The following is a 144,179-nucleotide window of genomic DNA, read 5'->3' as shown; positions in this document are numbered from 1 at the left end:
TGGTTTTTGAAAAGGCAGAGGAACCAGAGATCAAATTGCCAATATCTGCTAGTTCATCAAAAAAGCAAGAGAGTTCCAGAAAAACATCTATTTCTGCTTTATTGACTATGCCAAAGCCTTTGACTGTGTGGATCACAAGAAACTGTGGAAAATTCTGAAAGAGATGGGAATACCAGACCACCTGACCTGCCTCTTGAGAAACCTGTATGCAGGTCAGGAAGCAACAGTTAGAACTGGACATGGAACAACAGACTGGTTCCAAATAGGAAAAGGAGTACGTCAAGGATGTATATTGTCATCCTGCTTATTTAAGTTATATGCAGAGTACATCATGAGAAACGCTGGACTGGAGGAAGCACAAGCTGGAATCAAGATTGCCGGGAGAAATATCAATAACCTCAGATACGCAGATGACACCACCCTTATGGCAGAAAGTGAAGAACTAAAGAGCCTCTTGATGAAAGTGAAAGAAGAGAGTGAAAAAGTTGACTTAAAGCTCAACATTCAGAAAACGAAGATCATGGCATCTGGTCCCATCACTTCATGGGAAATAGATGGGGAAACAGTGTCAGACTTTATTTTTCTGGGCTCCAAAATCACTGCAGATGGTGATTGCAGCCATGAAATTAAAAGCCACTTACTCCTTGGAAGGAAAGTTATGACCAACCTAGCTAGCATATTAAAAAGCAGAAACATTACTTTGTCAACAAATGTCCATCTAGTCAAGGCCATGGTTTTTCCAGTAGTCATGTATGGATGTGAGAGTTGGACTACAAAGAAAGCTGAGTGCCGAAGAATTGGTACTTTTGAACTGTGGTGTTGGAGAAGACTCTTGAGAGTCCCTTGGACTGCAAGGAGATCCAACCAGTCCATCCTAAAGGAAATCAGTCCTGGGTGTTCATTGGAAGGACTGATGTTGAAGCTGAAACTCCAGTACTTTGGCCACTTCATGTGAAGAGTTGACTCATTGGAAAAGACCCTGATGCTGGGAATGATTGAGGGTAGGAGGAGAAGGGGACGACAGAGGATGAGATGGTTGGATGGCATCACCGACTCAACAGACATGAGTTTGGGTGGACTCTGGGAGTTGGTGATGGACAGGGAGGCCTGACGTGCTGCAGTTCATGGCATCGCAAAGAGTCGGACATGACTGAACGACTGAACTGAACTGAATGGAGAAACAGACATAGAGAATAGACTTATGGACACGGGGAGAGGGGAGGAGAGGGCGAGATGTATGGAAAGAGTAACATGGAAACTTACATTACTGTATGTAAAATAGATAGCCAATGGGAATTTTCTGTATGGCTCAGGAAACTCAATCAGGGTCTCTATCAACCTAGAGTGGTGGGATGGGGACGGATATGGGAGGGAGTTTCAAAACGGAGGGAATATATGTATACCTATGGCTGATTCATGTTGAGGTTTGACAGAAAACAGCAAAATTCTGTAAAGCAATTATCCTTCAATAAAAAAAAACAAAATTTTTTAAAAATGATTTATGCATTTTACCACAATAAGAAAAGTACTTATTGCTCCAGATCAAAAGCAAAACTACATTACCTTTGACTCTTTCTCTTTCATTTCCCAAAGTCAATACATTAGCAAATTCTGTGTATTATACATTCAAAATAGGTATCAAATTTATCACTTCCTACCACCATACTAACATCTTTGTCCATATCACCTTCCCCTTCCTCTAGGATATCTATTCACTACATGCCAACTCAATCCCATCCCATATCCCTGGTGGAGGACAAAGTTAGCAAACACAGATAAAGGGAAGGTCTACTTGCATAGTAAACAGAGAAGATGCCAAAGCCACACACCCTTTCTCTCTGAAGTTCTCCTGCCTGAAATAGGCCTTATGTGAAGAAATGAATACATTTTCACTTTAAGTGACATTCAAAATTTAACAATTATATGGGCTCAGACAATTTAATAATTCCATTCTTTGAACAAATGGTAAATGAAGGACTTCTAAAATTATATGTATGCCCAGAAAATCTGCATAGCTGTCCTGAATTCTATCCAAGGTCAAGGAAGAAATAACTACATGAACAGGTTTAAATGGGCATTCAAGAAGGAGGTAGAGGGAAGAATGTAAATTACAAATAAAAGATTATTTTCTATAATAAACAAAGACAAACAACCCAAGAGATAAATGAGATAAGTATATACATAGACACCTGACAGAAAAGTAAACCCAAAGGGCCCATATACAAGTGAAAAGATGTTCAACTTACTAACTGTCGCTGTTGTTTAGTCAGTAACTTGTGTCCAACCCTTTGGTGACCCCCAGGGAATGGAGCCTGCCAAACTCCTCTTGTACATGGGATTTCCCAGGCAAGAACACTTAAGTATGTTGCCATTTCTTTCTGCAGGGGATCTTCCTAACTCAGGGATCCAACTCGTGTCTCTGCATTGCCAGGATGCTGCTTTACCATTGAACCACCAAGGAAAAGTGAAGCCGCTCAGTCGTGTCTGACTCTCTGAGACCCCATGGACTGTAGCTCACCAGGCTCCACTGGCCATGGAATTTTCTAGGCAAGAGTACTGGAGTGTGTTGCCATTTCCTTCTCCAGGGGATCTTCCCGATTATACTATTGGTCAGGATAACTCAAATTAAAATGAGTTTTATTTTATTTTTTAAATAAAATAAGTTTTATTTTAAAGAAATTCAAACCTTTGATTTACAGAATTTTAGACATCTAATCCAATCCCAAAGAAGTGCAATGTCAAAGAATGTTCAAACAACGGCATACTATACTCATTTCATATGCTAGCAAGGTAATGCGCAAATCCTACAAGCTAGGCTTCAACAGTACGTGAACTAAGAACTTTCAGATGTACAAGCTGGATTTAGAAAAGGCAGGAGAACCAGAGACCAAATTGCCAACATACGTAATCATATGAAAAAGCAAGAAAAAGATCATAGAAAAAGCAAGAGAATTACAGGAAAACATCTACTTCTGCTTCATTAACTACACTAAAGACTGTCGGATCACAACACACTGCAGAAAATTCTTAAAGAGATGGGAATACTGGCCCACCTTACCTGCTTCCTGTGAAATCTGAATGGAGGGCAAAAAAAAAAACAAAAACAGTTGCAACCGAATACAGAGCAATGGACTGCCTCAAAATTGGGAAAGGAGTATGTCAAGGCTGTATATTGTCACCCTGCTTATTTAACTTCTATGCAGAGTACATCATGCGAAATGCTGGTCTGAATAAAGCACAAGCTGGAATCAAGATTGCCAGGAGAAATATCAGTAACCTCAGACATGCAGATGACACCACCCTAAAGGCAGAAAATGAAGAACTAAAGAGCCGCTTGACGAAGTTGAAAAATGAGAGTGAAAAAGCTGGCTTAAAAGTCAACATTTAAAAAATGAGATCTGGTCTCATCACTTCATGGCAAATACATCGGGGGGAAAATGAAAACAATGACAGACTTTATTTTCTTGGGCTCCAAAATCACTGCAGATGGTGACTGCAGCCATGAGATTATAAGACACTTTCTCCTTGGAAGAAAGGCTATGACAAATCTGCTGCTGCTGCTGCTGCTGCTGCTGCTGCTAAGTCGCTTCAGTCATGTCCGACTCAGTTCGACCACATAGACGGCAGCCCACCAGGCTCCCCTGTCCCTGGGATTCTCCAGGCAAGAATACTGGAGTGGGTTGAGCATATTAAAAAGCAGAGACATCACTTTGTGCACAAAAGTCCATATATTCACAGCTATGGTTTTTCCAGTAGTCAAGTACAGATGTGAGATCTGGACCATAAAGAAGACTGAGTGCAGAAGAATTGATGCTTTTGAACCATGGTCCAGGAGAAGACTCTTGAGAGTCCTTGGACAGCAAGGAGATCAAGCCAGCCAATCCTAAAGGAAATAAACCTTGAATATTCATTGGAAGGACTGATGCTGAAACTGAAGCTCCAATACTTTGGCCACCTGATGCAAAGAGCCAACTCATTGGAAATGACCTGATGCTAGGAAAGACTGAGGACATGGGGAGAAGTGGAAGACACAGGATGAGATCGTTGGATGGCATCATCGATTCAATGGATATGAGTTTGAGCAAACTCCAGGACAGGGAACCCTGGCATGCTGCAGTCCATGGGGTCACAAGAGTTGGACATCTCTGAGTGACTGAAAAACAACTTTATGTAACTTCATCAGGAATATCTCCTCATACTTCAGTCCGGTTCAGGATCTCCGATATGGTCTTCTTCAGACATTAGTCTCAATAGTGTCTTGTTATTTAATGGCTGTCTTCCCCACAAGACATTGCCTATATCTGGCATCTAGAGTCATACTTACCACACAAAAAGCACACCACAAAACTTATTTAATGTTTTAATAACTATGTTTCTTTGTTACAGTTAAAATTCATAAGAGGTTTCTCAGCTTCTCAGTCAAAATAAAGCAAATTTTAATTCCAAAGTTGAAGAAAGTAAGAGGTTAAGGACTTTCTTAGGTCTTATTACCACTGATGATAATGAATCTCCAGGGAAGCATAGCTCCAACCAGTAAGAGAATAACATGAATCTCTAGATTGGTTAAGTTTGAGCTCTGCACCTTCTGTATCTCTGAGTTTCCATGGAGACCAAACAGAACCCCAAGCAGTCCAAGCCTGATGCCAGCTCCACAAAGGCAGAGTCTGCCATTACTATTTCACCCAGAACCCTATATGGAAACCATACTCCTGGAAGGGCCAGAAATCTCTTACGCCCAACTAAAAAGGAGTTACATTAATCAGCATCTATTGATGTCTGTCTCTGCCTTACTATGTGAGGAATGGAAGAATCATTAAATAGGTTTTCATGTCCATTTCCCCAGGAAATTGGTCCAGTGGTAACACAGTGATGGATCAGGAGCAATAGAAGCTTACTGAGAAACTGGTGAAGTTCTGGGGAATATCCAGAGATTTTTACTTTCTGAGGACAACTGAGAATATGTAGATAGTGAGAGTCAGAGAATATTTCTTAAGAGAGATTGGTTGTTGGAAAATATGAATATTTGCAGACACTGTGTACAAGAGAACAGGACCTGTCTGTGTCCATGACCTGCAGACCATATTACAGCTCTGGCGCGTCCTTCACTGCGCATCTCAGGTGAGCCCCCAAGAAGTGTACTCCTCGGGCAACCTTGCAGAGTCAGAAGGTTCCTGTGAAAATCAGGAATCTCCCCTCATCAGAACTGCCTTGAAGACAAATGAGCATCTCACCTAGTATCTACTGAGGTAATCTACGTGGTGCGATTTTTGGTGTGGGGAAGGGGAACCTGATTCCTCTGGATGCTCTGGCTGGAAGCCTGTCATCTGTTTTCAGGTGTCCACTGGCGGGCTGTGGCACAGCTCACTTCTTTGACTTTTTGTATCGTTCTCAGTATCCTGACTCAGGAACAGCCGATGCTCACAGAATCATTAAGACTATTTTTTCACTCTTCATGGGCAGCCATTTATTTCCCATTTGTCTCAAACTGTTCTACCCAACTCTTAGTCCAAATGGGCTCGTTGTGCTGGTTTCTTTTATAACTTTGAATTTAAGTTATTTTACAATCAATAATAACATAATAAAGAGACAGAACAAAAATCACCCAGCATCCTCCCATCCTATTGGGGCAATTATGCTCATTTTCCTGTGTTCTCATCCAATTCTTCTCCATATAAATACATATTTTACACAGCTATACTGGCAATGGCACCCCACTCCAGTACTTGTGCCTGGAAAATCCCATGGACAGAGAAGCCTGGTAGGCTGCAGTCCATGAGGTCGCAAAGAGTCGGACAAGACTGAGCGACTTCACTTTGACTTTTCACTTTCATGCATTGGAGAAGGAAATGGCAACCCACTCCAGTGTTCTTGCCTGCAGAATCCCAGGGACGGGGGAGCCTGGTGGGCTGCTGTCTATGGGGTCGCACAGAGTCGGACACGACGGAAGCGACTTAGCACCAGCACCAGCATACTGCACTGCATTACCATTTCTCTGAGGCAGGCATATCACATTAGTTCCTGCTCCTGTCTCACACAGAGTCAGCTTTTCTCCACAGAAGCTTGCCTTTACCTGTCATTTCTATAAACAACAACCGATGGCGAGAATGCCTACTTCTTTATCCAGAACCAGAGAGACACTGTTGAACAATGTAAAAACCAGAAAAAAAAATCTTTTAGAAAAGACCAGGAAAACAAAGACATATTCTCTAAAACTGAAATTGAACCAAAAAATTCTAAATATGAGCATTTATCATTATTGTTAATATTACTTAGTAATTTATCCCAAAGAAATAAGCATCATCCCTAATCTACGAATGCATGTTCTCTCCTCTGATACAACAATTTCATAGCACATGAATCCCTCAAACAATATCAGCCAATAATATCTAAGAAAGGATTTGTAATAGCATAACAATAATTTGTTGAACTGATAATGTGGGAAGCAAGGATATTGAAAATAATAATCTGTGTGCTCGTTGACCATTCAAATCCATACACTGTAAAAAATAGAAAAGTACAATAGAAATAAATGAATATATTAATAGCAGTTGTCTCTGTAGGACTATAGGTGATTCTTTCCATTTTCTGTATATCTTAAAGTGTCCATGATGACCTGATAATATTTTTATAATTTAAAACTTTTCGTTTAAATACACATTGCCCGAAATCTAGTATGTTTTCTCCAATTTTATTTTTACTTATCCTTCATTATCCTGCAAGAATATCAGCCCAGAAAGGGAGAAATAAAAATAGCTAGCATTGTGTGACTGCATGGTCCATGGTCAATCTTGTGTTAGGTGTTGAGTATACATTACTAATTTAAATTCTGGAGAACTTTTCTCTTGTGAACTGTGACATATTCATATTCCCATTGATGAAGCAGAGTTTTGTGAGGTTAGAGAACTGGCCCCAGACAGATTAGTAAATGTTGAAGCTCAGGTGCACACACAGAGTCTCTAAATGAAATGTCTGTGTAACAAGTTCTAGAGTAAATTTTCCATCAGTGTTTTTGATAAAGGTCTGTGATCAATGGATACAGGATTTGCAGAGAAAATATTTTACTTTATTAGAGAGACCACTTAAAACATTTGGACAAATATAGGAAAAGACATCATCTGATTAAGAAGAAATAAAGGGACACACACTTCCTAACATAAATAAGAAAAACAGAAAAAGAATTGATAAAGGAAAAACTTTCCCCAAAGAATACCAGACAACTGAATCAAAATATGTGACTTGATGCTAACTGAGTGTGAGGGACCTGGACAACCAGCGTGATGAGGGAGGAAAAGGGACCTGCAGGTTGAAGAAATAAAGGATTCCTTCAGCTCAAAATCCCTCTTTCCTTTCAGTTCCAAGTGTCCTCAGATCCCCAAAACATCACGACTCTTAATGCTGCACACTGCTGATTGGGCATTCCCAGCAGAGGCCAGAGGAGCCATGGGGAACCACACCACTGTGACCGAGTTCATCCTGCTGGGGCTCTCAGAGGCCTGTGAGCTGCAGATGCTCCTCTTCCTGGGGCTCCTCCTGACCTACCTGCTCACTCTACTGGGGAACCTCCTCATCGTGGTCCTCACCCTCATGGACAGGCGCCTCCACTCCCCCATGTACTACTTCCTCCGCAACTTTGCCGTCCTAGAGATCTGGTTCACCTCGGTCATCTTCCCCAAGATGCTGACCAACATCCTGACTGGAAACAGGACCATCTCCCTGGAAGGCTGTTTCCTACAGTGTTTTCTCTATTTCTTCCTGGGCACCACAGAGTTCTTCCTACTGGCAGTGATGTCCTTTGACAGGTATGTGGCCATATGTAACCCCTTGCGTTATGTCACCATCATGAGCAAAAGGGTCTGTGTCCAGCTAGTTCTTTCTTCATGGATCACAGGGTTCCTTCTCAACATCATTCCAGGTTTCCTCACATTTCAGCAGCCCTTCTGTGGTCCCAATATCATTGATCATTTCTTCTGTGACAACTTTCCACTCCTGGAACTCATATGTGCAGACACAAGTCTGATGGAAATTCTAAGTTTCATCCTGGCCAACGTCAGCCTCCTGGGCACTCTGTCTGTGACGGCTACCTGCTATGGCCACATCCTCCACACCATCCTGCACATCCCCTCAGCCAAGGAGAGGCAGAAAGCCTTCTCAACCTGTTCCTCCCACATCACTGTTGTCTCTCTCTTCTATGGCAGCTGCATCTTCATGTATGTCCGGTCGGGCAAGGGCGGCCAGGGGGAGGACAGGAACAAGGTGGTGGCCTTGCTCAACACCGTGGTGACCCCAGTGCTCAATCCCTTCATCTACACCCTCAGAAACAAACAGGTGAAGCAGGTGTTTAGGGAGCAGGTGAACAAGCTCTTCTAATAAACCTGTGGATCCAAGAGGCTACACATAAGATCCCCACTCAAGCTAAGGGAACGTCAGGGCTCTGCAACAGATGGAGGCTTTCTCATCCACAAAAAGCTTGATGACATGTTTCTGGGGTGCCAGTCACTGTGAAACTAAGCATCAACTCATAAGCTCTGTGGCCCCTCAAGGCAATTTTAGTAATTATCATATTTGTATATTTCGCTTCATTCCATCTATATACCTGGCTTTCCAGCAGATACAAATTCTTTGATGAGAGGTACTGGCTCTGTAATTCACCATAAGCCTCGAAAACCAATCTGTTGTGATAGACCATATAAATACTCAGAAAGTACTTTCAGATTGATTTTGTGTTTCTGTTTCTCCAACAACTTCAAGGGAGAGGAGAACACTGTTAACACTGTCCTCGTCTTGTCACAGTAATATATCCATAAGAATTCAAAAAATAAGGTTAGTTGTTTATTATCCTGCATATAAGCTAATACTAAACTCTTTGTTTAGTATTAAAATTCATAGATAGTCATCATTCCTATTCCAAGTAACCTGGTTGGTTACTTCCCTGAGCCCCTGTTTTCTCATCTGTAAAATCAGGATCCGTTTCAAAGCATTATGATAAAAGTCAAATGAGATACTCTATGCAAGAATCTTAAATAGTGACTGGCACATAACAAGTCTCACTAAATGTCAGTTTCTTTCATTCGTATCTCATCCTACCTTCCCTCTCTTCCTTTTAAATCTCACGTTTGTTAAGAAAACTTTTCTGTTTGCTAAAACTATATATTTTATATTCAGAATATCCTATTTATCTTATACAAACTTAAATACAGTATTAAACCTATTGAAATTTGTTACTAAGATATTCATTATTTTCATGAAAAAGAAAATTAAGTCATATTGGTAAATAATCAAATATTAACTAAATAATGAGATCAATTCATATGTTAACTTATCCCAAAATAATTATTACATGAATGCCATGTCCAAGGAAATGTTCAGTGGATAACACTTAATTTATGCTTTCAAAGAATTTGAAATCTAATAAGGAAGATAGAAATGACACAAATAACTATATTTTAGGGTATAAAATGATCTTTATAAGAAAATACCATGGGTAACTCTTCAGTAACAAATAGTAAAACCTAGAGAAAATGAACGAATCCCTAGAGAATGAGAATTTTCAAAAATGTAAAAAGAAATAGAAAACTTAACTGGCCCAATTACCATAGAAAGATGTCAAGAAAGGATTATATAGCTACTATGAATTAAAACCTATGTTTTCAATAACAAAAACAGCTCTTCTACAAGTGGCTAATAAGTACATGAAAAGATGTGCAGCATCAACAATCATTCAGTATAGTTCAGTTGCTCAGTTGTGTCTGACTCTTTATGACGCCGTGAATCGCAGCACGCCATGCCTCCCTGTCCATCACCAACTCCCGGAGTTCACTCAGACTCACATCCATCAAGTCAGTGATGCCATCCAGCCATCTCATCCTCTGTTGTTCCCTTTTCCTCCTGCCACCAATCCCCCTCACCATCAGAGTCTTTTCCAATGAGTCAACTCTGGGCATGAGGTGGACAAGGTACTGGAGTTTCAGCCTCAGCATCATTCCTTCCAAAGAACACCCAGGACTGATCTCCTTCAGAATGGATGGGTTGGATATCCTTGCAGTCCAGGGGACTCTCAAGAGTCTTCTCCAAAACCACAGTTCAAAAGCATCAATTCTTCGGCGCTCAGCTTTCTTCACAGTCCAACTCTCACATCCATACATGACCACTGGAAAAAACATAGCCTTGACTAGATGGACCTTTGTTGGCAAAGTAATGTCTCTGCTTTTGAATATGCTATCTAGGTTGGTCATAACTTTTCTTCCAAGGAGTAAGAGTCTTTTAATTTCATGGCTGCAGTCACCATCTGCAGTGATTTTGGAGCCCCCCAAAATAAAGTCTGACACTGTTTCCACTGTTTCCCCATATACTTCCCATGAAGTGATGGGACCAGATGCCATGATCTTCATTTTCTGAATGTTGAGCTTTAAGCCAACTTTTTCACTCTCCTCTTTCACTTTCATCAAGAGGCTTTTGAGTTCCTCTTCACTTTCTGCCATAAGGGTAGTGTCATCTGCATATCTGAGATTACTGATATTTCTCCCAGCAATCTTGATTCCAGTTTGTCCTTCTTCTAGCCCAGTGTTTCTCATGATGTACTCTCCATATAAGTCAAATAAACAGGGTGACAATATACAGCCTTGATGTACTCCTTTTCCTATTTGGAACCAGTCTGTTGTTCCATGTCCAGTTCTAACTGTTGCTTCCTGACCTGTATATAGGTTTCTCAAGAGGCAGGTCAGGTGGTCTGGTATTCCCATCTCTTTCAGAATTTTCCAGTTTATTGTGATCCACACAGTCGAAGGCTTTGGCATAGTCATTAGGGAAATGCAAATTAAAATCACAATGAAATATTATTTCATAGCCATAAAGATGGATATTATTTTTTAAAATTTTCTTGAACAGATTATACCAAGTTTTGGCAAGCATATGGATAGATTAGAATTCTGGTGCATTGCTGATGAGAGTATGAAATGATTCAGCCACTGTGGAAAACATTATGGCAGTTCCCAAATAATATAAACATAGATTTAGTGTATCATCCAGCAATCTCACTTCTAGACATAAACCCAAAAGAACTGAAAGTAAGGACTTGAACACATATTTTTACATCTGTGTTCATAGCAGCACTATTCACAACAGCCAAAAAGGTAGAAACAACTCAAATGTCCATGGACAAATGAATGGATAAACAAAATGTGGTACGTACATACATTGGAATATTATTCTGCCTTAAAAAGAGATGGAATTCTGATAAATTAAATGCTACAACATGTAGGAAACTTGAAGACATATGCTAAGTGAAATAAGCAAGACATAAGAGGACAAATACAGTCAGATTCCACAATATGAGGAATAGAGTGAGCAAAAAAAAATCATAGAGACAGAATGTAGAATGGGGGTTACCAGGAAGTGTGGGTAGGAATGGAGAGTTATTATTTGATGAATATAAAATTTCAGCTTGGGATGATGAAAAAGTTCTGGACATGGATAATGGTGATGATCTCACAACAATGTGAATGTACTTGACACCACCAAACAGTACACTTTAGAATGGTTAAAATGAGAAATTTTATATTATTATGTATTTTACCCAATAAGAAAAGTACAGATTCCAGGTCAAAAACAAAACTGCATTACTTTGACTTCCTCCCTTTCTCTTATTTCTCAGTCAATCCATCAGCAAATTCTGGGGATTATACATTCAAAATATGTACTAATCCACCATTTCTTACCACCACCACTACCATCTTTGTCCATATAACCTTCCCCTTCCGCTAGGAAATCCATCCCTACCTGCCACACCAATCCCATGCCCATACCTCTGGAGGAGGACAGGGTTAGCAAACTCAGGTGAGGGGAAGGTGGACTTGCATAGTTAACACAGAGGAAGCCAAAACAACACACCCTTTCTCTTTGAAGATTTCCGGCCAGAAACAGGCCTTATGCATCGATAGAAAACAATTTACTTTAAATGAAGTTCAAAACTTTAACAATTACATAGGACCAGACAATAAATAATCCCATTCTTTGAACAAATGGTGAATGAAGGACTTCTAAAAGTATACATATGCCCATCATCGCAGCACTGTTTATAATAGCCAGGACATGGAAGCAACCTAGATGTCCACCAGCAGATGAATGGAGAAGAAAGCTGTGGTACATATACACAATGGAGTATTACTCAGCCATTAAAAAGAATGCATTTGAATCAATTCCAATGAGGTGGATGAAACTGGAGCCTATTATACAGAGTGAAGTAAGCCAGAAAGAAAAACACCAATACAGTATACTAACACATATACATGGAATTTAGAAAGATGGTAACGATAACTCTGTATGGGAGACAGCAAGAGACACAGATGTATAGAACAGTCTTTTGGACTCTGTGGGAAAGGGCAATGGTGGGATGATTTGGGAGAATGGCATTGAAACATGTATATTATCATATGTGAAACGAATTGCCAGTCCAGGTTCGATGCACGATACAGGATGCTCAGGAATGGCGCACTGGGATGACCCAGAGGGATGGGATGGGGAGGGAGGTGAGAGGGGGGGTTCAGGATGGGGAACACGTGTATACCCGTGGCAGATTCATGTTGATGTATGGCAAAACCAATACAATATTGTAAAGTAATTAGCCTCCAATTAAAATAAATAAATTTATATTTAAAAAAGTAAAAATTATAAAATTATACACATGCCCAGAAACTTTGCATTACTGTTCTGAATTTCATATAAGGTCAAGGAAGAAATAACTTCATGAAGAGGTTTAAATGAACTTTCAGGAAGGATGTAGATGGAAGAATGTAAATTACAAATAAAGAATTATTTTCTATAATATGCAAAGATAAATAACCCAACAGATAATTGAGATAAGTATATACATAGACACTGACAGTAAACTCAAAGGACCAATAGAAGTGAAAAGATGCTCAACCATATTAATGGTCATTGTTGCTGTTTAGTCCCTAAGTCTTGTCCAGCTGTTTTCCGACCCCAAGTACCCTACCCCACCAGGCTCCTCCTCTCCATGGATTTCCCAGTCAAGAATACTGGAGTCAGTTGCCATTTCCTTCTCCCAGGAATCTTCCAGACTAAGGGATTGATATCGTATCTCCTGAATTGCCAAGAGGATTCCTTACCCCTGAGCCACCATCTAGTCAAGGTTATGGTTTTTCCAGTGGTCATGTATGGATGTGAGAGTTGGACTGTGGAGAAAGCTGAGTGCACAACAATTGATGCTTTTGAACTGTGGTGTTGAAAAAGACTCTTGAGAGTACCTTGAACTGAAAGGAGATCCAACCAGTCCATCCTAAAGGAGATCAGTCCTGGGTGTTCATTGGAAGGACTGATGTTGAAGCTGAAACTCCAATACTTTGGCCATCTCATGCGAAGAGCTGACTCATTTGAAAAGACTCTGATGCTGGGAAAGATTGAGGGCAGGAGGAGAAGGGGATGACAGAGGATGAAATGGTTGGATGGCATCACCGACTCAATGGACACGAGTTGGGGTAAACTCCAGGAGTTGGTGATGGACAAGGAGGCCGGGCATGCTACGGTTCATGGGGTTGAAAACAGTCGGACACAACTGAGTGACTGAACTGAACTGAACTGAACTGAGCCACCAGGGAAGCCCTTGTACTGATGGTCAAGATAACTCAAGGTAAAATAATAACTCTTTTGATGGTAAAATATTTTAGACATCTAATCCAATCCCAAAGAAGGGCAATGGTAAAAAATGTTCAAACTACCACAGAATTGCACTCATTTCACATGCTACCAAGGTAATGCTCAAAATCCTTTAAGCTCGGCTTCAACCATATGTGAACTAGAAATTCCAGATGTATTATCTGGATTTAGAAAAAGCAGAGGAACCAGAGATCAAATTGCCAACACCTGTTTGATCATAGAAAAAGCAAGAGAATTCTAGAAAAACATCTATTTCTGCTTCATTGACTATGTAAAAGCCTTTGACTGTGTGGATTACAAACTATGGAAAAGTCTTAAAGAGATGGGAATACCAGATCACCTTACCTACCTTCTGAGAATCCTGTATGCAAGTCAAGAAGTAACAGAACTGGACATGGAATAGTCAGTTAATTAGTTCAGTCATGTCCGACTCTTTGCAACCTCCATGGACTGCAGCATGCCAGGCTTCCCTGTCCATCACCAACTCCCACAGCTTGCTCAAACTCATGTTCATAGAGTCGGTGATACCATCCAACCATCTCATCCTCTGTCATCCTCTTCTCCTCCTGCCTTCAATCTCGCTCAGCATCAGGGTATTGTCTAATGAGTAAGTTCTTTCCATCAAGTGGCCAAAATATTGGAGCTTCAACTTCAGCATTAGTCTTTCCAATGAATATTCAGGACTGATTTCCTTTAGGATTGCCTGGTTTGATCACTTTGCAGTGCAAGGGACTCTTAAAAGAGTCTTCCCCAACACCATAGTTCAAAGGCATCAATTCTTCAGTGCTCAGCTTTCTTTATGGTCCAACTCTCACATCCATACATGACTACTGCAAAAACCATAGCTTTGACTCTATGGACCTTTGTTGCCAAATAATGTCTCTGCTTTTTAATGCGTTGTCTAGGTTTGTCAAAGGTTTTCTTTCAAGGACCAAGTGTCTTTCAATTCCATGGCTGCATTCACCATCTGCAGTGATTTTGGAGCCCAAGAACATAAAGTCTGTCACTGTTTCCATTGTTTCCCTACCTATTTGCCATGACGTGATGGGACTGGATGCCATAATCTTTGTGTTTCAGATGTTGAATTTTAAGCCAGCTTTTTCACTCTCCTATTTCACTTTCATCAAGAGGCTCTTAAGTTCCTCTTCACTTTGGTAATGTCGTCTGCATATCTGAGGATACTGATACTTCTCCCAGCAATCTTGATTCCAGCTTGTGCTTCTTCCAGCTCAGCGTTTCATATGATGTACTCTGAATATAAACTAAATAAGCACGGTGACAATATACAGCCTTGACATATTTGACATGGAACAACCAGGGAAGTAAAGTAAGTGTATTCCTTGGAGAGACGGGTACTGAAATACTTTACATGCATTCTAATCTGATTTGACGATACTTTTTCAGGCTTTCCTGGTTGCTCAGATGGTAAAGAATCCTCCTGCAACACAGGAGACCTGGGTTCAGTCCCTGGGTTGGGAAGATCCCCTGGAGAAGGGAATGGCTTCTCACTCCAGTATTCTGGCCTGGAGAATTCCATGGACTGTAAAGTCCATGAGATTGCAAATAGTCGGACACAAAGAGCAACATTCACACCTCATACACAAAGTATCATCTATGCACTGTACATCATGTGACATGTGAGGCTGGATGAAGCAAATTGGAATAAAGATTGCCAGGAGAAATATCAACACCTTCAGATATGCAGATGACACCACCCTTATGGCAGAAAGTGAAGAGGATTTAAAGAACCTCTTGATGAAGATGAAAGAGGACAGTAAAAAAGCTGGCTTAAAACTCAACATTCGGGCTTCCCTAGTGGCTCAGTGATAAAGAATCTGCCTGTCAAGGCAGGAGACATGGGTTCAATCCCTGGTCCAGGAGATCCCACATGCTGCAGAGCCACTAGGCCCGTGTCACACAGCTACTGAAGCCCAAGAGACCAAGAGTGCATATTCGCCAAAAGGAAAGCCACTTCACTGAGAAGCCTGTGCACCACAGCCCCTGCTTACTGCAACTACCAAAAAGTCCAAACAGTAACAAAGACCCAGCAGAGCCAAAAATAAATAAATAAATAAAATAAAATAAAAAACTCAACATTCAAAAAACAAGATCATGGCATTTGGTCCCATTACTTAATGGCAAATGTATGGGGGTGTGGGGGAATGGAAACAGTGACTGCAGATGGTGACTGCAGCCATGAAATTAAAAGAAACTTACTCCTTGGAAGAAAAGCTATGACAAATCTAAACAACATACTAAAAAGCAGAAACATCACTTTGCCCACAAAGATCCATTAAGCCAAAGCTATGGTTTTTGCAGTAGTCATATACAGATGTGAGAGTTGCATCATAAAGAAGGCTGAGCATCAAAGACTGATGCTTTCAAATTGTAGTGCTGGAGAAAACTCTTGAGAGTCTATTGGATAGCAAGATCAAACCAGTCAATCCTAAAGGAAATCAGTCCTGAATATTCATTGGAAGGACTGATTCTGAAGCTCAAACTTCAATACTTGGGTCACCTGATGCAAAGAGCTGAATCATTGGAAAAGACCCTGATGCTAGGAAAGATTGAGGACATGAGGAGAAGTGAATGACAGACGATGGGATGGTTAGATGGCATCATCAACTCAATGGACATGAGTTTGAGCAAACTCTGGGAGATAGTGAGGGACAGGGAAGCCAGGGTGCTGTAATCCATGGATCACAGAGTCAGACACGACTGGTAAATGAACAACAAAAATGCACTGAGTGCTCCATCAGGACACCTACGGAATAAACACCAGAATGTCAATAAGAACTGTATTAGCCTCTGGCTCCAGATATCTCATAAGGCTGTAAACAAGGTACAGGCCACAATAGTAGTCATCCCAATGCTTGTTTAAGGGAAGATCTGCTCCCATGTTCACTACAGTGTCTGTTCATTGTCATTAAGTCTTTGCTGGCTATTGGCTGGAGACATGAGTCCCTTGCCATGTGGGCTTCTCTACTGGACAGCTAATAATATGGCTTCCTTCAGAGCAAGTAAGAGAGCAAGAAAGGACATGCAAGATGGAACCACAGTCTCTTTGTAACATTCTCAAAAATGACATCTCATCCCTTTCACTGTATTCCATTTGTTAGAAGACTATCACTAGGTACAGCCACACACAAGGGGAGGGGATAACACATGGACAGGAATATCAGGAGATGGGTCATCGGGGCCACCTTAGAAGCTATCACAGGCACTATGTCAAATCGATCTGTGACACCAAGGACATAGGCTATATCATGTCTAACTGAAAATTATGAAAGTTCTGGTCAACCAGACGAGGTACAGTTTCAACAAGCACATCTCAGCAGACGCCACCACTGTGTGCCATGCACACTTCTTAACCTCAGCTATCCAGTCACATGAGCCTACTTCTTATAAGTTATTGATTAGTCATGACTCTTTACCAGGAATAAGGTGACTACACATGCAGTTTATATGAGGTGACCAGGTGTTTAGAAAGTGAGTTGGTAGCCATCTGACTACATTAAGGATAGCCAGACTCTCAGGAAAGATAACCCTAGTCAGATTAACCCACTCATGCACTGAGAGAACTGAAAGCCTGTCATTCATTTGCTTTTTCCAACATATCATTGGCTCCTACTCATACCATTTCTGACAGTCATGTTACATTAGCCAGTTTTCTCCAATCCACAGAATAGTTCGGTGACCAAAGAAAGTGGGATTACAAAGTAGTTATAGCTTGAATGGCCCAAGGACCAAGACAAACACAATTTCAACATCCTTTTACAAAGATTCACATAATAGAGAGGATGCTCAACGGGGACTGGACACCATCTCTGTTTTGTTCACCACTCATAGTCATCTTCAGTACACAGTATAGAGTCTAGTACACAGTAGGTAAGTAGATACTCAAGAAACATTTATTGAATGAATGATTAATTAATTAATTAAAGGTCCTTCACCTCCACACACACTCCAATTTATTCTTAAGGTCTCAAATTGATAGAGATGGAAATACCACAACACCTTACATGCCTCCTGAGAAACCTGTATGTAAGTCAAGAAGCAACAGTTAGAACTGGACATGGAACAACGGATTGGTTAAAAATTGGAAAAGAAGTACATGAAGGCTGTATATTGTCACCCTGCTTATTTAACTTTTATGCACAGTATATCATGAGAAATGCCAGGCTGATGAAGCACAAGCTGGAATCAAGATTTCCAGGAGAAATATCAAGAACCACAGATATGCAGGTGACACCACCCTTATGGCAGAAAGCAAAGAGGAACTTCACAGCCTCTTGATGAAAGTGTAAGAGGAGAGTGAAAAGGCTGGCTTAAAATGCAACATTCAAAAAACAAGATCATGGCATCCAGTCGCATCACTTCATGGCAAATAGACGGGGGAACAAAGAAAACGGTGACAGACTATTTACTTGGACTAAAAAATCACTGCGGATGGTGACTGCAGCCATGAAATTAAAAGATGCTTGCTGCTTAGAAGAAAAGCTATGACAAATCTAGACAACGTATTAAAAAGCAGAGACATCACTTTGCCCACAAAGATCCATAGAGTCAAAGCTATGGTTTTTGCAGTAGTCATGTACAGATGTGAGAGTTGGATCATAAGGAAGGCTGAGCACCAAAGAACTGATGCTTTCAAACTGTAGTGCTGGAGAAAACTCTTGAGAGTCCCTTGGACAGCAAGGAAATCAACCCTGAATTATCATTGGAAGGACTGATGCTGAAGCTGAAGCTCCAATACTTTGGCCACCTGATGCAAAGAGTTGACTCATTGGAAAAGACCTTGGTGCTAGGAAAGATTGAAGGCAAGAGGAGAAGGGGACAACAAACGATGAAATGGTTGGACGGCATTGTCGACTCAATGGACTTGAGTTTGAACAAACTGGGGCGGAGGGGTTGGTGAAGGACATGCAAGCCTGGGTGCTGCAGTCCATGGATCACAAAGAGTCAGACACGACTTGCGACTGAACAACAACTTTATGTAACTCGATCAGGAATACCTTTCATTATCCTTCAGTCTGATTGAGGATATCCACTGAGCTCTTTTTCACACACTAATCACAATAGTAATTAATATTTACCTGGTTATTTGATGTCTGTCTTCCCCACAAGAATACTGCCTGTCTGTGGCATCTAGAGCCATACTTATCACACAAAAGCACATCACAAAACTTTGAATTAACTGTGTTTTTAAATGAACTTTTTATTAACTGTGTTTCTTTGTTACAGTTAAAATTCATTAGAGGTTTCGCAGCTTCTCAGTCAAAACAAAGTAAACTTTAAATCCCAAAATTGAACAAAGTAAGAGGTAAGGGACCTTCTTAGGTCCTATTACCACTGACGATAATGAATCTCCAGGGAAGCAGAGCTCCAACCAGTAAGAGAATAACATGAATCTCTAGATTGGTTAAGTTTGAGCTCTGCACCTTCTGTATCTCTGAGCTTCCAAGGAGACTAAACAGAATCCCAAGCAGTCCAAGACAAAGAGTCTGCCACGATTATTTTACCCCAGAACTCTCTATGGACACCATACTCCTGGAAGGGCCAGAAACTTCTTAAGCCCAACTGAAGATGAGTTAAACTAATCAGCATCTAATTATGTCTGTCTCTGCTTTACTATATGAGGGATGGAAGAATAATTAGATAGGTTTTCATATCCATTTCCCCAGTAAACTGGTCCATGACATGGTGATGGATCAGAAAAATAGAACCTTCCTGAGAAACTGGTGAAGTTCTGGGGAATATCCAGAGATTGTTACTTTCTGAGGACAACTGAGAATATGCAGATGGTGAGAGTCAGAGAATATTTCTTAAGAGAGATTGGTTGTTGGAAAATATGGATATTTGCAGACACCTGCGTGTACTGTGTACAAGAGAATAGGACCTGCTTGTTCCATGACCTGCAGACCATGTTTCAGCTCTGGCGCATCCTTCACTTCGCATCTCTGGTGAGCCCCCAAGAAGCATGCTCCTGTGGCAACACTGCAGAATTGGGAGTTTCCTGTGAAAACCAGGAGTCTCCCCATCATGAGAACTGCCTTGAAGACAACTGAGCATCACCTAGTATCTAATGAGGTAGTCTACATTGGTGCGATTTTTGCTGTGGGGAAGTGGACCCTGATTCCCCTGGATGCTCTGGCTGGAAGCCTGACATCTGTTTTCAGGTGTCCACTGGCGGGCTGTGGCAGAGCTCACTTCTCTGACTTTTTGCATTGTTCTCAGTATCCTGATCAAGAACAGCTGATGGCTCACAGAATCATCATGGCTTTCCTTCACTCTGTTCACGGACAGCCATTTGTTTCCCCTTTGTCTCTCTCAAACTTTTTTACCCAACTCTTAGTCCAAATGGACTCATTGTGCTCGCTTCTTTTCTGATTTTGAATTTAAGTTACTTTATAAGTGATAATAAAAATAATAAAGAGACAGAAGAAAAATCACCTGCCATCCTCCCATCCTATTATGGCAATTATGCTCATTTTCCTGTGTTCTCATCCAATTCTTCTCCATATAAATACATATGTTACACAGCTATACTGAACTGTGTTATAATTTCTCTGAGGCAGGCTTATCACATTAGTTTCTGCTCCTGTCTCAGAGAGAGTCAGCTCTTCTTCACAGAAGCTTGCCTTTACCTGTTATTTCTATAAAGGACAACCGATGGCCAGAACGCCTACTTCTTTCTCCAGATCTCTAAGTGAGTGAAGCCACTCAGTCATGTCCAACTCTTTGTGATCCCATGCACTGTAGCCTACTAGGCTCCTCCGTCCGCAGGATTTTCAAGGCAAGAATGCTGGAGTGAGTTGCCATTTCCTTCTCCAGGGGATCTTCCCAACCCAGGGATCAAACCCAGGTCGCCTGCATTGTAAGCAGACACTTTACCGTATGAGCCACCAGGGAAGTCAGTAAGACACTGCTAAATAATGTAAGAACTAGAAAAAAATTATTCAAAACAAAGACATATTCTCTAAAATTGAAATTGAACCAATGTACAATTCTAAATATGAGCATTTATCATTAGTATTCTTCATTACAATTACTTAGGAATTTATCCCAAAAAGTAACCAAGATGCCTAATTTACAAATACATGTTTTGTTCCCACTGAAGAAGCAGAGTTTGGTGAAGTTAGAGAACTGGCCCCACACAAGTTAGTAAATGATGGAGCTCAGGTACAAACACGAAGTCTCTAACTCAAATGCCTCTGTAACAAGTACTAGAGTAAATTTTCCATTAGTGTTTTTGATAAAGGCCTGTGACCAATGGATACAGGATTTGCAGAGAAAATATTTTATTTGAGAGACCACTTAAAACATTTGGACAAATATGGGGAAAAAAAAACCCATCATCTGATCAAGATTTAAAGGGACAAACACTTCCTAACAGACACAAGAAAACTGGAAAAAGAATTGGTAAAGGCAAAACTTTCCCCAAAGAATACCAGACAATTGAATCGAAGTATGTAACTTGATGCTAACTCAGTGAGGGACCTGGACAACCGGCCTGACGAGGGAGGGAAAGAGACTTGCAAGTTGAAGAAATAAAGGATTCCTTCAGCTCAAAATCCCTCTTTCCTTTCAGTTCCAAGTGTCCTCAGATCCCCAGAACATCACAACTCTTGATGCTGCACACCGCTGATTGGGCATTCCCAGCAGAGGCCAGAGGAGCCACGGGGAACCACACCACTGTCACCGAGTTCATCCTGCTGGGGCTCTCAGAGGCCTGTGAGCTGCAGATGCTCCTCTTCCTGGGGCTCCTCCTGACCTACCTGCTCACTCTACTGGGGAACCTCCTTATCGTGGTCCTCACCCTCATGGACAGGCGCCTCCACACCCCCATGTACTACTTCCTCCGCAACTTTGCCGTCCTAGAGATCTGGTTCACCTCGGTCATCTTCCCCAAGATGCTGACCAACATCCTGACTGGAAACAGGACCATCTCCCTGGAAGGCTGTTTCCTACAAAGTTTTCTCTATTTCTTCCTGGGCACCACAGAGTTCTTCCTACTGGCAGTGATGTCCTTTGACAGGTATGTGGCCATATGTAACCCCTTGCGTTATGTCACCATCATGAGCAAAAGGGTCTGTGTCCAGTTAGTTCTTTCTTCATGGATCACAGGATTCTTTATCATCATCATTCCAACTTTCCTCACATTTCAGCAGCCATTCTGTGGTCCCAATATCATTGATCATTTCTTCTGTGACAGCTTTCCACTCCTGGAACTCGTATGTGCAGACACAAGTCTGATGGAAATTCTAAGTTTCATCCTGGCCAACGTCAGCCTCCTGGGCACTCTGTCTGTGACGGCTACCTGCTATGGCCACATCCTCCACACCATCCTGCGCCTCCCCGCAGCCAAGGAGAGGTGGAAAGCCTTCTCAACCTGTTCCTCCCACATCACTGTTGTCTCTCTCGTCTATGGCAGCTGCATCTTCATGTATGTCCGGTCGGGCAAGGGTGGCCAGGGGGAGGACAGGAACAAGGTGGTGGCCTTGCTCAACACCGTGGTGACCCCAGTGCTCAATCCCTTCATCTACACCCTCAGGAACAAACAGGTGAAGCAGGTGTTTAGGGAGCAGCTGAACAAGCTCTTCTAATAAACCTGTAGATCCACGAGGCTGCATATAAGATCCCCAGTCAAGCTAAGGGAACATCAGGCCTCTGCAACAGATGGAGGCTTTCTCCTCCACAGAAAGCTTGATGACATGTTTCTGGGGCACCAGTCACTGTGCAAGTGAGCATCAACTCATAAGCTCTGTGGCCCCTCGGGCATTTTTAGAAATTATCAAATCTGAATAGTTCTGTTCATTCCATCAATGTCCTCTTGGCTTCCCAGAAGAATATAAGTTCTTTGATGGCAGGTACTAGCTCTACTGGAGAAGGGCATGGCAACCCACTCCAGTATTACTCCCTGGAGAATCCCATGGACCAAGGAGGCTGGTGGTCTACAGTCCATGGAGTCACAAAGAGTCAGACATGGATGAAGTGACTTAGCATGCTCACACACACGCACTAGCTCTATAATTCACCATAAGCCTCAACAACAATCCATTGTCATAGACCAAACAGTCTGTAAGTACTTTCAGTCTGAGTGACCGCTTTGGGTCTGTTTCTCCAGCACCCTCAGAGGAGAGGAGTTCAGCCTTCCGGTAGCCCTGTCCTCATTTCACTCTTACACTCCTGTCACAAAAATACATCAGCAAGAACTCAAAAATAAGAATACTTACTTATTATTTTACATAGAACTTACTTATGCTTCTTTAGTATCAAAACTCTTAGAAATTCCTCATTCCTACTGAGAAAGATGCTTCTACCTACTAGCCGATTACTTCCCTGAGTCCCAGTTTTCTGATCTGTAAAAGAGGATGACAGTATCCACTCCAGAGGATTGTGATGAAATATCTGAGATATTCTATGCAAAGTGCCTCTAGTGACTAGAGGATAATAAATCCTCACTAAATGTTAGTTCCTTTCATCTGTTTTTCACTCACCTTCCCTATTTTCTTCTGATTTTCCACAGTTACTAACAAATGCTTTTTTGTTCAAAATGCCTTAAATGTTTAAAAATGTTACAAAATGTATATTTAAAATGTTATATTAAATCATATATAAAGTTACATACAGTATTTCACTTTGAAATTTGTTACTAAATTGTTTAATATTTGATGAAGTTGGACTTAAGTCATATTGGTAAATAATCAAAGATTAAATAAAGAAATTAACATATTCTTAACCAAAAATTACTACATGAATATCATGTTCAAGGAAATATTCTATGTCATCTAAGAGATAATAATATATGCCCTTGAAGAATCTGAAGTCTGATAAGGAAGATAGAAAGTACACAAATAGCTATAGTCTAGGGTATAAACTGATTTTTTTTTAAAGAAAATACCATGAGTAGCTCTTCAACAATAAATTTGAAAAACAAGAGGAAATTAATGATTCCCTAGAGAAAGAGAATTTTCAAAAATCAAAAAAAGAAATAGAAAAATTAACTACACAAATTACCACAGAAAGATTTTAAAAGGCATTATATATCTACTATAAACTAAAATACAATGTTGTCAACAACAAAAACAAACAGTTCTACAAATGGCCAATAAGGACATGAAAGATGTGCAACATCACTAATCATTTAGGGAAATGCAAATCAAAATCACAATGAGATACTACTCAACACCCATTAAGATGGCTATTCGGAGAAGGCAATGGGAACCCACTCCAGTGTTCTTGCCTGGAGAATTCCAGGGATGGGGGAGCCTGGTAGGCTGCCATCTATGGGGTCGCACAGAGTCAGACACGACTGAAGCGACTTGGCAGCGGCAGCAGCAGCAGCAAGATGGCTACTATTTTTTTCAATATTTTTATACAGAAAATAGGTAGTGTTGGCAAGAATGTGGAGAAACTAGAACTCTTGTGCACTGGGGTTGGGAATGTCTAATGATGCAGCCACTGTGCAAAGCAGTATGGTAATTCTTTAAAAAAAAGTAAACAGATTTACCATATCATCCAGCAATCTCACTTCTGGATATACAGCCAAAAGAACAGAAAGAGCGACTCAAAGAGATATCTTTATATCCTTGTTCATAGCAGCATTATTCATAATAACCAAAGAGGCAGAAACAACACAAATGTCCACAGATAAATGAATGGATAGCCAAAAGGTGGTATGTACATTCAATGGAATATTATTCAGCCTCAAAAAGGAATAGCATTTGGGGGTTTCTCTGGTGGCTCAATGGTAAAGAATCAATCTGCCAATGCAGAAGATGCAGGTTCAATCCCTGGTCCAAGAAGATCCCACATGCAGCAGAGCAACTAGGCTCATGCACCACAACCACTGAGCCTGTGCTCTAAAGCCTGGGAACCGCAACTACGGAGCTAGCACACCTCCGCTACTGAAGCCCATGCACCCTGGAGCCTGTGCTCTGCAACAAGAAAAGTTACCGAAATGAGAAGCCTACACATCACAAGAGCGTAGCCCCTGCTTCCTGCAGCTAAAGAAAAGCCCATGCAGCACTGAAGACCCAGCACAGTCAAAATAAATAAATGAATGATTTTTTTTAAAAAGGAATGGAATCCTGATAAATCCTACAACTTGGAGGAAGCTTGAAGACATTACACTAACTGAACTAAGTACAACATAAATGGGAATGTGTTGTATGAGTCCACTTACTTGAAGGATGGTGCTGGTAGTTTAGTCACTAAGTCGTGTCCTACTCTTCCAACCCCATGGACTGTAACCCACCAGGCTCCTCTGTCCATGGAATTTACCAGGCAAGAATACCGGAGTGGGTTGCCATTTCCTTCTCCAGGGGATCTTCCTGACCCAGGGATTGAACCCGTTCTACACTCTAGGCAGATTCTTTATCCCTGAGCCACCAGGAAAGCCATTATATGAGGTATAGAGTAATCAAAATCATGGAGACAGAAAGTAGAATGGTGGTTAACAGGGGCTGAAGGTGGGGGTAGGAATGGAGAGCTATTATTTAATGGATACAGAATTTCAGTTTGGGATGATAAACAAGTTCAGGAGATGGGTAATGGTGGTGACTGCACAACAATGTGAATATACTTGATGCCAACAAACTGTACATTTTAAAGTGGCTAAAATGGGAAAGTTTATATTATTACGTATTTTTCCACAATAAGAAAAGTACAGATTCCAGATCACAAACAAAACTACATTACCTTTGACTCCTCTTTCTCTTATATTCCACAACCAATCTGTTCATTCATTCAAAATATGTATCAAATCCAGCACTACTTACCACCACCACTATCGTCTTTCTCCATATCATCTTCCCCTTCCTGGAGGATATCCATCCACTTCTTACCACCCGAATCCTACCCCCAGGGCAGGGTTAGCAAACTCAGGTAAGGGAGAGGTGGACTTACAGACTTGACAGATGAAGCCAACAACACACACCCTTTCTCTTTGAAGATTTTCTGCTTGAAACAGGCCTTATATGGAGGAAGGAACACATTTTAACTTTAAATGAAGTTCACATTTTAACAATTATATCGGATCAGACAATTTGATAATCCCATTCTTTGAACAAATGGTGAATGAAGGACTTCTAAAATTATATGTATGCCCAGAAAATTTGCATAACTGTCCTGAATTTCATCAAATGTCAAGGAAGAAATAACTACATGAACAGGTTTAAATGGACATTCAGGAAGGGGGTAGAGAATGCAAATTACAAATAAATGATTATTTTCCATAATACACAAAGATAAACAACTCAATTGATAAATGATCTAAAAAGGATATACATAGATATTTCACAGAGAAACAGACACAAAGAGCCAATAAATAAATGAAAACATGTTCAACCATACTAATAATTAGTACAACTCAAATTAAAATAACAACCCTTTTTATGATAAAGTATTTTTAATTTTCTAAAGTAATAATGATATTATGTTTTTATTTTAAAGAGTAATAGTGTTTTAATTCTGAAATATTTACAGATGAAATGATATAATGTCTTGGATTTATTCCACCATAATATGGAAAGCAGATGGCGGTCTATTGAAATAAGAATAAGAAGCCGTGACTTGGTTTTTGTTGAATCTAGGTGATGACTACATGGAAATTTGTTATACAATTTGTCTATTTTTGTATGTGCTTGAAATTTCCATATTAAAAAATTAACATAAAAAGATAATGGAAAACTTAAGAGGTCATGCGTATATGACCTTGGGGAGTACTTATGACAAAGCAGCAAGAAAAAGTGTGTAAGATGTTGCACATGCAGAATCTGGTAGGGACTGGGTACTGAAGAGATAAAACGTTTGGAGAGAAAAAATTAAACATAAACAAAGGAGATCCCCAGGTATTGAATCCAAGTAATTAAAATGATGTTATCACAGAAATAGGACAGTAAGGCAGAAAAGCTGGCTGAAGAGGAAGTACTAGTTGGCTTTGACACTTCTATTGTGGGCACTGCAAACCTGAGCCATTGCCTGTTGACTGGGAAAAGGAACTCTTCACAACAGTTTCCAATGCCATTGGAATTGTCCAAATATCTGTCTCTCATTCTCATTGTTTAGTTTACAGCAAAGAAAGCTGTCCTGAAATCGGATTGTCATAAAACCGAGAAGAAAATTATTAATATTTATAAGCTTGTCACGACTTGTACAGTTATGTCTCTATATTCAAACCCAGGCTTTCCTGGTGGCTTAAGAATCCACCTGCAGTGAAAGAGACATGGGTTCGATCCCTGGGGTGGGAATATCCCCCAGAGAAGGAAATGGCAACCCATGCCAGTATTCTTGCCTGGAGAATTCCATGGGTAGATGAGCCTGGCCAGCTACAGTCCATGGAGTCGCAAGAGTTGGACATGACTTTGTTATTAAACCACCACCATTCAAACCCAGGAAGTAGCAAACACAACTCTCTATAAGTTTGTATAAGAATCATTAATGATATCAACTAAGTTCAGGGTTTATAGTACAAGAGATTCAAAACAGATTTGTCAGCAGAATGTAAAAGACCAAAAGTTATAGAAGTATGATATCTATAAATGGTGCATCGTGCATTGAGTTCCCCATCATGACACCTCAAGAACAAAGCCTAAAAAGGCTAGAAGAGAACTGTATTAGTTATCTATTGAAGAGTCACATAATATCCCAAAACTTAGCTCCTTAAAACAACAGGCATTTATTAGCTCACAGTTTCTGAGTTAGGAATCTGAACAAGGATTGACTATGTACTTCTGGCTCCAGATATCTCCCAAGGCTGTAACCCAGATATAGGCTGGGGCAGCAGTCATCTGAACACTTTTCTGGAAGCGAATCTGCTCCCATGTTCACTCCTGTGGCTGCTCATTGGCCTCGAGCACTAACTGGTTACTGGCTACAGAAAGCAGTTTAAAGACCTGTGGGCTTCTCTGCAGGACAGCTCACAATGTGGCAGTTGGCTTCCCTCAGAGCAAGCAACAGACCAAGAGACTCATGTAAGATGGAAACCACCATCTCCTTGTCACATTCTCAAAAGTGACATCTCATCCCTTTTACTACATTCTGTTTATTAGAAGGCAGTCACTAGGTGCAGCAGCACAGAAGGGATTACACAAGGACATGAATACCAGGAGGTGGGGAGGTCACGTCTCTGCTTAAAACCTTCCAATAGCTTCCACTTGCATTTGGAATGAAATCTATCCTCCTTACCAGGCATGCTATACAAAGCTCTACAAATTTTGAACCCAGCACGAGTCTCCAGCCAAATATCAATTCACTGTCACCCTCTTCCTGATTTACTGGCCTTCTCACTTTAAGTCAAAAATACCACCTCTTTGCCATATCATGGCCTTGACATATCTTCTCTTTGCCTGGGACTCAACCAACCAGCCATCTGGTCAAGCCCTCCTCTGCATTCAAGTCTGAGCTGCAATCACAATTCCTCATGCATATCTTTTCTGTCTATCCATCTAAGGCAGAGGCAAGTCTCACTTATTTTCTCTCCTAAACCACCCAGTTCTGTGCCTTCGTAGCCCTCACAGTGTCTTGTTATTACATAGTTACTCTCATGTGTTTTTCCCTTTGAATTTTAGTATGACAAAAACACTAATTTTTTTCTCTGTTCACAACCTGAGAGCTGCAGGGCTCAGAAAGCAGTGTGCTTTCTCATACGGCCAGAGGAAGAATACAAGCTCTATGAGCTGATCCCAGGAGATGCAACCAGTGTATGCCATGTACACTCCTTAAATTCAGCTGTCCAGTTATCTAGGCCTCCTTCTTATAGGTTCGTGGTGGAGCCATGACTCGTACCAGGAGTAAGATGACTACACAAGCAGTTCATATGAAGTGATCCGGTGTTTAGGGAGTGGGTTGCTGGCTCTTCACTCTCGGGGAAGAATATTCCCTGTAGTTATTCTTCCCTAGTCAGAATAACTCACTAATCCATTTAAAACAGACAACTGAAAGCCAGTCATTCATTTGCCTCTTCAAACACATCATTGGCTTCTAAAATCATACCACTTCCTGCAGTCAAGTTACATCAGCCAGTTTCATCCAGTCTGGGAAATAGTGTGGTGACCAAAGAGAGAAAGTGGGATTCCAAAGTAGATTTAACTGGAACGGCCCAAGAATGAAGACAAAGACAATTTCAAAACCCTTATACCAAGATTCCCCCAATGGACAGTAAAACTTGAGGGGGACCTGGGATCATCTCTGTTTCATTCACCACTCATAGTCATCCTCAGTACATAGTATAGAACCTAGCACATAGTAGGTGCTCAATAAACATTTGTTGAATGACTGATTAAAGGTTCTTCACCCCCACACACACACTCCAGCTTATCCTTCAGATTTCAACTTTATATAACTCCATCAGGAATATATTCCCTTATCCTTCAGTCTGATTCAGGATCTCCTATGAGCTGTTCTTCAAAACACTTTTCACAATAATAATACTTGTGTGTTTAATCTCTATCTTCCCCACAAGACTCTGCCTGTCTCTGGCATCTAGAGTTAAACTAATCATGCAGTAACTCAACTAAAATTCACTGAATGTTCTAATAACTGTTTCTTTGTTACAAATAAACATCATTAGATGTTTCTGAGCTTCTCTGTCAGAACAAAGTAAACTTTAAATCCCAAAATTGAAGAAAGTAAGAGGTAAGGGAACTTTCAAGTCCCTATTAACACTGATGATAATGAATCTCCAGGGAAACACAACTCCACCCTGCAAAAGAAGTATGTGAAAAAAAAAAAAAATAGAAGAAGCATGTGAACCTCTAGATTGATTAAGTTTGAGCTGTGGAACTGCTGTATCTCTGAGTTTCCATGGAAACCAAACAGAACCCCCAGTGTCAAAGCCTGAAGCCAGTTCCACAGAGACAAGGAATCTGCCATGATTAGTTTACCCCAGAATCCTCTATGGACACTATACTCCTGAAAGGACCAGAAAACTCTTAAGCCCAACTGAAGATGAGTCATATGAGTCTGCATCAACTGATGTCTGTTTCTGCCTTAGTACAGGAAGGATGGAAGAACCATTAAGTAGGAAGTGTTCTGGCCATGACATGTCAGGAGCACTAGGAGCTTCCTGATAAACTGGTGATATTCTGGGGACTATCGAAGGATGGTTCATTTCTGAGGATATCTGAGGATACATTGATGGCAAGAGAGTCAGAGAATATTTAAGGGAAATTGGTTGTAAGAAAATATGGATATTTGCTGACATCTGCATGTACTGTCTACAAGAAAACAGGACCTGCTTATTCCATGATCTGCAGACCATGTTACAGCTTTGGCACGTCCTTCACTTCATATCTCTGGTGAGCCCCCAAGAAGCGTACTCCTCAGGCAACACTGCAGAGTCAGGAGTTTCCTGTGAAAATCAGGAGTCTCCCCTCATCAGAACTGCCTTGAAGACAACTGAGCATCTCACCTAGTATCTACTGAGGTAATCTACGTTGGTGCGATTTTTGGTGTGGGGAAGGGGAACCTGATTTCTCTGGATGCTCTGGCTGGAAGCCTGCCATCTGTTTTCAGGTGTCCACTGGCGGGCTGTGGCACAGCTCACTTCTTTGATTTTTTGCATCGTTAGTATCCTGACTCAGGAACAGCCGATGGCTCACAGAATCATTAAGACTTTTTTTTCACACTCTTCATGGGCAGCCATTTATTTCCCATTTGTCTCAAACTGTTCTACCCAACTCTTAGTCCAAATGGGCTCGTTGTGCTGGTTTCTTTTATGACTTTGAATTTAAGTTATTTTACAATCAATAATAACATAATAAAGAGACAGAACAAAAATCACCCAGCATCCTCCCATCCTATTGGGGCAATTATGCTCATTTTCCTGTGTTCTCATCCAATTCTTCTCCATATAGATACATATTTTACACAGCTATACTGGCAATGGCACCCCACTCCAGTACTCTTGCCTGGAAAATCCCATGGACAGAGGAGCCTGGTAGGCCACAGTTCATGAGGTCGCTAAGAGTCAGACACGACTGAGCGACTTCACTTTGACTTTTCACTTTCATGCATTGGAGAAGGAAATGGCAACCCACTCCACTGTTCTTGCCTGGAGAATCCCAGGGACGGGGGAGCCTGGTGGGCTGCTGTCTATGGGGTCGCACAGAGTCTGACACGACTGAAGTGAGTTAGCACCAGCACCAGCATACTGCACTGCATTACCATTTCTCTGAGGCAGGCATATCACATTAGTTCCTGCTCCTGTCTCAGATACAGTGTGCTTTTCCCCACAGAAGCTTGCCTTTACCTGTCATTTCTATAAACAATGGCGAGAATGCCTACTTCTTCATCCAGAACCAGAAAGACACTGTTGAACAATGTAAAAACTAGAAAAAAAAAATCTTTTAGAAAAGACCAGGAAAACAAAGACATATTCTCTAAAACTGAAATTGAACCAAAAAATTCTAAATACGAGCATTTATCATTATTGTTAATATTACTTAGCAATTTATCCCAAAGAAATAAGCATCATGCCTAATCTACAAATGCATGTTCTCTCCTCTGATACAACAATTTCATAGCACATGAATCCCTCAAACAATATCAGCCAATAATATCTAAGAAAGGATTTGTAATAGCATAACAATAATTTGTTGAACTGATATGTGGGAAGCAAGGATGTTGAAAATAATAATCTGTGTGCATGACCATCCAAATCCATACACTGTAAAAAATAGAAAAGTGCAATAGAAATAAATGAATATATTAATAGCAGTTGTCTCTGTAGGACTATTGGTGATTCTTTTCATTTTCTGTATATCTTAAAGTGTTCATGATGACCTGATAATATTTTTATATTTTAAAACTTTTTGTTTAAATACACATTGCCTGAAATCCAGTATGTTTTCTCCAATTTTATTGTTACTTATCCTTAATTATCCTGCAAGAATATCAGCCAGAAAGGGAGAAATAAAAATAGCTAGCATTGTGTGACTGCATGGTCCATGGGCAACCTTGCGTTAGGTGTTGAGTATACATTACTAATTTAAATTCTGGGGAACTTTTCTCTTGTGAACTGTGACATATTCATATTCCCATTGATGAAGCAGAGTTTCATGAGGTTAGAGAACTGGCCCCAGACAGATTAGTAAATGTTGAAACTCAGGTGCATACACTCAGGTGCACACACAGAGTCTCTAACTGAAATCTCTGTGTAACAAGTTCTAGAGTAAATTTTCCATCAGTGTTTTTGATAAAGGTCTGTGATCAATGGTTACAGGATTTGTAGAGAAAATATTTTACTTTATTTGAGAGACCACTTAAAACATTTGGACAAATATAGGAAAAGACATCATCTGATCAAGAAGAAATAAAGGGACACACACCTTCTAACATAAATAAGAAAAACAGAAAAAGAATTGATAAAGGCAAAACTTTCCCCAAAGAATACCAGACAATTGAATCAAAGTATGCGATTTGATGCTAACTCAGTGCAGGATCTGGACAACCAGCCCGATGAGGGAGGAAAAGGGACCTGCAAGTTGAAGAAATAAAGGATTCCTTCAGCTCAAAATCCCTCTTTCCTTTCAGTTCCAAGTGTCCTCAGATCCCCAGAACATCACAACTCTTGATGCTGCACACCGCTGATTGGGCATTCCCAGCAGAGGCCAGAGGAGCCACGGGGAACCACACCACTGTCACCGAGTTCATCCTGCTGGGGCTCTCAGAGGCCTGTGAGCTGCAGATGCTCCTCTTCCTGGGGCTCCTCCTGACCTACCTGCTCACTCTACTGGGGAACCTCCTCATCGTGGTCCTCACCCTCATGGACAGGCGCCTCCACACCCCCATGTACTACTTCCTCCGCAACTTTGCCGTCCTAGAGATCTGGTTCACCTCGGTCATCTTCCCCAAGATGCTGACCAACATCCTGACTGGAAACAGGACCATCTCCCTGGAAGGCTGTTTCCTACAAAGTTTTCTCTATTTCTTCCTGGGCACCACAGAGTTCTTCCTACTGGCAGTGATGTCCTTTGACAGGTATGTGGCCATATGTAACCCCTTGCGTTATGTCACCATCATGAGCAAAAGGGTCTGTGTCCAGCTAGTTCTTTCTTCATGGATCACAGGGTTCCTTCTCAACATCATTCCAGGTTTCCTCACAATTCAGCAGCCCTTCTGTGGTCCCAATATCATTGATCATTTCTTCTGTGACAACTTTCCACTCCTGGAACTCATATGTGCAGATACAAGTCTGATGGAAATTCTAAGTTTCATCCTGGCCAACGTCAGCCTCCTGGGCACTCTGTCTGTGACGGCTACCTGCTATGGCCACATCCTCCACACCATCCTGCACATCCCCTCAGCCAAGGAGAGGTGGAAAGCCTTCTCAACCTGTTCCTCCCACATCACTGTTGTCTCTCTCTTCTATGGCAGCTGCATCTTCATGTATGTCCGGTCGGGCAAGGGAGGCCAGGGGGAGGACAGGAACAAGGTGGTGGCCTTGCTCAACACCGTGGTGACCCCAGTGCTCAATCCCTTCATCTACACCCTCAGGAACAAACAGGTGAAGCAGGTGTTTAGGGAGCAGGTGAACAAGCTCTTCTAATAAACCTGTGGATCCAAGAGGCTGCACATAAGTTCCCCACTCAAGCTCAGGCCTCTGCAACAGATGGAGGCTTTCTCATCCACAAAAAGCTTAATGACATGTTTCTGGGGCGCCAGTCACTGTGCAACTCAGCATCAACTCATAAGCTCTGTGGCCCCTCAAGGCAATTTTATTAATTGTCATATTTGTATATTTCGCTTCATTCCATCTATATGCCTGGCTTTCCAGCAGAATACAAATTCTTTGATGAGAGGTACTGGCTCTGTAATTCACCATAAGCCTCAAAAACCAATCTGCTGTGATAGACCATATAAATACTCAGAAAGTACTTTCAGATTGATTTTGTGTTTCTGTTTCTCCAACAACTTCAAGGGAGAGGAGAACACTGTTAACACTGTCCTCATCTGTCACAGTAACATATCCATAAGAATTCAAAAAATAAGGTTAGTTGTTTATTACCCTGCATATAAGCTAATACTAAACTCTTTGTTTAGTATTAAAACTCATAGATATTCATCATTCCTATTCCAAGTAACCTGGTTGGTTACTTCCCCTGAGCCCCGGTTTTCTCAACTGTAAAATGAGGATCCGTTTCAAAGCATTATGATAAAAGTCAAATGAGATACTCTATGCAAGAATCTTAAATAGTGACTGGCACATAATAAGTCTCACTAAACGTTAGTTTCTTTCATTTGTATCTCATCCTACCTTCCCTCTCTTCCTTTTAAATTTCACACTTGTTGTTAACAAAACTTTTCTGTCTGGAATACTATAAATTTTATATTCAGAATATCCTATTTATCTTATACAAACTTAAATACAGTATTAAACCTATTGAAATTTGTTACTAAGATATTCATTATTTTCATGAAAAAGAAAATTAAGTCATATTGGTAAATAATCAAATATTAACTAAATAATGAGATCAATTCACATGTTAACTTATCCCAAAATAATTATTACATGAATGCCATGTCCAAAGAAATGCACATTTCAGTGGATAACACTTAATTTATGCTTTCAAAGAATTTGAAATCTAATAAGGAAGATAGAAACAACAGAAATGACTATATTTCAGGGTAAAAAATGATCTTTATAAGAAAATACCGTGGGTAACTCTTCAGTAACAAATAGGAAAACCTAGAGAAAATGGATGAATCCCTAGAAAATGAGAATTTTCAAAAATGTAAAAAGAAATAGAAAACTTAACTGACCCAATTACCATAGAAAGATTTCAAGAAAGGATTACATAGCTACTATGAATTAAAACCTATGTTTTCAATAACAAAAACAGCTCTTCTACAACTGGCTAATAAGTACATGAAAAGATGTGCAGCATCACCAAACATTCAGTTCAGTTGAGTCGCTCAGTAGTGTCTGACTCTTTACGACCCCATGAATCACAGCATGCCAGGCCTCCCTGTCCATCACCAACTCCCAGAGTTCACTCAGACTCACATCCATCAAGTCAGTGATGCCATCCAGCCATCTCATCCTCTGTTGTTCCCTTTTCCTCCTGCCACCAATCCCCCTCACCATCAGAGTCTTTTCCAATGAGTCAACTCTGGGCATGAGGTGGACAAGGTACTGGAGTTTCAGCCTCAGCATCATTCCTTCCAAAGAACACCCAGGACTGATCTCCTTCAGAATGGACTGGTTGGATCTCCTTGCAGTCCAAGGGACTCTCAAGAGTCTTCTCCAACACCACAGTTCAAAAGCATCAATTCTTCAGCGCTCAGCTTTCTTCATAGTCCAACTCTCACATCCATACATGACCACTGGAAAAAACATAGCCTTGACTAGACGGACCTTTGTCAGCAAAGTAATGTCTCTGCTTTTCAATATGCTATCTAGGTTGGTCATAACTTTTCTTCCAAGGAGTAAGAGTCTTTTAATTTCATGGCCGCAGTCACCATCTGCAGTGATTTTGGAGCCCAGAAAAATAAAGTCTGACACTGTTTCCACTGTTTCCCCATCTACTTCCCATGAAGTGATGGGACCAGATGCCATGATCCTCATTTTCTGAATGTTGAGCTTTAAGCCAACTTTTTCACTCTCCTCTTTCACTTTCATCAAGAGGCTTTTGAGTTCCTCTTCACTTTCTGCCATAAGGGTGGTGTTATCTGCATATCTGAGGTTATTGATATTTCTCCCGGCTATCTTGATTCCAGTTTGTCCTTCTTCTAGCCCAGTGTTTCCCATGATGTACTCTCCATATAAGTTAAATAAACAGGGTGACAATATACAGCCTTGATGTACTCCTTTTCCTATTTGGAACCAGTCTGTTGTTCCATGTCCAGTTCTAACTGTTGCTTCCTGACCTGTATATAGGTTTCTCAAGAGGCAGGTCAGGTGGTCTGGTATTCCCATCTCTTTCAGAATTTTCCAGTTTATTGTGATCCACACAGTCGAAGGCTTTGGCATAGTCATTAGGGAAATGCAAATTAAAATCACAATGAAATATTATTTCATAGCCATAAAGATGGATATTATTTTTTAAAATTTTCTTGAACAGATTATACCAAGTTTTGGCAAGCATATGGATAGATTAGAATTCTGGTGCATTGCTGATGAGAGTATAAAATGATTCAGCCACTGTGGAAAACATTATGGCACTTCCTAAATAATGTAAACATAGATTTAGTGTATCATCCAGCAATCTCACTTCTAGATATAAACCCAAAAGAATTGACAGTAAGGACTTGAACACATATTTTTACATCTGTGTTCATAGCAGCACTATTCACAACAGCCAAAAAGGTAAAAACAACTCAAATGTCCATGGACAAATGAATGGATAAACAAAATGTGGTATGTACATACATTGGAATAGTATTCTGCCTTAAAAAGAGATGGAATTCTGATAAATTAAATGCTACAACATGTAGGAAACTTGAAGACATATGCTAAGTGAAATAAGCAAGACATAAGAGGACAAATACAGTCAGATTCCACAATATGAGGTATAGAGTGAGCAAAAAAAAATCATAGAGACAGAATGTAGAATGGGGGTTACCAGGAAGTGTGGGTAGGAATGGAGCGTTATTATTTGATGAATATAAAATTTCAGCTTGGGATGATGAAAAAGTTCTGGACATGGATAATGGTGATGATCTCACAACAATGTGAATGTACTTGACACCACCAAACAGTACACTTTAGAATGGTTAAAATGAGAAATTTTATATTATTATGTATTTTACCCAATAAGAAAAGTACAGATTCCAGGTCAAAAACAAAACTGCATTACTTTGACTTCCTCCCTTTCTCTTATTTCTCAGTCAATCCATCAGCAAATTCTGGGGATTATACATTCAAAATATGTACTAATCCACCATTTCTTACCACCACCACTACCATCTTTGTCCATATAACCTTCCCCTTCCGCTAGGAAATCCATCCCTACCTGCCACACCAATCCCATGCCCATACCTCTGGAGGAGGACAGGGTTAGCAAACTCAGGTGAGGGGAAGGTGGACTTGCATAGTTAACACAGAGGAAGCCAAAACAACACACCCTTTCTCTCTGAAGATTTCCTGCCTTAAACAGGACTTATGCATCGATAGAAATACAATTTACTTTAAATGAAGTTCAAAACTTTAACAATTACATAGGACCAGACAATAAATAATCCCATTCTTTGAACAAATGGTGAATGAAGGACTTCTAAAAGTATACATATGCCCATCATCGCAGCACTGCTTATAATAGCCAGGACATGGAAGCAACCTAGATGTCCACCAGCAGATGAATGGAGAAGAAAGCTGTGGTACATATACACAATGGAGTATTACTCAGCCATTAAAAAGAATGCATTTGAATCAATTCTAATGAGGTGGATGAAACTGGAGCCTATTATACAGAGTGAAGTAAGCCAGAAAGAAAAACACCAATACTGTATACTAACACATATACATGGAATTTAGAAAGATGATAACGATAACTCTGTATGGGAGACAGCAAGAGACACAGATGTATAGAACAGTCTTTTGGACTCTGTGGGAAAGGGCAATGGTGGGATGATTTGGGAGAATGGCATTGAAACATGTATAATATATGTGAAACGAATTGCCAGTCCAGGTTCGATGCATGATACAGGATGCTCAGGACTGGCGCACTGGGATGACCCAGAGGGATGGGATGGGGAGGGAGGTGAGAGGGGGTTCAGGATGGGGAACACGTGTACACCCGTGGCAGATTCATGTTGATGTATGGCAAAACCAATACAATATTGTAAAGTAATTAGCCTCCAATTAAGATAAATAAATTTATATTTTAAAAAGTAAAAATTATAAAATTATACACATGCCCAGAAACTTTGCACCACTGTTGTGAATTTCATACAAGCTCAAGGAAGAAATAACTTCATGAAGAGGTTTAAATGAATTTTCAGGAAGGATGTAGATGGAAGAATGTAAATTACAAATAAAGAATTATTTTCTATAATATGCAAAGATAAATAACCCAACAGATAATTGAGATAAGTATATACATAGACACTGACAGTAAAGTAAACTCAAAGGACCAATAGAAGTGAAAAGATGCTCAACCATATTAATGGTCATTGTTGCTGTTTAGTCCCTAAGTCTTGTCCAGCTGTTTTCCGACCCCAAGTACCCTACCCCACCAGGCTCCTCCTCTCCATGGGATTTCCCAGTCAAGAATACTGGAGTCAGTTGCCATTTCCTTCTCCGAGGAATCTTCCAGACTAAGGGACTGATCTCACATCTCCAATATTGCCAAGAGGATTCCTTACCCCTGAGCCACCATCTAGTCAAGGTTATGGTTTTTCCAGTGGTCATGTATGGATGTGAGAGTTGGACGGTGAAGAAAGCTGAGTGCACAACAATTGATGCTTTTGAACTGTGGTGTTGAAAAAGACTCTTGAGAGTACCTTGAACTGAAAGGAGATCCAACCAGTCCATCCTAAAGGAGATCTGTCCTGGGTGTTCATTGGAAGGACTGATGTTGAAGCTGAAACTCCAATACTTTGGCCACCTCATGCGAAGAGCTGACTTATTTGAAAATACCCTGATGCTGGGGAAGATTGAGGGCAGGAGGAGAAGGGGATGACAGAGGACGAGATGGTTGGATGGCATCACCGACTCAATGGACACAAGTTGGGGTAAACTCCAGGAGTTGGTGATGGACAAGGAGGCCGGGCATTCTGCGGTTCATGGGGTTGCAAACAGTCGGACACAACTGAGTGACTGAACTGAACTGAACTGAACTGAGCCACCAGGGAAGCCCTTGTACTAATGGTCAAGATAACTCAAGGTAAAATAATAACTCTTTTGATGGTAAAATATTTTAGACACCTAATCCAATCCCAAAGAAGGGCAATGGTAAAGAATGTTCAAACTACCACAGAATTGCACTCATTTCACATGCTACCAAGGTAATGCTCAAAATCCTTTAAGCTCGGCTTCAACCATATGTGAACTAGAAATTCCAGATGTACTATCTGGATTTAGAAAAAGCAGAGGAACCAGAGATCAAATTGCCAACACCTGTTTGATCATAGAAAAAGCAAGAGAATTCTAGAAAAACATCTATTTCTGCTTCATTGCCTATGTAAAAGCCTTTGACTGTTTGGATCACAAACTATGGAAAAGTCTTAAAGAGATGGGAATACCAGATCACCTTACCTACCTTCTGAGAATCCTGTATGCAAGTCAAGAAGTAACAGTTAGAACTGGACATGGAATAGTCAGTTAATTAGTTCAGTCATGTCCGACTCTTTGCAACCTCCATGGACTGCAGCATGCCAGGCTTCCCTGTCCATCACCAACTCCCAGAGATTGCTCAAACTCATGTTCATAGAGTCGGTGATACCATCCAACCATCTCATCCTCTGTCGTCCTATTCTCTTCCTGCCTTCAATCTAGCCCAGCATTAGGGTATTGTCTAATGAGTTAGTTCTTTGTATCAAGTGGCCAAAATATTGGAGCTTCAACTTCAGCATTAGTCTTTCTAATGAATATTCAGGATTGATTTCCTTTAGGATTGCCTGGTTTGATCACTTTGCAGTGCAAGGGACTCTGAAGAGTCTTCTCCAACACCACAGTTCAAAAGCATCAATTCTTCAGTGCTCAGCTTTCTTTATGGTCCAACTCTCACATCCATACATGACTACTGCAAAAACCAAAGCTTTGACTCTATGGACCTTTGTTGCCAAATAATGTCTCTGCTTTTTAATACGTTGTCTAGGTTTGTCAAAGGTTTTCTTTCAAGAGCAAGTGTCTCAATTTCATGGCTGCAGTCACCATCTGCAGTGATTTTGGAGCCCAAGAACATAAACTCTGTCACTGTATCCATTGTTTCCCTACCTATTTGCCATGAAGTGATGGGACTGGATGCCATAATCTTTGTGTTTCAGATGTTGAGTTTTAAGCCAGCTTTTTCACTCTCCTATTTCACTTTCATCAAGAGGCTCTTAAGTTCCTCTTCACTTTCTGCCATAAGGGTAATGTCATCTGCATATCTGAGGATACTGATACTTCTCCCAGCAATCTTGATTCCAGCTTGTGCTTCTTCCAGCCCAGGATTTCATATGATGTACTCTGAATATAAACTAAATAAGCATGGTGACAATATACAGCCTTGACATATTTGACATGGAACAACCAGGGAAGTAAAGTAAGTTGTACTCCTTGGAGAGAGTGGTACTGCCATACTTGACATGCATTCTAATCTGATTTGACGATACATTTTCAGGCTTTCCTGGTCGCTCAGATGGTCAAGAATCCTCCTGCAACACAGGAGACCTGGGTTCAGTCCCTGGGTTGGGAAGATCCCCTGGAGAAGGGAATGGCTTCTCACTCCAGTATTCTGGCCTGGAGAATTCCATGGACTGTAAAGTCCATGAGGTTGCAAATAGTCAGACACAAAGAGCAACTTTCACACCTCGTACACAAAGTATCATCTATGCACTGTACATCATGTGACATGTGAGGCTGGATGAAGCAAATTGGAATAAAGATTGCCAGGAGAAATATCAACACCTTCAGATATGCAGATGACACCACCCTTATGGCAGAAAGTGAAGAGGATTTAAAGAACCTCTTGATGAAGATGAAAGAGGACAGTAAAAAAGCTGGCTTAAAACTCAACATTCGGGCTTCCCTAGTGGCTCAGTGATAAAGAAGCTGCCTGTCAACCCACATGCTGCAGAGCCACTGGGCCCGTGTCCCACAGTTACTGAAGCCCGAGAGACCAAGAGTCTCTTGCAAGATAGAACCACAGTCTCTTTGTAACATTCTCATGCATTTTCCCCAACAAGAGAAGCCACTTCAGTAAGAAGCCTATGCACCACAGCCCCTGCTTGCTGCAACTACTAAAAAGCCCAAACAGTAACAAAGACCCAAAAATAAATAAATAAATATTAAACATTAAAAAAAAAACTCAACATTCAAAATACAAGATCATGGCATTTGGTCCCATTACTTACTGGCAAATGTATGGGCATGGGGGGAATGGAAACAGTGACTGCAGATGGTGACTGCAGCCATGAAATTAAAAGAAACTTACTCCTTGGAAGAAAAGCTATGACAAATCTAAACATACTAAAAAGCAAAGACATCAATTTGCCCACAAAGATCCATCCAGTCAAAGCTATGGTTTTTGTAGTAGTCATATACAGATGTGAGAGTTGGATCATAAAGAAGGCTGAGAGCTGAAGAACTGATGCTTTCAAATTGTAGTACTGGAGAAAACTCTTGAGAGTCTCTTGGACAGCAAGATCAAACCAGTCAATCCTAAAGGAAATCAATCCTGAATACCAGTCCTGGAAGGACTGATTCTGAAGCTGGAATTTCAATACTTGGGTCACCTGATGCAAAGAGCTGAGTCATTGGAAAAGACCCTGATGCTAGGAAAGATTGAAGACATGAGGAGAAGTGAACGGCAGATGGTGAGATGGTTAGACGGCATCAACTCAATGGACATGAGTTTGAGCAAACTCTGGGAGATAGTGAGGGACAGGGAACCCTGGGTGCTGTAGTCCATGGATCACAGAGTCAGACATGACTGGTGAATGAACAACAACAATGCACTGAGTGCTCCATCAGGACACCTACGGAATAAAGACCAGACTCTCAATGAGAACTGTATTAGCCTCTGGCTCCAGAGATCTCATAAGGCTGTAACCAAGGTACAGGCCGAATGCTTGTCTAAGGGAGGATCTGCTCCCATGTTCACTACGGTGTCTGTTCATTGTCATTAAATCCTTGCTGTTTATTGGCTGGAGACATGAGTCCCTTGCCATGTGGGCTTCTCTACTGGACAGCTAATAATATGGCTTCCTTCAGAGCAAGTAAGAGAGCAAGAAAGGACATGCAAGATGGAACCACAGTCTCTTTGTAACATTCTCAAAAATGACATCTCATCCCTTTCACTGTATTCCATTTGTTAGAAGACTATCACTAGGTACAGCCACACAAGGGGAGGGGATAACACATGGACAGGAATATCAGGAGATGGGTCATCGGGGCCACCTTAGAAGCTATCACAGGCACTATGTCAAATCGATCTGTGACACCAAGGACATAGACTACATCATGTCTAACTGAAAATTATGAAAGTTCTGGTCAACCAGACGAGGTATACAATTTCTACAAGCACATCTCAGCAGATGCCACCAGTGTGTGCCATGTACACTTCTTAACCTCAGCTATCCAGTCACATGAGCCTACTTCTTATAAGTTATTGATTAGTCATGACTCTTTACCAGGAATAAGGTGACTACACATGCAGTTTATATGAGGTGACCAGGTGTTTAGAAAGTGAGTTGGTAGCCATCTGACTACATTAAGGATAGCCAGACTCTCAGGAAAGATAACCCTAGTCAGATTAACCCACTCATGCACTTAGAGAATGGAAAGCCTATCATTCATTTGCCTTTTCAAACATATCATTGGCTCCTACTCATACCATTTCTGACAGTCATGTTACATCAGCCAGTTTTCTCCAGTCCACAGAATAGTTTGGTGACCAAAGAAAGTGGGATTACAAAGTAGTTATAGCTTGAATGGCCCAAGGACCAAGAAGAACACAATTTCAACATCCTTTTACAAAGATTCACATAATAGAGAGGATGCTCAACGGAGACTGGACACCATCTCTGTTTTGTTCACCACTCATAGTCATCTTCAGTACACAGTATAGAGTCTAGTACACAGTAGGTAAGTAGGTACTCAAGAAACATTTATTGAATGAATGATTAATTAATTAAAGGTCCTTCACCTCCACACACACTCCAATTTATTCTTAAGGTCTCAAATTGATAGAGATGGAAATACCACAACACCTTACATGCCTCCTGAGAAACCTGTATGTAAGTCAAGAAGCAACAGTTAGAACTGGACATGGAACAACGGATTGGTTAAAAATTGGAAAAGAAGTACATGAAGGCTGTATATTGTCACCCTGCTTATTTAACTTTTATGCACAGTATATCATGAGAAATGCCAGGCTGATGAAGCACAAGCTGGAATCAAGATTTCCAGGAGAAATATCAAGAACCACAGATATGCAGGTGACACCACCCTTATGGCAGAAAGCAAAGAGGAACTTCACAGCCTCTTGATGAAAGTGAAAGAGGAGAGTGAAAAGGCTGGCTTAAAATGCAACATTCAAAAAACAAAGATCATGGCATCCAGTCGCATCACTTCATGGCAAATAGATGGGGGAACAAAGAAAACGGTGACAGACTATTTTCTTGGACTAAAAAATCACTGCGGATGGTGACTGCAGCCATGAAATTAAAAGATGCTTGCTGCTTAGAAGAAAAGCTATGACAAATCTAGACAACATATGAAAAAGCAGAGACATTACTTTGCCCACAAAGATTCATAGAGTCAAAGCTATGGTTTTTGCAGTAGTCATGTACAGATGTGAGAGTTGGATCATAAAGAAGGCTGAGCACCAAAGAACTGATGCTTTCAAACTGTAGTGCTGGAGAAAACTCTTGAGAGTCCCTTGGACAGCAAGGAAATCAACCCTGAATTATCATTGGAAGGATTGATGCTGAAGCTGAAGCTCCAATATTTTGGCCACCTGATGCAAAGAGTTGACTCATTGGAAAAGACCTTGGTGCTAGGTAAGATTGAAGGCAAGAGGAGAAGGGGACAACAAAGGATGAAATGGTTGGACGGCATTGTCGACTCAATGGACTTGAGTTTGAGCAAACTGGGGCAGAGGGGTTGGTGAAGGACATGCAAGCCTGGGTGCTGCAGTCCATGGATCACAAAGAGTCAGACACGACTTGCGACTGAACAACAACTTTATGTAACTCGATCAGGAATACCTTTCATTATCCTTCAGTCTAATTGAGGATATCCACTGAGCTCTTTTTCACACATTAATCACAATAGTAATTAATATTTACCTGGTTATTTGATGTCTGTCTTCCCCACAAGAATACTGCCTGTCTGTGGCATCTAGAGCCATACTTATCACACAAAAGCACATCACAAAACTTTGAATTAACTGTGTTTTTAAATGAACTTTTTATTAACTGTGTTTCTTTGTTACAGTTAAAATTCATTAGAGGTTTCGCAGCTTCTCAGTCAAAACAAAGTAAACTTTAAATCCCAAAATTGAACAAAGTAAGAGGTAAGGGACCTTCTTAGGTCCTATTACCACTGACGATAATGAATCTCCAGGGAAGCAGAGCTCCAACCAGTAAGAGAATAACATGAATCTCTAGATTGGTTAAGTTTGAGCTCTGCACCTTCTGTATCTCTGAGCTTCCAAGGAGACCAAACAGAATCCCAAGCAGTCCAAGACAAAGAGTCTGCCACGATTATTTTACCCCAGGACTCTCTATGGACACCATACTCCTCGAAGGGCCAGAAACTTCTTAAGCCCAACTGAAGATGAGTTAAACTAATCAGCATCTAATTATGTCTGTCTCTGCTTTACTATATGAGGGATGGAAGAATAATTAGGTAGGTTTTCATATCCATTTCCCCAGTAAACTGGTCCATGACATGGTGATGGATCAGAAAAATAGAAGCTTCCTGAGAAACTGGTGAAGTTCTGGGGAATATCCAGAGATTGTTACTTTCTGAGGACAACTGAGAATATGCGGATGGTGAGAGTCAGAGAATATTTCTTAAGAGAGATTGGTTGTTGTAAAATATGGATATTTGCAGACACCTGCATGTACTGTGTACAAGAGAATAGGACCTGCTTGTGTCCATGACCTGCAGACCATGTTACAGCTCTGGCGCATCCTTCACTTCGCATCTCTGGTGAGCCCCCAAGAAGCATACTCCTCTGGCAACACTGCAGAATTGGGAGTTTCCTGTGAAAACCAGGAGTCTCCCCATCATGAGAACTGCCTGGAAGACAACTGAGCATCTCACCTAGTATCTAATGAGGTAGTCTACATTGGTGCAATTTTTGCTACGGGGAAGTGGACCCTGATTCCTCTGGATGCTCTGGCTGGAAGCCTGACATCTGTTTTCAGGTGTCCACTGGCGGGCTGTGGCAGAGCTCACTTCTCTGACTTTTTGCATTGTTCTCAGTATCCTGATCAAGAACAGCTGATGGCTCACAGAATCATCATGGCTTTCCTTCACTCTGTTCACGGACAGCCATTTGTTTCCCCTTTGTCTCTCTCAAACTTTTTTACCCAACTCTTAGTCCAAATGGACTCATTGTGCTCGCTTCTTTTCTGATTTTGAATTTAAGTTACTTTATAAGTGATAATAAAAATAATAAAGAGACAGAAGAAAAATCACCTGCCATCCTCCCATCCTATTATGGCAATTATGCTCATTTTCCTGTGTTCTCATCCAATTCTTCTCCATATAAATACATATGTTACACAGCTATACTGAACTGTGTTATAATTTCTCTGAGGCAGGCTTATCACATTAGTTTCTGCTCCTGTCTCAGATACAGTGTGCTTTTCCCCACAGAAGCTTGCCTTTACCTGTCATTTCTATAAACAAACGATGGCGAGAATGCCTACTTCTTTATCCAGAACCAGAAAGACACTGTTGAACAATGTAAAAACTAGAAAAAAAAAATCTTTTAGAAAAGACCAGGAAAACAAAGACATATTCTCTAAAACTGAAATTGAACCAAAAAATTCTAAATACGAGCATTTATCATTATTGTTAATATTACTTAGCAATTTATCCCAAAGAAATAAGCATCATGCCTAATCTACAAATGCATGTTCTCTCCTCTGATATAACAATTTCATAGCACATGAATCCCTCAAACAATATCAGCCAATAATATCTAAGAAAGGATTTGTAATAGCATAACAATAATTTGTTGTACTGATATGTGGGAAGCAAGGATGTTGAAAATAATAATCTGTGTGCATGACCATCCAAATCCATACACTGTAAAAAATAGAAAAGTACAATAGAAATAAATGAATATATTAATAGCAGTTGTCTCTGTAGGACTATCAGTGATTCTTTTCATTTTCTGTATATCTTAAAGTGTTCATGATGACCTGATATTTTTATATTTTAAAACTTTTTGTTTAAATACACATTGCCTGAAATCCAGTATGTTTTCTCCACTTTTATTTTTACTTATCCTTAATTATCCTGCAAGAATATCAGCCAGAAAGGGAGAAATAAAAATAGCTAGCATTGTGTGACTGCATGGTCCGTGGGCAACCTTGCGTTAGGTGTTGAGTATACATCACTAATTTAAATTCTGGGGAACTTTTCTCTTGTGAACTGTGACATATTCATATTCCCATTGATGAAGCAGAGTTTCGTGAGGTTAGAGAACTGGCCCCAGACAGATTAGTAAATGTTGAAACTCAGGTGCACACGCTCAGGTGCACACACAGAGTCTCTAACTGAAATCTCTGTGTAACAAGTTCTAGAGTAAATTTTCCATCAGTGTTTTTGATAAAGGTCTGTGATCAATGGTTACAGGATTTGTAGAGAAAATATTTTACTTTATTTGAGAGACCACTTAAAACATTTGGACAAATATAGGAAAAGACATCATCTGATCAAGAAGAAATAAAGGGACACACACCTTCTAACATAAATAAGAAAAACAGAAAAAGAATTGATAAAGGCAAAACTTTCCCCAAAGAATACCAGACAATTGAATCAAAGTATGCGATTTGATGCTAACTCAGTGCAGGATCTGGACAACCAGCCCGATGAGGGAGGAAAAGGGACCTGCAAGTTGAAGAAATAAAGGATTCCTTCAGCTCAAAATCCCTCTTTCCTTTCAGTTCCAAGTGTCCTCAGATCCCCAGAACATCACAACTCTTGATGCTGCACACCGCTGATTGGGCATTCCCAGCAGAGGCCAGAGGAGCCACGGGGAACCACACCACTGTCACCGAGTTCATCCTGCTGGGGCTCTCAGAGGCCTGTGAGCTGCAGATGCTCCTCTTCCTGGGGCTCCTCCTGACCTACCTGCTCACTCTACTGGGGAACCTCCTCATCGTGGTCCTCACCCTCATGGACAGGCGCCTCCACACCCCCATGTACTACTTCCTCCGCAACTTTGCCGTCCTAGAGATCTGGTTCACCTCGGTCATCTTCCCCAAGATGCTGACCAACATCCTGACTGGAAACAGGACCATCTCCCTGGAAGGCTGTTTCCTACAAAGTTTTCTCTATTTCTTCCTGGGCACCACAGAGTTCTTCCTACTGGCAGTGATGTCCTTTGACAGGTATGTGGCCATATGTAACCCCTTGCGTTATGTCACCATCATGAGCAAAAGGGTCTGTGTCCAGCTAGTTCTTTCTTCATGGATCACAGGGTTCCTTCTCAACATCATTCCAGGTTTCCTCACAATTCAGCAGCCCTTCTGTGGTCCCAATATCATTGATCATTTCTTCTGTGACAACTTTCCACTCCTGGAACTCATATGTGCAGACACAAGTCTGATCGAGCTTCTGGGTTTCATCCTGGCCAACGTCAGCCTCCTGGGCACTCTGTCCGTGACGGCTACCTGCTATGGTCACATTCTCCACACCATCCTGCACATCCCCTCAGCCAAGGAGAGGTGGAAAGCCTTCTCAACCTGTTCCTCCCACATCACTGTTGTCTCTCTCTTCTATGGCAGCTGCATCTTCATGTATGTCCGGTCGGGCAAGGGCGGCCAGGGGGAGGACAGGAACAAGGTGGTGGCCTTGCTCAACACCGTGGTGACCCCAGTGCTCAATCCCTTCATCTACACCCTCAGGAACAAACAGGTGAAGCAGGTGTTTAGGGAGCAGGTGAACAAGGTCTTGTAAAAACCTGTGGATTCAAGAGGCTGCACATAAGATCCCCACTCAAGCTCAGGCCTCTGCAACAGATGGAGGCTTTCTCATCCACAAAAAGCTTGATGACATGTTTCTGGGGCGCCAGTCACTGTGCAACTCAGCATCAACTCATAAGCTCTGTGGCCCCTCAAGGCAATTTTAGTAATTATCATATTTGTATATTTCGCTTCATTCCATCTATATGCCTGGCTTTCCAGCAGAATACAAATTCTTTGATGAGAGGTACTGGCTCTGTAATTCACCATAAGCCTCAAAAACCAATCTGCTGTGATAGACCATATAAATACTTGAAAGTACTTTCAGATTGATTTTGTGTTTCTGTTTCTCCAACAACTTCAAGGGAGAGGAGAACACTGTTAACACTGTCCTCATCTGTCACAGTAACATATCCATAAGAATTCAAAAAATAAGGTTAGTTGTTTATTACCCTGCATATAAGCTAATACTAAACTCTTTGTTTAGTATTAAAATTCATAGATATTCATCATTCCTATTCCAAGTAACCTGGTTGGTTACTTCCCTGAGCCCCAGTTTTCTCAACTGTAAAATGAGGATCCGTTTCAAAGCATTATGATAAAAGTCAAATGAGGTACTCTATGCAAGAATCTTAAATAGTGACTGGCACATAATAAGTCTCACTAAATGTTAGTTTCTTTCATTTGTATCTCATCCTACCTTCCCTCTCTTCCTTTTAAATTTCACACTTGTTGTTAACAAAACTTTTCTGTCTGGAATACTATAAATTTTATATTCAGAATATCCTATTTATCTTATACAAACTTAAATACAGTATCAAACCTATTGAAATTTGTTACTAAGATATTCATTATTTTCATGAAAAAGAAAATTAAGTCATATTGGTAAATAATCAAATATTAACTAAATAATGAGATCAATTCACATGTTAACTTATCCCAAAATAATTATTACATGAATGCCATGTCCAAGGAAATGCACATTTCAGTGGATAACACTTAATTTATGCTGTCAAAGAATTTGAAATCTAATAAGGAAGATAGAAACGACAGAAATAACTATATTTCAGGGTAAAAAATGATCTTTATAAGAAAATACCATGGGTAACTCTTCAGTAACAAATAGGAAAACCTAGAGAAAATGGACGAATCCCTAGAAAATGAGAATTTTCAAAAATATAAAAAGAAATAGAAAACTTAACTGACCCAATTACCATAGAAAGATTTCAAGAAAGGATTATATAGCTACTATGAATTAAAACCTATGTTTTCAATAACAAAAACAGCTCTTCTACAACTGGCTAATAAGTACATGAAAAGATGTGCAGCATCACCAAACATTCAGTTCAGTTGAGTCGCTCAGTTGTGTCTGACTCTTTATGACCCCATGAATCACAGCATGCCAGGCCTCCCTGTCCATCACCAACTCCCAGAGTTCACTCAGACTCACATCCATCAAGTCAGTGATGCCATCCAGCCATCTCATCCTCTGTTGTTCCCTTTTCCTCCTGCCACCAATCCCCCTCACCATCAGAGTCTTTTCCAATGAGTCAACTCTGGGCATGAGGTGGCCAAGGTACTGGAGTTTCAGCCTCAGCATCATTCCTTCCAAAGAACACCCAGGACTGATCTCCTTCAGAATGGACTGGTTGGATCTCCTTGCAGTCCAGGGGACTCTCAAGAGTCTTCTCCAAAACCACAGTTCAAAAGCATCAATTCTTCGGCGCTCAGCTTTCTTCACAGTCCAACTCTCACATCCATACATGACCACTGGAAAAAACATAGCCTTGACTAGACAGACCTTTGTTGGCAAAGTAATGTCTCTGCTTTTCAATATTCTGTCTAGGTTGGTCATAACTTTTATTCCAAGGAGTAAGAGTCTTTTAATTTCATGGCTGCAGTCACCATCTGCAGTGATTTTGGAGCCCCCAAAAATAAAGTCTGACACTGTTTCCACTGTTTCCCCATCTACTTCCCATGAAGTGATGGGACCAGATGCCATGATCTTCATTTTCTGAATGTTGAGCTTTAAGCCAACTTTTTCACTCTCCTCTTTCACTTTCATCAAGAGGCTTTTGAGTTCCTCTTCACTTTCTGCCATAAGGGTGGTGTTATCTGCATATCTGAGGTTATTGATATTTCTCCCGGCTATCTTGATTCCAGTTTGTCCTTCTCCTAGCCCAGTGTTTGCCATGATGTACTCTGCATATAAGTTAAATAAACAGGGTGACAATATACAGCCTTGATGTACTCCTTTTCCTATTTGGAACCAGTCTGTTGTTCCATGCCCAGTTCTAACTGTTGCTTCCTGACCTGTATATAGGTTTCTCAGAGGCAGGTCAGGTGGTCTGGTATTCCATCTCTTTCAGAATTTTCCAGTTTATTGTGATCCACACAGTCGAAGGCTTTGGCATAGTCATTAGGGAAATGCAAATTAAAATCACAATGAAATACTATTTTATAGCCATAAAGATGGATATTATTTTTAAAAATTTTCTTGAACAGATTATACCAATTTTTGGCAAGCATATGGATAGATTAGAATTCTGGTGCATTGCTGATGAGAATATGAAATGATTCAGCCACTTTGGAAAACATTATGGCACTTCCTAAATAATGTAAACATAGATTTAGTGTATCATCCAGCAATCTCACTTCTAGATATAAACCCAAAAGAATTGACAGTAAGGACTTGAACACATATTTTTACATCTGTGTTCATAGCAGCACTATTCACAACAGCCAAAAAGGTAGAAACAACTCAAATGTCCATAGACAAATGAATGGATAAACAAAATGTGGTATGTACATACATTGGAATAGTATTCTGCCTTAAAAAGAGATGGAATTCTGATAAATTAAATGCTACAACATGTAGGAAACTTGAAGACATATGCTAAGTGAAATAAGCAAGACATAAGAGGACAAATACAGTCAGATTCCACAATATGAGGAATAGAGTGAGCAAAAAAAAACCATAGAGACAGAATGTAGAATGGGGGTTATCAGGAAGTATGGGTAGGAATGGAGTGTTATTATTTGATGAATATAAAATTTCAGCTTGGGATGATGAAAAAGTTCTGGACATGGATAATGGTGATGATCTCACAACAATGTGAATGTACTTGACACCACCAAACAGTACACTTTAGAATGGTTAAAATGAGAAATTTTATATTATTATGTATTTTACCCAATAAGAAAAGTACAGATTCCGGTCAAAACAAACTGCATTACTTTGACTTCCTCCTTTCTCTTATTTCTCAGTCAATCCATCAGCAAATTCTGGGATTATACATTCAAAATATGTACTAATCCACCATTTCTTACCACCACCACTACCATCTTTGTCCATATAACCTTCCCCTTCCTCTAGGAAATCCATCCCTACCTGCCACACCAATCCCATGCCCATACCTCTGGAGGAGGACAGGGTTAGCAAACTCAGGTGAGGGGAAGGTGGACTTGCATAGTTAACACAGAGGAAGCCAAAACAACACACCCTTTCTCTCTGAAGATTTCCTGCCTTAAACAGGACTTATGCATCGATAGAAATATAATTTACTTTAAATGAAGTTCAAAACTTTAACAATTACATAGGACCGGACAATTAATAATCCCATTCTTTGAACAAATGGTGAATGAAGGACTTCTAAAAGTATACATATGCCCATCATCGCAGCACTGTTTATAATAGCCAGGACATGGAAGCAACCTAGATGTCCACCAGCAGATGAATGGAGAAGAAAGCTGTGGTACATATACACAATGGAGTATTACTCAGCCATTAAAAAGAATACATTTGAATCAGTTCTAATGAGGTGGATGAAACTGGAGCCTATTATACAGAGTGAAGTAAGCCAGAAAGAAAAACACCAATACAGTATACTAATGCATATATATGGAATTTAGAAAGATGGTAACAATAACCCTGTATATGAGACAGCAAAAGAGACACTGATGTATAGAACAGTCTTTTGGACTCTGTGGGAGAGGGAGAGGGTGGGATCATTTGGGAGAATGGCATTGAAACATGTATAATATCATATATGAAACGAGTCGCCAGTCCAGGTTCGATGCACGATACTGGATACTTGGGGCTGGTGCACTGGGACGACCCAGAGGGATGGTACTGGGAGGGTTCAGGATGGGGAACACGCATATACCTGTGGTGGATTCATGTTGATATATGGCAAAATCAATACAATATTGTAAAGTTAAAAAATAAAATAAAATATTAAAAAAAACCAAATGGAAAAAAAAAGTGATACATGCCTTAAATATTTATTTGAAATTAAAGCTAGAAACATGTATTCACTAACCTATAACTATTCTTTTCTTTGAGTATGAATATGATGATTGTTGTAGTCTTTTTTGCTTAAACCACATTCACAATATGAAATTTCAGGATTTGCTTCAGTGGTACAAAAATTGTAAAGATGCCAGAGAAACCATCTGTGAACAGAATTCTAGAATTTTTGCATTTTGTTTGTCTGTTGCCAGTCTTCACAGTCCTTGCCCACACCTCAATCAACAATTTTTTTCATTATCTGACTTTATGGAATCTCTCACAAAGACTCAATTTTGTTTTCGCAGAAATAGCTTTGTTTTTATACTCATATTTCATTGGTTTATCTTTATTTAGTTAAAAATGTCATTATAGTAACAAGTCCAATTATCAAATCAAGGTTTGGAAACAACTGATTCTTGGTACAAGCTAACTGGTGGGAATAAAACTATGCATGGGTACAGCAGACAATTTCTAGCTGCAAAGGCATGCTGTGAACATCAAGGACTTGGGGAGGTAATACAGCAAGAGAGGCTGAGAACAGCTACTAGAAGTCCACCACCTAGGTTTAGATTCCCACCTATTAGCCATTTGAGCTTAAATAAGCAATACTTCTTGCATCATATATATTGAAGGCAGAAGGAGAAGAGGGCAACAGAAGATGAGATAGTTGAATGGCATTACCAGTCCAATGGACATGAACTTGGGCAAGCTCCGGGAGATGGTGGGGGATAGTGAGTGAGGCCTGGCATGCTGCAATCATGGGGTAACGAAGAGTCAGACACAATTTGGCAACTGAACAACAACATACATATATATGGAGATAATAATATATCTACCTCATAGAATCCTTATAAATATTATTAATGTATGTCAGAATGCTTAGCTCAGGGCCTGATAAAGTGCTATGTTAAGTGTCGGGTACTATATTTTACTGAAGGAATAAGCTGCATAAATGAAGATAAATGAAGGGATTACCTAGAACCTTGCAGAAAAAGTTGTTAGATCCTCATCTCATATCTTGCTGCTACTGCTAAGTCACTTCAGTCGTGTCCGACTCTGTGTGACCCCACAGACGGCAGCCCACCAGGCTCCCCCATCCCTGGGATTCTCCAGGCAAGAACACTGGAGTGGGTTGCCATTTCCTTCTCCAATGCATGAAAGTGAAAAGTCAAAGTGAAGTCGCTCAGTTGTGTCCGACCCTCAGCAACTCCATGGACTGCAGCCTTCCAGGCTCCTCCATCCATGGGATTTTCCAGGCAGGAGTACTAGAGTGGGGTGCCATTGCCTCTTCCGAATCTCATATCTTAAACAGAAATAAATTCAGGATAATTAAGTAAATAGATATAAACCACAAAAAAGAAAGTTTGGATAAAAATTATCTCATTAAAGATGCATAGGGGACTTCCCTGGTGGGCCAGTGGTTAAGATACTGTCTGCCAATGCAGGGAACATGGGTTTGACCCCTGGTCTGGTAAAATCCCACATGCCATAGGGCAACTAGACCCTGCACACCACAACTGTTGAGCCCAACGCCCTACAGCCTGTGCTTAGCAATAAGAGAAGACACCACAGTGAAAAGCCTGGGCACAGCAACAAAGAGAGTAGCCTCTGCTCACCTAAACCAGAGAAAGCCTGCACACAGCAACAAAGACCCAGCACAGCCAAAAACTTAAAAAAAGAGAGCTTGCATACCGCAACTAAAGATCCTTCAAGTGGCAACAAAGATGAAAGATCCCAAGTGCCACAGCTAAGACCCAGCACACCAAATAAATATATATATATTTTTTAAAAAAGATGTGTAGAGAGTTTTTTCAATAGAACTATAAACATAAATTTATAAACTTGGCTATATAAATTTTTAGACTTCTTTATGTTAAAGGAAAAAAAACAGTAGTCATGTATGGATGTGAGAGTTGGACTATAAAGAAAGCTGAGCGCAGAAGAACTGATGCTTTTGAACTGTGGTGTTGGAGAAGACTCTTGAGAGTCCCTTGGACTGCAAGGAGATCCAACCAGTCCATCCTAAAGGAAATCAATACTGAGTATTCACTGGAAGGACTGATGCTGAAGCTGAAACTCCAATACTTTGGCCACCTGATTTGAAGAACTGACTCACTGGAAAAGACCCTGATGCTGGTAAAGATTGAAGGCGGGAGGAGAAGGGGCTGACAGAGGATGAGATGGTTGGATGGCATCACCGACTCAAGGAACATGAGTTTGAGTAGGCTCCGGGAGTTGGTGATGGACAGGGAGGCCTGGCGTACTGTGGTTCATGGGGTCGCAAAGAGTCGGACACAACTGAGCAACTGAACTGAACTGGACTGAACTATCTGCCTGAAATCTATTTCCCATTCTTAAAGTAGTAGGTCCCTGACCTTAATAAAGCCCCTCTCCCCTCTCAGTTCATGTAACTGACATGGCATGACGTCATCCCCAACCAGTTAGAGCATGACCATGGCTATTGGCTCAGGAATGGCCATATCACTAAAATCAGACCAGTGAAGCCAAGCAAATCTCAATTCTGAGATACTTACAGGAACTTGTGGAAAAACAGTCGCTCATCTGGACTTGGGGTTGAGAGGGTGTTGGGGGAAAAGGACAGAAGACACAAATTACCAATAAGGGGAACAAGTGAGTAGACACCACTATGGATTCCTTAGGCATTAAAAAGTAATAATGGAACATTATGAACAACTTATGGTAATGTTTTTAACAACTTAGATAAAATGTATAAATTTCTGAAAAGACAAACTACCAAAACGAGAACTTCCCTGGTGGTCCAGGGGCTAAAACGTGCTTCCAGTGGAGGGGACCCAGGTTCAAACCCTGGTTCACATGTCACAACTAAAGATTCCACATGCCTGATAAGGGGTTAATATTCAAAATATACAAAGAAGTCATAAATCAATAGCAAAAAAGATAAACAATCCAATTTAAATGGGCAAAGGGCCTGAATAGACATTTTTCCAAAGAAGACACACAAATGGCCAACAGGCACCTGAAAAGGTGATTCACGTGATTAATTATCAAGGAAATGCAAATCAAAAGACAATGTGGTATCACTTCACACCTATTAGGATGCCTCTCACTATAAAGAAAAGAGATAACAAATGCTCTCAAAGATGCGGAGAAAAGAGAACTCTTGTGTACTGTTGGTGGGAATGTAAACCAGTACTATCACACAGAAAACAGTACAGTGATTCCTCAAGAAATAGAACTAGCATAAGATTCTGCAATCCCACTTCCGGATACAGAACCAAAGGAAACAAAAATCGTTGTTTCAAAAGTATCTGCACTCCCACGTTCACTGCAGCATACTCACAACAGCCAAGGTATGGAGACAACCTACGTGTCCACTAACAGATGAATGAATAAAGGAAATGTGGCATATATAAACAACGGGCTATTATTCAGCCTTTATCCTGACATTTTTGACAACATGGATGAACCTGGAGGCCATTATGTCAAGTAAAATAAGCCAGACAAAGACAAACACTACATTGTATCACTTACATGTGGAATCTTAAAAAAAAAAAAAAAAAAGGTTGAACTAATAAAAACAGATAGTAGAAAAGTGGTTGCCAGGGGCTGAGGTGGAGAAAATAGGGAGAGGTTGCTAAAAGGCTGCTGCTGCTGCTAAGTTACTTCAGTCGTGTCGTACTCTGTGTGACCCCATAGACGGCAGCCCACCAGGCTCTCCTGTCCCTGGGATTCTCCAGGCAAGAACAGTGGAGTGGGTTGCCATTTCCTTCTCCAATGCATGAAAGTGAAACGTGAAAGTGAAGTCGCTCAGTCGTGTCTGACCCTCAGCGACCCCATGGACTGCAGCCCACCAGGCTCCTCTGTCCATGGGATTTTCCAGGCAAGAATACTGGAGTGGGGTGCCATTGCCTTCTCCATGCTAAAAGTCTACGAACTTTCAATTATAAGATGAATAAAGTATGAGGATCTAATATAATGGGGTGAATATAATTGATAACACTATACTGTGTAATTGAAAGTTGCTAAGAGTGTAGAACTCCATTACTTTGGCCACCTCATGCGAAGAGTTGACTCATTGGAAAAGACTCTGATGCTGGGAGGGATTGGGGGCAAGAGGAGAAGGGGACGACAGAGGATGAGATGGCTGGATGGCATCACTGACTCGATGGACATGAATCTGAGTGAACTCCGGGAGTTGGTGATGGACAGGGAGGCCTGGCATGCTGCGATTCATGGGGTCACAAAGAGTCGGACACAACTGAGCGACTGAACTGAACTGAACTGACTGAAGAGTGTAGAACTTACATGTTTTCATCCAATGAAAAGGTAAATATATAAGGTGATGAATATGTTAATTAACTCTGGGGGGGGATCCTTTAACAGTATACACATCTATCAAATCATCACCTCTGTACACTTTAAATACCTTGCAATATTGTCAATTATACCTCAATAAAAAGGAAAAAAAAACACACGAGGGAGGGAGGGTTGAGAGAAAGTAAAATGGTCTTTGTTTGCAAATGACATAATCATCTATGTAGAAAATCCTAAGGAATCTACCCCAAAATGTTCCTAGAATTAATGAATAAATGTAGTAAGGTTGTAGAATACCAGATTTTTGTGGGGAATCATATGGTCATGGTGGTTTAGTCACTAAGTCCTATGTGACTCTCAGGACCCCACTGAATCTTTGCCAGTCAGGAATCTAACCCATGTCTCCTGCATTGCAGGCGGATTCTTTACCACTGAGCTACCTGGGAAGCCCTTATAGAGAAGCCTATGATACTACCTTATATGCTAGCAATAAACAATTAGAAGTTGAATTAAAAAAAAATTTACAACAACACCAAAACATATGAAATACTTGAAGGGGTAAATTAACAAAAGATTTTTAAGACTTGAATATGCAAGCCTGAAAACAATAAAACCACTGAGAAAAAATTAAAGGCTTTAATAATAAAAGGAGAAATACACTCATAAATTGCAAAACATTATTATTATTAAGATGTCACCTCTCATAAATTGCTGGTGAGATTATAAATTGGTACAATTTCAGCCTTGTTGAAGCCAAGAGAATAACATGGATCACCAGCAGCTCTACTGGAGCCATCTGAGACAATTCGGCCAGGGTTCTCACTCTTGCCAGGTCTGCTCAAACCGGCATGGTCTGATCCAGAAACAGGCCTCAATATGTGTCCCTAGAGTTTCCGCCAGTACACGAAAGACATCGGCTTCATTAAGTTGGACTAACTGAACTTCTTTAAATGGATCATCCAGCACAGCTACCTTATGCAGAAACAATACCAGCGCTTTGCATATAAAAGTTTTTAAAACTTCAAAAATAAATAAATTGATACAATTTCATATTATCTAAAGAAGCTGAAGATCTGCATAACCCATAACCTACTAAAACCACCAAACCCAGCAGGTACCCTGGAGAAATTCTTATATGTGTGTCCAAGAGAGTTGTCCAAAAACACTCACAGCACACTTCTAGAAACTGGGGGAAGAAACTGGAAACAATTCAAATGTCTCTCCACAAAGTAAAGGATAAAGCAATGTTATATAATAGGATAGTATACAGCCACGAAATGAATGAATGATAGTCACACATTTTAAAATGGATGACTGTCAGGAACATAATATTGCAGTCAGAAAAGAATATACACAATTTGATGCCATTTATATAAAGTTCAAAAATGTACGAAGATAAAAATGTACTCTTTAGGAACAATACTTCCCATCCCTCTGCCCACTGGTTCCAGCATTCTCAGCCTCTAGGTGCCTCCCTACCTGTCCCTTTATGATGCCACCAGCATCTTTCTTAAAAAAGGAATTTAGTCCTTTCCCAGCGTCTCCAGGCTTTAATTCCCACATGCTGCTCAACAAACAACATTCTTAGGATATTCCCTTTTTATAGAGCAATAGGGATTATAAATGGTAAATTAATGTTCCTTCCCATTTTATTATTACACCACACTGCAGACTTCTATGTTAGTGCCCAACTCGCTTCCTACAGTGCTTATCCTTTAGCTTTCTCTAACATTCCATTAGGTACTTACAAGTCACACTATTTTAGAAATCTCAGAAACTTCACATTGCTCATGTAAAGGGTTTAAGGCCTTCAGTACTAGAAAGTTAATTACAGACATAAGGTGTATATAGTATCTAGCTTTGTTCACACCACAAACCAACTAATCCAAATTCCCTTGGTATGAAATATTCATTCATTCATTCATTCAGCCAATCAGCCATCTATGCATTTGTAACCAATATATCAACTGGTCCACCAACCCATGGAGATATGTGGCTACATGTGCTCATATTTTTTTTTTTTCCAGTTAATTATGTAAGCGTCCATTTTCTGTATTGACATCAGTTCTAATATCTGTTATTGGACCTACCTGTTTCTCCCCTAAAGGGTCCCTGAATTCCAGTCCTTACATAGAAAAACGGTTGGACAAGAGCCCACTCTCAGGCCCTGGATGGGACCCCCTCCCTACAATAATATTACAGAGTTTTAACAGTTAAGTGAAATCATTCTTTGCTTGTTCCTTGGAAAAGAGTTGACTTATTATATTTTGGAGAAGGAAATGGCAACCCACTCCAGTATTTTTGCCTGGAGAGTCCCGTGGACAGAGAAGCCTGGCGGGCTGCTGTCCATAAGATCACACAGAGGCGGACACAACTGAAGCAACTTAGCATGCATGCATGCATTGGAGAAGGAAATGGCAACCCACTCCAGCGTTCTTGCCTGGAGAATACCAGGGACATTGGAGCCTGGTGGGCTGCCATCTATGGGGTCGCGCAAAGTCAGACACAACTGAAGTGACTTAGCAGCAGCAGCAGCATTATATTTCACCTCAACAACCTGGAGAGAAAAAACTTGAGCAAAGATCCAGCTAGATCCTCAGTCTGGAAGGCTCTTTCCTTGTCAGAAGGCTCCTCCTTAAGAGGATGGAGGTAGGAGCCCAAGGAGTGGCTCTCCTTCCTCCCTGTGCTGATCACAGTGGCTGCCTTGGAGTAACCCTGGAGAGAGGGGAAACAAGAATTGGGCACAGAGAAAACACACTAAGACGCTAATTCAAGTTCTCTTCATAAACACAGTCCTGAATCTTGACTCTGTGGATGACATCTAGGTGAAACCTTCCCTTTGGGTGAAGTGTGCCTCCCTCCAGCAGAAGAAAGGAGCCTCACTTCACCCTGCCATCCTTAGAAATAAGCACTGTGTTCAGTGGCTTTACATGTAAACAAGACCTTGCAATCATTCATTATTTGCCCCACATTTTTAATGTACTCATTTAATGTAAAATAATTCCCAACCTGTGGAGCTGAGTACAAATCATAACCAAGATATATTTTAAAAGATTTTCCAATTGTCTGTTTATCCTTCTTAATCCTCCCTGTCTTCTTGTCTTTTAGGTCATCTACCCCTTTGCTGTCCAACTTACTGGAAGGAGAGAAAAGGAGTCAGTGCCGGAAGAAGACGTGAGGGTAGGTAGTTTCTAACTAAACTTCTGCAGACAGTACAAACCAGCATTAAAATGGTGATGCTGCCGATGAAGTTATGTAGCATTTCCTAAAAAGGCCTCTTATCAATCAACCAATAATTATTTACTGAGTCCCTGCCATATGCCTAACATTCAATCACTCATTCAACAGAATTTTGCACTGCCAGGAGCTGTGTTAGGGACTGAAATGCAAAAATGAGTAAGATATGGTATCTACTCTCCAATAGTTCTTTTCTGAAATAAATAAATAACTATAAGACCACCAATTCATACAACTGAAGAATAGTCTGTATTAAATTATATGCACTAGAAATGCATGTCCATAGACAGTAGAGCTCAGTGGACTGAAATTGTAAAGATGAAAAAAAACAAAAACCTTCTTAAAGGAGGAAGTGTCTGAAAAGAGCTTTGAAAGAGAAGTAAATAATAGATAAGCACAAGAAAGGAGGGAAGGCACCCCAGACTGTGGGAACAGCTTTGGCAAAAGCCAGAGGCTGAAATAGGCTTGAGATGCTTTGGGAGCAGCAGGGAAATGGAAAAGACAAAGTAGGCTCTTCATTAGCTCTGCAAACCAGTTTAAACCTCTTTCCAAAGGAATGGTGAAATTTTGATAAGATATTGTATGTGGGTTAAGAGTCTTTTAACTGTGGCAGCTTATAATTAAACCATTGTCTCTAGTCATTGTTAGACAGCTACTGAGAAAAGCCAGCTACCCCATGCTAATGTATAACTTCTTTGTTTCATGCAAAATAGTCAGCTCCAGTCTGAAAAAGAGCTGTGTGCCTCTATTCAAGTAGAAATGAATACCTCCTTCTGGTTGGATAATAAAAACCCAGGGCTTTCAAGCTCACAGGGCCTTTCCTGGACACACAGTCAGAGAATCATGTAATTTTCTCTCTTTTCCTTCTATGTATGTGGAAAAAGAAGCAAAAATGCTCTGCATGCAGGAAAGTCAAGAATAAGCCAAGACCTGGCTGTCCCCACGCAAGGAATCATGCAAGCAGATGCAGCCACCCATCACAAAGGCAAAGAACAATATCAAGATACACTCCTGAGGAAAGGAAAGGAGAAGAAGGACTTTCAAAAAATCAAAATGAAAGGAAATATAAGGGAAGGGAAATCTAAATCACCAGGAAATGTGTCTGTCTATAAAATTAAAGTTCAGAGAGAACATGTAAAGATTGCGTGCTAAGTCACTTCGGTCATGTCCAACTCTTTGCAAGCCTAGGGACTGTAGCCTGCCAGGCTCCTCTGTCCATGTTTTCTCCAGGCAAGAGTACTGGAGTGGATTGCCATGCCCTCCTCCAAGGGATCTTCCCCAGATAAAGATTATCCAATCCCAATCCTTTTTATCTCTGACTGTTACTCACACTCCTGAATTTTCTTCAGGAGTGATGAGAAAAACTGAAGAATGAATAGGAGAGGCCCAGAAATGAATTTTGCTTTTTTTAATATCAAAAATAAAAATCCTTGACACTAATAATTAGTTAGCTAGCCAAAGTTTTTAATGTTGTCCACCCTAATGAAGCAGAGAAGGCAACGGCACCCTACTCCAGTACTCTTGCCTGGAAAATCCCATGGATGGAGGAGCCTAGTAGGCTGCAATCCATGGCATTGCTAAGGGTCGGACACGACTGAGCGACTTCACTTTCACTTTTCATGTTCATGCATTGGAGAAGGACATGGCAACCCACTCCAGTGTCTTGCCGGGAGAATCCCAAGGATGGGGGAGCCTCGTAGGCTGCCGTCTATGGGGTCGCACAGAGTCGGACATGACTGAAGCGACTTAGCAGCAGCAGCAGCACCCTAATGAAGAAAGTGAAAAGGGACTTCCCTGTTGGTCCAGTGGCTAAGACTTTGCACTCCCAATACAGGGGGCCCAGGTTCAATCCCACATGCTGCAACTAAGACCTGGTACAGACAAATGAATAAATATTTTTTAAAAGAGGGTAAAGAAAATTCAGGAGTGATGAGTAACAGTCAGAGAAAAAGAGGATTGGGGTTGGATAGTCTTTATTTCTAAACATGAGCGTTTCTTAATGGTGCAATCTGTTATACTAACCATTAGAGTGAGTAACTGAAACATCCTACAAAACCTTTTCTAAGCTTTCACAGTAGAAAGGATCCTCTCAAAAATGACCTATTATGGTAGGAAAAGTAGAGTATATGTATGTGAAGGATCCTTAAAGAGTCTGGAGCTCTTATGTTGCTAGTAGGAATGTTCAACAGTCTTTAATAAAGATAAATATAAACTTACCACATAATCTAGCAATCCCACCTTTAGATGTTTACCCAGAGGAAATAAAAAAGTATGTCTACTCAAAGACTTGTATCCAAATGTTCATAGAAATTTACTCAAAAATAGCCCTAACCTGGAAACAACCCAAATATCAACTGGTGAATAGATAAATAAATCAATGGGATACTCATACTGTTAGGGAAAACACAGTGACTGAAATACCCTACCCTGGCCAAGCACCATAGTAACCATTTGCATGAGTTATTTTACGATGGGAGGCCCTGGTAAGGAACACAGAACTAACAAGTTACCACTAACCAGAAGTATTCAGGAAAGTTTAAAAGGAGATGCCATGTGTCCTACCAACCTCCCAGAATCCTCACTGGAATTCTTGGTGGAGCAATGCATCCACCACCAGGAAGGACCTTGAGCCAGAATGACTGGCCAGAGACAACCCAAAAACTAATCCCATTATAATAAAACCCAAGACCGCAAGCCATGTGGCAGAGTCCTCCTGGGTTCCCTTACCCTCCTGCTCTCCTCCCAGGCACCCTTTCCCAGTAAAGTCTCTTGCTTTGTCAGCATGTGTCTTCTCGGACAATTCATTTCCAAGTGTTAGAACCCAATCTTGGGCCCTGGAAGGGGTCTCCCTTCCTCCAGCAATACCACAGAATGCTGTGCTTGCATGCATGCTCAGTTGCTTCAGTTGTATCTGACTCTTTGCAACCTATGAACTGTAGCCCACCAGGCTCCTCTGTCCATGGGATTCTCCAGGCAAGAATACTGGAGTGGGCTGCCATGCCCTCCTCCAGGGAATTATCTGGATCTAGGGATCAAACTCATGTCTGCCTGCATCTCCTGCATTGCAGGTGGATTCTTTACCCACTGAGCCACCTGAGAAGCCCCATGGAATGCTACTCAGCAATAAAAAGTTATAACTAATGATATAGGCAGAAATATGGACTCATTTCAAAAGCATTTGCTAAGTGGAATAATCCAGACACTAAAGACTACATACTGCATGATTCCATTGATGTGACAGTCTGGAGAAGGCAAAGAGTACAGAGATCAGATTGATGGTTACCAGGGGCTGAGGATAGGAAAAGGGAATGGGTTCCAAAAAGGAGGGAATATTGGAAGGAGTTATGGAACTCTTCTATATCTTAATTTTGTGTGTGTGTGTTGTATTTTGAGAACTTTTCTCTGCCATGTGGAAGGTACACATATTGACAGCCAACTGAATAGACCAAGATTGTGAGCAGTCTTTTTTCTGACTGTGCCAACTCTCAGGGGCTTTTTGAGATCTTAACCATCATTGCATCAGCTATACAGTGAAAGCCTTTCCTTTCTTAGACTATCCTGGGGAATAAATTTTCTGGATCTTGTATCTGTGGCATCCTTCGTGATCTCTTGTGGGGACACCTCTTTTATCTTATTGGTTTGATTCACTATTAAGATATATTTTGACGTGTCTGAACCTCTCGACCCCATCTTTGTAGTCTCTTGCTTTAGTTTCTTTCTTAGCCCCGCCGTGCACGTTCTCGGGACCTGATCGACTTTGCCGGCTGGCTCCGGCAATATTTCATAAATGGCCAGATGACAGATCATTTACACTGGAGAAACTTCTAAACTGGTAAATTTTTAAAGAGCTCTCATCATAAACAGCTGTTTTATTGGTGGAAAAAAAAGTTAAATAGTGGGAAAATATATATATAATGGTTAACCTAAGAACTCCTTTAATTTGGAAAAAATGGTTTGAGAATCTTTATTTGTGGTCTCTGCTTCTGCTCAATGAGTCTTATCGATGCTAATAAAAAAATTAGGATAATTAATATTAACTAGGTTTATTAGCAGGGAAGTAAGAAAAAACTTAAGTCTAGAGACTTTTTCCCAACAAGGTGGAAATTTTAAAAGAACTCATCACAAAAGTATAAAAATTTTTAGATGATTATTAAGAAATGAAATAAATAAAATAGATGTTAATAGGATTAAAAACAAAAAGTTTTGATACAACACTACCTAAGGTCGAATGAGTCAAAGTGAAGTGAAGTAGCTTAGTCATGTCCGACTCTTTGCCACCCCGTGGACTGTAGCCTACCAGGCTCCTCCATCCATGGAATTACCAGGCTCCTCCCTCCATGGGATTCTCCAGGCAAGAATACTGGAATGGGTTGCCATTTCCTTCTCCATGGGATCTTCCCGACCCAGGGATCAAACTCTGGCCTCCCACATTTCAGGCAGACGCTTTAACCTCTGAGCCACCAGGGAAGCCCCAAATGGGTCAAAGGGACCCTCTATTGGTCCCTCACTGTGTGGTCAGTCCATTCAAGACGGCTGTTCTTTTGCTCTCTGTGCCTCCCCTAATTGACAATCTGCTTTACCTGTACCCTACTCACACGAACCTCCTTACCCCTTAGACCAGAAAGCCTCCACCTGCTAGGAAGGAAAACATCTGCCTTCCTAATGGTTGTTAACCTGAGGGGCTATGAGGGATGTGCCCCAACTGCTGGTTTCCCTGGTAACTGACGAGCCAATCCAATATCAATTCCCCCTATAAATGGTAGCCTCCTTCTACGCACAGCAGCAAAGATTGCTGTTGTGTCCTGCCTGCCACAAACAGTGGGATATCACTTCAGGAACTTGTTTCAGGTATGGAAGATCTCCTGTCTATTAAATCGCTGATATCTCTTGTCACTATTTCTTTGGTCTCTTGAGGCTGGACAACTACAAGGCTTGCAGGCCCACGGAATGCAACCCAATGCCAACTTTAAAAGGCCCCAGACAAGTCTGCTCTATTCACCCCAGTTTAAATATTATTTATATTTAAAAGACTGGAAGAAAATTATGAGGTACCTGGCCAATAATTTCTCGGGCCAATTAATCAAGTGAAAAAAATTAAGAAAAAAAATTTTTAATTAAGTGGAAAAAATTAACTCTTTGATCAACCAAAGAGTTGGATTGGGGACCCCAGAGCCTTATTATGTAAAATGGTCAAGATAAAAAGGATGGTTTCTGGACTCCTTGTAAGAGTAAAGCTTGTTGATGGGATCTTAATGGAGAATAAAGTTAAAAGTATAAAAGCTGATAGAATTGAGATAAAAGCTTATGAATATTGGCATATTTAAATGGGCTTTATATAAGATGGCTACATCTCTTTGTCTAATTATATTGTGGGATAGACATTACATCTTATTGGGGAGTGCTTTTCTGCCTGGTACTATAGGACAGGGCATATGAATCTGATCCTCAGGAAAATCTAATTAAACACACTAAAGGAAATCAATAGGGTTATCTGGTGGTGGTAGTTTAGTCACTTAAGTCGTGTCCAGCTCTTTGTTACCCCCATGGACACCTAGGCCTGCACAATATAAAGTAAAGACTGGGAGCAATATTCAGGGGCTAATAAAGGTGATCACAGAGATTTGCTCTGGATTTAGCCAGTGAATTCAGAAAGAGGACCTTTGTTAAGTGCCTTATGCAAGCTTTTGAATGCATGATAAATTAAACCCTAAAATTCTATAACATAGAACTCTGAATTTCAGTTCAGTTGGAAATCCCATTGATACTAAAAAAGCAATAAAAGAAAATATGGTGGGGCAAATCAATCCTTCAATATCATTTAGGCAGCAAACCACTTCTTTGGAGAATTAAAATATAACCGATAGAATGGGAGAAAATATTTGCAAATGATGTGACTGACAAGGGCTTAATTTCTAAAACATACAAACAGCTCATACGGCTCAAAATCAAAAAACAAACAATCCAATCAAAAAATGGGCAGAAGACTTAAATAGACATTTATCCAAAGATACAGATAATCAATAGGCACATGAAAAGATGTTCAATATCCCTACTGCTGCTGCTAAGTCGCTTCAGTCGTGTCTGACTTTGTGTGACCCCATAGACAGCAGCCCACCAGACTTCCCCGCCCCTGGGATTCTCCAGGCAAGAACACCGGAGTGGGTTGCCATTTCCTTCTCCAATGCATGAAAGTGAAAAGTGAAAGTGAAGTTGCTCAGTCGTGTCTGACTCTTAGCAACCCCATGGATTGTAGCCCACCAGGCTCCTCCATCCATGGGATTTTCTAGGCAAGAGTACTGGAGTGGGGTGCCATTGCCTTCTCCGAATATCCCTACTAGAGAAATGCAAATCAAAACTACAATGAGGTATCACTTTACACCAGTCAGAATGGCCATAATCAAAAAGTCTACTAATAATAAATGCTGGAGAGAGTGTGGAGAAAAGGGAACCCTCAAAAACTGTTGGTGGGAATATAAATTGGTGCAGCCACTATGGAGGACAATATGGAGGTTCCTTTAAAAAAACTAAAAGTTACCATATGAAGCAGCAATCCCCTCCTGAGCATATATCCAGAGAAAACTCTAATTTGAAAAGATACACGCACCCCAATGTTCCCAGCAGCCGTATTTACAATAGCCAAAACGGGGAAGCAATTTAAATGTCCATTGACAGATGAATGTATAAAGAAGATGTGATATATATACATACAAAGGACTGTTAGTCATAAAAAATGAAATACTGGCATTTGCAGCAGCATGGATAGACCTAGAGATTATCATACTAAGAGAGAAAAAGACAAATATTAATTACTTACAGGTATTACTTATATTTGGACTCTAAAATACAAGCGAACTTATTTACAAAATAGAAATAGACTCACAGACATAGAAAAAAACTTATGGGACTTCTCTGGTGATCCAGTGTTGAAGAGTCTGCCTGCTGACGCAGGGGACACAGATTCGACCCCTGGTCCGGGAGAATCCCACATGCCAAGGGGTAGCTGAACCCTTGAGCCACAATTACTGAGCCAGGTGCCACTGGGCTCATGGGTGCCCAGAGCCTAGGGCACTGAAGTGCCCAGAGCCTAAGCTCCACAACAACAGAAGACATCACAATGGGAAGCCCATGAGCTGCAAAAAACAGAAGCCCCCACTTGCCACAACTAGAGAAAGCCCGCACACAGCAAGGAAGACCCAGCACAGCTATAAATGAATAAGAGAAAACAAACTTATGGTTACCAAAGGGGAAAGAGGAGAGGGGGCTGGGGATTAACACACACCACTATACATGAAATAGACAAACAAGGTCCTATTTTATAACATGTGCTTGTGCACTCAGTTGTGTCTGACTGTTTGCCACACCATAGACTGTAGCCTGTAAGGCTTCTCTGTCCATGGAATTTTCCAGGCAAAATACTGAAGCAGGTTTCCATTTCCTCCTCCAAGGGATCTGCCCTACCCAGGGATCAAACCCACATCTCCTGCATTGGCAGGCGTATTCTTTACCACTCTGTACCTGGGAAGCCCTACTATATAGCTAGCATAGGGAACTATATTCAGTATCTTGTATTAACCTGTAGTGGAAAAGAATCTGAAAGAATACATATGCATAACTGAGTCACTTTGCTGTATATCAGAAACAACATGGTAGACCCATTATACTTCCAATTTAATAAAAGCTTCCCTGAAACCCACTGGGGACTTTGAATCTTTTTAGCCTCCCCATTCTCCTTGCTTGGCCTTGCAATAAACCTTTCTCCACTCCAAATTCTGACAAACTCTTCTCCACTCCAAACTCTTAGTTTGGCCTCTCTCAGTGTCCATAAAGCATAATTCTCAGCTCTTAGGCTGTGTATCTTTTCATTCAACACACTTTAAGGCAGTTATCCTAAGGATAAAACTATGGTTTTTGCAGTAGTCATGTATGGATGTGAGAGTTGAACTATAAAGAAAGCTGAGTATAGAAGAATTGATGCTTTTGAACTGTGGTGTTGGAGAAGACTCTTGAGAGTCCCTTGCACTGTAAGGAGATCCAACCAGTCTATCTTAAAGGAAATCAGTTCTGAATATTCATTGGAAGGATTGATGCTGAAGCTGAAACTCCAATACTTTAGCCACCTGATGCGAAGAACTGACTCATTGGAAAAGACCCTGATGCTGGGAAAGATTGAAGGCAGGAGGAGAAGGGGCCAACAGAGGATGAGATGGTTGGATGGCATCACTGACTCAATGGATATGAGTTTGAGTAAGCTCTGGGAGTTGATGATAGACAGGGAAGTCTGGTGTGCTGCAGTCCATGGGATCGCAAAGAGTCAGACACGACTGAGCAACTGAACTGAACTGATCCTAAGGACATAATTGAAGATAATGTGTACAGACTTAACGAAAAGGATAACATTTTATACAAAAGTAAAAAACTGGAGTCGGCTAAATGCTAGCAAAAAATGACTAGTTTATATTATAACTTAGGAAAAGGAGTACATCAAGGCTGTATATTGTCACCCTGTTTATTTAACTTCTATGCAGAGTACATCATGAGAAACACTGGGCTGGAAGAAGCACAAGCTGGAATCAAGATTGTCAGGAGAAATATCAATAACCTCAGATGTGCAGATGACACCACCCTTATGGCAGAAAGTGAAGAGGAACGAAAAAGCCTCTTGATGAAGGTGAAAGTGGAGAGTGAAAAAGTTGGCTTAAAACTCAACATTCAGAAAACGAAGATCATGGCATCTGGTCCCATCACTTCATGGGAAATAGATGGGGAAACAGTGGAAACAGTGGCAGACTTTATTTTTGGGGCTCCAAAATTACTGCAGATGGTGACTGCAGCCATGAAATTAAAAGACACTTACTCCTTGGAAGAAAAGTTATGACCAACCTAGATAGCATATTAAAAATCAGAGACATTACTTTGCCAACAAAGGTCCATCTAGTCAAGGCTATGGTTTTTCCTGTGGTCATGTAGAGATGTGAGAGTTGGACTGTGAAGAAAGCTGAGCACCAAAGAATCGATGCTTTTGAACTGTGGTGTTGGAGAAGACTCTTGAGAGTCCCTTGGACTGCAAGGAGATCCAACCAGTCCATTCTGAAGGAGATCAGCCCTGGGATTTCTTTGGAAGGAATGATGCTAAAGCTGAAACTCCAGTACTTTGGCCACCTCATGCAAAGAGTTGACTCATTGGAAAAGACTCTGATGCTGGGAGGGATTGGGGGCAGGAGGAGAAGGGGACCACAGAGGATGAGATGGCTGGATGGCATCACTGACTTGATGGACATGGGTCTGAGTGAACTCCAGTGATGGACAGGGAGGCCTGGCGTGCTGCGATTCATGGGGTCGCAAAAGTCGGACACGACTGAGCAAATGAACTGAACTGAACAGACAATGGGATGTTATACAGCCATTAATAATCATGCACAGGGGAATAGTTAATGACATGAAAATATATTCACAATGCCCTAAGTAAAAAAAAAAAAAAAAAGCAAGCTTAAAAATAATCTAAAGTATATAATAATCCATTTTTTAATTTATAAATTAATAGACATAGAAAGTGGCTTTCCTGGTAGCTCAGCTGGTAAAAAAAAATCCGCCTGCAATGCAAGAGACCCTAGTTCAATCCCTGGGTCAGGAAAATCTCCCGGAGGAGGGCATGGAAGCCCTCTCCAGGATTCTTGCTGGAAGGAGAATTCCCACAGACAGAGGAGCCTGGCAGGCTACAGTCCTTAGGGTCGCAAAGAGTTGGACATGACTGAGCAACTCAGTACAGCATAGCACAGGCATAGAAAAGCTCTGAGAGGCCATCATCAAGATGTTAACAAAGATGGCTTTGAGTGATTTCTATTCTTTTCCTTTGTGACCTATATATTTTCATTTTCCATAATAGATATATAGCTTTTCCAAGCAAACTTCCATTTTTATTAATAGTATATACTTTTCTCACACCTCCTAGTGTTAGAGAACACGCCTGCCAATGCAGCAGACATAAGAAATGAGGGTTCAATCCCTGGATTGGGAAGATCCCCTGGAGAAGGAAATGGCAACCCACTCCAGTATTCTTGCCTAGAGAATTCCATGAAAAGAGGAGCCTGGCAGGCTACAGTCCATAGAGTTGCAAACAGTCAGACACGACTGAAGCAACTGAACACACACAGTCCACTTTTCTCACAGGGCTGCTATGAGGAGACAATAGATAATGCACCTGAGAAGCACTTTTAGTATTGAAAAGCACCATACAAATATTGGACTTCCCTGGTGGCTCATCAGTAAAGAATCTGCCTGCAATGCAGAAGCCTCAGGAGGCACAAGTTCAATACCTAGTTCTGGAAAATCCCCTGGAGCAGGGCATGGCAACCCACTCCAGTATTCTTACCTGAAGAATCCCATGGACAGAGGAGCCTGGTGGGCTACAATCCATGATGCCACAAAAAGTGGGACACTATTGAAGCAACTTAGCACAGACGCACATAAATATTATGACCTACTCTACCTAAATCGGGGCTTCCCTCATAGCTCAGTTAGTAAAGAATCTGCCTGCAGTGCAGGAGGAGACCCGGGTTCGATTCCTGGGTTGGGAAGATCCTCTGGAGAAGGAAACGGCAATCCATTCCAGTATTCTTGCCTGGAAAATCCCATGGACAGAGGAGCCTGGCGGGCTACAGTCCATGGCATTGCAAGAGTCAGACACAACTTAGTGACTAAACCACCACAACCTAAATCTTTCCCACCATTCATACATAGACTCTGTATTCCTGTTTGAAATCTCCTTTCTTACATTCTCTGGGTCATCTCCACATCCGTTGACCACCAGACAATTCATTCTTCCCACATTTCTTCAGCCATCTTACCTTTGGCCCTTTTTTTTTTTTTTTTTTTGGCTGCCCAGTTCAGCTTGCAGGATCTTAGTTCTCCAACCAGGGATTGGACCTGGCCGGCCCTCAGCAGTGAAAGCGCTGAGTCTGAACCACTGGACCGCCAGGAAATTCCCAGGCCTTCATTCTTTAACAGATTCTCACATAGTTAGCAAACCTTGGTGCTTTATCTTTTTTCATATATAATAGATTATTAAAAACCCAATGATATTATTCTAGTGAAGGGTCACGTTTCCATTTATTCTTTTCCCAACCCTTTCCATCATTACTCTGCTTTGTCTCTTCATATCCTAGCCTCTCCACCATGTTCACCACCCCCATTCCATTTATAATCTGCCTAAGCCTATAACTTCTCCTTTTCTTTCATTCATTCCTTCATCTATTCATACAAAAAATATTGATTGGTTACTTGATATGCAACAATCAATGACTAGTTGCTGGACCATAAAGATGAATAAAATACAAAGGAGGTGGGAAGAAGGACAGCATAGGTGTCAGATGAGTAAAGACTCAGAGGTGGAAAAGAGCATCTCATTCCAGAGACCTAGTTTTATTAGAGAGTGAGTGCTGAATGAGGAACTGCTCTTCCTAGAACTGCTGCTTTTAGGAATCTGCTAGAAACTACTACTCATCCAGACCTCACAGCCCAGAATCAGTTGGGGAGCACCACTGCCAGTGTGAACACTCACGTCCAGGAAGCTCACACATCCACTTACCAATGCTGCCAAAAGAGAAGGGGGTAAATGCCTGGGCTTCTCTTCTGCTTTCCACTCTTGCCAAGTGCCATCATTGACAGAACATAAACTGCAGCAAGAACCATGAGAGCAAGGGCATTTGGTGAATACCGTTCCCAGGTTTCTAGACTTATTGATACAAAAAAAATGGGCTGAAGAGGCTCTGACTGCCCAGGGCACCCTTCCCCCAAGCCCTTATTACAATTTCGTTCTTTCCTCCAGAGTACTTCAGGATGCTGGATTTTGCATGTATTTCATTCAGCCTCCTATCACAGCTGCTTTGTTATTCCAACTAGGTTGTGAGACTCTGAGAAGAAAGTCCTCTTGTTTGAATCCTTTCTTTGAATCCCCTCAATGCTTGGCAGGCATATTGCTTTACGTTCGGGAAGACAGACAATACATATTTGCAAGTAGCTGCAAAGTTGAAACTTGAATTTTGACCTTCTGGCTCCCAATTCAGAGTTCCACCCAACAACACTCACTCTTTCTTCATTAACAAGAGGATTTTTTTTAATGGGTGTTAAGTACAAGTTTGAAATTGCTTGGTTCAGTTTTGCTTGGCAGAGAAATTCCTCTAGAGTAAAAAGAATTGAATAGACCACAATGATTGAAAAGCTGTCAGCAGACACTGGTTCAGATTAGTGGTATATTGGTACCTATGAAAGCGGTTCCAGCTTCCTGGGGAGGTAATGATGGAAACATAAATGGAACTGAAGAAAACAGCAGCTAAACCCAACCAGCTATTTTTCTAAAATAGACTAACTCAATCTCATCTATCTCAAATTAATGGAGAAGCAAATAGAAGTGATCTCTCTACATTTTTAGTAGTAAGCTCACAATAGGAGAATCAAGACAAAAAAGCTGATGAGATTTGTTACAGAATTTTTTAGTTAAGAATGAATCTGCAGCTTAAGATGATAATAACAATCACAACTGCAAACTGATCTTTATTGCGTGCTTCTCATATGCAGGAACCAATCTAAGAATTGTGTGTTGGGGACTTTCCTGGTGGTCCAGTGGCTAAGACTCCGTGCTCCCAACGCAGGGGGCGCAGGTTCTGTTCCTGGTCAAGGAACTAAATCTGACAAGTGGCACCTAAGGAACCTGCACGCCATGACAAAGACTGCAGATCCCATGTGCAGCAACTAAGACCCAGCACAGCCAAATAAATAATTTTTCTTATTAAATAAAATAAAAACCTCATGAGATCGCCAGGTAGTACTTCTACAGATGAGGGAACTAAAGCACAGAAAAGGTAACTGACATGCCTAAAGACACACATCTAGTAAGCAGTGTTATCAGGATACACACCAGGCAATCTGAGATGCTTCTCAGGCCTAGCCACTGTTCTACGCAGCCAGAAATGCGAGACCTGGCCAGTTATCTCCCACTGTTAGAAATTCAAACTACATCTTTCAGATTGTCAGTAATGACTATAACAAACAAATCACTGTAATTAACGTTACTCTGATTCATGAACTTGTTAATTACTATCACCTGTTTACACATATGAACCAAAGCATCTCATGTATATAACTTTATAACATTAGATAAACGTCACTTAACTTGTCTGAGTTTGATCCCAGACCATCCAACTCTTATTCTTTCTAGTTTATTAGACAAAAATGTGGAAGAGAATCTGCCAAGGAGTTCTCTAAGTTTGCTAATAAACAAACAAGGCAATGAAAGTGGTTAGACCAGATTTAAGTTGAGGAAGATCATACAGTGCTCCTCTGCCCTCCAGAGGCCATTCTGACTCCAGCCTGGCTCAGGGGTCTGGGAATTTCAAGCAGCTTGCGAATTCTAGCCTGACCACAAGGCATCTGGGAAGACCAAATTGATTCCAAAACCATCCTAAAATGTGCATTCCACTTCAGGATAGACCTGAAAACCTATCTTCCAACCCACTCCAACCAAACCCAGCCTTCCTATGGCAAGCTCACATTCTGGTTCCTATCAGTGCTCCTGCCCCATTCTCGCTGTGAAACTGACTTGAGCTCTATCTAAGGCCCAACAGGAGTGGTGACTGTTTATCCTTCACCACATTTTCTTCCCCACCTGCTGCTGCTGTTTCTCTTTCCCCTATTCTCAGTAAACAATGCTTAATCCTGCAACTGTTCAGTTCAGTTAGTCACTTTAAATCCTTAAATTACCCAGCACCCTGGGATTCTTAAGGGGCTAAACCCAGTGGGTATAAGTTCCTAAAGAGAGTTGAATTCTTATTAAGGAGCCATATCAATATGGCTCTTTGGCCACCTCATGCGAAGAGTTGACTTATTGGAAAAGACTCTGATGCTGGGAGGGATTGGGGGCAGGAGGAGAAGGGGACGACAGAGGATGGGATGGCTGGATGGCATCACTGACTTGATGGACGTGAGTCTGAGTGAACTCCAGGAGTTGGTGATGGACAGGGAGACCTGGCGTGCTGCTATTCATGGGGTCGCAGAGTCGGACATGACTGAGCGACTGAACTGAACTGAAGAGTTAAAATAACAGGATGGCTCTTCCTCTCCCTTCTTCCCTGCCCTTCCTTACTGATCTTTGAAGGTGGCAGTGTGGCTGCCAAAATAGCCACAGGGGAAAGTACAAACCAAAGCAGACGCTGGCCAAGGAGATGGCATCAGGGCTGGGACTGAAAAGCTGGCAGGACCAAGAAGAAGGTCAGCCAAGAAGGCAGCCTTTGTGGTTGGGAGATTGGTTATAAACAATGAGAAATAGGCAAATATATGATGATAAGAGCCCAGTTTACAGAGCCTGAGGAGGAATTTACACATTTGGAATGGAGGAACACTAGAAAAAAACTGGAGGCATTGGATTGGAATTGGAGATGTTGGTGTGAACTCATACTTGATACAATAAATAGATGAAAGAAGACTGGATGGATAGATAGAAATAATCAGTGGATCCTTGTGATACATAGTTATAAGCATACTAAACACCAAGATCTTGGTTTCTAAATACCATTCTCCACTAAAAGAAACCAGGGCAGGGGAGGGATAAATTAGGAGATTGGGACAGAGTATGTAAACACTGCTGCTGCTGCTGCTGCTGCTAAACAGTGTCAGTACCCTTTAACAGAGGGAACATTTTAATTACTCCGTTATTGAAACCCATAATGGGTTTATGTAGCATAATATCACCGCCAACCTGCTTTTAGGGTCTGCTGCTAAGTCGCTTCAGTCATGTCCGACTCTGTGCGACCCCATAGATGGCAGCCCACTAGGCTCCCCCGTCCCTGGGATTCTCCAGGCAAGAACACTGGAGTGGGTTGCCATTTCCTTCTCCAATGCATGAAAGTGAAAAGTGAAAGTGAAGTCGCTCAGTCAGGTGTGACTCTTAGCAACCCCATGGACTGCAGCCTACCAGGCTCCTCCGTCCACGGGATTTTCCAGGCAAGAGTACTGGAGTGGGGTGCCATTGCCTAGATATAAAAGATATCTAATAAGAACCTACTATATAGCACAGGGAACTCTACTCAGTACTCTGTAATGACCTATATGAGAATAGAATCTAAAAAAGAGTGGAGAGATAGATATATATATATATATAATGATTCACTTTACAGCATAAACTAACATTGTAAATCAACTACACTCCCAACAAAAATTAATTCTAAAATAATAAAAAATAAATAAAAGGAACCAGGGCTTCTCGAAGAAATAACTGATTCCAGGACTAGGGCATAAATGAGTTTGGAACATTCTATTGTATCAGAAAATAAGGAAGTGCTCAAAGAACACTTTGATATGTCCAAAAGACATGGGAGTCAGCTTGAGTGGGTTCTCACTAGCCAAAACTGGAACATTCTGATCATTATAACAATGACAGTACCAGATCCTAATGCATTGACTAACATAATACATCCATGATTCATTCCATACTGATATAAATAAATGAATGAATGAGTGAATAAGAAAGAAGGGAAAGAGCTTTATGACAATTAAATCTTATCTAATCACATAGAAAGAATGATTGACTTTTAAAAATCAACATGTGCCAATCATGATATTAGTGGCTGGTTTAGGCAGGAGTCATCAGTGGACCCCACTCCAGTGTTCTTGCCTGGAGAATCCCAGGGACGGGGGAGCCTGGTGGGCTGACATCTATAGGGTTGCACAGAGTCGGACATGACTGAAGCGACTTAGCAGCAGCAGCAGCAGCAACTTAGCCGGGTGATTATGGTTAACCTCATTAGCAATGGGACAGGTTGACATCACCTGTTTCCTGATGTGATTCACTGAGATGAGCATGGCACCAGTTCAGAGGTTTCTCCTGCCAAGAACCCATGGCAAGTCTGGATATGAGGAAGCGTCAGACAAGCCCCAGTCAATAGTGCTAACAGAATGAAACGTGTATAGACTTTAAAACTGTCAAGGTCATAAAAAACAGCAAAACATTAAGGAACTATTCTGGGTTGCAGGAGCCTAAACAGACATGACAAATAAATGCAACATTATACTGGACTGGAGTCTAGACCAGAAAAAAGAGGGAGAGAATGGGATAGTTGTCAAAATTTTAACAGGGTCTATGGATTGAATAATAGTGCTGTATCAATGTTGATTTTCTGACTCTGGTTAGTTATATCAGAAAGTGCTCTTATTTGGGGGGAATACACTGTGGTATTTAAGGGATGGGTCATTGTTCTCCAACTTGTTCTCAGAAAAAGAATCATCATATACATTAAAGAGAGAGAGAAATGTGGTAAAATGTTAAAAATTAGGGACTCTAGGAAAAGAGAAAATGGAAGTTTTGTATACTGCTCTTACACCTTTTCTCTCAATTTGAAATCATCTCAAAATAAAATATTTTCAGATGAGATGCCATAATGACTAAATTAAAAAGACTGATAATGCCTAGTGCTGCCGAGCCTGTAGAAGAACATATATTACTGATAGAGGTATACACTGCGACAACTACTGTGGAAAACTATAAGGCGGTATCCACTAAAGGTGTCATAATATACCCTGTGTGTGCGTGCTCAGTCGCGTGTGACTCTGATGAGACCCCACGAACCTGCAGCCCGCCAGGCTCCCCTGTTCATGGAATTTTCCAGGTAAGAATATGGAGTGAGTTTCTGTTTTCTACTCCAGGGGATCTTTCCAACTGAGGGATTGAACCCCATGTCCCCTACATTGGCAGGTGGATTCTATATCACTGAGACACCTAGGAAGCCCCTCATGACCCAGTAATTCTATTCCTAGGTATATTTCCCAAAAGAGATGACCACATAAGTACATTACACATATAAGCAGATTCAGCCAGCACTATTTGTGATAGCCAAAAACTAGGGGGAAAAACCTCTATCAAATATCAATTACTGCCCAAAAAATTACCCCAAAAGTTAGAACCTAATTAACATAGCAGTAATATCTCATTTATCTAACTGTAACCCTTCAGCTATGACAAACCTAGGAAGTGTATTAAAAAGCAGAGTCATTACTTTGCCAACAAAGGTCCGTCTAGTCAAAGCTATAGTTTTTCCAGTAGCCATATACGGATGTGAGAGCTAGATATTAAAGATGGCTGAGCATCAAAGAATTGATGCTTTCAAATTGTGGTTCTGGAGAAGACTCTTAAGAATTCCTTTGACTGCAGGGAGATCAAACCAGTCAATCCTAAAGGAAATCAGCCCTGAATCAGTAACTTACTGGAAAAGACTCTGATACTGGGAAAGATTGAAGGCAAAAGAAGAAGAAAAGGACAGCAGAGGATAAGATGGTTAGATAGTATCACTGACTCAATGGACATGAATTTGAACAAATTCCAGGAGACAGTGGAGGACAGAGGAGCCTGGAGTGCTGCAGTCCATGGGGTTGCCAAGAGTCAGACTTGATTTAGCAACTGAACAACAACAACGTAGACATTAATATCTTGCAGATTCCATAACTCAGGAATCCAGTATGGCTTCTTAGCTCAGTCTGTCATGATGCTGCAGTCAAGTTGTCAGCCAGGCCTGCAGTCATCTCAAGGTTTGCCTGGGGCTGAAGAATCTACTTCCAAACTCACTCATCTCTTATCACTTGGACTTCTGCAGAGAGCTACCTCAAGTCATGGCATTGATTTCCCTCAGGTAAGTAGCCAGACATCCTGGAATGTGAAGTCAAGTGGGCCTTTGGGGACATTTATGGGCTATATGAAGGTCAGGAAGCAACAGTTAGAACTGGACATGGAACAACAGACAGGTTCCAAATAGTGAAAGGAGTACGTCAAGGCTGTATATTGTCATCCTGCTTATTTAACTTATATACAGAGTACATCATGAGAAACGCTGGAATGGATGAAGCCCAAGCTGGAATCAAGATTGCTGGGAGAAATATCAATAACCTCAGATATACAGATGACACGACCCTGATGGCAGAAAGTGAAGAAGAACTAAACAGCCTCTTGATGAAAGTGAAAGAGGAGAGTGAAAAAGTTGGCTTAAAGCTCAACATTCAGAAAACTAAGATCATGGCATCTGGCCCCATCACTTCACGGGAAATAGATGGGGAAACAGTGGAAATAGTGGCAGATTTTACTTTTTTGGGCTCCAAAATCACTGCAGACGGTGACTGCAGCCATGAAATTAAAAGATGCTTGCTCCTTGGAAGGAAAGTTATGACCAACCTAGACAGCATATTAAAAAGCAGAGACATTACTTGACCAACAAAAGTCCATCTAGTCAAGGCTATGGTTTTTCCAGTAGTCATGTATGGATGTGAGAGTTGGACTATAAAGAAAACTGAGTGCAGAAGAATTGATGCTTTTGAACTGTGGTGTTGGAGAAGATTCTTGAGAGTCCCTTGGACTGCAAGGAGATCCAACCAGTCCATCCTAAAGGAGATCAGCCCTGGGTGTTCTTTGGAAGGAATGATGCTAAAAGCTGAAACTCCAATACTCTGGCCACCTCATGAGAAAAGTTGACTCATTGGAAAAGACTTTGATGCTGGGAAGGATTGGGGGCAGGAGGAGAAGGGGACGACAGAGGATGAGATGGCTGGATGGCATCACCGACTCAATGGACATGAGTTTGAGTGAACTCCAGGAGTTGGTGATGGACAGGGAGGCCTGGCGTGCTGTAGTCCATGGGGTCACAAAGAATCAGACATGACTGAGCGACTGAACTGAACTGAAGCAGACTAAGAAAGAGAACCCATTATGGAAGCCGAGTTGTTTTATAACTTAATCTTAAAAGTGAAATTCCATCACTTTTTTCCTATTCACTAGAAGCCAGTCACTGGATCTAGCTCACACTCAGTGAGAGAGGATTACACAAGGTGATAAATAACAGGAGGTAAGGATTTCTAGCAGCCATCTTAGGGACTGTCTACCACACAACTCAAGTGTCCAACAGTGGTATAACAGGTAAATTAATTATGGTCTATTTAAATACAGTGAAATATTAAAGAAAACTAATTATAGCTACTTGCATCAAGAAATGACTCACAGACAAAATGCTGGGAGAAAAATAAGCACACACAAAAAATAATCATATGGTATGATTCTAATTATATAACATGGAAAAAAAGGCAAAACTAATCTGTGACAATACAAATTGTATAAAGATTGCCTTTGCAGAAGAAGGGCTTCCCTGATAGCTCATTTGGTAAAGAATCCGCCTGCAATGCAGGGGACCCCGGTTTGATTCCTGGGTAGGGAAGATACCCTGGAGAAGGGAAAGGCTACCTACTCCAGTATTATGGCAGGGAGAATTCCATGGACTGTATAGTCCACAGGGTCACAAAGAGTCGAACACATCTGAGTGACTTTCACTCACTCACTCACTTGCAGAGGAAGGATGGCCTAATGAATAGGAAAGTTGCTTCCAGAATGTCAGTAATGGATCATTACTACATTGGTGGTGGGGGGGGAGGTAATTTCATAAAACTGGAGAATCTGCCTGTATACTTTTGGTGTCTGCACTCTTCCGTATGCTTACTATACTTCACATAAAAAAAAATACTTTAAAAAATTAAGCCCTCAAAATTCAGAATTGTATTTATTTGGTAACTTTTTATTTTGATATAATTTTAAGTTTGCAGGAAATTCGCAAGACTCATGCAAAGAACTCCAATATTCACCAAGATTCACCAAGTGTTTACATTTTGCCCCATTTGCTTTATTATTCCTTTTAAATATTTACTTTCCACTACATACATTTACGACTGAGCGACTTCACTTTCACTTTTCACTTTCATGCACTGGAGAAGGAAATGGCAACCCACTCCAGTGTTCTTGCCTGGAAAATCCCAGGGACGGTGGAGCCTGATGGGCTGCCGTCTATGGGGTCGCACAGAGTTGGACACGACTGAAGTGACTTAGCAGCAGCAACAGCACATACATTTAGGGGACTTCCCGGTGGTAAGAAGTGGTAAAGAATTATGATGGCTCAATGATAAAGAATCCATCTACAATGCAGGAAATGCAGGAGACTCAGGTTTGATCTCTAGGTTGAAAAGATCCACATGGGTGTGGCAACCCACACCAGTATTCTTGCTGGGAAAATCCTGATTTTTATATATTTATTCATTAACTGTGTACATCAGTATGCATTCACAGATTCTTATTCTAGTTAGTGGATTATTATGTTACTATCCTTAATTCTGAGATTCTAATTGTTCTCCATTTGGCTATTCAGAGATCTAAGCTAAATTCTTGACCTGATTTATTTATTACCAGCCAAGTGACCTTATATTCTGAAATTCCCTCATAATGTAATAAAAGTAGATTGTGAGTTTGGACTTCACAATGTACCCAAGTACAACAAATATATAGGGGAAAGGCAGTACAACATAAGAAAAGAAAGAGGGAAAATTAGAGCAAGGCTATGAACCATAAGTTGAGAAATCTCCCTAGTTTTTATCTTTAAGTTTCAGTAATAAATGGTTAGCTCAAAGTAAATGAGAAGAACAGGGATGGGTTTTTAAGGCTCTGTTAAAATATGCCATTTTTGAAATCAGGAATAAACAGTAGTTAAAGTTCACAGAGAAGTAACTTCAGGCTTCTATTTTCTTTGTTGTAAAAGCTCCCTTTTCCATTTTCATTTGTCGGACACAACTGAGCGACTAACACACAGGCTTCGTGATAAGTATCAACTAACAATAGTAAGAACTAGAAGTTCGCCTACAACTCAGCACAATACAAAAAGAAATTGTTTATAAGACCGGGTTGTTTTTCCCAGTAGGATGTTTTTAAGTAATCGCTCTTTATTTATGGAGAGACAATTCTTCTCAGTCAACGAGCTCTATTTTCTGCATCTTGAACAACAAACAAAATCTCTAAGAAGCATTCTACCTTTCAAAATCTAGATTATGCTAAATAACTCCTACATTTACGAATAAAAGCCTGTCAAAGAAAGTGGGGCTTTTTTCTCACATTGAAGTTTGGGAGTTGGCAGCAAACACCTCCAGCACTCTAAAAACCTGACAGGTAAAATCAACACACACCATTAGGAAATGAAAAGCAAAAATCAGAAGAGAGAGTTTGACCATTGCCCCAGCAATGGAATTGATCTATCAGAGAGATTAGAAATTGAAAGATTTCAACAGAGAATTATAGAATTGGAAAGGTAAGCTCTGTTTAGGGAAAATACTACATAGGGAGCATTAATCTCTTATAGGATTGGTTACTTTAACCAGCCTTGGACACAATCAAATACCTAGACTTTCAAGAGAGGAAGCTTTGACATCACTGCACAGCATCCTACAAAGCCTAATGAACCGCAACTGGCTTCTGGTAACACCCACAACCACTTCATGACCCCTTCAAACTGCGAAATGGAAATTAGGCTTAATGACATTTAGTCATCCAAACTTTTTTGAAAAGTTTAGAACAAAAAGATGAGAAGAAAATCATATGTTGTGCTATGAAAATCAAGAGAAGAGAGTTTTAGAAAAAAGGGAGATCAACAGTGTTGAATACCACAGAGGAGCTAAAACAGGGAGGGCTGGGAAAAAGCACTTTTGCCTTGTGATTAAGAAGCCAGGACTGCTATTCAATGAGCAATATGAATCACAGGGACAGAAGTTGAAGGAGCAGGAGGAGTCAAGAGAGTAGAACCAGGAGCGACTGTGCACTAGAAAATGGAGTTTCATTCTTAAACCAGCAACAATAAAAGGATTAGAAAAGAGGCTAAGAGTTCCATCGAAGTCAAACAAAGGTTTTTGGTGTGTGTGTGTATCTGTCTGTATGTTCCAACACAGGGAAGAAAGATTATGTATACAAGCAGAGGAGAGAAGAGGAAATTAAAAGTTCTCAAGTTAGGACTTCCCTCCGCCTGCCAATGCAGGGGCTAGAGTTTCAATCCCGGGTCCAGGAAGATTCCACATACCTTGGGGCAACTAAGTCCATGCCACAACTACTGAAGCCCTAGTGCAGAGCTTGTGCTCCCAAACAAGAGAAGCCATCAGTGAGAAGCCCTCAAACCACAATGAAGAGAAAGCCCATAAGCAGCAACAAAGACCCAGCAGAGCCAAAGAATAAATTAATAAACAATACAGAGAAGTATTTTTAGTAAATAAACGAAATGAAAGGCAACTTCAAAATTTTTTTTAAAAAAGGCGCAAAAGGCTTTTTCACAATGGGTTTGCCCCCAGGAACATGTGTCATAAAAACCATCACTAAATCTAAGCCAAAATGGGAAAGGAAAAGACTCATATCCACATTGCTGTCACTGGACAGGTTGACTCAGGCAAGTCTACCAATACTGGCCATCTGATCTACAAATGTGGTGGAACTGACAAAGAACCATCAAAAACTTTAGGAGAGAGGCTGCTGAGAGGGAGAGGTCTCCTTCAAGTATGTCTGGGTCTTGGATAAACTGAAAGCTGAACGTGAGATATCACCATTAATATCTTCCCAAGGAAATTCGAGGCCAGCAAGTACTATGTGACCAACATTGATGCCCCAGAACACAAAGACTTATCAACAACATGATTGCAGACATATCTCAGTCTGACTGTGCTGTCCCGATTGTTATTGCTGGTGCTGATGAATTTGAAGCAGTCATCTCCAAGAATGGGCAGACCTGTGAGCATGCCCTTCTGGCCTATATTCTGAGTATGAAACAACTACTCATTAGTGTTAACAAAATGGATTCTACTGAGCCACCCTAGAGCCAGAAGAGATACTACAAGGAAATCATTAAGGAAGCCAGCACCTACATTAAGAAAATTGGCTACAACCCTGACACAGTAGCATTTGTGCCAATTTCTGGTTGGAATGGTGACAACATGCTGGAGCCAAGTGCTAACACACCTTGGTTCAGGACTGGAAATTCACCTGTAAAGATGGCAAAGACAGTGGAACCACGCTGCTTGAAGCTCTGGACTGCCTCCTGCCACCAATTTTTCCAACTGACCAGCCCTTGCATCTGCCCCTCTAAGACATCTATAAAACTGGTGGCACTGGTACTGTCCCTGTATGTCCAATGCAGACTGGTGTTCTCCAGTTAATGTTACAACTGAAGTAAAGTCTATTGAAATGCATCATGAACCTTTGAGTGACTCCCTTCCTGGGGACAACGTGGATTTTGATGTCAAAATATTCATTGTGGCAATGCAGCTGGTGACAGCAAAAATGACCCACCAATGGAAGTAGCTGGCTTCATAGCTCAAGGTGATTATATTGAACCAATCAGGCTAGATCAGTGCTGAATACACACCTGTGCTGGACTGCCGCACAGCTCACATCACTCCCAAGTTTACTGAGCTGAAGACTGATGGTCATTCTGAGGAAAAGCTGGAAGTGGCCCCTAATTCTTGAAGCAGGTGATGCTGCCATCATTGATATGGTTTCTGGTAAGGCCATGTGTTTTGAGAGCTTCTCTGATTATCCTCCTCTGGGTCATTTTTCACTGTTCATGACATGAAATAGATGGCTGTGAGTGTCATCAAAACAGTGGACAAGAACACAGCTGGAGCTGGCAAGGTCACCAAGTCTTCCCAGAAAGCTCAGAAGACTAAATGAATATTATCCCCAATATCTGCCACCCCAGTCTTAATCAGTGGTGGAAGAATAGTCTCAGAACTGTTTGTCTCAATTGGCTATTTACATTCAATAATAAAAGACAGGGTTAATGATAACACTGCATCACAAAACCTTCAGAAGGAAAGGAGAATGTTTTGTGGACCATCTGTTTTGTATGGGCAGTTTAAAGTTATTAGTTTTTAAAATCAGCAACTTTTTATTTGAACATTTTTAAATTTTTATTTTATATTTAAGCATTGTTGACTAACAATGCTGTGTTAGTTTCAGGTGTACAGCAAAATGATTCAATTATTCTTATACATGTATCTATTCTTTTTCAAATTCCTTTTCCCATTTAGACGACTGCAGAATATTGAGCAGTATTCCCTATGCTATACAGTAGGTGCTTGTTTATCTATTTAAATATAGCAGCATGTATGAAAATCAGCACTTTTTAATGGAAACAACTTGACCAAAAGTCTGTCACAGAATTCTGCGTTCCATTAAAACAAACCTTTTATTTAACTTTTACTTATTTTTGGTCATGCTGGGTCTTTGTTGCAGCTCAAGGAAGAGTTTTCTTTAGTCGCAAGGGCTTCTCTAGTTGCAGAGAATGGGCTCTAGAGGATGCGGACTCTAATCGTAGTGTACAGGCTTTGCACATGGGATCTCAGTTTCCCGATCAGGGATCAAACCTGAGTCCCCTGCATTGAAAGGCAGATTCTTAGCCACTGGACCACCAGAGAAGTCCTAAAGCAAAGCTTGATGAGAGGGAAAAAGTGCAAAAGATAGGAGACTTGCTCCCTGCCTCTAGAATTGTATAATCTAGAGGAGGAAACAGGGCTAATTTTCACGAAAAGGCAATAAAAAAACACAGAAAAAAAGTCAGAAACAAGTGCAAACTAATATAAGCAGAACTCGGTTAGCTTTAGTAGTAATGAAATGTTTTCTGAAGTACAAAAACCTATTCACATAACATTTTAATTCATTTCAGTTATCTACTGCCACACAACAAAGTACTCTAATGTGCAGAAGCTTTTAAGGTTAATTAGGTCCCCTTTGTTTATTTTTGCTTTTATTTCCAGTATTCTGGGAGGTGGGTCATAGAGGATCCTGCTGTGATGTATGTCAGAGAGTGTTTTGCCTATGTTCTCCTCTAGGAGTTTTATATTTTCTGGTCTTACGTTGAGATCTTTAATCCATTTTGAGTTTATTTTTGTGTATGGTGTTAGAAAGTGTTCTAGTTTCATTCTTTCACAAGTGGTTGACCAGATTTCCCAGCACCACTTGTTAAAGAGATTGTCTTTAATCCATTGTATATTCTTGCCTCCTTTGTCAAAGATAAGGTGCCCATATGTGCATGGACTTATCCCTGGGCTTTCTATTTTGTTCCATTGATCTATATTTCTGTCTCTGTGCCAGTACCATACTGTCTTGATAACTGTGGCTTTGTAGTAGAGCCTGAAGTCAGGTAGGTTGATTCCTCCAGTTCCATTCTTCTTTCTCAAGATCGTTTTGGCTATTCGAGGTTTTTTGTATTTCCATACAAATTGTGACTATGAGGTACCATTTCACACCAGTCAGAATGGCTGCGATCCAAAAGTCTACAAATAATAAATGCTGGAGAGGGTGTGGAGAAAAGGGAACCCTCTTACACTGTTGGTGGGAATGCAAACTAGTACAGCCACTATGGAGAACAGTGTGGAGATTCCTTACAAAACTGGAAATAGAACTGCCTTATGATCCAGCAATCCCACTGCTGGGCATACACACTGAGGAAACCAGAAGGGAAAGAGACACGTGTACCCCAATGTTCATCGCAGCACTGTTTATAATAGCCAGGACATGGAAGCAACCTAGATGTCCATCAGCAGATGAATGGATAAGAAAGCTGTGGTACATATACACAATGGAGTATTACTCAGCCATTAAAAAGAATACATTTCAATCCGTTCTAATGAGGTGGATGAAACTGGAGCCTATTATACAGAGTGAAGTAATCCAGAAGGAAAAACACCAATACAGTATACTAATGCATATATATGGAATTTAGAAAGATGGTAACAATGACCCAGTGTACGAGACAGCAAAAGAGACACTGATGTATAGAACAGTCTTATGGACTCTGTGGGAGAGGGAGAGGGTGGGAAGATTTGGGAAAATGGCATTGAAACATGTAAAATATCATGTAAGAAACGAACTGCCAGTCCAGGTTCGACGCACAATACTGGATGCTTGGGGCTAGTGCACTGGGACGACCCAGAGGGATGGTATGGGGAGGGGGGAGGGAGGAGAGAGGAGGGTTCAGGATGGGGAACACATGTATACCTGTGGCGGATTCATTTTGATATTTGGCAAAACTAATACAATTATGTAAAGTTTAAAAATAAAATAAAATTAAAAAAAAAAAACCAAAGTACTCTAAAACTTAGTGGCTAAAACCACAATCATTGAATCTGCTTGTATTCTACAACTTAGGCAGAGCTGGGCAGCCTATCTACCATACACAGAGTCATCTAAAGTATCAACAGCTACAGTAGAGGCTGAAGAAGCCGCTTGCAAAATGACCTTCTTCACATGGCTGGAGAGTTGGTTGTGACTGTTGGCTGGGAGCTCAGTGGGTGCTGTTAGCCAAGCCCTCAGCCAGGGTTCCTCCATGTGGTTAGGTTGGGCTTTACACTTTACACAGCATGGAAGTCCAATGCCACTTCCCCCTGAATGCAAAAGTAGAAGCTATTAAGCTTTCTTAAGGCATACAGTCGGTAAAGAATCTGACTGCAATGTGGGAGACCCAAGTTCGATTTCTGGGTGGAGACAGTCCCTGGAGAAGGGAATGGCAACCCACCCCAGTATTCTTGCCTGGAGAATTCCATGGACAGAGGAGCCTGGCCAGCTACAGTCCATGGGGTCACAAAGAGTAAGACACGACAGAGCAACTAACACACACACACAAACACACACACAGCACAAAGAGTCAGACACGACTGAGCAACTAACACACACACACACACACAAAAGGCATAGGCCTAGGATGAATTCTAAGGACCAAAGCAAGTCATAGGCCAGCTCAGATTCAAGAGACAGGAACTATCAATGGTGCAAAACTGAGAGGGAAGATTCATTTGGGGCTACCAAAATGCATCACTAAAAACAAAGCTAGTAGAGGTGATGGAATTCCAGTTGAGTTATTTCAAATCCTTAAAGATGATCCTGTGAAAGTGCTGTGCTCACTATGCCAGCAAATTTGGAAAACTCATCAGTGTCCACAGGACTGGAAAAGGTCAGTTTTCATTCCAGTCCCAAAGAAAGGCAATGCCAAAGAATGCTCAAACTACCGCACAATTGCACTCATCTCACACACTAGTAAAGTAATGCTCAAAATTCTCCAATCCAGGCTTCAACAATATGTGAACGATGAACTTCCAGATGTTTAAGCTGATTTTAGAAAAGGCAGAAGAATGAGAGATCAAATTGCCAACATCTGCTGGGAAAAGGCAATGGCACCCCACTCCAGTACTTTGCCTGGAAAATCCCATGGATGGAGGAGCCTGGTAGGCTGCAGTCCATGGGGTCGTGAAGAGTTGAACACGACTGAGCGACTTCACTTTCACTTTTCACTTCCATGCATTGGAGAAGGAAATGGCAACCCACTCCAGTGTTCTTGCCTGGAGAATCCCAGGGACAGGGGAGCCTGGTGGCTTCCGTCTATGGGGTCACACAGAGTCGGACACGACTAAAGTGAATTAGCAGCAGCAGCTGGGTCACTGAAAATGCAAGAGAGTTCCAGAAAAACATCTATTTCTGCTTTATTGACTATGCCAAAGCCTTTGAATGTGTGGATCACAATAAACTGTGGAAAATTCTTAAAGAGATGGGAATATCAGACCACCTGACCTGCCTCTTGAGAAATCTGTATGCAGGTCAAGAAGAAACAGTTAACTGGACATGGAACAACAGACTGGTTCCAAATAGGAAAAGGAGTACATCAAGGCAGTATATTTTCACCCTGCTTATTTAACTTATATACAGAGCACATTATGAGAAATGCTGGGCTGGATGAAGCCCAAGCTGGAATCAAGATTGCCGGGAGAAATATCAATAACCTCAGATATGCAGATGACACCACCCTGATGGCAGAAAGCAAAGAGGAACTCAAAAGCCTCTTGATGAAAGTGAAAGTGGAGAGTGAAAAAGTTGGCTTAAAGCTCAACATTCAGAAAACTAAGATCATGGCATCCGGTCCCATTACTTCAGGCAAATAGATGGGGAAACAGTGGAAATAGTGGCAGATTTTACTTTTTTGGGCTCCAAAATCACTGCAGATGGTGACTGCAGCCATGAAATTAAAAGATGCTTGCTCCTTGGAAGGAAAGTTATGACCAACCTAGACAGCATATTAAAAAGCAGAGACATTTGCCAACAAAGGTTCGTCTAGTCAAGGCCATGGTTTTTCCAGTAGTCATGTATGGATGTGAGAGTTGGACTATAAAGAAAGCTGAGCGCAGAAGAATTAATGCTTTTGAACTGTGGTGTTGGAGAAGACTCGTGAGAGTCCCTTGGACTGCAAGGAGATCCAACCAGTCCATCGTAAAGGAAATCAGTCTTGAGTATTCATTGGAAGGACTGATGCTGAAGCTGAAACTCCAATACTTTGGCCACCTGATGCAAAGAACTGAGTCATTGGAAAAGACCCTAATGCTGGGAAAGATTGAAGGCAGGAGGAGAAGGGGACGACAGAGGATGAGATGGTTGGATAGCATCACTGGCTCAATGGACATGAGTTTGAGTAAGTTCCCAGAGTTGATGATGGACAGGGAGGCCTGGCGTGCTACAGTCTATGGGGTCACAAAGAGTCGGACAAGACTGAGCTACTGAACTGACGGACCAAAGTAACAGTCTATCACAGGTTGTTTGGTTTTTGATTTTCTGGTTTTCAATTTTTTGCCAAGTGTTCTATAGCTGTATATTTGCCATTACCTCTGTATTAATTTTTCAAAGCAACTTTTAAAAGCTTGTTTACAATGACATCCAACATATGTTATTAATATGTCATAAAGATTTCGACAATAAAGACCATCAGTTATCTTACACAACAAAATCTGGAGACAGGTGGGTCTAATTCTGATGCAGCAACAGCTCAATGACATCATCAAGTATTCGGGGATTTTCCAGGGGATTTTCTATCTTTCCATACAACCATCTTCAGCATGTTCGCCTCTCATCTTTAAAGATTTGTCCCCTAGGGGACTTCGCTGGTGGTCCAATGGCTAAGACTCCTTGTTCCCAAGGCAGAAGGCCAAGGTTCATCCCTGGTCAGGGAGCTAGATCCCGCATGTCCTGACTAAGAGTTCACATGCTGCAACTAAATACATATTTTTAAAAAAGATTTGTCCCCTCAATGTCACAAGAGGCTCCTCAATCACCCTAAGGAAAGCGCAGAGCCTCCTCTTGAAGTTTTCTCTTTTTATCTGGAAGGAAAGTATTTCCTAGAAGCTACCTTCCTTCAATTTCTAATTCCAGACCATTCTCAAATTTCACTGGATCAGTGATTACAGGGGCTTCCCAGGTGGCGCCAGTGGTAAAGAACTTGCCTGACAATGCAGGAGACATAAGAGACACCGGTTCGATCACTGAATTGGGAAGATCCCCTGGAGGAGGAAATAACAACCCACACCAATATTCTCGCCTGAAGAATCCCATGGACAGAGGAACCTGGTGGGCTACAGTCCATGGTGTCGCAAAGAGTCGGACACGACTAAAGTAACTTAGCACGCACTGTAATTTGTTGTAGTTTAGTTGCGTCCGACTCTGCGACCCCACGGACTGCCTGCAGCACACCAGGCTTCCCGATACATTACAATATTACCTAGCAACAACAAATCAAACATCACTGGGTACAGAAAACCCACACCGAGGACAGCCAGACCCTCTGGAGAGTCTTTTTTAGAGAATAGCGGATTTTAAGTATAGAGAGAAAACCGCTCAGGATTTACAGCCACTAACAAAACCCGGTTATTAGGCTCTGAACTTCAATCTCCTGAAAACAGAATCAGCGCGATCTCGTTAATGTCCCTTTGCGGCTTCTTACCCACTTCAAATATGGCCGCCAAGCGCCAGTTTCCTTTACCTCTTGAGTGTGGTAAAACTCTGACTTCATGCCCATTTCCAAAAGGGCTTCCTCCCGCGAGGCTGCGGTTCTCAGTGCGCAGACGCAAACGTACGTCCTCTTCCCGGCAAGATGGCGTTGGCGTTGATGTGCGGACGCCGGCAGCTTCTGCGCTTACTACGGCCCCAGCGTCAGGTAAGGATACCCCGGGTCCGAGCGCCAGGATGCCTCACTGTCCCTGTGAGCCGAGCCAGGAGTGGCTTGTGCAAACGGGCATGAGCAGACGCTGACCTGCTCACCCGGACCTCCTTCTCGTGGCCTCGGGTCATATGAGGGCGCGGAAGGGTTACGTCCCAGACTCCGCGGGGTCAGCAGCCTCGTATTTTAGTCTGTTCCTGGGACAAGCGTCACTTCTTCTAGAGAAACCTCAGCCTCAACTTCTGGGCCCCGGGGTGGGTCTGCGGTAGCTGAGAAGCAGGACTCACAGCTTGCATGCTTTCGGGCTCGCAGTCTGAGCGCGGGGAGTAGAAGAGTCCTCACCTGTGGAAATTGGCTGCCTGTCTCCTGAGGGGAGGGATGAGCATAATTATCGATTTTACCTGATAAAAGGACTCCATCTCCCTTTTACCCACTCAGTTCCACAGCGTCGCAGGGCCCTGCCAGTGGCCCCGGAAACCGCTGACAGCTGGGCTCGGGTTCCCAGCCGACCGGTGCCTCGGGCACCCGCGCTATGTCCTGCTCATGGCCCCAGGCCCCCGCGGCCTCAGTACCTCTGCCGTCTCTTTTGGAGAAGCCCAGGTAAGAGACATTTCGTCACTGAAATGTTAGGAATGGTGCTTCTTGCAGATTTTATTTTTATTTTGCTTTGATTGGGAGGAGGGGAATATGGAGCTGTGTTCTTGTCCACACACCACCCAACTCCCCAAATGATAGCATCTCTGCTTGGGATAGATTTTCACATCAGTGGTAAAATTATTGAGAGCGCAGGAGGAAAAGTTTATGTTGTAAACAAGGCGTTGTTTGCCAGAATGGTGGCAAGCCACTGATGGTGAAATAAGATGCAATTCTGTTTGTATATTGGAAAAATTATAATTTGCATGTCAAATGTGGATAAAGAATGTCACCTGCCATATCAGTAAACAAAGGATGTTGAGGCCAGCAGTCCCAGTGGCCACCCCCAACAAGTGCACCCTGAGGGAATTGAGGATGGAGAAACAATACTAGCGGTAGCTAGTTAGGGTACATATCAAAGGAGTGATTTCAGTAAGCCCGAACTCTTGCATCTTTCCATACATAGAAAAACACTAAATTCATTAACTTGAGACTTCTGGTTTTTATTAGCTGTAATTTTTTGGTGTTGTAATTACCTGGTTGGGCTGGGACTGAGGGGCATTGTTTGGCAAACTCCTGTATATCCTGGCTCCTCCCTTACCTCTTCTGAACAGTCCCTCAGAGCTGAGAGCCTGTGTCCTAGGCTTAAGACCCGAGTAATAATAATAAGTATTAGTCGCTCAGTCAACTCTTTGCAACTTCATGGACTGTAGCCCGCCAGGCTCCTCTGTGCATGGAATTCTCCAGGCAAGAATACTGGAGTGGGTAGCCATTCCCTTCTCCAGGGGATCCTCCCCACCCAGGGATCAAACCCTGTTCTCCTGCTTTGCAGGGTGATTCTTTACCATCTGAGCCACCAGGGAAGCCCCTCAGTAATGCCCCAAATGAAACACAATTCTCAACTTTTAGGTCTTGTTTTTTTTCCAGTGGGCAGTTTGGGCTACCAGCGAAGGGGCCCAGAGTAGCGTTTTCCCCTTCCCCTGAACTGGGGCCTTGGTACAAGCAGGGGCCTCTTGTGCCTATCTGCCTCCTCAGAGAGTCCAGACAAATGTGGGTGAGTCTCTCCTGGTTCTCGGATCTCCCACTTACCGGTTGATAATCCTTGTATTTGGCAATGTCTAACAGGTACCTGGCTCCCCATTTGAAAGTATGGTGTGCATTCGGCAGCCAATTAAATAGACTGAGCTTCTGGGCAGTCTTTTGTCTGACCGTGCCAATTCTCAGGGACTTCAGTCATCTTAATCTTGGTTGCATCAGCCTATACAATAACGACCTTTACTTTCTTATACTGTTTTGAGTAAACTTTATAGATCTTCTGAAGGCTACATCCTTTGTACTTTCTTGTAGGGGTACCTCTTTTGTCTTACTGATTTGAGTTGTAATTAAAGTGCCACCTGTCAATAACCACTGATGCTTTAAATTGGAAAAATGTCTTCATAGATACATTTTTACAGAGCTCTCATTATATACAGCTGTTTATTGATACCTATGGAAAAAAAAACAGAAGGTGACTACACACAAACTCACACACACACACACACAGTAGTTAACCTAAGAATTCTGTTAGTTTTTTTGTTTTTTAAAAAAGGTATGGACAACCTTATTTGTGGTTTCTGTTTCCCTTCAGTGAGTGGGTTTTACAGATGCTAATAAAAACATGAAGATCATTAATGTTGATTAGGCTGATTAACGGAGGTTTAAGAAATGAAGAGAAAATCTACAAACTTCTTCCCACTAAAGTGGAAATGTTAAAGAACTCGTGTCTCAAATGGATAAAGAAATCTTTAAGTGGTTATATTAAGAAAAAAGATATATAAAACAGATGCTAATAGGATCAAAACAAAAGATTTCAACACATTACCTTAGGTTGGATGGACCAACATTATTGGTCCCAGTATTAGCTTTTCTTCCCCCTAAAGGCTAGAAGAAACTTAAACAGAGATATCTGACTAACAGTTGCTTGGGACAACAGTTGGGGCAGTTGATTAAGTTTTAAAAAATTGATAAAAGAGCCTGAGTCCCTTGGCTCAACCTCTCACTGGGAACCCGGAGCCTTTTATACAAAAATAGATCAAATGATTTTATTAAAAAGGAAGTTTCTGGACTGCTTCTAAGACCAAGACTTGATGTGATCCTGACAGAGACTAAAGTTAAAGTTATAGAAGTTGATAGAAATGAGATAAAAATTTATCAAAACTGGTATATTTAAATGGGCTTTATGTAAGATGATTATATCTCTTTTGCCTTATTGTGGGATAGACATCATGTCTCACTCCCCTGCCTGTTATTATTATAAGACAGGGCATATAAATCTGCTCCTCAGACTATAGTAATTAACCATACTAAAGGAAACCAGTAGGGTTATCAGAGCACACACACCATAACGTAAAAACTGGGAGCTGATGTCCCAGGGCTAGCAAAAATAGTAATAGAGATTTGCTCTGGGTCTAACTGGTGCACTCAGAAAGAGGGCCTTTGTTGAATGCCTTATAAAAACTTTTGAAGACATAGTAAATTGAACCCTAAAGTTCTATAATGTAGAAATCTTGATTTTCAGTTTAGTTGGAAGTCAGTGATTAAAAAAGAAAACAAAATTTAGTTCAGCAAATCAGTCTTAGTATCACTTAGGCAATTGACCAGTTCTTTGGGAAATTAAAAGCAACTATTTTTGTCTTGAAAATCTCTATAAATCAGAAATGTAAATATAGCCTCTAAACTAGTAAGTTTATTAATACTTGATTCAAAACTTAAGTTTTTTGTTGTTGTTGTTGGTTGCTAAGTTGTGTCTGACTCTTTGTGACCCCATGGACGGTAGTCCCCCCAGGCTTCTCTGTCCATGGGATTTCTCAGGCAAGAATACTGCAGTGGGTTGCCATTTCCTTTTCCACATAACTAAGTATTTTAATGAAACTATGAGATCTCTAGTATTATCTGTTTGTATGTCTGTATATATATTATGGAGAAGTCAATGGCACCCCGCTCTAGTACTCTTGCCTGGAAAATCCCATGGACGGAGAAGCCTGGAAGGCTACAGTCCATGGGCTCGCTGAGGGTCGGACATGACTGAGCGACTTCACTTTCACTTTTCACTTTCATGCATTGGAGAAGGAAATGGCAACCCACTCCACTGTTCTTGCCTGGGGAATCCCAGGGACGGCGGAGCCTGGTGGGCTGCCGTCTATGGGGTCGCACAGAGTCAGACACGACTGAAGTGACTTAGCAGCAGCATATATATTATACATATAAGATGTCACTACCTCTGGATATACTTTTCAAAATTTATAAAAGGCCTCTATTTAATTGACTTTAAAGTAAGTACTTACAAATTAACTCTTTCTATATAAAGGAAACTGGCCAGAATGAATTTCGGGTTCATGTGATCTAGGAAATAGTAAATTAATATCTGGTGTTAAAGCTAGCTTAAGCATGCTGGCTTAATCAGTTAGACATATCTTTTATTCTACCTAGGTTTACTAAAAGTCAGTAAGTTCATATTCTTTGGCAACATTTTCAGCAAGAAAAAATAATAACTTGGTGTTATTTTCATAAGTTAGGAAATCCACAACCCACATGGTGCAGCAAAATAAATGAGTTGAGTTATCAACTGGGGGGAAAAAAAGCACAACATAAAGGTTGAGAGTTGAGTCTTACTTGGGGCATTCAGTTCAGTTCAGTCACTCAGTCGTGTTCGACTCTTTGTGACCCCAGTAAACTGTAGCACACCAGGCTTCCCTGTCCATCACCAACTCTGGGAGCTTACTCAAATTCATATCCATCAAGTCAGTGATGCTCTCCAACTATCTCATCCACTGTTGGCCCCTTCTCCTCCTGCCTTCAATCTTTCCAAGCATCAGGGTCTTTTCAAATGAGTCAGCTCTTCCCATCAGGTGGCCAAAGTATTAGTTTCAGCTTCAGCATCAGTCCTTCCAATGAATACTCAGGACTGATTTCCTTTAGGATGAACTGGTTGGATCTCCTTGCAGTCCAAGGGACTCTCAGGAGTCTTCTCCAACACCACAGTTCAGAGGCATCAGTTCTTTGGCACTCATCTTTCTTTATAGTCCAACTCTCACATCCATACATGACTACTGGAAAAACCATAGCTTTGACTAGACGGACTTTTGTTGGCAAAGTAATGTCTCTGCTTTTTAATATGCTGTCTAGGTTGGAGCTTTTCTTCCAAGGAGCAAGCATCTTTTAATTTCATGGCTGCAGTCACCATCTGCAGTGATTTTGGAGCCCCCAAAAATAAAGTCTCTCACTGTTTCCATTGTTTCCCCATCTGATTGCCTGAAGTGATGGGACCGGATGCCACGATCTTAGTTTTCTGAATGTTGAGCTTTAAGCCAACTTTTTCACTCTCCTCTTTTACTTTCATCAAGAGATTCTTTAGTTCTTCTTCACTTTCTGCCATCAGGGTAGTGTCATCTGCATATCTGATGTTATTGATATTTCTCCTGGCAGTCTTGATTCCAGCTTGGGCTTCATCCAGCCCAGCATTTTACATGATGGACTCTGCATAGAAGTTAAATAAGCAGGGTGACAATACACAGCCTTGACATACTCCTTTCCCAATTTGGAACGAGTCTGTTATTCCATGTCCAGTTCTAACTTGCTTCTTGACCTACATACAGATTTCTCATTAGGCAGGTAAGGTTGTCTGATATTCCCATCTCTTTAAGAATTTTCCACAGTTTTTTGTGATCCACACAGTCAAAGGCTTTGGTGTAGTCAATAAAGCAGAAGTAGATGTTTTTCTGGAACTCTCTTGCTTTTTTGATGACCCAACAGATATTGGCAATCTGATCTCTGGTTCCTCTGCCTTTTCGAAAACCAGCTTGAACATCTGGAAGTTCATAGTTTATGTATTGTTGAAGCCTGGCTTGGAGAATTTGGGGCATTACTGAGGACTTAACTAGGATGCAAGCTCCCAGCTCTGAGGGATTGTTCCAAAGAGGTGAGTGAGGAGCCAAGGTATATAGGAGTTTTGCAAAACAAACAAAAAGGTAGTTGAAACATCAAAGGATTACTGTTAAAGAAAAACCAAGTGTCTCAAGTTTATGAGTTTAGCACTTTTCTGTGTAAGGAAAGATACAGGAGTCTTTTGTTCAGGTGCTCAGTGATGTCCACCTCTTTGTGACCCCATGAACTGCACCATGCCAGGCTTCCCTATCCTTCACTATCTCCTGGAGTTTGCTCAAACTCATATCCATTGAGTCGATGATGCCATCCAACCATCGTTTGCCACCCCCTTTTCTTCTTGCCTTCAGTCTTTCCCAGCATCAGGGTCTTTTCCAGTGAGTTGACTCTTCACATCAGATGGCCAAAGTATTGGAACCTCAGCATTAGTGCTTCCAATGAATATTCAGTGTTGATGTCCTTTAGAATTGACTACTTTGATCTCTTTGCTGTCCAAGGGACTCTCAGGCATCTTCTCTAGCACCACAGTTCGAAAGCACCAATTCTTTGGCACTCAGCCTTCTTTATGATCCAACTCTCTCACCTGTACATGATTACTGCAAAAACCATAGCTTTGAGTATACAGACCTTTGTGGGCAAAGTGATGTCTCTGCTTTTTAATACATTGTTAGATTTGTCATAGTTTTTCTTCCAAGGAGCAAGCGTCTTTTATTTTTTTTTTTTTTTTAAAGGCTTAAAATGTATTTTAATAAGTTCATGTTGCATTATTCATTTCTCAGAAAAACTTCAAAGGTATTAGGGACAAATCAAACATGGTACACCAATAAAAAATGCACAGCATAACTACCTAAGATAGGCAAAGCTAAGAGCTACCATCTGACACTCAGCATACAGCAACCCTGTTCTCAGGGTTGTACTAGGCCTATCAAGAAAGCTGTGAATGGCAACATCACAGACACAAAAGGGCCATTTCTGGGTTGTCCTTACCCAAGAAAAAGATGGAGGCAAGTTTAACACAAGATTTTTTAAAGATACACTAAATGAAAATCTCTAAGAGAAAATGTCTTCCTTGGGACATGAAAGGGTAATATATGGGACATAACAGAACCGTATGTATGTTGTCTGTGACCTCTGTGGACATGTGCCTGAATTCCCACCTGGGAGTGATTGGAACAGTGGGGCCAAGGTCATTGGGGGATGTTTGGTTTTTGTGGTATATGTGACAGGATCTCTGAGGTGAGACAGTGCACTAAGTCATGTCCGACTCTTGCGACCCCATGGACTGTAGCCTGCCAGGCTCCTCTGTCTATGGGATTCTCCAGGCAAGAATACTGGAGTGGGCTGCCATTTCCTTCTCCAGGGAGCAAGCGTCTTTTAATTTAATGGCTGCCGCCACTGTCCACAGTGATTTTGGAGCCTAAGAAAATAAAGTCGGTCACTGTTTCCATTGTTTCCCTATCTATTTGCTATGAAGTAGTGGAACCGGATGCCATGATCTTAGTTTTTTTGAATGTTGAGTTTTGAGCCAGCTTTTTCACTCTCCTCTTCGACCTTTAGTTCTTTAGAACCTTTAGCCCTTTAGTTCCTCTTCACTTTCTGCCATTAGGGTGGAGTCATCTGCGTATCTGAGGTTATTGATATTTCTCCCTGCAGTCTTGATTCCAGCTTGAGCTTCATCCAGTTCGGCATTTCACATGATGTATTCTGCATAGAAGTTAAATAAGCAGGATGACAATATACAGCCTTGACGTACTCCTTTCCCAATTTGGAACCAGTCTGTTGTTCCATGTCCCGTTCTAAGTGTTGCTTCCTGACTTGTGTACAGGTTTCTCCTTTCTTACAGGAGGCAGGTAAGATGTTCTGGTATTCCTGTCTCTTTAAGAATTTTCTGCCGTTTGTTGTGACCCACACAATCAAAGGCTTTAACACAGTCAATGAAGCAGAAGTAGATGTTTCTCTGGAATTCCCTTGCTTTTTCTGTGATTCAGCGTATGTTGGCAATTTGACCTCTGGTTCCTCTGCCTTTTCTAAATCCAGCTTGTACAACTGAAAGTTCTCAGTTCACATACTGTTGAAGCCTCACTTGGAGGATGTTGAGCATTGCTTTGCTAGCATGTGAAATAGGTGCAGTTGTGCAGTTTGAACATTCTTTGGCATTGCCCTTCTTTGGCATTGGAATAAAAACTGACCTTTTCCAGTCCTGTGGCTACTGCTGAGTTTTTCCAAATTTGCTGGCATGTTGAATGCAGTACTTTCACAACATCATCTTTTAGGATTTGAAATAACTCAGATGGAATTCCATCACTTCCACTAGCTTTGTTTGTAGTAATGCTTCCTAAGGCCCATTTGACTTCAAACTCCAGGATGTCTGGCTCTAGATGAGTGATCACACCATCGTGGTTATCCAGGTTGGTCAAACTTAACTGCAAATGCAATAAAAGAGCCCCATATTGGCCATTTTCAGGGCAAGATTTCCTTTAATTCCCAATTAAGTGAGTACTTACACGTTTTGTACATACATAGACGTGGCTAGAGTGTTAGTTGGAGGCAAAGATGTTAGGCCAGCCTCTCATCTAATCACCCAGTTTAGACTGCTTGGTGTCTCTACTGAGCAACTCCCCATCTTTCATCTGGGCTCCCCTAGTATCTTTCAGCTGGGGAGCCAGGTACCAGTTAGAGACTGCCAAATAAAACTCAGAATCATCAGCCAATAGTCAGGAGATCCAAGAATCCCCCTGAATTGTCTGGACTCTCCAAGGAGGCAGACAGTCCCAAGAGGCCTCTGCTAATATGAGGCCCTAAGTCCTCAAAGAGTTCAGGTGAAGGAGAGAGGTATACTCTGGATCCTTTGGTAGTCACCAAAATGGTTAACTGTGAAAAGTGTACAACCTAAAAGTTGAAGATTATGTTTTATTCAGTGAACTTGCTAAGGACTTAAGCCTGGAAGACTGCCTCTCAGATAAGCTTTGAGGGGCTGTTCCAAAGAGGTAAGAAAGGAGCCAGGATATATGGAAGTTTGGGGAGGTGGTGGGAAACAGGTAGTCAGAATATCAAAAGATTTTTTTAAAATAGTATTAAAGAAAAACCAGGCTCTTCTCTCTCCCGGCCCCTCAGACTGATTCGCCAAGATGACCAACACAAAGGGAAAGAAGCGGGGCACCCGCTACATGTTCTCCAGGCCTTTCAGAAAACATGGAGTTGTTCCTTTGGCCACATCATGCGAATCTACAGGAAGGGTGATATTGTAGATATCAAGGGAATGTGTACTGTTCAAAAAGGAATGCCCCACAAATGTTACCATGGCAAAACTGGGAGAATCTACAATGTCACCCAGCATGCTGTTGGCATCATTGTAAACAAACAAGTTAAGGGCAAGATTCTTGCCAAGAGAATTAGTGTGCGTATCGAGCATATTAAGCACTCTAAGAGCCGAGATAGCTTCCTGAAACGTGTGAAGGAAAATGATCAGAAAAAGAAGGAAGCCAAAGAGAAAGGGACTTGGGTTCAGCTGAAGCACCAGCCTGCTCCACCCAGAGAAGCACACTTTGTGAGGACCAATGGAAAGGAACCCGAACTGTTGGAGCCCATTCCCTATGAATTCATGGCCTGATGGGTGTAGAAATAAAGACCTGGACTGTGCAAATGATTCTCTTAATTGAGTAGAGGTGTTGTGTCCAAATTGAGTGGGTGATGTCTTTTTAAATTTAGTGTTTTTTCTTCCTGAAAGGTGTAAGATAGTTTGTTGTTCAGTATGCTCCATTTTTTAATAAACTGCCAGATATTATTTATAAAAAAAAAGAAAAGCAAAACCAGATATCTCAAGTTGATGAGTTTCGCACTTTTCTATGTAAGGACTGATGTAAGAGTCTGGGCTTGTTGAGATCATTCCTTTGATAAGCACCTTAAGTATAAAGTAAGTAAGTGAAGTCGCTCAGTCGTGTCCGACTCTTTGTGACCCCATGGATTATAGCTACCAGGCTCCTCTGTCCGTGGGATTTTCCAGGCAATAGTACTGGAGTGGATTTCCATTTCCTTCTCCAGCGGATCTTCCCGAGCGTGGGATCGAACCCGGGTCTCCCGCATTGTAGACAGATGCTTTACAGTCTGAGCTACCAGTATATAGCACCAATATTCTGTTTTCCTCCGTCCTGAATCCCCTCAGGGTATACAGTTGAGGGTGGCTGATGGCTCCCGCACCCTTTGTTTACTCATATGGCAGGCAACGTTTCTCTTCCACATAGCGGTCTTTCACAGGCAATCTAGAGAATTTTAGATTATCAACAGGGCCTGATCCAAAAGTAAGCAGTTTGAGTGGCCTATCGGCAGAATCTTTGCCAGATCTACACATCAGCCTTCCTAGTGCCATGGGACAAAACTAGTCATAATGCCTCCCAACTTTTGGTCAAATTTATGACCTGAAAAGAGGAAAAAAAGAGAAAAAATTTATGACCAAAGAATGTCACCTGCCGCGTCAGCAAACAAAGTATATCGGGGCCATCAGCCACTGCAGCCACCCCTATAGTGCATCCTGAGGGGATTCAGGATGGAGAAGCAGAATACTGGCCCTAGAAAGTTAAGGTATATATCAAAGGAATGATTTCAATAAACCGAGGCTCTTGTAGCTTTCCATACATAGAAAAGCACTAAATTCATTAACTTGAGACACCTACCTGGTTTTTCTTGAATTAGCAGTAATCTTTTGGTGTTTGACTACCTGGTTTTGGGGGGTTGTTTGTTTTGCAAAAATTCTTGCATATCCTGGCTTCTTCCTCAGACCTGAGAGGCTGTGTCCTGGGCTGTGTCAGTAATGTCCCAAATAAAACACAATTCTCAACTTTGAGGTTGTGCGTTTTTTCAGTTGACACAATTACAACTTGTATGTCCCTGATTTCATGACATTAATATTTCTCAGCACCAAGTAGATACCATCTTAAAAACTGAGTTGTTTAAAGAAAAATTATAATAGTTTAAGTGTATGCAAAATTGTGCCAGTGATACTCATGCAACTGAAATTTGGAAAATACTAATATAAGAAATAACTTCCTAACATGAAGGAGAGTCATGAAGTCTTATTCTGAGTAACTTATCTTCCTGCTTAGAGGGGAAAATAAAATATCCTTTTTTAAAAATCATGAACAGGAATATGTATTTAAAATAAGAAACCTTTACAAAGTAATGTTTTTTGAAAAACTGACAAATACCATAAGCATCATAAAACCTAGAAAAATAATTTTTAATTGACTTCCTGACATTAAATGTCATTTTTAAGCTTTGAATTCTTTGGACAGTATAGGCTGCCATGGGAGAACAAGAAATAGGGAGTCCAGAGAGTAAGTACCCCAGTGTTGGTTGTTGTAAGAGGGACCTCGTTTTCTATGTGTCTGCCCCCTGCTGAATATAATGTGCTTAGTCGCTCAAGCGACTCTCTGTGACCCTTTGGACGGTAACCCACCAGGCTCCTCTGTCCATGGGATTTTTCAGACAAGAATACTAGTGTGGGTTGCCATTTCCTCCTCTAGGGACCGAATATAATACATGACTTTTTTCCCCCACAGGTTCCGGCCCCTCCAGTCATTCCTGTAACTCCCCCACCCACAGCAGTACCAGCAGTACCTGAAGTGGCTTCTGGAGAGGCCGCAGATGTCATCCAAGCTGCTGCGGAGCAGAGCTTTGCTGAACTTGGGCTGGGGTCCTACACCCCAGTGGGACTGATCCAGAACTTACTTGAATTTATGCATGTTAACCTAGGCCTACCATGGTGGGGAGCCATTGCTGCATGTAAGGGGAACATATCTGTACAAGGGTAGAGGAAATGGGGGTTTGGGGTAGAACTTTAAAGATAGCAGCTCTATGCGTGGATAGAGGAAATAGTTGCATAAGTTTATAGCTGAGAAAAGCCGATGATGCAAATGAGTGAAAGAGGTTCATGACACTTAGATGCACTCCACTGTATTTCTTGGGGGCATTTTAAAACCACTAGGTCATCTAGGATTTAAGAAGTGTAAGTTTTTGAATGTGAGGGTAGGGTTTAAGTATGGGGACCTCCGTAAAAGTGATGAAGCCTGATAAGAGAGCAGAAGATCAGGTCAGATGGGAAGATACTCACATTGCTCCTCTTATAAGGTTAAAACTGCTTTAAATTCTGTTTCTCCCCATACGTTGCTCCAGTGATCTTCTCTCCCCCATGTCTTCAGTTTCTCCATCTTTACTGCCTTCTCTGAACATATAGGTGTGTGCAGGCATACCATGTGTTTCTTGGTAAATTCCTTCGCCTCATCGTTAATTCACTTTTAACTACTACCCTTTCTCCGTCTCTTCATAGCTATCATTTAAAAGAGTATTCTACACCCAGTAGGCTTTTCTCTCTTTCTGTTCTGTGACCCTCAGCAGTCTGATTTATACCACCTCGTTCTAACTGCCAGTGATATCATTTCTTAGTCCACTTTTCATACTTGCCCTTTCTGCATCAGACACGGTAGAGTGTGGAACCTGTCCCTTGGCTTTTGCAACTTTGTCCATATCCTCCTATCTCCATTGCTCAGGACTCTACCTGCCCCTTCAGTGCTGGTATTCCGGGTTCTGTCCTTAGCTCCCTTCTCCGTCCACCTCACACCATTTATCATTATGGTGATAAAGCTTAAATGTGTATCTCCCCCTTGTCTCTTCTCAGCCCAGGCCCACTTGCTTATCACAGATACCATCAACTAAATAAATATTTGTTGAAATGATCAGGAAATGTGAAATGTAAGAAAAGAAATAGGAAGGAGTTAAAGCAGTAGGCCACCAGGTTACCTCCTATTCCAGACATTTCTAGGACAGCATTTTTCAGACTTCATTCCTGGGAGCCCCAGAATTCTGTGAAAGTGCTTCTGAGCAAAGCAAATTCCAAAGATTGAACAGTCTTAACAGTCAGACAAGCCTCCTCACCCAGGGTAGCTTGATTTTATTTGTTATGTATATTGTGGTTACACTTAGAATTGAGGAAAAAAGGAGTCCATTAATCATAGAAAAGTTTGGAAACCATTGATCTATAAAAGTAGCTTCTGTCACCTTTTTGAGGAAATAAGATTGCTGGTTAGTTGTTTGGAGAAGTTAATGCCAGACTTTTGATGTCAACGCAGAGGACTGAGCCTCAAAGGAACTGAGTCACACCTCGCCCTTTGTTTGGGGCCTGTGGGCATGAGCCACAGGGTGGGAAGGTCCAGGCAAGAGACCCTCTCAGGGAGGACCTAGAAACGTTTAGCCGTCTAGCTACAGAATGGCTTGATGGAGAATGCAGAATGTCACTCCACTCCTAGTTTGTGTTTCCAGGCACAGTTCTTGCCCGCTGCCTGGTGTTTCCTCTCATCGTGAAGGGCCAACGAGAGGCAGCCAAGATTCACAATCATTTGCCAGAGATTCAGAAGTTTTCCGCTCGAATCAGAGAGGCCAAGTTGACAGGAAACCACACAGAATGTGAGTCAGTCACAGAATGAGCATGGGAGAGGACCTGTTTTCCCTACATACAGCTGGGGGTGGGGAGAGGGCAGTGGGTAGGAGGGGGAACAACTCAAATTGGGAGTTACTACAGTTGGGCAAGTTCTGAGATATACCTGCTTCGTGGGCCTACTGCTTCCAGTGCCTGGCCAGGGTCGGTTAGATGTGACTCATGGGCCAGGTTATGAGGATGGTCACCTCCACCAACCTAGCTGTTAGCCCAACCATTAACTTCTACTCCCTTCCCAGTTTACAGGGCCTCCTCGGAGATGACATTCTACCAGAAAAAGCATGATATTAAACTCTTTAGACCTCTCATTCTACCACTGACTCAGGTGAGCAAAAAACATTTCCCCTCTAACTTCAGAAACAATCAGATTAAGAGAAACAACAACAAAAATTAAAAATCAGATTACCTCCTCTGTGTTTCCCGGGCAATGGCTCCCCACTCCAGTACTCTTGCCTGGAAAATCCCATGGACGGAGGAGCCTGGTGGGCTACAGTCCATGAGGTCGCTGAGTTGGACACGACTGAGCGACTTCACTTTCACTTTTCACTTCCATGCATTGGAGAAGGAAATGGCAACCCACTCCAGTGTTCTTGCCTGGAGAATCCCAGGGACGGGGAGCCTGGTGGGCTGCCATCTATGGGGTCGCACAGAGTCGGACACGACTGAAGCGACTTAGCAGCAGACCCTAAAAGCAGGTTGGCGGTGATATTATGCTACATAAACCCATTATGGGTTTCAATAATGGAGTAATTAAAATGTTCCCTCTGTTAAAGGGTACTGACACTGTTTATCCTGTGTCACAGGCCCCGATCTTCATCTCCTTCTTCATTGCCTTGAGAGAAATGGCCAACCTTCCCGTGCCCAGCCTGCAGACAGGTGGTCTCTGGTGGTTCCAGGATCTCACACTATCTGACCCCATCTACGTATTACCTCTGGTGGTCACAGCTACAATGTGGGGTGTCCTTGAGGTAAGCCCAGGTTCGCCAAGTGCCTGTCCTGCAGAGTGGGGAGTGAAAGGAAAGCAGTTGTATAGAATGGTCATTCTTCACTCCCTGGAGAAACAGAACTGATGGGTAAGAGATCTGAACCAGGATCAATGACATGCATTTGCTCGTCAAATATATGTTCTTCCCTTGCTTTTTCTTTTTTTCCCAGTTAGGTGCTGAAACTGGCATGCAAAGTTCTGACCTTCAGTGGATGAGAAATTTTATCAGACTAATGCCCCTGGCAGTCTTGCCCATAACTATCCATTTCCCCACGGTAGGTGATGGCGTAGGGGCTGTCTCCAAGTCTCCTGGCAAGGTGCCCAGAGACGCAGCTTCCGAGTGCCTTCTCTTCTCATCCAGGCAGTGTTCATGTACTGGCTCTCCTCCAACATGTTTTCCCTGGGCCAGGTGGCCTGTCTCCGTATTCCTGCTGTACGCACTGTACTGAAAATTCCCCAACGTGTTGTGCACGACCCAGACAAGTTAGCTCCACGAGAAGGCTTCCTAAAGAGCTTCAAACAAGGTAAGGGCCCGTCCTCTGTGACAAGGACGGGGGAACGTGGTCTTGAAATGGGTCCAGGACCAATGGTCTTCCTCCCCTTTACACAGGCTGGAAGAATGCCGAAATGGCCCATCAGCTACAGGAACGGGAACGACGTATGCAGAACCACTTGGAGCTCGCTGCCAGGGGTAAATAACCCTTGCAGGCCAAATTCTGTCATTTGCTTCTTCCTTTTCTTCGTTCATCGGGATTTGTTTTCTCTTCTTCCCCAGGTCCGTTACGACAGACGTTTGCCCACAACCCTCTGCTGCAGCATGGAAAGAATGACCCTCCCAACACCCCCAACAGCAGCAGCAGCAGCAGCAGCAGCAACAAAGCAAAGTCAAAGCAACCCTGGCGTGACACGCTTGGCTGACCTCTGCTGCCTGCTCACACTGGCAGGAACTCTGTCTCTTCAGAGACTCAGCCTTCGAACATGATTTCATGCTGGGTCTTTGCGCCAGACCTAGAAACTGTGGGACATACTGATGTTCATTTAAAAATTGGATTCCACTACAGACTCTTCCACCTGATGGTGAAAGAACCCTGGGAGCCAGGTGATCTTTCCGTCCGCAGGGTTAGTAAACCTCTGTGCTACACACTGCTTCCTAACACTTACTAAACAGGGAAATGGATTGTGCGCTTCAGGAAGAATAGCTTGGGTGATGACTGCTCTTGCTGGCCCATGATCTTAGGAGGCATCTCAGTGTTGTAACCTGGCATGAAGGGCTAGATGTGTTGTCACACCCGTATTTGCCTTGTCTTCAGCGGTGTATGCCTGGTAAGTGGCAAATGTATATGGAGGAACCACATTCACTTATCCCAAGATTACCTATAAAATATCCTTCAAGAAGTAGATGTGCTCAATTTCTTAGTGATAAGAGGAACAGAAGTTGATACAGCTTTTATCAAATAACCTAGCATTTTGCTACAGCAGCATAGGTGTTCTCTTGGGTAGAGGCTGATTGCATCAGCCTTCACCACCTGGGTTAAGAGGGAAGAAATGCTCAGATTCTTTGTAACATAAGATTGTTTTTAGTCTTCCTGCCTGGCTCATGGAAACTATCCCTAAGACACTGTATAAAAATGATGGAGCCACTCAGAGTTTAGAAGCATACCCTTTTATTGTCTAGCACCTGTGACAGTTTCATGTCTCTAAAGGAGAAGGAAGTTAAAGCATTGTTGGATTTTCCAGTGGAAGAGGAGTGGGCAGGCACACTGGAGGTGAGTGGATATCTTAACACATGGGAACATGCCACTGGAACATCCAAGCTCACACTTAGCATGCTTCCCATCACAGTCTGCTTTATGTCCCTTTAAAAGAAACCTGGGATAATATGTAGCAAAACAAATAAATTACTCTCCATCTCTCAGAAAGCAAGTTCAGAGGTTGCTGAAGCTGCCTAAGAGGCTTCTGGACAGGTGCCTCCAAAGAAGTGAGCTTTCCTTTTCAACTTCCTTGCCTCCAGCCAGCAGGAGATAGAAGTCCCTGCTTTCCACATCTCGAAATTTCTTGTGGTTATTTAGACTTGGGATCCTGTTGTTTGGACTGCTGTCCTCCATCTTCCAAATCCATCTCTGCAGCAACTGACATACATAGGACCTGGAGGTACCACGTGACAGAGGCTACAAACAGAGGTTTGAGTCAGAACTGAGAAGAAGTCAAGTCAACTGGACTGAGTCCAAGTGACACTGAGTGGGGCTGGGCCCAAGGGGACAATTTCAGTTAAACTTCAACAACAGGTAGGAGCTATGGCAGAGGTGGCTTGGGAGAGTAAGAGTTGCAAAAGAAAAAAAAACCAAGCCTAAGCTGTACAACAGCTGAGCTGACTTAAGGATCCAAGGCTTACCCACAATCCTGCGGAGCCAAAGAGGTCGTTTGTGTTCTGGCACTCTGATGATGAAGAAGTAAAAGGGCAAGCCTGAGAGAGCAATGCCAATGCCGATGAGAGAATTGATGGTATCACTGTAGAGTGGAACAGCCACCAGGAAGACGGTGCAGAGGCAGAAGACAATGGGGAAGAACAGGCTGAGCTGAGGGCCCAGAAGAAACGATTGGAGGTTAAACAGGTCAGGGTGGACAGCCACAATAACCCCCCACTCCCGTAGAGCAGAGTGCTGAGCCTTCCTGTCATCCCCTTCATTTCAATGAGTACCACCCACAGTTCTGGGCCAAGGTTTCTAAGTAGGTGTCAGAATCCCTGGAGCAGGTGCAGCAAATGTGGGATGGAGAGGAATTACCTTGAGAGGACGAGGCCTGTTGGGCTCCTTCCAGCGCAGATAAAGCTGACCCACAATAGAGAGCCCCACGAAGAACCAGTAGCTGAAGCTGTAGTAGTTAATGAGCTTAAAGATGTCCTCCACACACAAATAGATCAACGCCATGAGACCCTGTAGGCACAAGCCCACGTCAGCTCCTGTCAGCCTCTGTCATGCAAAGCAGTTTCCAGTCCCCTTTATCCCACAGATCCACCCCCCTTGTTAAGTCCTCAGTTTCTCCAACTGTCCTTTTCTGTTCCCACCCCATTTGCCACCTTAACTTCATTCATTTCCTATCAAGTCAGTAGCCTTTTTCAGCCCATTCTTCAAATCCTTGCCAGCTTAATCCTCTGTACAACACAGCTTGAAACAATTCCTCAAATAGCTTTTGCCCCAGAACCTCTCCAGAATGGCTCCAACCTATACGTCCAGCTTTTACTTTCTACTACTCAACTCCACACCTCCAGACTGCTGATGCCATTTTTCTAACCTAAAGCCCATCAATATTTGCAACCCTAAACTTTGAAGACCCATTTCAAATTCTCCAAAGTCTGTCTTTCACTTCTACCCCTACAGAAATGACCATTTCTCCCCATAGACACTACGTCATTATCTGCCACAGCAGCCATTACAATGTATTCCATGACTATTATGCCTCACCCTAGACGACGAGGCCACCATTCGTTAGAGAAGGTGGATTCTCTTCAGAACCACCGCAGCAGTTAGCACAGTGCCTTGCCCATGGTGAACGGTCTGCTGATAGTTTTTCTATTAGAATATTTAGAGCTTCTTGGAAGCTAGAACAATTGTATCTACTGTTACTAAAGCTTCCCCATTACCTGGCTTTCAGCCCAACCTTGAGATCACTTACATTGAAGAGAAGAGCTGACACCGGTGTGAACCGCTCCACATGAATCATGCAGATGGTATCAGGGAGATGGCCTTCTCTTGAGCCCACAAAGAAAAGCCTATTTGGGGTAAGATAGGAGAGGCTGAAAAACCTGGGCAGCATGGGTGTGGCCGGGTTCATGTGCCACAAGTCCTTCCCTCCATCAAAAGGGTTTGATTAATTTGGAAAGAAGTTGAATACCAAGACGTGTGAGCACTGGAGGCTGCTGATGGGAATGAGGCCAAAGGGTTGACTATCATTTGGGGAGCACGGTGACTCAAGTGGATCCTGTAAGTCTGGCCCTGCCATATCTCTTCACAATACTCCTCATTAAAAGAAGACACTCATACCTAGACGCAGCCACGATGGAGGCATTGAGGCCGCCAAAGCAGGATAATGCAACCGCTAATGGAATGGTCCAATTGAATATTCCAAAAATCTGGTCTGCAAAAGTCTAAGGGGAAGAAATGGAGAGGAGTCATTAGCAAGAGCCAACAGAGATGGAAGGCAAGGAAGAGCATGCCCCCTGGTCCCTCTGCTGGCAACCCAACCCTTCTTACATAGCATGGCTAACAGGACCTGACAAGCCCAGTGCCCTAAGCGTATTCCAAGGACTACCGGATTTCTGGGACTCTGAGGAGCGACATCATACCCCAGAGCCCACAAACACACCCTCACCCTTCTAGTGAAAATCCTTTACCACAGCAACAGCATCGCTTGCCAGGATGTCCCTCATGTTGAGCACAGTATAATAGGCCACATTGGTGAGGATGTATATGATGGTGACAATGGGCATGGAGATGCCAATGGAGAGGGGCAGATTCCTGCAGCCAAACAGAACAGTAGATCCATCAGTCCCACAGTCTCAGCCCCATTGTCCTTTGATTCTTAGACTGCCCGCACCAATCCAGGGCTGGGGCCTCCAAGGCAGTCCCCAGTGCTTTTGCCTTTAAGTTGGAGAGTGGCTTAAACTCAAGAACTAAAGAGCGTCAGGTGGAAGAAATATCAGATTCAGAGAAAGGCCTACACACACAAAAAAGGGGAAAGGATTAACAAATAACCATGTCACGGTGTGATAATAGCATGGGAAGGTTTTGTTTTACTCGAGGTTTCTTAGTATCAGGCTTCTTCTCCAAGATTATCAACACTGGAAAGTTTGTCTTAAGGTTAAATAGAAAAGAAATTATGGAGGGAAATTGTGAAATCTAATCTCTCTAGAGAGTAAGACAGGCCCTCAGTAATAACAATACGTACACCTGAACGAGCAATCAGAAATATGCCCACCCCACTCCCTTAGTCAGTTTGAGAACCTTGAGTGCTACCCTAGCCCTTGGCCAAGACAGCGTATAGTCCCTCTGGCCCAAAATAAGCCGTGATCTTTATAAATGTTCTTTGCAGTGAGACTTGGAGCGGGGCTGGGGTAGAGAGGGGCAAATATTCAAGTCATTCAGCTTCTGTCCAGTAGGTGGAAGCACCACCCAGGCCTCCATCAGCTATTGTCTGCTCCCAGGGTTGCAACACTAGATGTATATCAAGAATACTCTTGTTTTTCAAAGCCAAAAGGAGTTTATTATTATTTTAACTTAAGAATTTCAGAAACCTCATTTCCTGGCAAATCTTAGTTCCTAGAGTCACTGAATTTTAGAGCCAGGAAAGGCTCTGAAAGTCATATAGTTCAACCCCCTCAGTTATAGATCGGGAGCAGGCAGAGATGGCAGTGAATTCCCTCAAGGTCACCCAACGAATCAGTGGAAAGACAAGTCCAGGCCCTCTGACTCCCTGCCCAGTGTTCTTGTCACTCTCTGTGACTACAGGACAATTCAGTGGTGTCCTGAAACAAACAAATTCCTAAGTCACTTAGGAATTTGAGAAACATGGGATCAGAAGGAAAAGGTTTCTGGTAGTCTGTGACCTGAAGTTATACACATAGGAATAAGGGTGAGTGAAAATCTATCAAGGAAAGTCTTTTTTTAATTTAAAAAAACACAAACACATGATACAGCCTACTTTGATTAATGCAGAAATGCAAGAACAAATGTGAAAAGCCCTGTAAAATTTTTTAGTATAAGAAAGTTCACCTCTTAGCCCTGTCACTGTGATCATGGAAAGCCCAGTTACTTGTCCAGCCTCAGGCCTGTCAAAATGATGCTGACAAAACTGACCAGTTGTATGCCATCAGCACATAGTAGGAGTTCAGTAAATGACAGCTGTCATCGCTATGGAAAGTTGAGAGTGAAGTACCTACCTCTCAGGGTTCTGGATCTCTTCAGTGACATAGTTGAGGGTGTCCCAGCCAGAGTAGGAGAACAGAGCCGAGTACAGTGCCAGAGCAATGTCACCCACTGAAAATGATGAACCCTCAAAGGAATTTTCAAAGTGAGTCGAGGCTCCTGGAACCCAGAGAACACAGAAGGCAGAAGGATTAGTGGCCTATACCCCAACTACAAGGTGATTCAGTAAAGGAGAGGAAGAATACGACGATAATAGAATGCTTGTGGTTTCGAACACCTTAGCAGTAAGGGTACCAGTGAAAGAATGGGGAGCAGAAGAGAGACACCTATAGAAATGGGCCAGACTGCAGGGATCAGCACCCGGATCCTAGCAGGAAGGACCCTGGTGAATTTCTAGGGTAAAGAACAACAGAGCACAAGGGCTAGAGAACAGGAGTGATGCAGTTCTGTCTGCTCCCCTCCTAACACCACACAGCTGACACGGAGTGGAGGATGGGCAGGGATCAGTGTGCCCAGTCAACAGAGCAGTTATAGGCGTTCACATCTGGAAACTGGGTGAGGAGTGGGTGCCACAGGTTCATTTCTGCCCATGCCCACTCCCAGGGGGAGAACAGTCACTGCCACAGCACTGGGCTCGACAATCTGCAAAAGCTGGCTCAAGATCAACCTCCCCTGGGAGGCAACATGCATAGACACGACAGGACAGGTTTGGGGGTCAGTCTGCCTGGTACAAATTTCAGCTCCACTATTTAAGCTGGGGCTTCCCTAGTAGCTCAGATAGTAAAGAATCTGCCTGAGACCCAGGTTCGATCCCTGGGTCAGGAAGATCCCCTGGAGAAGGAAATGGCAACCCACTCCAGTATTCTTGCCTGGAAAATCCCATGGACAGAGGAAGCCGGCGGCTGCAATCCATAGGGTCACAAAGAGACAGGACTGAGCACCCAGCATGCACTTAAGCTAGGGACTTTAGAGAATTCCTTGGCAGTCCAGTTGTTAGGACTCAGCTTCCATTGCAGAGGGCACAGGTTCAATCCCTGGTGGAGGAACTAAGATCCCACGAGCTGTGGGGCATGGCCTAAATAAAAGGAAATAGTAACAGTACCTATTAAATGAAATCATGCACAAAGGCTACTTAGAAGAGTACAGCTTGTGGAAAATGCTTAACAAACATGAGTTGCTGTTACTATTATTTCTTACCCTGGCCAAGTCTAACAATGCCTGCGATGATGATGGCGATCAGTGCCAATACTTTAGCGTAGGTGAAAACATCTTGTACCAGGGTTCCCCACTTGACATAGGCACAGTTAATGAAGGTTAAGAGACCTGAAAGAAAAATAATGCTGATTGGTGACTGACCCTACCATCCAGAGGGCCTTAGACACCCCAAGCGATTTTTCTAGTACCCATCACAAAAACAGACCCTTTGGCCAAAGACAGAGGTGTTTAGGCTCTGACCTGCTCTGCACTGGAAACCTCTGCCCAAAATTTCCTCACCATTATCATTCAAAGGCACTTGCTGAGCACCTGGGTGCACAGCAATACACACACACACACACACACACACTCAGCACTTAAGAGATACAAAGTGACTGGATCTGCTTACACACAAATGTGCTCACAGCAATAGGAGGCAACTGGCGGTGGAACAGGATTAGTGATATATTCTGGCTGTTGGCTCTGAAAAGTCACAATCTCTCCCCATCTCCAGCCCCGTAGCCCCTTATGTGGGCCCAGGAATAAACACTCTCATGCTGTGGATCACTGTTAACCTTGATGAGCCTTGCTGTAACTTATCCAGTGTCTGGACCAGCAGGTCAGGATGTGTGACCAGGATTCGGCTGGAGTCCAGACTTCCTGCCTCTGCTGGCCCGTTCAGCTGCTTGTTTTCACGCTTGGAAAGATTCTTGAAACAGGTTCCTATACAAAGGAAGGGGGCATTTTTCCTGACTGGACAATGCAAAAGTCAGAGCCATGGCCATTCCTCAAGTCCTTCCACCCTGGGGTAGAGGCAAACTCTTTACCTGGAAGAGCTCCAGCAAAGTTCATGGATTGCCCTTAGAGCCAGGGTTCTTAACCTAGGGCTTCCACAAGGCCTGGAATTCTCTGTAAAGTGTTATGTTCATATGTCCAAAGTATATGCATTTTTCTAAGAAAACGGGTCCATAACTTCCATCAGAATATCAGAGAAATCCACTATCCCTCTCCCACAATAAAACCTATAATCTGCTACTTCAGAAGAAGAAATTCTAGAGCAGAAGCCCACACAGGCTGTGAGGTCAACCAGTAGCCCCAGGATGTGGCCTGGGGTGGCAGGGGGGAGGGGGAGGGGGGGAAATCAAAAGAAACAATTCTGAAATTCAGCAGAATGTCCCTCAACCCACACCCCGAACCTCTTAAACAAGCAGGTAGGCACATACCCTGTAGCTCTCCTGCTGCGGTACAGCAGATCCCGGTACTGCTCCTCCTTCCCAGCTCAGCAACTGGGGCACCAGGAGGAGGGCTGCCTTCCCAGAGAGAAAGCACTGGGCCTGCCTGCTTCTGGCCCCCAGCTCAGCCCCAGGGACTCCCTGTCTCCCTTCTGGCGGTGGTGTGGGCTTTAGGGTCCCCAGCCATCCTGGTTTTTTGTGTCCTGGTCTCAACACACTCTGGCCCAGGACTACTTCCTCCTGAGGGGCAGGAAAGAGCAACCAAGCCATCTCACCTTCTGTCTCCCCCTCCCTCACTGCCTAAGTCTCTTTCTGTTCTTCCAGAAAGGGGGCTTTCCTGTCCCAAACAAACATTAGGGCTTTCTGCCTAATAAGACAATGAACAACCAAACCTTATCACAGGGCTGGGCAAAAATGCACCCATAACTCCAGGCCAATGCAGTGTTAAGTTAATAATTAAAGACACGAATGTGTAGTCACCACAAGCACCCCCACAAGATGGCCAAATCTTTCAGATCTGCTGATCCTCCTCAGCCAGTCACTCATCCTTCACTCCTCACTGGCGTCTGCCTCCAGCCATTCAGCAGCCCTCATGCCACTTCTCCCCATCTTGTAACCTCCACCCCTTACCCTCAGGCTCTGCTGCTGACACACAAATATAACTTAAGCCAGGCTGGATTAGAAACACCAGGACAACTGGAGCTGCCACATTCACAAAGGAACAGGATCCCATAATTAAAATTCAGTTAGCGACTTCCCCGGTGGTCCAGCGGTTAAGAATCTGCCTCCCGATGCAGGGGATGTGGATTTGATCCCTGGTTGGGCAACTAAGATCCCACATCCCTCAGGGCAGTAAGTCCGAGTACCATAACTAGAGAGAAGCCCCCACACACAACAACGAAGACCCAACACAGACATTTTTTTATTAAAAAAAAAAAAATTCATGGTTAGCCCTCAGCATCACCAGGGTGCCAGCACCAAACTGGGATGGGCGGGGACTGGCTCTAGCTCTGAATCAGTCTGTACCCACGTGCCACAAGGTTCTGTTCTCAGCTCTGTCCAGGGAGCTGGACAGGGAAAAGCCGACCCATTACCCTTTGCTACAGCAAATTCTGAAAAGAAAATACAGGGATCGCTTACATTTTAATCCCTACAGCTTCTCTAGTCTACTTCCATATCCATCCATTCATAGCCTTCCTTTGACTACCAGTGTTTCCTCCTCCCCGACTCCTGAGCCTTTGTTCTCAGCCACGGACCCACCATCACCCCCTGATCTGCTCTCTATATTGAGCATGGGAGGCTCCGTTTGAATGAAGAAGGGAATCCTCTGGACAGAGCGCCAGCCCTCATCTTCCCCAGCGCTCAGCTGCCTCCAGGGCCTCTTGGCCATGAGAGCAGGAAACTGGCCCTGCAGGCAGCAGTGCTGATTGAGCGTCCCCACCCGCAGCGGATACAGCTGACCGGTGGCCCCGGAGCCCAGCCAAGTGCACTGTTCTTGAAGTGGAGCCTGACCTCCTGCTTCAGAGGCAGGGAAGTGGGTGGGGTGGGGCCTGGGGTTAGGATAATATAAGGACAAGGGCATTTAACCTCAAGGATCAGGGATGCCCTACCCTCCGAGGTACAATTCAGTCTCCACCCAGTGCTGGGCCAAGTCCACAGGAAGATGGCCTGAAAATCACCTCGGACCCTTGACTCAGGTGCACCTCCATTTCTGCTTTGACCCCTGCTTTCGAGGAAGAAGCAACTGTGAAGAAGTCACTCCTATAATTTCTAAAGAGATGCTCCTTAATGGGCGTGAAACCTAGTCTCCATGGACACCTAGAGAGGGAGGCCAGTTCCAGCAATAAGGCCCAGCGTCAACTCTAGAACTAAAAGCAAGGAGAGTACCTGCATGGGCTAATCCAGAACAGAACAACTCAAATGCCAATCAAGAGTAGAATAGCTAAATGAATACAATGGAATACCACACAGCAATAAAAATGAATCATCTACACACAGACAAAATCAGGAATACACTTCACGAACATTAAGTGAACAAGCCAGACACGAGAGGACATACCCTTTGTGTCCATTTACATAAAAACAGGCTAAATTAATCTATGCTACTAGAAATTGTGCACAGTGAGCATGGGGGAAGTGACTTGAACACAAGAAAGGTTCAGGGGGCTGCTTTCTACAATCTGAGCACACATCAAGCTGTACACTTATAAAATGTGCACTGTTTCTTCTCTATATATACACTTGAATAAAAAATTAAAATTGAGGTTAGCTTGCTTTTAGCAAATCCATCCAGGTTATTAAAGATCTCCCTTTCTTCCCTTCATATTTTGCTAACCAGTTTTAACAGATGAGCCTAGAATTTGGGCAGGAATCAACCTCAGATTACCAGCACAGAATGCTCAGAATCCACTTCTTTCTCTTTTTTTTGGAAAGCCAGGTTATCACTTGTGGTGGGCATAGTAGTGACCCTGAGAAGCAGAAGAGTCAGCAAAAGACTTCTGAAGTGAGAAAGACTTGACTAGCTACTGCTGGCTTTGAGGATGGAAGGGGGTCATGAGCCCAGGAATCTGAGCAGGCCCTAGAAGCTAGAAAAGGTGAGAAAATGGAATCTCCCCTAGAGCCTCTAGAAAGGAACACGGCAACACTGACACCTTGACATTAGCTCAGTGGGACCCATTTCAGACTTCTGACCTACTGAACTGTGAAATAATAAATTTGTGTTGTTTTAAACCACTACATAGGTGGCAATTTGCTACAACAGCAATAGGAAACTAATACATCACTCAATAGCTTCCTTTTTACACCCTTCCTATTCTCCAAGATCCTGGAGATGCCTAGTGGTCACTGTCATCACAACTAATTATAAATCCTTTCCATTTGCTTGAAGGGGGTAGTTGTTTAGTCACCAAGTCATGTCCAACTCTTCACGACCCCATGGACAGAAGCACGTCAGGCTTCCCTGTCCCTCACCATCTCCCAGAGTTTGCCCAAGTTCATGTCCATTGTAAGTGGGTAGTTAAAAACATTTAAAGCAATGACATGCTTTATTACTATCTCCTCAACTCTCTTGGTCTTGTTTCTTTGTTGGCCTAGATCTATTGGCTTGTTGGGTTTTTATTGAACCCTTTCCTAGGTAAGCAATTCTTCTGCAGGTAAAGTTAGAGAAAAAGTGGGACTGTGGTGTCTCCTTTCTCTCTACCATCTACTGTCACAGATCTAAGTGACCCTAGGGCATCCAGCCTTTCTCCTGCTCTTCTGACTCTGAGCATTGCTCTCAGAACCTTTTGTTGATCTTAGTCACTTCTTCAGGTCTTAGTTTATTAACCTTCAGGACACTTTCCTCACAGGTCTGGGCCACTCCTATATTTATTTAGTCTTGATTATGTCATCTCTCATTATCTCTTGTATATCTTGTTTCTAAAAATCTGAAGTCATCAAAAATCAGTGAGTTCAACCACATCATCTTCTTTGGATGATTCTCCTATTCTTCCTAAAAAAGATAATGTCACTATTTTATCAGAAGACACTCCTGCTCTTTCTTGTTTTTAAATCCCTGGCTATAAAATTATAATTCCTTGCCCTGAATTTTCCTGCAATCTCTTTGCCTAAAATTTAGAGTACATTTTGGAGGAAATTTAGCATTTTTTTTTTTCTGGGAAGTACCAACTCTGAGAAGGCATAGTCACTTCCTCACAAGGATTCCACATTTCCCCTGGTTATAGAAAATAATAATTAATCTTTATCCTTTATACATTCACATTGAAGTCTTTATGGACTACATACCTTGATGTCTTGGGTTTGATTTAAATATCTAGTGGTGGGTGATAAAAGACTGGGTGGAGCATAGACAATGATAAAACAGTGGTGACAGTCACTGATCTGGTGTTTGAACCCTGAGAATTCATTGTATAATTTGCTCTACTTTTGTATATGTGAAAATTTCCACAACAAATCATTTTTTTAATGTAGAGAAGTACTGCTTCTGATAGAAAGCAATTGATTTTAGCCAAAGAAGCTCAGGGAATTGAAGTTTCCATTGCTACCATATCTTCCTTTTGTACAAATTTTATGATTTGTACTTAAGAGGAAAGCAAAATATTTATTCTCATCTGATGCTGTGCAGTATACTCCCACAATTACATCATTCCCACTTCTTTTTGCTTTTGTCCTCTTGTTCTCTTTACCATGCTTCTTCCTTTAGGGTGAGGGGTTTATTTCCATGCTCTTTCCTAAGGGAAACCTTCAGCAGAAATTCCTAGGTAAAACCCAAGAGCCCTCTAATAGCACCATGTAGTAATTCCTCCCATGGTAAGCAGACAGGATTAACAGAGGGCGGGCCCTTGGAACCCTTTCTAAGAGATGGGCCACATATCTGTATGAGGAAGAAAGAGACTTCTCCTGCTTACTTGTGAGGAGCAGCCCTCCTGTGGGGAGAGAACTGGAAGCAATAGAGACAGTATTGTCCATTACATTGTGGGGAAAGTGAAAACGGAGAGGGAAAATCCTCTCCAGAGGTTTCTGAATCTTGGTCCTGAAATTTCCCTCTCACTGCAATCAATCCCAGAGGGAGCAGGCATCCCTTATTACAGCAGATCCTCATACAAGTACCTCTCTTTGATATACTACAGCAGTCTCAGCTCTTCTACAGGTCCATCACTTTTGAACAAGGTATGCATCCCAGGTGGCTCAGGGGTAAAGAACCTCCTGCCAAAGCAGGAGACATGGGCTTGATCCCTGGGTTGGGAAGATCCCCTGGAGGACAAAATGGCAACTCAGGTATTCTTGCCTGAAAAACCCTATGGACAGAGGAGTCTGGTGGGCTACAGTCCATTGAGTTTCAAAGAGGCGGATACAACTGAGCATACACACGTGCTCTTTCACTGTCATATTCTTATCAAATATGAAATTGCTTCTTCCCGCAGTAAAAGTAAGAAGCAAATGTATTTATTCGCCTCACTGAATGCTGATGAGTCCAAAAGCATCACTCCCAGTCTTCTAGCTTCTACAAATGCATTACTGAGCAACTTTTCACCTTTATTCTTCTTTCCCTATAATATCTCATAGCCTCCAAAATACCCAGATGAATACTTTTATCTGTGTGTTTTTCTCCTTTCCTCTAAAATTTCAGTTTAAAGTTTTATTAAATGTACCTCTCCCAATCTCTATGAAATCTGCTCCTCACCAGAGTGTCTCTTTCTGGGTGTCTTAGCATTTACATTTCAGCACTCAGTTCCGTGTTCTTTTTCTTCCACATTCACAGCCTTCAAATGACAGAGATGAAGATTCCACCTGCCACTCAGTTTGCTATCTCAAACTTCAAAGTCAGTGGTGACACATCTCACATGTCTTCTGACTGGTGAAATTATTCATTCCTCAGCGGTCATCAGCAGGATAGCAGTCCCTGGGCTTAACTGGGGTGAGCAAGCTCTTTGTCACATGGTCCTCGAGAAAAACCACCCATCTCTGCATTAGGCCAGGCTGTGTGTAGTCAGTCAACTGCTACAGAGCAGCCTAGCCCCTTAGGTGGAACATCCAGACCTGCAAACCCCAGATGCCTCCAGGGTACTCTACCACCGTGTGTCCTCAGGAGGACCAGATGTAAGCTCTCCAAAAAAACCTCAGATCTGCTGCCCTAAGCCAGACATTTCAAGTTTTCCCTCTTTTCTCTCTACTGCTTGTTTTTTGTTTTGTTTTCTGGTTGTGCCACATGGCTTGCGGGATTCTTAGTTTCCCAACCAGGGATTAAACCCAGCGCCATGGCGGTGGAAGCACCAAGTCCTAACCCCCAGACCCCCAGAAGTCCCACCACTGCTGGTTTTGGTTTTTGTTGTCTGATGGTGGTTTAGGACTCTCTCTGGATCTCAAAAATCCCTTTTTCTTCTTAGCTTCCTTGATGGGTTATTTCTTCCTTCCAAGGAGCCGCTGTATTTCCCAGATAACAGATGACCCTCAGACTCTTTTACCTTTACAGGCTACAGAAATTTTGCTTACTGCAGCGTCATGTGTGACAGCATCTGGCAGGAAGACACACAGAGCATAAACTCCAAGGGTCACTCGATCAGATCCTCCCACTCTGCCTACTGGACTCAGCATTTCAGTCGCCGTGGCTCCGCACCGCCCAATAGAGCAAGCAAACTGGCAGGCTCGCCTATTAAACCACTCCATCAGCTCTCATCTTGAAGCTAGTGAGTCCTGGTGAACTGGATTCTTACTGGTTTGCTCAGCTAGGTCCAGTTCAGGTTCTAAGAAACGGGACACCAAGCCTGAGTGAGCATCAGAATGGCCCAAGAAATGTGAACCTACAGCTCTGGGTCTCCACCTCTGAAATTCTCAGAAGGGCTGAGATGGGGGTCCCCTGGGGGAGCCTGGTTATCTGCTTGCCTCAGGCTACCTTAGCTCATGAAACAAAATCATCACATACAGAACTACCCAGATCAAGGCAAGCCCAAACCCTCACTGCTTAGCTCAGCTCTCCTGGCTCCACACAGGCATCACTTGACAAGCTTTAACAAAGTCCAGTGCTCAGGCCCCACCCAGGCCAAAGAAGCCAGGCTCTGGAGTGGAGCCCAGGCATCGGTATGTTTTTAAAGCTCCCCAGGTGATTCTAAAGCTGCCAGTTGATAACCTCTCTTCCCAAGGCCCCAGTTAGTTCTCCTCAGCAGCAACTTTCTGCTTCCTCAAGCCTTGTCCTCCAAGTCTATTCCCATTCTTCTACCCAGTGGTTCAGAGTTATTTGATTGATGAAGAAGAGAGGGAGAGGAAGGGGCCATGAATGTTTTTTTAAACCCCCTTGGTGACTCCAATGTTCAGCTGAGATTGGGGCCCAAGCTCCTTTACCAGCCTCCTCTAGGCCATTTCCTTAACCTCTTCTGAGACAGAAAGAAAGAGAACAGGAAAAAAGATAAAGGTGAACCCCTGAAAAGCCTTGGGGCTCAGGCCAGCACAGAGCCCCACCACCCTCCCTGCTGGTGATGAGTCTGTTCCAAGGTCCATGGTGACGCCCTTCCAGAACGACTCTAGTCCCTGTGTTGCTGTCAATGTGGAACATGAATTGTAAGCTTCCTCTCCCTTAATGTACAATGGAAAACCCCTCTGGGAGAGGCAACCAGCTTCCAAGTAGAAAGTTCAAAGGGCAATAGGCAGTTGGGGGCCCAGTGTCTGGCTGTTCCACCTCATTAGCCACAAGGACATGAAGTCAGTGGTTCTGGTACCAGAAGAAGCTGCCCGAGGGCAGGGGCCAAAGCTCTCAGAGATCTGAGGTCCTCAGGAGTCCACAAGCAGCTCAAGCAGTCACCCTCCCCTCAGCCCACAGCAGCCATCTGCCCCACCAGCACCCTGAGAGCCAAGAGCAGGCAATGCCCTTCTCTGCCAAGATGAACATGGAGCCGGACCTTCTGTTTATTCCTCCAGCCAACATTCACTGAAAAGCACCTGCTGCTGCTAAGTCATGTCAGTCATGTCCAACTCTTTGGGACTCCATGGACTGTAGTCCACCAGGCTCGTCTGTCCATGGGATTCTCCAGGCAAGAATACTCGAGCGGGTTGCCATGCCCTCCTCTAGGGGATTTTCCCAACCCAGGGATCGAACCCACATCTCTTATGTCTCCTGCATTTACCACTAGCACCACCTGGGAATCAGCTATATGCATACATATAACCCTTTCCTCTTGAGAAAAGCACTTACTACACACAAATCACAAGGGTCAAGCATCAGGGACACCAAGACTACCTGATACTAAAGAGCAGTCTGTTCACAGCTCCCCCTCCAGCCCCACATGTGTGCTGCTAGCCGACCAGTACAGAACACACAGGAGATAAACCATCCCATTGACCAAAGGCAAGGATCTAGACCAAAAAAACTAGGTCAAAGGGAGGGTGAGTGTAGGCAAAACAGGAGCAGAAGCATCCAGGGCTGCTAACAATGGGCCAAAGCAGGGAGTTCCCTGGGGGTCTAGTGGTTAGGACTCAGCGCTTTCAGTGCCCTGACCCGGATTCAATCCCTGCGTGGGGAACTCCCAAAAGCCAGAAATCAAAATAAATAAATAAACAATGGACCAAAGCACATTGGCTCCAAAGAAAGGGCAGTCAGTCAGGGCAGTCAGTCAGCCATGTGGAGCTGGGTTTCTGGACACCTCATCCTAACAACGCCACCTCCACCTCCCCCGCAAAGAGGAAGAGGAGTCTCAGCCATCCCTGCTGATCTCTAAGCTACTTAAGATTAAAACTGCTTTTAATCATCTAAAGACAGAATACAGAAAGTCAAGGTTTTAGAAATTAATAAGATGTAAATGACTGTGCGTATAACTTGCAGCAATAGATACCATTTTTGACTGACAATTATGTGTTGGGTCACTCACATTCTTACATGTGTGCATGTGTGTGAGTTGATCAGTCGTATCCAACTCTTTGCGACTCCATGGACTGCAGCTCACCAGGCTCCCCTGTTGATGGGATTTCCCAAGCAAGAGTACTGGAGTGGGCTGCTTCTCCAGGGGCTCTTCCTGACCCAAGGATCAAACCCAGGTCTCCTGTATTGCGGGCAGATTCTTTACTGTCTGAGCCACCAAGAAATCCCAACATTGTTACATACATTATCTAATTTAATCAAACAGAGTAGGTTTACTATCTTCAGCTTACAATTGAGGGAACTGAGGCTACTCACTGGCCAGCTCCAAGGCTTGTACACGTTCCACTATACCATATGCTCTATTTGCATGCAAGGATGTGGGCCAGGGGGTGGGACTATTGCCCTCTGGGGTATCAGGGCTTCTGGCTGCAAAGAACTGGAGCAATCCTCAAAGAGCTCCTAGAAGCCAGAGTAATTAGTTTCAGGAGGGACCAAATGTACACCCATCTGGTTGGGAAAAGTAACCATTTATAGCACCCTAGACAGGACAGCAAGGTTCTATCAGAACTCAGAATTCATCCACTCATCCATTCATTCCCCCATGGATCCAGCCATCCAACAAGCATGTGCTGAGCCTGAACCCACTATATTCCAGAAGCTGTGCAGACTCTGTTTTTAAGATCCAGGGCCCTGGGACTTCCCTGGTGGTCCAGTGGCTAGGACTCCACGCTCCCAATGCAAGGGGCCTGGGTTCGACCCCTGGTTGGGGAACTAGATCCCACATGCCATAACTAAGAGTTTGCATGCCGCAACTAAAGATCCCACGTGCCATGGGGAAGACTGAAGATTTCACATGGTGCAACTAAGACCTGGCGCAGCCAAGTAAATAAGTTTTTAAAATATTAAAAATAAAAACAGTCTCCAGCCTTCCCAGAAAAGTGAACATGGACAATTGCAAGAATCAGGTGCTGTGAAAGTCACTGAGAGGCAACCCACCCATTCTGGGGCAGCAAAGTGGGTTCAGGCAGACACCAGGGCCATTGCTACCTGGACTGAGTGTAGAGGCTCCATGCTGGGGTTGAGGGAAGGGAGGCGGAATTCCTGGCAGAGGGAGCACCGTGTATTTGCCCTAACAATGAAATCAGCAATAAGTGGAGTCACTCATGCATACCAACAACTTATTTATGCAATAATTAGTCAATGATTCCAAGATCTATTCGCAATACTAGCTTATCTAGGGCTGTAGTTAGTTCATCAGCAGCTTTAAAGGAAGATTATGCCTGTAAAGGAAATACATGCCACCCCAAAAGAAGTAAAATCTTTATTTGCTGTCTCGAAATTGTCACTGATGAAAAGGATGAAAGTATGGTAGAAATATACATCATGCTTCTAGAGGTAGAATCCCATTCTACAGATGAGGAAATCAAGGCTAATAAATTCAACCTGCCTGATTCCGTGCTCTTACCCACCATGCACCACTACCTCTTAAAGGGGTGAGGGGATGCTCTGCACGGTTCAAGGGGCAGAGATGCTGACTCTGGGCGCCCAAGCATTCCAATGAAGAAAACCTCATTGTAGGCTAAGAATACTTTATCCAAGTTGAGAAATATACCCCAAACCAACATAAGGCAGGCCTGTCTTTCCCATAAGCTCCTCCCTCAGCCTGAGCCCCTGCCTCTAACAACTGCTCTTCTTGCCTGCAGAGTCCATCTTTTAGAAAGCACACCTACATTCCCTCACCTGCCCTTGTCTCCACAATGCAGCTCCATGACCCCAGTGAAAAAACTGCCAAAGTGCTCCTTGACTTCCTTCTTCCCAAGTCTAATGCTGTTCTGCTCCTTATCTTACTTAACAGTTCCTCCGAAAAAGACTAATTTTGAGTGCAAACCAACCTCTCTTGGGAGCGCTGCCTTTCTTCTGAACACTTTACATATCTGTCTCTCCCGTCAACTGTGAGCTCTGTGTGGGTAGACACTGGGTCACACTTATCCTTGTATCCCCAGGCCCTAACCCAGAACTAGGCATAGAGTAGATACTCAATAAATCTTGCAGGATGAATAAACCATCTGTCTGAAATCTAACTCTACCCTCATTGCCCTGAAAGTTCCCTCTCCAAAGTCACCAGTGATCTTCATGTTGATAAATTCAACTCCACCTGGTCCTATTTAGCTTGACCTCTTAGCATATTGGACACTGTCGGCCACTGACTCCTCAAATTGCTCTCCTCTTCGAAGAATTCTAAGAGTATATCCTAAGCCCTTTTCTCTTCCCTTTCTTATTCTCTCCTAGGATAATCTCATCTCCTAATGTGATTTCAACTATACATTGAGCATTCCCAAAAGTATATCACCAGCCCAACTGTCATGATTCCAGATACCTATGAATATCCAACCACCTACTCAGCATCACCAGGCACAAATTGATCCCAACAATTTCCAGCAAACCTACTGCTCCTCCAGTGCTCCCCCATAAGTAAATGGCAACACCATTCACCCAGTTGCCCAAGCCAGATGCCAAATCGAAGTATCTTATCATCGACAACCTCTACCTGTATCTAATCAGTATCCAAGTCTTAACCAGTCTCTTCATCCCTAAAACATGACTCCAGTCCAAGCCACCATCATTTCTCACCTCATCATCTCTCATCTCTCTCAAGATCATGGCAACAGCTTCCTAACTGGTCTCCCTGCTTTCCATCCTGCAAAGTCAGAATAATCTTTCTAAAAATCACAAGTTCTAAAATCTAAATCATAAATATCACTCCCCTGCTTTGAAAACCCAAAGAGGTTTTTCATTGCCTTAGAAGAAGCCCACTAAGGGACTTTCCCAGTGGTCCAGTGGTTAACAGGTTAACACTCTGCCTTCTGATGCAAGGGGCACGGGTTCAATCCCTGGGTGGGGAACTAAGGTCCAGGAAAAAGATGTAATTTCTCCCTAACTTTTAGGACTTCCCTGGTGATACAGTGGTTAAGACTTCACTTTCTAATGCAGGTGGTATGGGTTCAGTCTCTGGTTGGGGAGCTAACATCCCTCACAGCCGTGGCCAAAAAACCAAAACATAAAACAGAAGCAACATTGTAACAAATTCAATAAAGACTTTAAAAAATGGCCCACATCAAAAAAAAAAAAAAGAGGCAACTCACCAAACTCCTTAATAAAGCATGTGCTATAGATTGTGTTTTCCAAAGATATCAAGGCAATATCTCCCATCCACATGTGCTTTTCATATACTGTGATTTTAACACTCTGCCCATCAAGAGACAGGGTCCGTGCCTCTTCTTTGGAAACTGGATGGTATTCTGTGAATGTTTCTACCCACATAGTACTGTAGCAGGAGGGATACCATGCAACTTCAGAGGCTAGGTCATAAAAAGCAAGGCAACCTCCACTTTGCTTGCTTGGATACTCATTCTTAAAGCCTTCGGTCACAAGTAGAACAGTCTGACTGTGCTGAGGCTGTCATTATGGGAGGAAGCTCATCATAGTCCATAAAGAGAGACCACAGGGAAAAGCCCCAACCCAACTTGAGAAAGCCACCATCTAACTACAATCACGTAAGAGTAAGAGCCTAAGCCAGAACTGCCCCCACTTCAGATCAGTCACTCAGTCGTGTCCGACTCTTTGCGACCCCATGAATCGCAGCATGCCAGGCCTCCCTGTCAATCACCAACTCCCGGAGTTCACTCAGACTCACGTCCATCGAGTCAGTGATGCCATCCAGCCATTTCATCCTCTGTCGTCCCTTTATCCTCTTGCCCCCAATCCCTCCCAGCATCAGAGTCTTTTCCAATGAGTCAACTCTTCGCATGAGGTGGCCAAAGTACTGGAGTTTCAGGTTTAGCATCATTCCTTCCAAAGAAATCCCAGGGCTGATCTTCTTCAGAATGGACTGGTTGGATCTCCTTGCAGTCCAAGGGACTCTCAAGAGTCTTCTCCAACACCACAGTTCAAAAGCATCAGTTCTTCAGCACTCAGCCTTCTTCACAGTCCAACTCTCACATCCATACATGACCACAGGAAAAACCATAGCCTTGATTAGACGAACCTTTATTGGCCAAGTAATGTCTCTGCTTTTGAATATGCTATCTAGGTCGGTCATAACTTTCCTTTCAAGGAGTAAGCGTCTTTTAATTTCATGGCTACAGTCACCACCTGTAGTGATTTTGGAGCCCAGAAAAATAAAGTCTGACACTGTTTCCACTGTTTCCCCATCTATTTCCTATGAAGTGATGGGACCAGATGCCATGATCTTTGTTTTCTGAATGTTGAGCTTTAAGCCAACTTTTTCACTCTCCACTTTCACTTCATCATAAGGCTTTTCAGTTCCTCTTCACTTTCTGCCATAAGGGTGGTGTCATCTGCATATCTGAGGTTATTGATATTTCTCCTGGCAATCTTGATTCCAGCTTGTGCTTCTTCCAGTCCAATGTTTCTCATGATGTACTCTGCATAGAAGTTAAATAAACAGGGTGACAATACACAGCCTTGACGTACTCCTTTTTCTATTTGGAACCAGTCTGTTGTTCCATGTCCAGTTCTAACTGTTGCTTCCTGACGTGCATACAAATTTCTCAAGAGGCAGATCAGGTGGTCTGCTATTCCCATCTCTTTCAGAATTTTCCACAGTTTATTGTGATCCACACAGTCAAAGGCTTTGGCATAGTCAATAAAGCAGAAATAGATGCTTTTCTGGAACTCTCTTGTTTTTTCCATGATCCAGCGGATGTTGGCAATTTGATCTCTGGTTCCTCTGCCTTTTCTAAAACCAGCTTGAACATCAGGAAGTTCACAGTTCACATATTGCTGAAGCCTGGCTTGGAGAATTTTGAGCATTACTTTACTAGCGTGTGAGATGAGTGCAATTGTGCGGTAGTTTGAGCATTCTTTGGCATTGCCTTTCTGTACGATTGGAATGAAAACTGACCTTTACCAGTCCTGTGGCCACTGCTGAGTTTTCCAAATTTGCTGGCATATTGAGTGCAGCACTTTCACAGCATCATCTTTCAGGATTTGGAATAGCTCAACTGGAATTCCATCACCTCCTCTAGCTTTGTTCATAGTGATGCTTTCTAAGGCCCACTTGACTTCACATTCCAGGATGTCTGGCTCTAGGTCAGTGATCACACCATCATGATTATCTGGGTCGTGAAGATCTTTTTTGTACAGTTCTTCTGTGTATTCTTGCCACCTCTTCTTAATATCATCTGCTTCTGTTAGGTCCATACCATTTCTGTCCTTTATCGAGCCCATCTTTGCATGAAATGTTCCCTTGGTATCTCTGATTTTCTTGAAGAGATCCCTAGTCTTTCCCATTCTGTTGTTTTCCTCTATTTCTTTGCATTGATTGCTGAAGAAGGCTTTCTTATCTCTTCTTGCTATTCTTTGGAACTCTGCATTCAGATGTTTATATCTTTCCTTTTCTCCTTTGCTTTTCGCTTCTCTTCTTTTCACAGCTATTTGTAAGGCGGAGGCGGTGGCGATGGGCTCGCTAAAGCGCAGGCGGCGGCGACGGGCGCGCTAAAGCACTGCGGAGAGGAGGCACCCCCACGTCCGAGGTCAGGGGCAGAAGCCGGGAGGACCCCATGCCCGAAGGGCGGCGGCCAAGAGGAGCTACCCCACGTCCGAGGTCAGGGGCCGCAACGAGAGGGGTTACCCCGCGTCCGAGGTCAGGGGCCGCGACGAGAGGGGTTACCCCGCGTCCGAGGTCAGGGGCCGCGACGAGAGGGGTTACCCCGCATCTGAGGTAAGGGCCGGCGACGAGAGGGGTTACCCCTCGTCCGAGGTCAGGGGCCGCGACGAAAGGGGTTACCCCGCGTCCGAGGTCAGGGGCCGCGACGAGAGGGGTTACCCCGCATCTGAGGTAAGGGCCGGCGACGAGAGGGGTTACCCCTCGTCCGAGGTCAGGGGCCGCGACGAAAGGGGTTACCCCGCGTCCGAGGTCAGGGGCGGCGGCGAGAGGGGTTACCCCGCGTCCGAGGTCAGGGGCGGCGACGAGAGGGGTTACCCCGCGTCCGAGGTCAGGGGCGGCGGCGAGAGGGGTTACCCCGCGTCCGAGGTCAGGGGCGGCGACGAGAGGGGTTACCCCGCGTCCGAGGTCAGGGGCGGCGACAAGAGGAGTTACCTCGCGTCCGAGGTCAGGGGCATTGGCCAGGAGGAGATACCCCACGCCCCAAGCCCGAGGCCAGGTCAGTGGGCTGGAGGAGCTACCCCACGCCCCCACGCCCGAGGCTAAGGGCGGCGGCTGGGAGGACCAACCCCACGCCCGAGGCCAGGGGCGGCGGCAGGGAGGATCAACCCCACGGAGCCGTGGCTGCGCAGGCGCAGGAGGGCCTAGAGGAGCTATCCCACGTTGAAGGTCAGGAAGGGTGGCGGTAAGGAGATACCCCTCGTCTAAGGTACGGAGCAATGGCTGCGCTTTGCTGGAGCAGCTGTGAAGAGATACCCCACACCCAAGGTAAGAGAAACCCGAGTAAGACGGTAGGTGTTGCATGAGGGCATCAGAGGGCAAACACACTGAAACCATACTCACAGAAAACTAGTCAATCTAATCACACTAGGACCACAGCCTTGTCTAACTCAGTGAAACTAAGCCATGCCTGTGGGGCAACCCAAGATGGGTGGGTCATGGTGGAGAGATCTGACAGAATGTGGTCCACTGGAGAAGGGAATGGCAAACCACTTCAGTATCCTTGCCTTGAGAACCCCATGAACAGTATGAAAAGGCAAAATGATAGGATACTGAAAGAGAAACTCCCCAGGTCAGTAGGTGCCAAATATGCTACTGGAGATCAGTGGAGAAATAACTCCAGAAAGAATGAAGGGATGAAAAAAAAAAGAATGAAGGGTTGGAGCCAAAGCAAAAAGAATACCCAGCTGTGGATATGACTGGTGATAGAAGCAAGGTCCGATGCTGTAAAGAGCAATACTGCATAGGAACCTGGAATGTCAGGTCCATGAATCAAGGCAAATTGGAAGTGGTCAAACAAGAGATGGCAAGAGTGAATGTCGACATTCTAGGAATCAGCGAGCTGAAATGGACTGGAATGGGTGAATTTAACTCAGATGACCATTATATCTACTACCGCGGGCAGGAATCCCTCAGAAGAAATGGAGTGGCCATCATGGTCAACAAAAGAGTCCGAAATGCAGTACTTGGATGCAATCTCAAAAACGACAGAATGATCTCTGTTCATTTCCAAGGCAAACCATTCAGTACCACAGTAATCCAAGTCTATGCCCCAACCAGTAACGCTGAAGAAGCTGAAGTTGAACGGTTCTATGAAGACCTACAAGACCTTTTAGAACCAACACCCAAAAAAGATGTCCTTTTCATTATAGGGGACTGGTGTGCAAAAGTAGGAAGTAAAGAAACACCTGGAGTAACAGGCAAATTTGGCCTTGGAATACGGAATGAAGCAGAGCAAAGACTAATAGAGTTTTGCCAAGAAAATGCGCTAGTCATAACAAACACCCTCTTCCAACAACACAAGAGAAGACTCTATACATGGACATCACCAGATGGTCAACACCAAAATCAGACTGATTATATTCTTTGCAGCCAAAGATGGAGAAGCTCTATACAGTCAACAAAAACAATACCAGGAGCTGACTGTGGCTCAGAACATGAACTCCTTATTGCCAAATTCAGACTTAAATTGAAGAAAGTAGGGAAAACCACTAGACCATTCAGGTATGACCTAAATCAAATCCCTTATGATTATACAGTGGAAGTGAGAAATAGATTTAAGGGCCTAGATCTGATAGATAGAGTGCCTGATGAACTATGGAATGAGGTTCGTGACATTGTACAGGAGACAGGGATCAAGACCATCCCCATGGAAAAGAAATGCCCCCACTTAGCTCTTTCCAAATTCCTGAGAAGAACCATGAAAGAATAAAATGACTGTTTGAAGTCACTTAGTTTTGTGTGGTTTGTTACACAGTGATAAAAACAGGAACAGTTTATAAAGACCTGAACAACTTATCTGAAAGACTTTCATCTACCTCTACAAGCCAACATTTCCTACCTTAAACTCAATATCTGAACCCCTGAGACTCCCCTGGTGGTGCAGGGGTTAAGAATCTGCCTGCCAATGCAAGGGACATGGGTTCAATCCCTGGTCTGGGAAGATCCCACATGCCTTGGGGCAACTAAGGCCATGCACCATGGCAACTGAAGCCCTCACACCTAGAGCCTGTGCTCCACAGGCAGACAGACCACCGCAGTGAGAAGCCTGCACACTGCAATGAAAAACAGTCCCCGCTTACAGAAACTAGAGAAAGCCTGGGTGCAGCAACGAAGACCAGTGCAGCCAAAAATACATAAAGAAAAATCTTTTAAAAGTAAACAAATAAAGTTTATTAAAAAAAAAAAAAAAGACTCCAAGCTTCTACTGCAGAGGATGACCCAGGTTTGAGCCCTGGTCAGGGAACTAAGCTCCCATATGCCAAGCAGCCAAAACAAAAACAAAAAACTTGAACCTGAACTCCTTTCAGTGTCTCAGAGATGTCCTTTCTTGTCTTCAGGGTTTCATACATCTGTTCTTGCTGCTTGAGATGCCCCTCTTCCCTCTCTGCTGCTGCTGCTGCTGCTAAGTCGCTTCAGTCGTTTCCGGCTTCCCCGTACCTGGGATTCTCCAGGCAAGAACACTGCCATTTCCTTCTCCAATGCATGAAAGTGAAAAGTGAAAGTGAAGTTGCTCAGTCAGGTCTGACTCTTAGCAACCCCATGGACTGCAGCCTACCAGGCTCCTCCATCCATGGGATTTTCCAGGCAAAAGTACTGGAGTGGGGTGCCATTGCCTTCTCCGTCTTCCCTCTCTACTCTCGGTTAATTCTTCTTTATCTAGGTGCCAGTTTAAACTTCCTTTTATAGAATTTTCAAACCCCTAGGCTAGTTCAGTTTTCCTACTGTAGCTCCCTGTGCCTTGAAAATCACAATACTTATCATGATCTATTGTAATCTTGAGTTACCCATCCTGTATACACACAAGCACAACACACACTGAGACCTTCATAAAAACAATGATCAACGCTGGGAAATGGCAAGTGTTTCGTGAATATTTGCTGAATGTTCAGTCTCAGCCCCATCTCTTCCCTGAGCTCCCAAAGGGCACATCCACCTACCATTTTACAAGTAAATTTCAACTTCAACATGATTCTCTCCTCCCCTTCCCCATAGGTGATGCCACTGTCTACCAGCTGCCCAAACCAGAAACCTCATCTCGTCATTGAAAGAAGTATGTATCAAGCTCCTCTCTGTTTCACTGTTGGGTGTACAGTGGATCATAAGACAGGCTCAGCCCCTGTGGCACAGACTCACAGGCTTGTGGATGTTTTCCTCATCACCTGCCTCTCACGCTAGACATTCCAGTAAGAGTTATTGGTTGCACAAGTTATAATTTCTTAATACTCTCCTATCTATCCTGTACACCTCACCTACCACTGCCCTAGTTCAGGCTTTTCTAGTTTTGCCTAGATCTCTTAAGAGAGCTTCCTAACCCGTGTCTCTGCCTTCAGCCTTGCTCTTATGTCCCACCCCGACTGCATCCCTTCCTCCTTCAAATCCTGTAACAGCTCCTTGTATGCTTCGGAAGAAAATCTAAACCTACTAGGAAGGTTTGGCCTTGTGCACTAACCCCTTACACCCCTAGTGCCCTCACATCCCAAAGTCGCCCACACATACCCCACACCCCGACACTTCTTCTCACCTTATCCCTTTACATTGCCTTTCCTGTGCCTAGAATTCCTTGCCCCTTCTCCACTTAACAGATATTTACTAAGTACCTAGCAGACATCAGTACACAGCACTGATCAAGGTGCCAGAGACTCAGTAGTGAGCAAAACCAAGTCCTTACTCTCATGATGTTTATACTCTAGAAGGAGAGAGACAATAAGCAAAAACATAATCAATGTCAGGTGGTAAGGAGTCTATAGACAAGAGACTTCCCTGGCGGTCCAGTGGTTAAGACTCCGCACTTCCACTGCAGGGGGCACAGGTTCCATTGTTGTTTGAGGGAACTAAGATCTTGCATGCCTCACTGCACGACTAAAAAAAAAACAAACCTCTACAGAGAAAAATAAACCAGCTAGAAGACTGAGAGTAAGCATTTTAGACAAGGCAAGCCTTCAGCAAGGTAATATTTGTGCAAAGACATGAATGGAGTGAGGGAATAAATTCTAAGGGTATCTGGGGGAAGAGTCTTCCAGGAAAAAGGAAAAATAAGTACAAAGTCCCTGAAGCAGGAACGTTCCAGGCAAACTGGAAGAAAAGCAAGGTCAGAAGCTGGAGCAGAGAGTGGGGACAAGAGGTCTGAGGCAAGTTACTGTCAGATGGCATTGGCCTTGTGGACTGTGGTGAGTGGGTGTTTCATGGGCCCCTTGACTTCTTTCCATCCTTCAGTGTTGAGAGTGGATCTCATCTCCCACTCCCAGAACTCATTAGCCCACTCCTCCCATTCCCAGCACTCATCATATACAACTGACTACTTTTGCTTTTCCAGTCCACTGACTGTGAGCTCTGGGAAGGAAGGGCTCTTAGCTTTCAGCTCCATATTTTACAGAACCCACCACATTCAGTAAATTTTCCTCAAATAGTCAAAACTTTCTTTGTTCTGGTTACATGCCCTGCAAACAATTCCCAGATTACAATTAATAGATGGGTTCCCCAGTGACTATAGTATTAGGAAAGGGGTGTCTTGATCATGAACATATGACTTCTGATCATTAGAAACCATACAGGTACATTCACCATGTACACTAATAGGCTGACATCATCATGGACACATCAGCCTCTTTTTAGTAAAGTGTGGTGGTGATGGTGTAGTCGCTAAGTCATGTCTGACTCTTTGCGACCCCATGGACTGTAGCCCAACAGGCTCCTTTGTCTATGGGATTTTACAGGCAAGAATAAAAGAGCAGGTTGACATTTCCTTTTCCAGGGGATCTTCCCAACCCAGAGATCAAACCCACATCTCCTGCATTGGCAAGTGGATTCTTTACCACTCACTGAGCCACCAGGGAAGCCCAGGTAAGTGTGACTTGGTGGGAAAACGACAACTCTGCGTCACAACAAAGGCATGGCTCCTGAAAGGACATATGAACAGCTCAGCAAAAGCCCCAGACACTCCCCTTCAACCATCAGTCATGACTGACTGCCCACCTCCCTATTTCAGAAGGTAACCCCATCAACCTTCCATCTGTCCAAGGCTGAATTCTTAGCATCATCTCTGAGAGCTCCTATGTCTTCCACAACCAGAATCAGAAATTCTACCTTCTGACTATTTCTTTATCTATTCCTTCATCTCCCTTACAGTGTAGGCCATCACCACTCTTCAGGTTTCAGCTCCCTAACCTGGTCTCCCTACCTTCTATCTCTCACTTTTTTCAAAAACATTCTCCACAAAGTCAGAGTTCCTCTTCAAAGCAACTCTGATTTCATGTCTCCACTTAAAGTCAAAAGTTTTTGCCTGCTCTCAAGATAAAGTCTAACCTGTTTAGGCAGCACAAACCGCCCCCGCGGAGCTGGCCCTGAGGCTACATTCCCAGGCTCTCCTTCTCACCCTTCTACCCACATTCCAGCCACATCAACCATCTGGAATTCCTGAACCTGGACTGGTTCTGTGCCTTTTTGCACCCACTACCTTCACACGCAGTTCCCTCTGTGAGAAGTGTCTGAGGAGACAGCTATGTATATATTCAAAATTCAGTGCAGTCCCTGTGCTATCTTTCTAAGCACTCCTCCCCACAAGAAGAAAGCCATCTTGTCTGCTCCTAGAATGTCTCTTTCCTGGCTGCTTTGTAAACCCTTTCTTCTCCTTACTTCTTGGTTTTCTCTTGAAGGATTGTTGTTGTTTAGTCACTAAGTCGTATCTGAGTCTTTCGCGACCCCATGGACTGTAGCCTGCCAGGCTTCTCTGTCCATGGAGTTTCCCAGGCAAGAATGCTGGAGTGGGTTGCCATTTCCTTCTCCAGGGAATCGTCCCGATCCAGGGATTGAACTCGGGCCTCCTGCACTTCAGGCAGTTTCTTTACCTACAGAGCCACCAGGGAAGCCCTCCTGAAGGGTCATGGTTAGATAAATGACATATTACTGCCTGGATGCTATCTGGACAGAATGTCTTAACATCTGACTTGCAGTGTGTGTGTTCAGTTGCTCAGTCGTGTCCAGTTCTTTGTGGCCCCATGTACTGTAGCCTGACAGGATCCTCTGTCCATGAGACTGTCCAGGCAATAATACTGGAGCAGGTTGCCATTTCCTACTCCACTGACTTGTACTGAGTGCTCATTAAACAAGAGCTGAAGGAAGAAACTCATGAATCATATGCCCCTAAATTCTTACTTACAATCTCAGTTGCCCTTCTGAACCTTCTTGCAGATCTCTATGTGCCTCTGAAGATTATTAGAGATAGAACACAGAGATAGAACGAAGTCCTAGAAGCACCCGGGAGAGGGCAGTTTTAAACATCACAATCATTAAAACGGTACACTTGAGTCATGATCTGTGATTTTTCAATGAATCTCATGTCATGCTCCTAGAACCTTGGAAGTAACAAGTCACTACACACAGTTATTGAGCCAGCCTCAAACGCAAGTCTGGTATGCTTTTCACTCTATCGGGCTTATCTCAAATATATGCCATAAATCCAGGCACAAAGCTCTGTCTTTTATTAACCAGGGAGCTGTCCAGACTAATCATAACTGTGGCTACTTAACATGTATTCTGAGGAGGACACACATGTGTGCATATGTGTACCTAGTGCACAAGAGTTTGAGTACCTCCCTACTCCCAAATTAGAAGCAGCAAATTAAGAAGACTACTGAAGACAGGCCCAAGGTCAGAATCAAGGAAAAATAGCTGTCAGAAAAGACACAGATCAAAATCATGAGAGGAGAAAACCTGAGGCCCTGAAGTCAAGCCAGTCCTCTGAGGCCACTGAAGAAGCAAATATTCATCCCCACCCAGGGGCCTGGAAAGGCCTCTGTCATATAAGCTTTGACATGTACAGCGGGGTGACCTAGAGTCACACACACAAAAGAGTCACATTATGCAGGCAAGAACACACAGCGCTGGTTTGAAAGAGATTTCAATCAAGACAGCTAAAGTAGAATTCCGGTGCTTAAAGGAATGCAGCCGTCTTGGAAATCTTAGGTGGAATAATCCTTACTCTACACAACATATGTAACTATATGCCCACGTCTGAGGGGACTCCAAGACCAACAGATCCTAAAATTAGTTTCATTAGTAAGTCATCCTACCAAATCATCTGTAAATGATGCCAGAGAAAACTACAGATCGCATTTAAGACCTCAAGGGAAAACTCCATCCTACAACACGGGGCAGTGGCTTTGCCCCTCCCTGAGCACTGCCAGCATGACACACCGCCCCGCACACAGCCCAAGCCCACCAGGGGCACACACAGCGCAGGAGGCCCCACAGAGCACAGCGGCTCTCTGCACAACCGTCAAAGGAGGGAGGCTGGAGAGGAAGCTAGGAGGAAAATGGGGCGGCGGAAAACCTGAAAGGGAAGAGCTCACGAGGGTGACTGAGGCTGGTCCAGCAAGCTGACGCCCACCAGGCACACACTCAGTGGTGCCCCATGGCTGCCCCAAATCAGCTTCCCCACAGCAGGGGCAGGAAAGGGTCTTCAAGGTCCTCGGGCCTCCCACGCGGGGAGGTCACTTTTCCAGAGCAGAGGCAGCTGAGGGATGGGGCTGCAGAGGATCAGCCCCTGGGCACCCTCACGTGGCTTTGCTAAATGTACAAATTTAAATAATATTTATGAGATAGAGAAAAGGCCAGGGTACGTTGAAATGATAGTTTAAGAATCTAAGGACTTCCCTGGTGGTCCAGTGCCTAAGACTCTGTGCTTCTAATGCTGGGGGCCAGGGTTCGATTCCTGGTCAGTAGATCCCACATGCTACAACTAAGACCCGGCTCAGCCAAATAAATAAATATTAAAAAAAAGAAGAAGACTCTAGCCCACAAAGAATGTAAACTGGTACAGCCACTATGGAGAACAGTACAGAGGTTCTTCAAAAAAAGACTAAAAACAGAGTTGCCATATGATCCAGCAATCCCACTCCTGGCAGATACCTGGACAAAACTGTAATTCAAAATGATACGCGAAGCCCCGTGGTCATAGCAGCACTATCACAACTGCCAAGACATGAAAACAAACTAAATGTCCATTGACTGATGAACGGATGCGGTGTATATACATAATGGAATATTAGTCAGCCTTAAAAAGAATGAAAGAATGCCATTTGCAGCAACATGGATGGACCTAGAGACTATCATACAAAGTGAAGTCAAACAAAGACAAATAACATATGAATCACTTATATACGAAATCCAGAACACAACACAAATGAACAGACTCAAAGAGAAGACCTGTGTTTGCCAAGAGGGAGTGGGGAGTGGAGGGAAGGATTGGGAGCTTGGGATTAGCAGACATCAATTATACATGGGCTCCCAGGTGGCCCTAGTGGTAAAGAACCCACCTGCCTGTGCAGGAGATGTAAGACATGTGGGTTCAGTCCCCGGGGTTGGGAAGAATCCCTGGAGGAGGGCATGGCAACTCACTCCAGTATTCTTGCTTGGAGAATCCCATGGACACAGAAGCCTAGTGGGCTACTGTCCATAGAGCTGCAAAGAGTTGGACATGACTGAAGCAATTTAGCACCCACACAACTATTATATATAGAACAGATAAACAACAAGGTCCTACTGTACAGTACAGGGAACTGTATTCAATACCTGTGATATTCCGTGATGGGAATGAATATCAAAAAGAATGTATATGTATGTATAACTGAATCACTTTGCTGTACAGCAGAAATTAACACAACCCTGTAAATCATACTTCAATAAAATAAGTTGAAAATAAGAAAAGAATCTAGCCCACAAAAAACTCATGCAAACACAATAGGATATTCATGGGAGTGTTATCGGTAAGATTGAAAAACTGGAACCAACTGAAATGGCCATTAACAAAGGCCTGGTTGGTTAAATAAACAATATAGCCTTAAAATTAACATGGAATAACTTGAAGCTTTTTTTTTTCAGTAGATCTGTATGTTGAAAAGAAAACTACTGATAAATTCTGGGAAAAAAATAACTAGAAATATATGTGTACTATAACCCCATTTTTGTAAAACAGAACAAAATTATATCTCTTGAAGGTAAAGGTCAGCAAGGGCAGAGACTGTTAATGATGTTTACAGTGAGAAGTTGGAAGAAAGGATTTTTTTTTTTTTTGGACACTGAAGCCCTTTGAATTTTCACACTTAGCACACTCATGAACAACAACAAAAGTGTTTGTCCGAGGCATTCCTTTCCAGTTCCTTATCAGCTAAGCTGACTCACACCCCATCCCTCCTGCCCCAGCCCCACTTACAGATGCAGGCAGCAGCCAGCAGGCGGACAGCAGCATAGGGGGCCAAGCAGTTTGGGAAGATGGGCTGCACCAGGTAGTTGGCAAAGGTGATGGCGATGACGGCCTGGCTGGTGGGCTCGATGATGAGGAGCGAGGTCCAGAGACGGACATAGGCAAGGAGTCCCCCAAAGGCCTCAAGGATGTAGGCGTAGCTGGCCCCAGATTTCTTAATGGTGGTGCCCAGTTCTGCATAACAAAGTGCCCCAAAGACAGAGAAGAGGCCCCCGATTGCCCAGATGACCAGGGAGAGGCCAAAGGAGGCACTGTAAATGAGCACACCTTTGGGGGAGACAAAGATGCCCGAACCAATCATGTTCCCCACAATCAGGCACACGCCATTCAGCAGCGAGATCTCCTTCTTCAGCTTCACCTGCTCCGGCTTGGGGCTGGCCTCATTGGCCAAGGGGGTGGCGTCCCTCTCATGCTGGGAGGCCACTTCATACTGAACGTCATCAACCATGGTGGAGTAGAAGAAAGCCTTTACCAGCTTCCTGGCATTGCCCTCTAAGGAAGAAAGATAAAGATATATATCAGGTTGGCAATTACAGAGAACTCTGCGCCCCAGAAGCCAGCATAGGCAATCCACCCACGCCCACCATTTTGGGGACCTTTTGCCTCTGAATGGAATCTCTTCTCCATCTGGCTCATCGAAATGACCCCAACTTGAATCTTGAAAGAAAGGCACTCATCCCCCAGAGAGAAAACATGTTTCTCATGAGGCTGGTGCTTCCCGCCTGATTTACAAAATAGAAAACTAAATCCTGGTTCTATCTAAGCTCACTGGAGACAGGAAGACGAGCAATTTGGCAATTCCAAGGTGTCACTATCATGACGTCAGCCTGTGTTTCAGCCTTACCCCCTAAAAGTCTGTCTTCCCTCCAATTTCAGCCTCATCTGTCACGTGATGAGATGCAGCCTTGGAAACCAAACTTGCAAGCAGCTAACCTGTGGGTTCTCAACACAACACTGCCCTTTTCACCCAAGGACCCTGGCTCTGGCAAACCTAAAAGCTTCAGAGATCTCTTTCTCTGTAAACTCAGAGCCATGTCCCTGCTCAGGGAGCATCCTTTAACAACCATCCGCTGAACTCTTCAGTCCTAGCAAAGCCCAAGCAGCCCAGCCCCATCCAGAAAGAAGACAGGCCCTTCTCTTTTCCATGCTTTTCCTTTCCCAGATACCACAACCCCTAGTACTGCAGGCCTCTAGCCATCAAATCCCTGCATAGTTGCATCACCCAAAAAAAGTACGGATGAGAGATTGGTCCTCCAAATGTACAGCCCAGCTAGAGATGACTGGAGGCTGCTGATGACCACTCCCCACCCAGGTGTTGCCGCTGCAGAGACACCAAAGCTGAGGCAAGGAAACAGCTGAAGGGGTAGCAAATGCCGGGCATCTCAGAGCAGGAAAAGCTAGGAGGAAGACAGGCCAGGCTGGCCAAGCAAGTGGACAGATTCTAGGGCTAGAGGCTCTCAGGAAAGGAAGCGATTGGACACTGCAGAGCAGTAAAGGGAGACTGGGCAAGATGAGGAGGGCTAAGAGGAAGCGGGGAAGCACACTCACTCCCCAGCCCTGAAGGAAGCAGGGCCCCAGCAGCAGCCAACCACACAGAGACCAGCCTCTGGGAGCTGTGGTCTGATCCCTCCTGCGTTTCAGTAAAAGGAAAGGCTAGGCAAATGCTTGTGGATTTAAGTCAAATCAAGAAGTCAAGAAGGGAGGAGGGAGGAAGAGAGAGGGGTGTTAAGCAACTGTCTGGGTCCAAGGTTCACTGGCCTTTCGCATATACAAGAGGAAGGCTAGGAGCTCTTGGCTCAGCAGTTTCTGCGATAAGAAGGCGCTCTCTCAGGAATCTCCTTTGTCAGCTCTGCTCCAGGACTGGGGGCCCAGAAGAAAGGACCGATGGTCAGCTGAGTGCAGTTTCTGCAACCCCAGGGAAGTTCCCCCCAACCCCCACCGCCAGCTGCCAACCCCAAGCAAATCAGCTGAGGACAGGGCTGTGGCCGAGAAGGAAGGCACAGCCCTCTCTCGGTCCTCCAGGCCCCACCTTAGCCCCACTTCTCTCACCCCCCACAAGAAAGGCAGGAAGGCGGCACATTGTGAACAGAGGTTTGTTCACATGCAGATTAGAGGAAGTGTAAGTACAGTCCAACTCGTGATCGAGTGGCCTAAGAGAACTCTGCATACTTCCCCACATACAGTGACAGTGGCTGCCCGAAATTTGTGCCATGACTGGAGGGCTGGGCCCAGGCTGCTTCCAAGATCAAAATATGAGACTCAAACCTCTGGCTGCATCTGTGGCCCACTCACACGTCCTTTCATCCTTGAGAAAACATACCAGGATCTCTGCATAAAGTCCTACAAACACCTTCCCCAAATACGTTTACTCAAATTTCCTAAAAATATGGGGAAAGAATTTTTATTTCCAGAATTTCATTCTGGAAAGAACCTCTCCAGAGCTATACTGGAGAGGTCCAAAACAGAGGAAGTTGAGCATTTGGGGGAAAGCAAAAATTCTATTTTTAGGGGCTACTTAAATTTGGTATTCCTGGTTTCTTTTACCAATAGAAATGTGTTCATTTTGAAATGGAACTGTCTTTCTATCCCTTCTCATGCCCTTTCACATCCTCTTTCCTTATTATCAGAGAACTAAGATCTAAAAAGCCCCAAGGGGCCTTATCTCCACCCTACAACTTCCCAAGCTAGTCCCTTAAACTTTTTTTTTCCCCCCCAGGAAGCTGATTCTGCTGTTAGACTCCCCAGAGATCACATGTCTCCCAAGCCACCCTCACAAAAACATCTTGAAATCCATCCAGAAGACTGTCCTTTTTTCCCAGCTTCCCGCTAAATGCTTCTATAACAGTAACTGTCATTTATTGAGCACTTACCTGAGCCAGAAACACTGCTAAACATCTACATGCCTTGTCTCATTTAATTCCTCCAGCAGCCCATAAGGCAGACACTAAGTCACCTCCCAGGATGCCCAAGTAGCAAGGTAAGTGGGCAGGCTAACCAACACAGCCCAAGCTCTGTCTCTTCAGCCTCCCCACCCACTCTGACCTGCCCAGTCTCTAGCCCTCCTCTTAGGCAAGAAAGCACTTTAGATGGCTCCCTAATGAATTATCTAGAGGAGGATGTGATTAGATTAAAAGAAAGTCTCCGCCATCCTTCAGCCTGAAGTCCAGGCTAAAGACTCCAACAAAGCCTGTCCATCTCCTTCCTGATTGCTTCTTCCCTTTCTCATCCCTTTGCAGGGATGAGAGGCAATTACAAGTCCTCCTGGCAGTGCTGCTATTGCTAGGGTGCCCACTTCTAAAGCAAACAAAACACACGGAAACACATCATGATGCCAGGCTTAAGATCAAATTCCCTGGCACCAAGGATGGGCATGTGGCCTAATGGGACGTAGTAGAAAGGGATGAAGGAGACGAGGGAAAGGGAAACTGTGACAGTAAGTGGGGAGAGACGTGTGCAGGGTTTAGTTCCTGGTTGGTGGTATCTGAAAAGTGAAATCTTCATCACTCACTGGGGGTGAAACTCACACTCCAGCAAACAGCACACCCTAGTGGTCTCACCAGGAAATGCTATATCTATAAGAGTAGAATCCTCCTCCTAGCCTACTCTTCAATAAACCTGCACAAACTCCACAGAAGAGGCTAACTTGAGAGAAAAGATGCCCCATCTTTTCACAGCTACTACCCAGCACCAGCTCTGTGGGCAGGAAGGCACATCCTTGGTGGTTCACATTCCTTCCTAAGACCCCAGCTCTCAGGGTAATGCCTCCAACCATTCAGGCACCCTGGGACCAGCATGACCTGCCCTGAACTGTTCTCTTACCCCAGGCTTTACAAGAGAATCTTGCAGAGTCTAGAACCTCAGAAGATAACCACCATTCCTGAGGTGCATACATCTCTGAGGACCTAGTGGAGATTACAGGACAACACATTCATCCAACAGAAGTTTCAGATTCAGGGCTTCAGGGAGCACAAGAAGCAGGGCTCAAAGCAGGCAGTGCCAGGCACAGCAGCCAGTGAAGCCCCTTGCCCTGACCCCTCCCGTGAATGGCAAAACCCAAACACACTTCCTCCAGGAACCAGCATACAGTTCCTCAGTCAAGCTCAGGTTGCTAAGGTGAGAAGGTTCTTTCTCCCCCAGATACCATGTCCTGCCATCCTAGCTCCAACTGGACTGTGCTGACTCCCCAAACAATAGAAACAGAAAACACACACTCTGCTACAGCTGAATTCCCCCCCATCTCCCCAAGCTGGAAGCTCAGCTCCTCCCTTCCCAGTTCTCCATTTGTTTTTCTGTATTCCACTACAACAGTCCCTTAAAAAAAAAAAAAAAAGTGCAACAAGCAAAAAAGGATTTACTTCAATGACCATGGCTTCCACTAACATAGGGCTGAAGTCTCAGGGCAGAGGACTGAGACTGTGGAGGGCTGAGGCTAGGAAACAAGCAATTTTCAGGACTCACTCCATTCTCCTCCAGCAAGACTTTCCCTCTTGCCCATTGTCCCTCCCATCCCATCACTTACCTGTCTGAGACCTTTGGGCAGGTGCAAGGAGGAGCTACCAGCACTCTGGAAGAGGGGCCGGTGCTGGGAAAGGGAACAAGGGGTAAGGCTCAAGCTCCAGTAACTGTTGACTCTGAGGAGCAGAAAAGGCAGAGGGTGACTCCGGGGACCGAAACGGAAAACAGGAAAACACATGTGTGACTCTGGCCGGCAGTGGGGAGGGGCCAGGGAACGAGTTGGAGCTGGGAATGCCTGTTCAGACCCTGAGGACCTCAATGGCTGCCTGCCTCCAGGCACCTTCTCTGCTCAGAGCCTCAGTTCCTCCCCCCCACCTGCCTCAGTCCCTGAACTACCTGGTTGTCCTACATTTACTGAGTTCTTAAGTTCTCCCAGTGACCTAGGGTACTCTCTTGATGCCCTTTGCATGCGTGCATGCTCAGTGGCTTCAGACTCTTTGTGACCCCATGGACTGTAGTCCACCAGGCTCCTCTGTCTATTGCATTCTCCACGCAAGAATACTGGAGAGGGTTGCCATGCCCTCCTCCAGAGGATTTTCCCAACCCAGGAATCAAACCCATGTCTCCTGTGTCTCCTCCATTGCAGGTGGATTCTTTACCACTGAGCCACCAGGGAAGCCCCTTGATGCCCTTTACAACTCCCCTAGCCCCTCATTCCATTCCCTGCTCAACTCCCACTCACATACTATCCTTGGTCCTGTGGAAGGCACAAGATCCATGGTTAGGGCATTAGAACTCTGTGCTCCCATCTCAAAAGCCTCAGCCACTTCAATCCCTATGTAAGGCAACACATGCCAAGGAAGGTCAGTTGTAGGGGGCACAGCCACGCACACACCCAAACACTAAGCAAACCTACTCACACCACAGGTCCCCAACTGGTTCAGGTGATACGTGGCAACCCAGGTAAGAGCCAGGCAAGTGGACCAGAGTAAGCCCTGGCATCCTGGGCAATCTAATGAGTTGGCACCCCCTCAAACCAAGATTATTTAAATATCTGTTGAATGTTTACTTAGCAGAAGTGGGGGAATACCGACGGAATAAAAATTGGAAGCCTCATTCTTTCTCTTCAAGAGTAGAGTTTAAGGCATGAATTCATTACATGCAGTTTTCTGAAGCAGTTTCTTGGTAGGCATATCAAATGATTTTGAATGTAGACAATAGCACAAGTCTCAGGGAGTGGCACTTCACAGCGAGGTGCAGCATTTTCCAAATTCCAGCTGTGACCACTGCCTTTAGGCAACTTGTATTAATACCTGTACCTGCATGTTTAACAATTATTCTAGAGACAGGTGGTCTAGGTAAGCAGTCATCAAGGATTCTTCAGTGGAAGGGAGCCAACTTACACTTCACCAACAGACAGAAATCAGAGCTCATTGGCTCCAAAAGTCTGAATTACTCCAGGATAATTCAGTGCTCTTTTAGACCCAGGCTGCTTGCCCAGCTGGCCTGCACTTTAATCCCACCCTGGATTCAGGTACAAGTTGTAAATGAGGGAAATGCTAGGAAGACAGTCCTAAGGCTGCCCCTGTTGACACTGGCCCCTACTTTCCTCCCCTCACTCCAGCCATGCTGGCCCCCCTTGCTGTTGCCACACAAGCCCTGACATCTCAAGGCGTCTGCATTTGCTGTTCCCTTGGCCTGGAACATTCTTCCCCATGATATTGCTCCTTCTCTCACTCATTCCATTCAGGTCTGTGCTTAAACAGCACTCTCAAGAGACCTTCCCTGAGGAGTCTCTGAAGGAGTAGCTTCTTCCTTCAGCCAATCTCCATCCCCTTCACCATGCCTGACTTTTCTTCAAAGGCACTGGCTACCACCTGGAATTTGTTTGTTGTCGCTTCCCCCACTAGAACGCAGCCCCACCAGAGCGTCTTCATTCACCGGTACCCCCAGCGCAGGGTCCGTGTAGACAAAAAAGGGTTTGCTGGAAGAATAACTGGATGAATGATGCCTTTCTTCCTAGACTGGTTTCCAAGTTGAACTCCGGGAATGTCTTGCACTTGCTCTTCAGGCCCTCCTATGCTGCTGCTGGCCTGGCTCCCAAGCAACTTTGAAAAGTATCTGCTCTTTTTGATAGTAATAGGTTGAAGGGAAGGAAAAAGTATAGTTTTCTCAGTTTTACTGGGAGGCCTAGAATGGTTTGAAAGGGACTTTCTGTTTCATCAATGGGAAAACAAAGACAAAAAGCACCTCATTAACGCGCCTTCCCCGATCGATCGGAAGCTCTGTGCTGCAGTCCCACACCCAGCTCAGGTGGCCGGTCTGGGCGCGGCGAGAACAAGGCGCGACGTCCGCGAAGCGGTGAAAGGGCAGAGGGGACGAAGGCGGAGTGAGGCGAGTGCTCAGGTTCACGCAGATGCAGGTGGGTTCGAGTGGAACCGCAAACCCTTCAGCGGGAACTCTTTTCCCAGACCCGCCCCCGCAGAGCCCCGTGCCCCTCCCCCTCTCCCCTCCGCCCCCGCCGGGCCGGCGCGCCGCGCTCACCTTTGCCCGGGTCTCCCACTCTGCCCCCCAGCCTCGCTCGCCGGCCCCGCCCCTTGACGTCGTCCCAGTCGTTTCCCGTTACTTCCCTCTTTCGGCCCACGGTTCCGTATCTGCAGCCCCAAGGTCTCGCCTTCCCAACCCCGACCCAGCCACCGCCAGTCCCCAAAGCCCTCTGGAGAGCTCGGTTAGCACCCGGTGTCCAGATCTGGCTGCGGAGGCCGAGGCGGGCTCTGCGCTGGGGCACCAGGGCCTCACTACACCTGGACCCCTTCGTTCCCTCCACCTGGCCAAGCAGCCCCCGCCCCTCCCCGGGCTGCAGGAGGCGCTAGAGGTGGGGTGGGGGAGATTGTGGTGGGTGCAGTCGAAGATCGCAAATGTTCGAGAACCGAGAGGCCTCGCAACCCGCTCCCCTGCCCTGTCCTCGCTCAGCCAGAGCTGCGCTGCCCTTGGGAAATGAAAATGACCGCGGATACCCTTAGAGGCGTCCTCCGCCCCACGAGCGCTCAGCTTCCTCTTCCCTCCCTCCCAATCCAGCTCGAGCTCGTCGGCCCAAGGTGGGTCTGGGCGAGAGCCCCAAACCCTGGCAGCCCTGCCTCCAGCCCCGAGACGTTTTCGGCTGAAACTCCGGAGGGACTCTGGACCGCAAAGCCCCGTGGGGGAAGGGAGGGAGACGTTCCCGCTAGGAGCCAGGGGAGGGGGTCTCCCGGAAGGGCGACTCAACTCTCCGCCCCCTCGGGGAAGCTGTTGCGTCAGCTTCGAGATCCCAAATTAAAGCAAGTGGTCTCCACCCGGCTGGAAGGTGTCAGGCCGTAGAGCCGCCGCCAGGAGGCAGCACGTAACCAAAGATGTCCGAGCAGAGGCTGGAGTCCCCATCGCACCTTTCTTGGACCCAATAAAAGAGGGAGTTGCTGGGCTAATTCAAGGAAAGGAATCTGGAAATGTTTCACCACGTATTAAAACTAAAAGATGACTTGTAAATAATACAATTTCCTTTTGTATACCTTATGGACAGTCCAGCTTTGGCATCTTTTAAAGCCAAAGATTCGCTGCAGAGATTCATAGCGAACCAACCACCTTCAAGACCTGTCTGGTGGAAAGGCACATATAAGAGACTTCCCAGGGACAAGGCAAGAAAAAAAAAAAAAAAGTGTAGCCCTGAGGTTATAATTTACCCATGTTGAAGCTGGGTCATTTAACACACAATTTAGCCTATACTGAATGAGCAAGGATTTGACAGCAAGGTAAAAGAAAAGGAATATGTTACGATAGATTATATAAGCAATAAGGAAACAATACGCAAAGCTATGTATTGTGTGAGTGGGTGGTTTATAACTGTCCGTTCCCACAGTTCTTGCATAGAGTGACAGTGATTTAGATCTTTGTTGAGCTGTCCTAAGAAGGAATGTGAAACAAGACACTTCCCAAGTAGTTCGCTCTTCTTCAATCTTAGAATTTAGTCACCGAATGCTGAAAGGGGAAGAGGTTACAAAATGAGGTGGAATTAGCCACCCAGAGTCAGCCTTACTTATGTTTTTTCTCCAAAGTCATCATTACTTATCACAACGGTTTAAAAAGAACCAAAATTCTCAGTGCACTTGTACAGAAATTACTGTATACAGACCTGACAGAACGATATTTGAATAAATGTGTTGGACAAAAACATCAGTGGTTAAACAAAATGTTAACGCCAAATACAGGCCATGGTGTGATGCCCTTGAGAGGCAAAGGACTTTTAAGGGGAAAGACACGGAGCTCAAATTCCTGATATTTCTCACCATTGTTACCTCCAGCCTTTGCCAGATGAAGTCCAGAGGTTGAAAGACATTGAGTTAGGGGATGATGAAGCCGCTTTCCTGTGGCTTAGAGTC

At 43.1% G+C, this 144,179-nt stretch overlaps 6 protein-coding genes and 2 pseudogenes across 9 annotated transcripts; 7 read left to right on the top strand and 1 right to left on the bottom strand.

Annotated features, from left to right (window-relative positions):
- Window positions 1–7,252: 7,252 nt before the first annotated feature.
- Window positions 7,253–8,440, top strand: LOC133255295 (olfactory receptor 6E1-like). The gene has a single exon (XM_061429808.1). It carries the CDS (start codon window positions 7,393–7,395, stop codon window positions 8,365–8,367), a length of 975 nt encoding a protein of 324 aa, XP_061285792.1. The 5' UTR covers window positions 7,253–7,392; the 3' UTR covers window positions 8,368–8,440.
- A 12,582-nt stretch (window positions 8,441–21,022) lies between these two features.
- On the top strand, window positions 21,023–22,671 carry LOC133255853 (olfactory receptor 6E1-like). The gene has a single exon (XM_061430500.1). It carries the CDS (start codon window positions 21,303–21,305, stop codon window positions 22,275–22,277), a length of 975 nt encoding a protein of 324 aa, XP_061286484.1. The 5' UTR covers window positions 21,023–21,302; the 3' UTR covers window positions 22,278–22,671.
- A 6,733-nt stretch (window positions 22,672–29,404) lies between these two features.
- LOC133255852 (olfactory receptor 6E1-like) lies at window positions 29,405–33,293 on the top strand. Its single transcript, XM_061430499.1, has 2 exons — window positions 29,405–30,100; window positions 32,209–33,293. The coding sequence occupies exon 2, from the start codon at window positions 32,249–32,251 to the stop codon at window positions 33,221–33,223; it is 975 nt and encodes a 324-aa protein (XP_061286483.1). The 5' UTR covers window positions 29,405–30,100; window positions 32,209–32,248; the 3' UTR covers window positions 33,224–33,293.
- A 12,946-nt stretch (window positions 33,294–46,239) lies between these two features.
- Window positions 46,240–47,464, top strand: LOC133255495 (olfactory receptor 6E1-like). The gene has a single exon (XM_061429883.1). It carries the CDS (start codon window positions 46,490–46,492, stop codon window positions 47,462–47,464), a length of 975 nt encoding a protein of 324 aa, XP_061285867.1. The 5' UTR covers window positions 46,240–46,489.
- A 9,228-nt stretch (window positions 47,465–56,692) lies between these two features.
- LOC133255851 (small ribosomal subunit protein uS14-like) lies at window positions 56,693–57,045 on the top strand (annotated as a pseudogene).
- Window positions 57,046–89,034: 31,989 nt separating this feature from the next.
- OXA1L (OXA1L mitochondrial inner membrane protein) lies at window positions 89,035–104,567 on the top strand. The gene is made up of 10 exons (XM_061430489.1): window positions 89,035–89,142; window positions 89,584–89,745; window positions 100,254–100,476; window positions 102,010–102,153; window positions 102,424–102,509; window positions 102,988–103,152; window positions 103,340–103,444; window positions 103,531–103,693; window positions 103,780–103,860; window positions 103,945–104,567. The coding sequence occupies exons 1-10, from the start codon at window positions 89,080–89,082 to the stop codon at window positions 104,085–104,087; spliced, it is 1,335 nt and encodes a 444-aa protein (XP_061286473.1). The 5' UTR covers window positions 89,035–89,079; the 3' UTR covers window positions 104,088–104,567.
- On the top strand, window positions 97,812–98,353 carry LOC133255849 (large ribosomal subunit protein eL21-like; annotated as a pseudogene).
- A 249-nt stretch (window positions 104,568–104,816) lies between the features above and the next one.
- SLC7A7 (solute carrier family 7 member 7) lies at window positions 104,817–143,065 on the bottom strand. 4 transcript variants are annotated; one of them, XM_061430486.1, is made up of 12 exons: window positions 142,785–143,065; window positions 142,018–142,089; window positions 139,832–139,943; window positions 135,262–135,804; window positions 110,288–110,413; window positions 109,105–109,249; window positions 107,560–107,683; window positions 107,210–107,313; window positions 106,842–106,938; window positions 105,953–106,102; window positions 105,562–105,745; window positions 104,817–105,337 (listed from the first exon to the last, which is right to left on the bottom strand). In XM_061430486.1, exons 4-12 carry the CDS (start codon window positions 135,758–135,760, stop codon window positions 105,231–105,233), a joined length of 1,536 nt encoding a protein of 511 aa, XP_061286470.1. In that variant the 5' UTR covers window positions 135,761–135,804; window positions 139,832–139,943; window positions 142,018–142,089; window positions 142,785–143,065; the 3' UTR covers window positions 104,817–105,230. The 4 variants fall into 4 exon arrangements, with proteins under 4 accessions (XP_061286470.1, XP_061286469.1, XP_061286471.1 ...); XM_061430485.1 differs by lacking the exon at window positions 142,785–143,065 and adding an exon at window positions 136,861–137,172 and having other exon boundaries at window positions 142,018–142,108; XM_061430487.1 differs by lacking the exons at window positions 142,018–142,089; window positions 142,785–143,065 and adding an exon at window positions 142,312–142,389.
- Between the last annotated feature and the right edge of the window lie 1,114 nt (window positions 143,066–144,179).

Source organism: Bos javanicus, chromosome 10 (genome assembly GCF_032452875.1).
Source record: "Bos javanicus breed banteng chromosome 10, ARS-OSU_banteng_1.0, whole genome shotgun sequence".
Lineage (NCBI taxonomy): Eukaryota > Metazoa > Chordata > Mammalia > Artiodactyla > Bovidae > Bos > Bos javanicus.
The sequence above is the reverse complement of the archived record's forward strand: the minus strand, read 5'-3'. Positions and strand labels throughout refer to the sequence as shown.

Bases quoted from the DNA above. Each gene is read 5' to 3' on its own strand.
- LOC133255295 (XM_061429808.1), top strand. From the start codon at position 7,393: ATGCTGCACACTGCTGATTGGGCATTCCCAGCAGAGGCCAGAGGAGCC.
- LOC133255853 (XM_061430500.1), top strand. From the start codon at position 21,303: ATGCTGCACACCGCTGATTGGGCATTCCCAGCAGAGGCCAGAGGAGCC.
- LOC133255852 (XM_061430499.1), top strand. From the start codon at position 32,249: ATGCTGCACACCGCTGATTGGGCATTCCCAGCAGAGGCCAGAGGAGCC.
- LOC133255495 (XM_061429883.1), top strand. From the start codon at position 46,490: ATGCTGCACACCGCTGATTGGGCATTCCCAGCAGAGGCCAGAGGAGCC.
- OXA1L (XM_061430489.1), top strand. From the start codon at position 89,080: ATGGCGTTGGCGTTGATGTGCGGACGCCGGCAGCTTCTGCGCTTACTA. The intron at 89,746-100,253 runs GTAAGAGACATT...TTTCCCCCACAG, and splicing joins TCTCTTTTGGAGAAGCCCAG to GTTCCGGCCCCTCCAGTCAT. The intron at 103,445-103,530 runs GTAGGTGATGGC...CTTCTCATCCAG, and splicing joins TAACTATCCATTTCCCCACG to GCAGTGTTCATGTACTGGCT.
- SLC7A7 (XM_061430486.1), bottom strand. From the start codon at position 135,760: ATGGTTGATGACGTTCAGTATGAAGTGGCCTCCCAGCATGAGAGGGAC. The intron at 107,314-107,559 runs GTAAAGGATTTT...TCTTCCCCTTAG, and splicing joins CAAGCGATGCTGTTGCTGTG to ACTTTTGCAGACCAGATTTT. The intron at 105,746-105,952 runs GTAATTCCTCTC...CTGGGCCCTCAG, and splicing joins ACAGGCCTCGTCCTCTCAAG to CTCAGCCTGTTCTTCCCCAT.